Raw genomic sequence first — 143,298 nt, 5'->3', positions numbered from 1 at the left:
GGCATTTTCTCTCCTTGCACTCCAGGCTGGGGATGCCTTTCATCCTCATCTCAACTCCTTTCCTAACTTTCCTGACTTCACATCTCGGCCAAATCCCACCTAATGCATAAAAGCTTTTTCAGGCGCCTTCTCCTTGAAAGAATCATGTGTATTCTGCCTATGTCTTATTTGTGTTACTTTCATGTTACTAAATCAAGCTTCTTGCGAGCAGGGATTTCTTGCCCTTCTCTGTACCCCTCAGCACAGTGACTGATACCCAGCAGGCACATGCTTGTGTGCAGGGAGTCTCAGGGTCCTGACGGACCTGCACTTGAAAGAAATAACTTTGATTGCCTCGTGAAGAATGTGTTGGAGTTGGGAGGCAAGAAATGGAGAATTAGGAAGCTGATGCAGAAATCTAGGCCAGAAGTATGCAGTGCTGCCTAACTTGATGATGTGGTGATGGGAGGAAAGCAGAGGGGAACCCTGAGCCCTGGCATCATGATCTTATTGGCCAGCTTCTGAAGGGTTAAGAAGTAAGATTGGAGGCCATCCGTGTAGAACGGTTTTTCTAAAAGTTGAGAACAGAAAAATAAGGTCATGTGAGAGGATGGTAGGGTCTAGTACAGGTTTTTTGATTTGGGGTTTCTTTTTTTAATTAATAGCTTTTTGTTTTCCCAAATACATAGAGTTTTCAACATTCACCTTTGCAAAACCTTGTGCTCCGAATTTTTCATGACCCCCTCCCATAGGCAGCAAGCAATCTAATATAAACACATATAATTCTTTTAAACATTTCCATATTTGTCATGCTACATGAGAAAAATTGGTTCAGAAGGTCAAAGGGGAAAAAATGAGAACAAAAGAAAACAACAACATGAAAATACTTTGCTTTGGTTCACATTCAGAGTCCATAGTTCTCTAGATGCAGAATGGCTCTTTCCATCACAAGTCTATTGGAATTGCCTCAAATCTCATCATTCTTGAAAAGATCCAAGTCCATCACATAATCTTGTTGTATACAATGATCTCTTGATTCCACTCACTTCATGTAAGCATCAGTTCATGCAAGTCTTTCCTGAAATCAGCCTGCTCGTTATTTCTTATAAAACAATATTCTATTTCATATACCATAATTTATTGAGCCATTCCCCAAATGATAGGTGCCTACTCAATTTCCAGTTCTTTGCCACTACAAAAAGGGTTGCTACAAACATTTTGCATATATGGGTCCTTTTCCCATTTTTATGATCTCTTTAGGATACAGACCCCGTAAAGACACTGCTGGATCAGAGGTTATATACAGTTTGGTAGCATAGTTCCAGTATGATTGGGCATAGTTGCAAATTGCTCTCCAGAATGGTTGGATCAATTCACAACTCCACCAAGAAGGCATTAGTGTTCAGTTTTCCCCACATACCCTCCAATATTTATTATCTTTTCCTGGCATCTTAGCTAATCTGAGAGGTATAAAATGGTCCCTCAGAGTTGTCTTAATTTGCATTATTCTGATCAATAGTGATTTAGAGTATTTTTTCATATAGTTAGAAATGATTTTCATTTCTTCGTCTGAGAATAGTCTGTTAATATCCTTTGACCATTTATCAATTGGAGAAATGGTTTACCATATTATAAAGTTGAGTCAAATCCCTTATTTTAGAAATGCAACCTTTATCAGAAACAATTAGATGTAAAAAATTTTTCCCACCTTTTTGCGTCCCTTCCAATCTTGGCTGCATTGTTTTTGTTTGTACAAAATCTTTTTAATTTAATGTGATCCATTATTCCTTTTGCATTTCATAATGTTCTCTAGTTCTTTGCTCATAAATTCCTTCTCCACAGATCTATGTGGTAAAACTCCCTTATTCTCCTAATTTATTTATAGTATCGTCCTTTATGTCTAAATCATGAACCTATTTTGACTTTATTTTGGTATAGGTTTTAGATTTTATTCAATGTCTAGGTTCTGCCATGCTATTTTCCAGTTTTCCCAGCAATTTTTCTCAAATACTGAGTTCTTATTCCAGAAGCTAAAGTCTTTGGGCTTATCAAACACTAGATTACTACAGTCATTGCCTATTGTGTCTTGTGAACCTAATCTAACCTATTCCACTGATCCACTGCTCTGTTTCTTAGCCAGTACCAAATAATTTTGATGACCCTTGCTTTATGATATAATTTTAGGTCTGATACAGCTAGGGCACCTTCCTTTGCATTTTCTTTTTCCATTAATTCCTTTGGAATGCTTGATCTTTTATTCCAGATGAATTTTGTTATTTTTTTTAACTATAATTTATTTGCTGTTTGATTGGGATGGCACTGAATAAGTAGATTAATTACCATTTTTTGGTACTTTTTTTTAAATTATAATAACTTTTTATTGACAGAACCTATGCCAGGATAATTTTTTTACAACATTATCCCTTGCACTCATTTCTGTTCCGATTTTTTCCCTCTCTTCCTCCACCCCCTCCCCTAGATGGCAAGCAGTCCTATATATGTTAAATATGTTGCAATATATCCTAGATACAATATATGTGTGCAGAACCAAACAGTTCTCTTGTTGCACAGGGAGAATTGGATTCAGAAGGTAAAAATAACCTGGGAAGAAAAACAAAAATGCAAACAGTTTACATTCATTTCCCAGTATTCTTTCTTTGGGTGTAGCTGCTTCTGTCCATCATTGATCAATTGGAACTGAATTAGGTCTTTTTGTCAAAGAAATCCACTTCCATCAAAATACATCTTCATATGGTATCGTTTGTTGAAATATATAATGATCTCCTGGTTCTGCTCATTTCACTTAGCATCAGTTCATGTAATTCTCTCCAAGCCTCCCTGTATTCATCCTGCTGGTCATCTTACAGAACAATAATATTCTATAACATTCATATACCACAATTTATCCAACCATTCTCCAATTGATGGGCATCCATTCAGTTTCCAGTTTCTAGCCATTACAAACAGGGCTGCCACAAACATTTTGGCACATACAGGTCCCTTTCCCTTCTTTAGTATCTCTTTGGGGTATAAGCCCAGTAGTGACACTGCTGGGTCAAAGGGTATGCACAATTTGGTAACTTTTTGGGCATAATTCCAGATTGCTCTCCAGAATGGTTGAATTCGTTTACAACTCCACCCACAATGCATCAATGTCCCAGTTTTCCCACATCCCCTCCAGCATTCATCATTATTTTTTCCTGTCATCTTAGCCAATCTGACAGGTGTGTAGTGGTGTCTCAGATTTGTCTTAATTTGCATTTCTCTGATTAATAGTGATTTGGAACACTCTTTTATATGAATGGTAATAGTTTCAATTTTATCATCTGAAAATTGTCTGTTCACATCCTTTGACCATTTATCAATTGGAGAATAGCTTGATTTCTTATAAATTAGAGTCAGTTCTCTATATATTTTGGAAATGAGGCCTTTATCAGAACCTTTAACTGTGAAGATGTTTTCCCAGTTTGTTGCTTCCCTTCTAATCTTGTCTGCATTAGTTTTGTTTGTACAAAGGCTTTTTAATTTGATGTAATCAAAATTTTCTATTTTGTGATCAAATGTCTCTAGTTCATCTTTGGTCACAAATTTCTTCCTCCTCCACAGGTCTGAGAGATAAACTATCCTATGTTCCTCTAATTTATTTGTAATCTCATTCTTTATGCCTAAATCATGGACCCATTTTGATCTTATCTTGGTATACGGTGTTAAGTGTGGGTCCAGAATTATCATTTTTAATGTTAGTTTGGGCCTACCCATGAGCACTTAATAATCTTCCAATTGTTAAGATCTAATTTTATTTGTGTGGAAAGGATTTTGTAATTGTGTTCACTTACTTCCTGGTTTTGTCTTGGTAGGTAGACTCCTAAATACTTTGTAATTTAATAGTATATGTATATGTAATATTTTATAATTTGTATAATTTTCTACAGTTATTTTAAGTGGGATTTCTCTTTCTATCTCTTGCTGCAGCCGACTTTGTTGGTAACCTATAGACATGTCAACTAATGACTTATGTGGGTTTATTTCATATCCTGCAATTTTGCTAAAGTTATTGTTTCTAGTAGTTCTTAGTTAATTTTCTAAGATACTCTAAGTATACCATTATAGATCATCTGCAAAGAGGAATAAATTTCTGTAAGTATTCATCTGTTTCACTTAGATTATCAGATTTATTGGCATACAATTGGGCAAATAGCTCTAATTATTGCTTTAATTTCCTCTTCATTGATGATAAATTGCTCCCAGATTTAACCTCAAACACCCTTGTAGATGGGAGTCTGAGGGGAAAACCCATACCCTCTATTTTCCTCCACCTCACCTCCAAAAATATTTTTGATACTGATAATTTGGTTTTCTTTTTCTAATCAAATTAACCAAAGGTTTATCTATTTTGTTGGTTTTTCTTTTTCATGAAACCAACTCTTAATTTTGTTTATTAGTTCAAAAGTTTTCAATTTTTTAATCTGTCCTTTGATTTTCTAATTCTAATTTTCTAATTGGGGATTTTTAATTTATTCATTGATATTTTATTTTATTCATGTAAGCATCTAATGATACAAAATTTCCCTTGAGAACTGCTTTGGCTGGCATCCCATAAGTTTTGGTATGTTACCTCATTTTCATGCTCTTAGATGAAATTATTTATTGTTTCAATGATTTGTTTTACCCACTTATTCTTCTTTAGGATTGGAATATTTAATTGCCAATTACTTTTTGGTCTATTTTTCCATGGTTCTTTATTTCACATAATTTTTTATTATAAAATGATCTGAAAAGGATTTATTTACTACTAATGCCTTTCTGCATTTGATTGTGAGGCTTTTATGCCCTAATACTTGATCAGTTTTTGTGTAGGTGCCTCAGTCATACCTAACTTTAAAATTCTATTCACCTCATTAACTTCTTTTTCATTTATTTTATCTTATTCTGAAAGATGGAGATTGAAATCCCCCACTAATATAATTTTGTTCTTTTTTTTTCTTGCAACTCGCTTAACTTCTCTAAAATTGTGGGTGCATGGTGTTTTGAAAATAAAAAGCTTTATTTAAAAAATTAAATTACAAAAAATGTGGATATTATACTACTTGGTGTATATATGTTTAGTATTGATATTTCTTCATTATCTATGGTATCCTTTAGCAAGATGTAGTTTCCTTCCTTATCTCTTTTAATTAGGTGTCTTTTTGCTTTTTCTTGATCTGAGATCAGGATTGATACCCTTGATGTGTTTTTTTAACTACATTTGAAGCATAATAGATTCCACTCCAACTTTTTACCTTTACTCTGTATCTCTCAGTTTCTAATGTATTTCTTATAAACCACATATTGTAGGATTGTGGCTTTTAATCCAGTTTGCTATATGCTTCTGTTTTATGGAAGAGTTCGTCCCATTCACTTTCACAATTTAAATTACTAATTTTTTATTTTCCACTATCCTAGTTTTCCCTAGTTGTACTTTTCTCTTTGCTTTCACTCTTTCCCTCCTCACGAGTGTATTGTTCACCTCCCTCAATTTGCCCTATCTTTTTTCAGTTTCCCCCCCTTTTTTATTTCTTTCCCCTTTTATTTCTGGCTTCCCTTCTATTAGCTTCCTCCTTTCCTTTTCCCTTTCCCCTCCTAATACCTTATAGGGGGAGACAAATTTCTATACTAAATTTAAGCATATGTGTTATTCCCTCTTTGAGCCAAATCTGATGAAATTAAGATTCAAACAATGTTCATCTCCCTCCTTTGTTTCCCTCAAGTATAATTTACTTTAATTTGCCTTTCTTCTTCTCCCAGTACAATCACTTCCACCCCACTTTCTTTTTTATAGCATCACATTAAAGTCGATTTATAACTACACCAAGTATACCTCCTCCTCTGCTGGAGAAGATGGGAGGTGCACTATGAGAACTTTGCCTCGGGAGTAAGGCTACTCTGTTTTGTACCAGCCAGGGTGTTGAGTGTGAAGAGGGAATGTCCAGTGCTGGGGAGACCAGGAACAGTCTCCTGTGGGAGGTGGAAGCCACAGGGCCAAGGAGAAGAGGCACCTTGGGCCTACAGAGGCTCTGGAGATAAAACAGCAGCATGTACAGAAAGTAGCAGCTTAGGTCCATTGGGCCTCGATGGAGAGCTTGGGAGGCAGAGTGATGCATCATGAGCCTGGAGAGAGCTTGGGACCAGTTTGTGAAGAAGTTTGGCCAGTCAGCTGGTATTTATTAAATGTTACCGTGGGCCACATCTGAGATATAAAGGAGCACAGAAGAGAGCCTTGTTCTCAAGGAGCTCACAGTCTAACAGGAGGATCACACCTGTTGTTTAAGTTCCAAGGAAACTGAGGGCAGGACAAGTTAGGAAGCTTCTTATAGAACAAGAATTTGGGCTGGAGCTCAAGGGAGCCAGGAGGCAGAGATGAGGAGGGAGGGTGATCCAGGCCTGGAGCCCAGACATGGAGGGTCCTGTTTGTGAAACAGCCAGGAGCTGGGTCCCCTGATCGAAGAGGACATAGGGGGCCAGCCTAGGACAAAGGACTTAGTATACCTGCTCCTGGCAACACTGGTGGATTGAATAGAAGAATGATGGGAGCTGCTGAAAAGTCCAGGCTCGGAGGAGAGAAGGGGACATGTTTCAGTAGTCGTAAAGGTAGAAATGGCCACTGCTTGCTTGTGGGACTAGGAGAGGATGAGGGGAAAGTGGTGGTGCCTTCGGCAGGAAGAGGAGAGAGCTTGGTGACTTCGCTCTCAGATAAATTCATTTTAAGGTGTCTAGGAGCTGTCCTGTTTAGCATGTCCAGGTGCCAGCCTTCAGGTCAGCAGAGAGGTAGATTAGGGCTGGAGAAGTGGATTTGAAGTCACCAGTGTGAAGATAACTGAATCCATGGGATAGATAGATCACCAAGTGAAGATGTAGGGAGGAAGAGGAAAGCCCAGGACAGAGCCCTTGGGGATGCCCATGGCTATTGTCATGGCCTGGGGGGAGATCTAGCAAAAAAGACAGAAGAAGTGGTTAGGGAGATATGTTCTACATGAAATAAATGCACAAAGTGAAAGTAGTTTTATTTATCCCAGAAGCCTTAGGAAGCTAGGAGAGATGTGGATCAGGAGCAGTATTGTGAGGTCTCTGGACCTCGAGAACTGCTTTAACTGAGGATGGCTTGGGGGTTGGGCAGCTGGAGTTGGGCGGCTGAGGTCCAAGGGTGGTGTAGGGAGGAAGGGCCCGAACTGGAATCCTGCCTTCCTCTCACTTCAATGACTGAGACTCTGGGCAGATCACTTCTCTGTGACTCATTTTCTTCTTCTATTAAATGGGGGTGGTAATAGCATCCTCCCTGCCTTTTAGGAGGAGCCGCTGAGGTAAGCGGCTCTTTGAAGTGCTGTTTTGAATGCTAGCCGCCATCATTATTCTCTAACCTCCTTATTTTCTAGACAAGAAAGATTGTGTTCCACAGGGTCACACAGGTAGAAAGGGATAGACATGAAAATTGAAGCCAGCTCCTCCAAGATGGTGCCCACCACATGAGGCCTGTCTTAGACCACACAGATCCAGAGCAGAAGGAGGGCTCTCAGAGGCCCCCTAGTCTAACCCCTTTATTTAAGAGTGTTTGTTTACCATTGAATTGGCCCAAAGAGAAGTGTCCTTATAGGGGAGAGTGTCCTGTCCCTCATCCCTGCTGTACCTTCCTCTTCCCAGGTACAACCCTGAGAACCTGGCCACCCTGGAACGCTACGTGGAGACCCAGGCCAAGGAGAACGCCTATGATCTGGAAGCCAACTTGGCTGTGCTAAAGCTGTGAGTACCAAGTGGGCACTGGCTCTGTAACCCCGAGCTGGGACACTGTTTGACCTGTGGCCTCAAGGGCCAACAGCTTTACAAGTCAGGGGCCAGATGCCCAAAGGTCATGGGCCAAGCACTTTGGGCAGACACGGAGACAATGTGCACACAATTTTACATATCTTTTCATGTAAGATTCGAGGTCGATCTGTGTGGGGGGAGAGGGAAGTCTCCTGGGCTGTCTAGTCCAGCCCCAGCCAAGAGTCCTTTCTGCAGCCTAGCCAGTTCAGCCATCCTGTCTCTTCTTAAAGACATGTTTTCAGGGGCAGTGGAGGTGAAGAGCTCCCCTGGGTGCACCCCAGCACGGGTGCCTTAGTTCCTCCCCCATCCCTAGGGGATGTTGATTAGCTCTTATTATTAGCAACATAAGTGAGTAGCCTTCCTCTCTCTTCTGCTGAGAATACAACAGAACTAAGACAGCTGGGGAGGTGGGGGAAGGGGGATGGGGACAGCGCTTGGCTTTGGCACCCCCCTTTTTTCCACAAGGGAATAATTTCTGCGTTTCTTTTCCCACCGAGCACAAACTGATCTCACCTGAGATACTTGGGAGTGTAGGGAACCAGAACCCCGGGTGGTCTTGGCTTCTCCTTTGGAGAATTTCTGTGGTGGGTGGGTACTCACACGTGTGGATGATAGCTGGTAGGGCATGCCCAGATCCCCAGCATCCATTAAAGAAGTGCTTTGGGCTCCCTAGGGGAGCCCAATGCCTGGCTGGGACTGGCCCTGTCCTCCAGAAGTTCGGCCTTGGGACCAGATGAGAATTGTTTAAGGGGTGGGGGGAGGCAGCCCCTGCTGGCACCCACCTCTGAGGCCTTCCTGTCCCCTTTTTTTCAGATATCAATTCAACCCGGCCTTCTTTCAGACCACAGTGACAGCCCAGATTCTACTGAAGGCCCTCACCAATCTCCCCCACACGGACTTCACTCTGTGCAAGTGCATGATCGACCAGGCTCACGTATCCTTCCACCGCTGGTGAAGTGAGGCAGGGGAAGGGGTGTGGGGCTCAGCAAGGCTTTGGGGTCCTTGGGGCCTCAAGAAGCTGGACTGAGAGTAAGCCCTTCATTACTTTCTTAGGAGCTCTCCCAATGCCATCCCTGCCCTTCTGGTTGTGATTGTCTCTCTTGTCCACTCTCATTGGTTCCCCTCAGGGGTTTCTGGCGATTGGTCTATTTTCCTAAGGCCCACCCCCTGGAAGCTCATTGCTGTTTGGGGAGGTTTCTGAAGGATTCAGGACTGTATGTCTTATCCCACCCCCAGTGTCTGAGAGATTATTTTCCTTAATGCTTCCCCATCTCAGCAAGAAGAGCAGCCCATCAGGCAGATCCTGTATTTGGGGGACTTGCTAGAGACCTGTCATTTCCAAGCATTCTGGGTGAGCTGTCCTCCATTCCCAATGCACACGTCTTTGGCCCAGCTCAGGGTGGGGAGAGAGACTGGCTGGGGATGGGTCTGAGTCCAGAGCCCTCTGCCCTACACACAAGCAGCAACCCTCCCAGCCCCCACAGTCCCTGCTGGCCCAGCCCAGGGGTTGGGAAGTTGAAATCTGCCTTCCCGCCTCTGTTCTCCCATCTGCCATTCTGGGTGCCCTTTCCAGGCTTCCCACCCTTTTCTGCAGAGTGGAGTTTGCTTCTGGGATGATCTGAGGCCCTTCCGGTTCATTTCTTGATCTCTGGAGCACGAGCAAAGGTGTTCTCTTTTCAGCCATATCTGTTGCCCAGCATATATATTCCTGGTTCAGAAAGGGCCAGTGGGATAGTAGATAAGTCAGGCAACAAACACTTATTGAATGTCCCTTGTATTCCCCGCAGCATGTTAAGGGCTAGGCACTTTTAATTTAAAAAAAAAAAAAAGCCAGTAACTTTGTGTGTCTTTCAGGAGGTGGGGGGCAGAGGCCAAGAAAACAGTCCTGTGCAAACAGAATGCACCAGGCCAAATCCAAGGGAAATTCCAGAGAGCTGGCCGGGATTAGGCTGCAATCTAAAGGAAGCGGGGGGGGGAAGAGGGGAGGAAGCATTCAAGGAACCAGTAGCTGTGTGGGAGATGGAGTGACCTATTTGAGGAATAGCAAGGAGCCCAGTATCTCTGGAGGGGAGTGGGGTTGGACAGGGCAGGAAATGGCTGGGCTGTGAAGGCTTTTAAAAGCCAAACAGAAGCTTCTGGGTTATCTCGGAAGCAATAAGGAGCCTCTGGAGCTAATTGAGTGGCCTAGACCTACATGCTAGAGAAATCTGCTTTGATCACTGAAGAGAGAATGGGTTAGAGTTGGGAGAAACCGGGTTGGGGGGGGGGCAAGGAAGTCATAACAGACTATGGCAGGTATTGATGCAGAAGCCAAAGGGTGATATGTAGGAGAGGAGGGATTACATCAAAACTGAAAGGTGAAAATAGCATGACCTGAAAGGGGATGGGGTGATGCAGAACTCCCAGGTTGTGAGGCACAGGGACAGAAGAGTAGTAGTACCCTCCACAGTGATAGGAGGGGGGGAAAGAATGAGTTCTGGCTTGGACATACTGTGTTTACTGGAATCCAATCTAATCATGTCCTGCAGTCAATTAGGGATGTGAGCCCAGAGGTCATGAGAGAGGTTAGGACTGGATAGATAGATCTGAGAATCATCAGCAGAAAAATGGTCATTGAATCCACAAGAGCTGATGAGATTCCCAAGAGGCTAAAAGAATGGCCTGTGTGCCGATCAGTAGTAAGCTGGATGCAGATCCAGCAGAAGGCCAAAAGAGGCTGGTACCTTGAAGGGAAAAAGACCAGAAAGAGCAGTGGCCCAGAAACCGAGTCAGGAAAGAGCGAAGATGGCAGCAGCTGCAGGAAGATGGAGGAGGAGGGGGAGATTTGACAACAGGGTTGACTTTGGAGAGAGCAGTTTTCAGTGGAATGCCGAGGTCAGGAGCCAAATTGTGGAGAGCGAGAGGAAAGGAAGTGGAAGCTGAAGTTAGCTATCTCAAGCAGTTTGGCTAGGAGGCATGTGTGTGTGTATATGCACATTATATATATTTATATATACATATACATATTCCTATAATTCAATAGTTCTCACATGAACCCCGCCTTCTGAGGTGAGATACATATACATGTTCATATATATAGACACATATATTCATATTCCTATAATTCAATAGTTCTCATATTAACCCCCCTTCTGAGGTGTGAGATGAGGGAGAGACATGTTTATGGGTAGAAGAAACAGGGATTGAGGATAAATGAGAGTTGGGGTGATAGTGAACTATGAGGCAGAGGGTTCTCTCTGAAAGTGGAGCCAGGGGGAGCCACGGGAGGTTTAAAGTTTGGAGAAGCTACTGATAAGCAATCTGGTAAATTAATTAAGGAGATGCCAAAGAATTGCCTTGCTGCTGCAAGGGCTCAGATGAAATTGTTTTAACATAAATTTGGAGTGGACCTAATCGGTATCCTCTCCAGCTCAGTTCAGTAACATGTCTCTTTTACAGCATGCCCTGGATGAGAATATGGATCTCCTTCTCCTTAATGGCATCACAGGCTTTGAAGACTCAGTCCGAAAATGTGAGAAAACCCTCCCTGGTCCCCTCTAGTTGAAGTGAGTGGGGAGGGGCTAGTTGAGATGGGGAGTCAGTAACTCCCCAAGAGGGAGACTGCCTCCTAACCCTCTTCCCCTTTCCTCTCCCCAGTTATCTGCCACGTGGTGGGCATCACGTATCAGCATATTGACCGCTGGCTGCTTGCTGAGATGCTGGGAGATCTGTCAGGTAAGGCCTGCCTACAGAGGCAAGCACGGGATTTCTGTCTGTGTGGGCCACGCCTTGGCTGGACCCGTGCCTTTCGGGAGCGTGTTCATCATCCACAAGACCAGCTGTGTGCTGCAGCTCAGGACCCCATCAATAAGTCCTTGGACGCTTTCTGTTTGTCCGTTTATTTATAAAACATTTGTCGATAGGGAACAATAGGGTGAAACCTGATCTCTGGCACCCTAGACTTCCTGGTTTTATAGTTTGCCAGAACTCACAGAATGACAAGGCATTACTATATGAGTTTAATATTTGGGGAGAATAATACAGTGTAATAATAAACATCTACAGCATATGCTGAGCACCGGGGATACAAATAAGAAAAGAATGATACCTGCCCTTGAGAAGCTTATAGTCTAACGAAGGAAAATGAGGCACAAAAGGAAGCCAGAAGGCTTGAAGAGAGAGGCACTATTGTGGTGGCGTTAAACCCAAGCAGTGCCCCTTTTGGGTGACAAAGGGCTGTGAGCCCTGAAATAGGACTCAGAAAAGGGAGGCTTTGGGAGGAGAGGCAGTGACTGAGAACTGAGATGAGGTGGGAGCACCAAAGCCAAGCTTCTGTGAGGTCTGATAGTGCAGATACAGTGTGCTCACCTTCATAGATAGCACAGGAGCTGCCCTCAAGGGTCTTCTTGGAGATAGAAGACTTACATGAAATAAAGGATCATACAAGATGATGTGTGATTAATTGGAGGGGGGGGGTAAAGGAAGGGGGCCAAGGCCTTGAGTGGGGACCTGAAATGGGGGTGGGCATCTCCAAATCCCAGCTGTCTCAGTCCTTTTTCCAAGACTTGTCCCTTTGTTGGGTTGTCCTTGCTTCTGATCCAGCTGGGGGAGGGGGGGTGGCTCCCAGGAAGATGGAATGGCACCCAGTCTCCCTCTGACTTCCCTCTTGCATTTCAGACAACCAGCTGAAAGTGTGGATGAGCAAATATGGCTGGAGCTCCAACGAAGCAGGACAGGTTTTCATTTGCAGTCAAGAGGAGAGCATCAAGCCCAAGAACATTGTGGAAAAGATCGACTTTGAGAGTGAGCATCTCCACATCTGGGTGGGGGGTAGAGGTGGGGCAGTGGGCGTACCTGCCAGGCAGATTGCACCAGGGACTCCACCCCTGGCTTGGTCACTGGATACAGAAAATGGAATAGAGAGGGGACCCCAGGTCCCTCTTTGAGGGAGTCCCAGTGTCTTGCACTGCTCCCGCCCCCCCTTCCCAGGAAATCCTTTCTGGCTGGGGAAGGGAGGGTAGGGCCTTGAAGCTAGAGCTCTGCCCGGGGAGGAGAGGGCTCCTGTGCATGGCCCGCCCCCCCATCCTGACTCTGCTTTTCCATTTCTCCTTCTAGGTGTTTCCAGCATCATGGCCTCTTCCCAGTAGCTCCTTGTGCCTATTGTCCCCTTTTTCCTGCCTTTTGTTTCCCCTCACAGCCAACTTGTTAAATAAAAGCCCTTTACTTCCTGGCCCTGCCTCTTGCTGCTTCCCAGATCCCATCCCTGGGCCCCTCGGGAGGGGGAGGAGATTTAGCCTCTCTCCTCTGCAGCCAGTAGTGCACCCAGGCTGCTATCCTTGCGGTTTCCCGGCTGGCCACTAGAGGGAGCGCCCGCGCAGGCTTGCTCTCCCACTGAGGGAGGGTTGTGTTGTGGGGAGGGGGCCAGCCAAAGCCCGTCTCTTGCCCTAAGGCGGGGATCCAAGCTGCCCCTCCCTCTTCCTCCCTCCCTCCCAAGTGCTGGTCCAAGGGCCATTGGGCCCACTCCCTTCTGGGTGAGGCTGCCCTCAAGCTCCAGGGTGGGGCCACAGCAGGTGGGGGTGGGGGAAAGGGAGAAGGCTGGAAGCCTTCCCTCCCCCCTTCCGTACTGCAGGACTAGTTTCCCCTCCAGCCCACCTCTGCTGACCCTGACCCCTGCACCGGCTGGCACGAAGAAGCCGGATGTGGGGAGGGTTCAGAGGAGGGAGTGTTAAGGAATGAGGGAGGTCTGAGGGAGATGGGAGTAGCAGGTGAAGCGAATGAATGACATGAGTCAGCCCCGAGGGCAGATGGAGCCTTAACCTTTGCAAAGAACACTCCCTTGTCCCCCTCCCCAGAGTTCAGGCCAGACTTAGGGTCACCTGCTGGGTGGAAGAGGAACATGGACTGGGCTTGGGATCACCCTGGGCAAAGAGTGTGTAGAAGGGGAAAGACGTCTGTCTTGACTATCAATTTCTGGCCACTTAGAAATCAGTGTGTAAGTTGGAGGGAGTGGGGCGGACCAGCTGCCCAGTTTTCTCTCCAGTTGGGCTTGAAATGGAAACATAGTTCCCCTTGCCTGTGCAGACCCTGCACTAAACGGGACTTACCCATGTCACCCTCCCCTTCTCCCCCATCCAAATACACGAGTATATAGAAATCCCGCCCACCCAGAGGAGGGCAGGTCCTCCCCCGCTGTAGAAAACTCTGGGACCCAACTGGTGTCAGGTGGGTGTGACTTAGTCTCCTTCCCCTTCTGGCTGCCATTTTCTTCCCTACCCTGACTCCAGATAGAATAATTGGCCTGGTGGTGGCTGCCTGAAAGAACCACCTCCCTGCCCCCAAGAACACAGCACACACCCAGAAGGGAGCTGTTTCCCCGGAGCCAGGGTGGGGCCTTCTCACCTCTGCCCAGGAAAAAAGGGACCTGGGTGGAACCTCCCCGCCAGGCCCCAGGAAGCCTCTTTAAAGAGAAGTGGGGCCCCTCCAAACCTATGTAGTCTCTCGATAAAGCAAATTCAAAGGGGCTGACTGCCCTCGTCACCCCCAGGTCAGCCTTTTAGGGCCCTGAGGGCCAAGAGTCAAGGTGGGCTAGAGACCCTTATTCCTGGGGCCTCAGGTAAGTAAGGGCAGCAGGGGACAGGATGAAGCAGGAGGAGAAAAAACCCATAGCAGTCAGGCTTGGCCCAAAGAAAGGACCTGTCTCAACATGCAGTGCAATGCCTGGAGATCTTGCAGGAAATGTCACATGGCCATCAACTGCACCGGGTTCTAAGTGCCCTGTCCTTCTCCACTGCTCACTGGGGCCAAAAGTACAGTGGCCACTCATTTCCTGATCCGGGTTGGCCCGGGAGCTTGAACACTCCGAGTCTGACCTGGGTCATTGCCCCTCCCTCGGCATGCTGAGGGTTCGCTGTATTGGTGCCAGGCTTCATGCCCGGTGGGCATCGTCCACTCGGCTCAGAGCTCCCGAGCCTGGGCAATGCAGCAAACAGCCTGGGCTAGAGGATTAAGGGCCTGCTTCACCATGCCCTCCTTTGATCTCCTTCAACCCCATCATTAAAGAGAGGAACCACAACCCCTTGAGAGGAGGGGACTTGGCCATAATCCTGCAAGGAGTAAGTGAGGCATCTGGGAACTGAGTGCAGCGAGGCCCTTCCTCTATGCCAGGAAGGAAGGTGGCTGTGGCTGGCAACTGGTGGACAAATGGTGCTGCTGAGAGGGAAAAAGGGGGAGAGGCTGAGCCATAAATACTCCTCCTTGTGAAGCTGAGAAATGGCTGGTTCTCACCTTTCCCAGGCGGCAACAAAAGACTGGTGTGAGATCAGTCCTAGGAGAAAATGCATAGGTAAGGCTCAAGGAAAGGCAGCATATAGAGAGAAAACTGGATTTGGACTCAGAAGCCAGGGATCAAGTCCAGCTCTGACCATATGCTGGCTGGGTCATGTTGGGCAAGTCATAATCTCTGATTTCCCCTTTTCTATTAACAAAAAAATGACTAGGTCAATAATAAATTTTTATATAAAAATGTTCAAATCTATACAAAATTATATAATTTTAACAAATACAAACCCCATTTATATTGTTAAACTAAAACTATATATATATAGGAACAAATAGGCCTTTAAAGTAGTAAATATTATATAATTAAAATAGTAATAATAGCTAGCACTTCTAGGACATTTGATAGGTGTCAGGCACTGCGCTTAACACTCAAAATAACTAAATTTGAACCTATAACGATCCTCGGATGTAGATATTATTATTCTCACTTTACAGATAAAAAAACTAAGTGATTTGCCCAAGATGACACAGCTAGTTAGTGCCTTCTGTGACATTTGAACTCGAGTCTTGTGACTCCATTCCCAGCATTCCACTCACCATATCACTTTGACACCAAATGGCCAGGATTACATGCAGTGAAAATAAACTAGAATCCCTTCCAATAAGATCAGGGGTGAAGCAAAGATGTTCATTGTCAACATTGATGTAGTGCTAGAAATACTAGTTTTAACATTGAGGAAATAACAAAGAAGAAAAAAAAGTATCACTTTTTGAAGATGTTATATAGAAGATCCTAGAGAATCAACTCAAAATACTTGAAACAATTTCAGCAAGTGTACAGGATCTAAAATAAATTCACATGCATCACCTGCATTTCTATGGAAAACCAATAAAGCACAGCAGGAAGTGAGAAATTCCATATCATTACAAAATGTATGAAATACTTTGGGGTTTCCCTAGCAAGATATTTAAAAGAGCTATATTATATTAGTACAATTACAAAATCCTGATTATAGAAATAAAAATAGATCTAAGTATTTGGAGGGTAGGTTTAGCCAAGGTAATAAAAATTACAATATTAAGTCGATTTACTTAATCAGTGCTGTGCCCATCAGATTTTCACAGGCTTCCTTTGTTGAGCTAGGGAAAAAAAGAACAAAATTCATCTGTAAAAGCAAAAGGTTGAGACTTACAAAATTAATGGGAAAGAATAGTAGGAAGAAAGGAGACCAATACCAGATCTCAAACCATACTACAATCAGAACATTAATAACTAAAAAATCGATCCATCAGTGTAGCAGATTGTGTGCCTGCATACAGACACAAAATATTCAAAAGTAAACCTAAAAGTCTAATACTTGATAAACCCAAAGAAAGACTCGGCTAATGGAGTAAAGACTCATTATTACTATATTTGATTTTATAAAATCAAAGTTTTTTTACGAGCATATCCAACACATTTAATTGGGAAATCTTTGCAACAAGTTTCTTTATCAGAGGTTTTATTCCTAAGATATATAAGGATGTGATCTGAACAGATAAGAGTCCATGATCCAAGAATATGAACAAAGTAATCGATAACATTAAAAAATTGCTCCCGATGCTGAAAAATTATCCATGCATATATCTTGTAAATTAAAAGCTATATAATAAAAAAAGAAAAGTTTTTTAAATTGCTCTAAATTGCTGATAATTAAAGAAACACAAAATAAAGCAACTCTGACGTTTCTCTTCGTACTCATCAGATTGACAAAGTTGAACACCTCCCTCCCCCTCCAAAAAATGGCAAATGTTGGAGAGGCTGTGGGAAAATAGGCACATTGATGCATGGTGGGAAAGTAATAAATTAGTCTAGTCTTTCTGGAAAGCAGTTTGGAACAATGCCCAAGGTATTAAACTGTACCTATCCTTTGACCCAGGATTACTAGTACCAGAGCTGTAGCACAAAGAGATCAAAGAAAGAGGAAAAAGGCCTCTATGAACAGAAATGTTTATTGCAGCACTGTTTGTAGTGGCAAAGAATTGGAAACTAAGGAGTGCCTCTGAATCGGGGAATGACTGAACAAAGTGTAATATATGACCGTAACGGAAAACTACTGGGCTGTAAAAAATGAAAACCATTTCAGAAACCTGGGAGGACTTGTATGAACTACAAGGTGACACAAGCAGACTCAAGAATCATTTTTACTATAATGTCAGCATTGTAAACAAAATTCTGAAATACTCTTAAATCTTAAAATTCAAATTTGATGAATACAACTACCGACTGATTTCATTTTCAACTGTTAATGAAGAATGCCCTTAGGTGAAATTAATAGGCTAAGTGGACTTTTCCATGACCATTACAAAATTCACCCCCCCCCCCCTTTTTTTTTTTTTCTTTCTTTCCTTTTCTTTCCCTTCCCTTTTCCCTCCTTCCCTTTTTTTTTTTTTGGGAAAAAAACTGGGGGGCTGGGCAGGCAAACAGCCTGGAAAAACTTTTTTTGGCTTTTGGGGAAGGTTTTGAAAAATTGGCAGGGATTGGGAAACAAAATGGATTAAAATACAAAATTGGGGGGTTTTTGGAAAAAAAGGGAAGTCACTTGAAAAGAATGGGCCCTTACATAGTTTGGGAAGTGAACGATTAAAGAAGGGATTGACAATGGGATTTGGATTTCTAGAGCATTGTTTAAAATATCCACTGCAGCTAGATAGTGCAGTAAAGTTTGGAAGACCTAAGTTCAAATTCAGCCTCAGACACTTAATACTTCCTCACTGTGTGCTTCTGGGTATGTCACTTAACCCTAATTGGCTCAGCAAAAAAAAACAAAAACTAACAAACACAACATTAAAATGATAGGCTCCCGCCCAAGATTAAATCCACCTGACAAAGGATAGTCATAATTTATTTATCTGGAACTTTGCAAATCAAATCCAAAGTAAATAGACTGAAACAGGCAGGAAAGTGCCTTCACAAACCCTCCTTGAGAGGAGGTATGATATCATCATTAACAGATATGGTCAGAAATTCACAGAAGAATCCCAGAAAGGAGCCTATGATCAACCATCCTCCAGCCCTTGGCTGTTGAAGTATAAAATGCACACAGTTTGGGTGCCTGGTAATCCTAAGTGAGATGCACCGGTAATCCTAATGCAGCAAGCAAATTTTACATCATACCAATCACTGAACTCCATTCTATCATCTATTCAGCTATCAAACCGGTCTTCCCCAGGCCTAGCTCTGACCATGTCACCTCCTTCTACAATAAACTTCGCTAGCTCCCTATTACCTCCGGGGTTAAATAGAAAAATGGCTGTTTAGTCTTCAAAGACTTTCATAAACTAGGCCTTCCCTCCCACCTTTCCAGACTTCTTATACCTTATTCTCCTCCCCTCTTTCAACAAACTCTTTCATCCATTGATTCCCAGCTTCCTTGCCATTCCTTGCCTAACACATCCTAGTTCCTAATTCTTGACTCCTGGCTGGCCCTCATGTGGCCCTTAGTTTTTCTCCTCCTTATTCCTCCCTTCTCACTTCCTGGCTTCCCCCAAATCCCAGCCAAGCTCTCACTTCTTAAAATTTATTTAAATAAACCCTATAACCCCTGCCCTAAAACCCCTAAGGAAATAAATTAGAACCAAAATTAACAAAAGGTAAATTAAATGAAAAGAAAAAAGAAATGTATAGTAAAAAAGCAAAAAGCCCCAAAATAAACCTAATCTAAAAATAAAATAAGGGTGAAAGTTATTAACTGGAACAATTGTAGATCCCGGAGGGAAAATGTTTATATTGTTAAATTTTTAAACAGTAAAACAAAATAAAGCAAACAAAGTTTAAAAAAAATCATATATTTAATTTAAATATTAACATTAAATTTTTGAATATAATAATTAAGAAATATTTTTAATTAATAATTGGTGGTAGGAAAAAAAATAACCCTATATAATTTTTGAAATAGCAGTTTGAGGGATGGGCCGTCCAATTTTGGAGTTTTGTCGGGAAGAAAGGGGGTTAAAATTGGGAACCCAGTTTGGTAAGTGTTGGTAAATAAAATTTATAATAATTAATTACAAAATTATTTGTTATATAAATTTTATTTTAGATATTTTATAAAGGTTAATGTTTGAAAATTTTGGGTGAAAATTTAAAACCCTTTTTAAATTAATAAATAAAACTTTGAAGAAAGGTTTTGAAAAGATAAGGTTTTTTTTTAAATAAGGTTTAAGTTTTAAATTTGGATCAAGCCCTTGGGACTAAATGAATTGGGTTTTGTGATTTGTTTCGTAAAGGAAGCCAAAACATCATGTAAAATTTTTGGGTGAAAACTTTGGCCCTGTCGGGTAATAAATAAGCTTTGGAAAAAGTTTTGAAAAGTAAGTTCAAATTAATTTAAATTCATTAAAGATTTATCAAAATCATAATTTTTTGGTGTTTCCCCAAAAAAACCAAAATATCATTTGAGTCAATTAGGAAAATGGGAATCAAAATAAGTCAAATAAAGAGATAGGAGCTGACAAATGGATAACATTAGAGGATGATTTTAAATTTGAATCTTATTTGGAAAAAAATAAAATATCAATTTAATTGAAGGAAAAACATAATAAAAGGTTAGGGCACCAGGTAAAATTTTGCAAATAAATTTGAATTTGGAAAATGGCACAAAAAATGGGAAAAAAAACCCAAAAAAGTTGGGAAAAGAAGCAGCCTTGGGAAAATCAGAAAGGAAGAAGGAGGAACAAGAAGAGGGAAGAAATTAGGGGACAGAGGGTCAGAAGGAAGAAGATTAGGAAAAAAGGTAAATTCCAGGGGCAAAGGATAAGTTGAAAAAAAATTTTTTTTTTCTTTTGGATTTAAGGACCCAGGGTCCCCTTGTTAATTGAGGTTGATTTAAATCAGCTTGTGTTGAATTAATATTGATTTGGTCGTCTCAGGGTGGTGGGAGGGTTGGAGAGATGCCCAAAATTAATGAGGGAACAAAAGTGGGAGACCAGTGGAAGGCCTTTCAAGAAGTTTGAGGCTCAAAAGACCCTAAGACATGAATTGTGTTGGGTGGGGCAGAAAAGAAAACACTGTACACAGTAACAGCAAGATTGTGTGATGATCAACTGTGATGGACTTGGTAATTTCCCAACAATTTGGTGATCCAAGATAATTCCAATACACTTAGGATACTGTAATGTTCTTCTCTAAATATAATTTCTCTGAACAGGTTTCTTGGGGGCTAAAGCAGTTAGTTTCTTCAGTTAATCACCCCAAATCAGCCAGGGTTAAAGTCAAATCCTTTTTTTCTCTTTCAAATTTGTTTCTCTTTCCGGCCCCATTACCTTTCTTGGGTCTATCTCTCCCCTTGGTTAGGTTCTTGCTGCTAATCCTTTCCTCCCAGCTTCAGCCTCTAGCTCCTAGAATGTCTCCAACCAATAAAAAGTAGAAAATGGAATGAATTGCCTCCCCCGAAGAGGGGCTTGTGGGCTTCTGTCTCTGGCCCTGGGGCTTCTTTCTATCTGTCACAGTATACTCAATCATTATACACTAAAACCATTTTTGTTATGTATTAAATCAATACTAAATTAAATTTAACCATTTCTTAATTCCACTTAGTACCCTTTTTCAATTCCCCTCGATCAGATCAATATTGAACCATGCTTTAAAAATAATTGTCTCCCTTCAATTCCACTGTCTTTCCTTAAAAATTAAACATCTCCCTTTCTTTTTTTGCAAACTGGTCACTCTCCCTATTTCTCAAGGGGTGAAACCCCAAAAAAATTCACCCTTTACTCTCAAAAAAAGGAATCCATAAAAATGATACACCCCTACTTCTAAAAAAGTAAAACACAAAATGAAATCAAATCAATTAAGGTTTTTTGAAGGTCACAAACAAGGTATACTAATTAAAACCTATACAATAAACGAAAAAATTAAAAAAAAACAATGAAAGCAAATTATCCTCTTTACCCTACATGATTATAAGAACCCCAGGGAATTCTCTAAAAGTTAAAAATAATCACAACTTTACAAATTCTGTTTATAAAATAAACCCACATAATCATCACATTCTTATATATACTAACAAAAATCCAACAATCAAGTTACAAAAAATTCCATTTAATAACTACTATAATATAAAATATTTAAATCTATCTGCCAGGAAAATAAAACTTTAACAAAATTAAACCACTTTTCCACAAATTTCTCTAAAATTGGAAAAATATTAAATCTCTTGGAAAAAACAAATATAAAAAATAACAATAACCTAAAACTAATCTATTTATTTACTTTTACCAATAACTCCCCAAAAACTATTTTAAACCTAAAAAATAACAACAAAATTCTATGGAAAAACAAAAATTAAAAATTTCCAAAATTAAAAAAAAAATCAAAGATGGTGGCTTACTTACCAAATCTAAAACTATACTATAAAACATTACCAAAACTATTTGTATTGGCTAAGAAAATTAATTGTCAGTGGAAAATTAATTCAAAAATAAAACATCACAAAATCAACCTATCTTTACAACAAAAATCCCCTTTTGGGATAAAAACACTTTTATAAAAATTCTGGGGAAAAATTGGAAACAATAAAAACTAGGCATTATCCATATGCCCCGTATACCAAAATAAAATCAAAAAATTTCATACCTAGGCATAAAAATAAAATATTAATAAATTGGGAAAACATATATATTTACCTCTCAACCTTGGAAGAAAATTTTTATGACCAAACAGAACAAATTTACTGATCACAAAATAAAAATTTCATTATACCAAATAAAATTTTTACAAACAAAACTAATCAGAAAAATTAGAAGGAAGAATAAACGGGAAAATATTTTTACAAATAAAATTCTTAAGGCCTCATTTCAAAATATATAAAATTAACTCTAATTTAAAAAAAAATCAACCATTCTCAATTGAAAATGGTCAAAGAAAACAACAATTCTCAATAGAAAAATGAAACTATTTCTAGTCATAAAAATTAATCATTATTTCAAAAATCAAATTAAAACAACTCAAAATACCACACACCTTCAATTGCTAAAATACAGGAAAAAAATATATTTTGGAGGGATGTGGGAAAACTGGGAAATTCTTTTGGTGGTTGAAGAATCCAACCATTTGAAATTTTGAACTATTAAAAAATTATCCAAACCATACCCATCCAATTTACTACGGGATTATATCCCAAAAGTTATAAAAAAAAAAGGGAATATTGTCCAATTTTTGGGCCCCTTTTAGGGCAAAACAAACTGAAATGTCCATCATTGGAAATGGCTAAAAATTGTATATAAAAATTAGGAAATTACTTTTTCTGAAAAAGACCAACAGATATTTCAAAAACCTGGAAAACTTAACAACAATAAATAAGCAACCAGGAGATCATTAACTTAACAACAAACAATGAACTATCCTATATCAAACCCATCCTCACAACAAATCCAACCAAATCATTTCTAACAAATAACAACAACTATCCCAGAAAAAAACTCTGGGAGAACTAAAAAACCATTTTAATTATCCCTATATTTACCACCCATCTTTATTTCCTTAAACTAATTTACAAAATTCGGTCACTTTTGACACAAAAAAATTTTAGTCATTTAATTGGTTTCAATTATATTTTAATATATTTAACTCAGGCATCCTCCAAAGGGGAAAAGGGGGGAAAAGGTAAAAAATTGGAACAAATTTAATTGTTAAATCTTAAAAGTTACCCATTTATTCCATAAAAAAACTATTAAAAAAAAAAAAAAAAACAATACATAAATCCATCAAAAAGGCATTAACATAATTACAAAATTACATAACACATATATATAACATACTAGAGTAAAACAAATACATCACAAAAAAAAAATTATACATTCCATAAGTCCTAAAAAATTTAAAAAAATCTATTTCCATTTTTCATTCAAATCCCTAATTCCCCAAATTTTAATTCTCTCATCTTGCTTAAAATCCCAAAATTTCCTGCTTTTCAAATCCCAAAGTCTTTATCAACAATTTTCATTCCAAAAATCAAGATTCCTCATTTCAATCCCAACAATCTTATCTTGTTTAAAAAATCCAAATTCCCAATTTTTTTAGGTCTTCTCCTTTGTTTCCAGATTTTTCTCTTTTTCTGTCTCTCTCCAGGTGCTGGTTGCCACCCATCTGTTTCCTTCTCCATCTGTTACAAGCAAACCCTTTCTCCCAAGCAGTTAACCTAGCTAGTTCCTTCTATTTACCACTTTCTAAATCTCTTCTCATGACCTGGCAATTACATTGGAGCTGCTCATACTGGACACTGCCTTTCTGTTGGTTTAAAAAGCCTGTATTCACCCCAATTGTAATCCATTTCTGCCATGTGATTGCTTTTTCGCTGCTTAATCACATCAGAATCCTGACCTTTTAAAGATTCTCTGGGTGTAACTTTAGCTGCCTTCATGCCCCACCTGTTTTGTGTATATCTTGGAGCTGGGCTCTGCCTCTCATTTCCCTGGGTCAATCTACATTCTGAGGCCCAGTGGAAGCCTCAGATGCATTTTGGACATGGGGTTTTAGGTCTTCTCTCAGCCTATTCTCTCATTCTATCTCTTTGCTACACTGGGCTCTCAGATGTCCTATTTTTCCACACTGAAAGCATCAGCGAGTCTCTCTAGAAGTTCCTTGCCAAGAGGGACCCTGTCTTCCCATGTTCACCATATCTGGGTATAATAAGCATTTATGCCCACTGTGGCACAGTGTCTTATGATCTCCTTTAAAGGAACATCTTTGTGTAGTCCCCATATAATTCTTCTGCAAACCTCATTAGCATTTACCTTGGTCTGTTGTCTTATCATAATTTTTGTAGCTGTATTTTCTCCAATGGTTCTTGTGACAGCTGTTTGCAAACGTTCCACAAAATCAGCAAAAGGTTCATGGACTTTGCTCTATTTTTGTGAAGGCTTTAACCTTCATTTTTTTCTGGGAGAGAACCCCAAGCTTTTATTGCAGCCTTAGAAATTTGTTCATACACTGTTGTGGGAGAATTAATCTATGCTGAATTCTCTCCATACTGACCTTCACCTGCTAGTTAGTCAAAAGTGATTTGTACATTAAGTCCTGTTTGCCTATTGCATCTGGCTTGACTCCTACATAATTCATGATACTCTGAAAGCCACAACAAGTTTTGTCCAGGTTCTAAACATATCCTTGCTATAGATTTCCAATCCCTAGAGGTTAAGATTTCATAAGCCAAATTACTAGTAACATCTTAATATAAGATAATGTAGCCCCATAAAGAATGCAACTCTTTTTCAGATCCTTAAATTTTTCCAGATCAAAAGGAGTGTATCTTCCCCTTTTTTGACCTGAAGAGTCAATCTCTTCAATCACAGGGTATACATTTATTTTTAAATCAGATACATCCTGTCCTTCATTTTTTGCTTTAACCAATGCTTTTTGTAATCTTGTCATAGGCTGCTTCATAGGAGATGCTGATTGTGTTTCTGCCTCTCCCCCTCCTCCTTCTCCTTCCACCCATGAAGGGTTAATTGAGGGAGGTAGGTTAGAGGATAGGAAATACTTCTGTTGCGAAATACCACACTCAGAATTGTATTTAACTCCATTCTTATCTGATTCTTCATCCTTTTCACCTAGTTTATTTGGCATCTCCCCCTCCTGTTCTTTCTTCTTTTTCCTTATTCTAACACTGATATAATTTCTTAAAGCCAGTTGTATTAAATTCTATGTATAAAGTGGATTTTTGGAAATTGAGTTTGGATTGGAATTGTAGTATTCACCTAGTTGATCTACTAATTTCCACTTGTCTGGATTCAATTCTTTTTCCTTAGAGAACCAAGGAAATGTATACTGTACAGTTTTTAAAAGATCAATGATCTGCTCCCAAGTCTTAATTAAACCTTGATTTTTTATAAGTCTGGCAATCCTCTCTACACATTTTCCTTGAAGAGGAAAAGCAGCCTGTTTTCTAAACATCTGTCCATTTTAGCTGAAATACTATGTTAGCCCTTTAACAAAGTTTCCTTGTTGTTGTATTCACCCTTATTTCTGGGTCAAGGAGACTGAAGTCAGGATCAGAGGCTTTTCCCCTGAAATCAGGATCATGTCTGTCCCATGTTCGGGTGCCAAAAATGTAATGTTCTTCTCAAAATTGTAATGTTCTCTGGGAGCAGATTTCTTGGAGAGCTTCTGGAGGCAGCCTTAGTTTCAGTGCAGTGTAATAATCACCCTGACTGCAGCCAGGAGTTAAAGTCCAAATCCTTTATTTTCTCTTTCCAAGTATTGTCTCTTTCCTTGGGCCCCGTTAGCTTTCTTAGAGGTCTATCTCTCTCCTTGGTTCCGAGAGTTCTTGCCGCTAGTCCTTTGTCTCTGCTAGCTTCAGCCTCTAGCTCCTAGAATGTCTCCAACCAGCATAAAAGTGGAAAATGGAATGAATGTGCCTCTGCCTCTGAGAGAGGGGGCTTGTGGGCTTCTGTCTCTGGCCCTGAGAGCTTCTTGCTTATATGCTGTGCACTAAGTATACTCCAATCATTACATCACTAGGAAACCATTATTTGTTATAGTATTAAATCGATACTAAATTAGATTTAACCATTGTCTCCTCAATTCCACTTAGTACCTTGTTTCAAGTTCTGGTCCATAACATCTCCTTGTAGGATCAGATCAATCATACTGAACCATGCTAAATTAGATAATTATTGTCTCTATCAATTCCACTGTTTTAGTACCTTGTAAGAACCATAACAGCATAGAAAATGCCAGTCCAATCCAGGGAGAGAACTATGGAGTCAGCATGGAGATCAAAGCATAGTATTTTTACCTTTTTTTGTTTACTTTTTCTTTCTTGTGATTTTTCCCCTTTTGGTCTGATTTTTTTTATAAAACATGATAAAGATGGAAATATGTTTAAAAGGATTGTGCACGTTTAACCTTGAATTGTATGCTTTCTTGGGGATGGGAAAGGTAAGGGAGGGAGGGAGAAATATTTGGAATACAGTCTTACAAGAATGAATATTAAAAACTCTCTTTACATGTATGTGGAAAAACAAAATACTATTGAAAAAATAACAAAAAAGAAGTTTAGACATGAAAGGGAAGAGAGATACAGAACAAGATCTATCAGAGATGAGTTTGGGGGTTTTTTGTGGATGGGAGAGAAAAGGACATCTTTATTGGTAGTAGGGAAGCAGCCGTAGACAGGGAGAGAGTGGGGATGATAGAACAGATTCTACTAGAGAAGACAAGATGGAATGGGATCAAAAGTTCATATAAAGAGACTTGCTTTAATTATCTCTTCATGAAAGATAAAGGTGAAGGTGGAAAAGTGGCCAAAAGCATTTGGGTTATGTAGAATGAGGAAGAAAGGGGAACAGGGCAGGTCAAGGATAATTACTACTCTTTGTGCATATTGTGGTCCATCTTTAGATTTTTAACCTTTGCCTCAGCTGTCTCCAGTTTTGAATATACTCCTTTACTTCTCTTAGGTGATTCCGACCCATTCCAATAGACTTGTGATGGAGAGAGCCATCTGCATCCAGAAGGAGGACTATGGGAACTGAATGTGGATCACAATATAATATTTTCACCTTTTTTGTTGTTTGCTTGCTTTTTTTCTCATTTTTTTTTCTGTTTTGATTTGAAAGGTTTGATTGAAAAGTCTTGTGTGGCATGATAATTGTGAAAATGTATTTAAAAGAATTGCACATGTTTAACCTATATTGGATAACTTATTTTCTAGGGGAGGAGGATGGGGAGAAGGGAGGGAGAAAAATTTGGAACAAAAGGTTTTGCAAGGGTGAATGTTGAAAACTATCTTTGCACGTATTTTGAAATAAAAAGCTATTTTTTTTAAATCTGCTTTTTAGAACCCATGAATTCTTTCATGGCTCAACTGCAAAGTCACCTTCTACAAAAAGAATTTCCTTGTTCCCCCAGCAAGTAGTACCTCCCCTCTTCCCCCAAAGAAATGAACTTGTGACTAATTTGTACATTCCTACATAAGTAGAGGTTGTCTCTGTAGGCTAAATTGATAGTTCCTTTAGGGTAGAGACTGTTTGTCTTTTGACTTCACATCTCTAGTTTCCATACCAGGACCTGGTACATTGTAGATCGATGCTTAATAAATGCTAGATGACTGTATAGAATGTTAAGATTTAGAGAGACATCAGATCAGCCTTCACTCTGGATGGCTGATAGTCAAACAGACTGGAATCATTGAAGTTTACTGAACAGGGGTGTGCCATGGTCAGTCTCACTTTAGGAAGATCACTTCTGCAGTTGAACGCAATGAGGAAAGATCTGGGGCAAGAAGATGAGCCAGCAGGTTTTCGCAATAGTTTAAATGTGAGATGATAAGGTCCTGACCCAGAGTGGAGTTGCGACAGAGATAAGGGGGCACAAAGGAAAGATAGTGTACTGTAGTTAACAGTACTCTGCAACAAATTGGATATGGGGAATTAATAAGAGTAAAAAGTTGAGGATGAAAATGATAGGAACCCTGGGGTGGGGAGGAGTAATTTAAGATTGAGATAGAGGAGTCTGTTATATACTTGCAGTTGAGCAGATTTCAAAGGATTCAGAAAATGAAGAGGGAGGAGCCTGTTGACTCAAGTTCTTTAAAAAATCATTTTTTAACGGTTTGGTCATGTATACTTATTGTGTATCTAATTTTTATTTTAATATATTTAACATCTACTGGTCATCCTGCCATCTGGGGGAGGGGTGGGGGGTAAGAGGTGAAAAACTGGAACAAGAGGTTTGGCAATTGTTAATGCTGTAAAGTTATCCATACATATAACCTGTAAATAAAAGGCTATTAAATTTTTTAAAAAATCATTTTTTACTTTAAGTATTCTTTTAAGATTTTGAGTTTTCTCCCTCCTTTCCATTCCTCCCCCCTGCCCAATATATCAATTATATATGTGAAGTCATGCAAACCATATTTCCACATTGGCCATATTGCCCAAAAAAATGCAACCAAAAAAAAAAAATTTTGAAGTGAGAATATTATGCTTCAATTTTCACTCCATTCATCAGTTCTCTCCTTGGACAAGGATAGCATTTTTTTCATCATGAGTCCTTTGGAACTGACTTGGATCATTGTATTGATAGCGAAGTCTTTCACAACCGATCATAACCACAACATTGCAGTTATTATGCACAATGATTTCTTGCTTTACTTTGCGTCAGTATATGGTTTTCTGAAACCATCCCTTCATTTCTTACAGCACAATAATATTCCTTCATATACATACATATATATATATATACATATATATATATATAGTAAGTATATAATATATAGTATATAATCATATACTCTAACTTACTCAGTTATTCCCCAGTTGATGGGCATCCCTTCAACTTCTAATTGTTTGCTAAGAGAAAAAGAGCTACTATAAATATTTTTGTACATATAGGCCTTTTTCCTTTATCTCTTTAAGATAAAGAGCTAGTAGTAGTAACTGGGTCAAAAAGCGTAGTTTTATAGTCATCTGGGCAAAGTTCCAGATTGTTTCCCAGAATGGTAGAATTTGAGTTCTTTTTTGGGAGGTAGTGGTGGTGATAAGTGACTTGTTCAGGATTACACAGTTGAGACCAGATTTCAGCTCAGATCCTCCTAATTCCAACACCAGGGCTCTATGCCCTGTGTCAACTAGCTGCCCCAATTAGATTTGAATTCTAAAGGGGACCTCAGCCCAAGCAAGACAGAGAAGTGTTTTAAAGATGGTAGCAAAGGCAGGTAAGAGGAGATGAGCATGAAAAAATGCTGTGGTTTTGTAAGAGTTTGTTAGGAGTGTAAGCTCAAGATAGGTAAACTGAGGGCCAACTAGTTGGCGCAGTGAATAGAGCACCAGCCCTGAAGTCAGGAAGATCTGAGTTCAAATGTGATCTCAGACACTTAACACTTCCTAGCTGTGGGACTCTGCACAAGTCACTTAACCCCAATTACCTCAATAAAAAAGAAAAAAGAAAGATAAACTGAGTTTGCCCAGGAAAACCAACCCAACACCCATCTTTTTTATAAAAATATTGAGGAAAAGAGAGTGAAACTAATAAACTAATAAAAAGACCAGTGCATGAACTGAGTAGGATTATGAGAGTGGCAAGGAAGAACTGATTAACTTGTTTTTCTGCTTATTTTTCTCAAGAAGGACAAAGATCTTTGGACTAGAAAGGTCAGAACAAAAATATCCAATAGAGAGTTAATTCCCAAGATAAGAAGTAAGATAAGGAACATCTAGATGCCTGCAGATGAGTTTGAATGGCCTGACTTGAAGCTCAGAGACTATGAGAATAGGCAGGTGTTGGGGGACGGAGCCAAGATGACAGGGAATAGGCAGGTGTAACTGCTGAACCACTGTCAGCAATCTTGGAGAGTCTGGGGAGAACTGGAGAAAGAATGCATCATTAGGGAAGGGTGATGGCCAGAATGGACCTAATTAGAGGCCCTAGAGTCTGACTTCCATATTCAAGAGAGTGAACTTCTTGAAAAGAAAGCAGTGATCCCAGAGGGCCATTCTGGAGCTACACCAAGAAATATTTATTCTAGCCCTACCATGTGCCAGTTACTGTTAGGTACTGGAGTGAGCCTGCCCTTAGAGGGCTTAAATCTTAACTTTCTTCCTTTTCTTTTCTTGCTGAGGCAATTGGGGTTAAGTGATGTGACTTGTCCACAGTCACACAGTTAGGAATTAAGTGTCGGGGTCAGACTTGAACTCAAGTCCTCTGGAATTCAGGGCTGGTGCTCTATCCACTGCACCATCTTCCTTCCTTCCTTCCTCCCTCCCTCCCTTGCTTCCTTCCTTCCTTCCCCCCTCCCTTCCTCCCTTCCTTCTTACCTTCCTTCCTTCCCTTCCTCCGTTCCTTCCTTTCTCTTTTTCTTTTTTCTTTTCTTCCTTCCTTTTTTCTTCTTCCTTTCTCATTTCCTCCTTTTTCCTTCCTTCCTTCCTTTTTCTCTACACTAATAGCCAGGTAGATTTGGGAAACTTATAGAGTTTACCCAGATCTTAGAAAAATATATTTTTAAACATGTTAAAATAGATATGTTCAATATATGAATACAGATTTATACAATTATTGGGATGCACAAGAAAAATCAGATCAAAAAAGAAAAAAATAAAGAAAACAAAATGTAAGCAAACAACAACAAAAAGAGTTAAAATGCTATGTTATGGTCCACACTTACTTCCCACAGCCCTCTCTCTGCATATAAATGGCTCTTTTCATCACAAGATCATTGGAACTAGCCTCTGTCCTTTTATTGTTAAAAAGAGCCACATCCATCAGAATTGTTCATCACATAATCTTGTTGCTGTGCACAATGATCTCGTTTTGCTCATTTCATTTAGCATCAGTTCATGCAAGTCTCTTCAGTCCTCTCTGTATTCATCCTGCTGGTCAGTTCTTACAGAACAATAATATTCCATAACATTCATAGACCACAATTTGTTCAGCCATTCTCCAACTGATGGGCATCCACTCAGTTTCCAGTTTCTGGCCACTACAAAGAGGGTTGTCATAAATATTCTTGCACATACAGGTCCCTTTCCCTCCTTTAAGATCTCTTTGGGATATAAGCCCAGTAGAAACACTGCTGGATCAAAGGGTATGCACAGTTTGATAGCCCTTTGGGCTATCAATTGCTCTCCAGAATGGTTGGATCACTTCACAACTGCACTAACAATGTTTTATTAGTGTCCAGGTAGAAAAATATTTTTATATTATTCTTGTGGACAAGATGGAGCAATGTGAGCTAGACCAAAGTCCACAGTATAAATAAATGAGATTCAGAAGTGGTTGAGTAGTGTTTTAATAGTGGGACCCAAGGAATGGATATTCATGGTTAACTGTCTTTAGTTAGGAAGGAATGATGCAATTAGAATTCAGAGGGATTGGAAAAGGCTTCCGGAAGATGAAATTTTTGGTGAGACTTGAAGGAAGCCAGGGAAGCCAAGAGGTAAAGAAGAAAAATGAGAGCATTTTAGGCATGAGAGAAAAGCCAGTGAAAATGCTCAGAACCAACACATTTTGTCTGACGACCCGCAAGGAGGTCTGTGACAATGGATCAATGAGTACATGAGGCAGAGGTACATGGTATAAGAAAACTCAAAAGACTTGTGTGTTTTCTGGATATCCAATTTGATATGGCTAATAGATACTTGGGATACAGCTAGGTGGTACAGTGGTTAGAACACCTAGTCTGGAATCAGGAACTGAGTTCAAATCCACCCTTGGACACTTCCTAGCTGTGTGACCCTAAGCAAGTCACAGGGTGCTGTTTGCCTCAGTTTCCTCATTGGAAGAGAAAACATATTTCCATCCTTTTTTTGAAGGGGAGAAGAGTGCTATATAAATTGCTGACACTTATTGAAGGTGCAGTTCACCAAAACCCCAGATCATTTTCAAGACCATTTTTGTCTATGTAGGTCCCATCTTGTATTGGAGGAGTGGGGGAAGGGTAACTTTTTGGGGTGCCCCCAAGGAAAGACTTTATATTTACTCCTATTAAAATTCTTCCACCCAGTGTTCCTAGGTTGTCTAAATCTTTTAGGATCCTGTCATCCTTGGTGTCAGCCATCCCTCCAGGCTGAGAATCTGATGAGCATGATAAAATTCTTCAGCTGCACAAAGAAGGGTCCCCCCCCCCCCCAAAAAAAATTACTGTCCTAGAGATGTCCTTCCAAGTAGACATCAAACCATTAATGTTTTCCCTTTAGTCTAATCATCCAATTAGTTGTGAATCCATCCACTGGTACAATCACTCTAACCCACACCTTTTCCAAAAGAATGATTTTATTAAACACTTAGTTCAAGATGCAGGTAACCTCTAGGCAACAGCATTCCTCTGAATTATTGGGTTAGTGACTGTCAGAATCAATCCATCATTTTATTTCCCCCCCCCCCACTTTATTTATTTATTTATTACTGTGCTGGGGGAGAGTGTGAGAGGCGGTTAAACTAAATTGTGATTTTATTACTGTTGGGAGCTCTGAAAGAGCTTACAGATGGAGAAACTGAGGCAGACTGCAGTAAAGTGATTGGTTTACAGCTAGTGAGCAGCTGGGAAAATCCAGTGCCTATAAGTGACCTGGGCATTCTCATTTACTAGCTGAGGGATTTTCAGCAGGTCATTCAGTTCCTTGGAGGTCTTCAAGCAGAGGCTCAGTGCCCATTTATTGAGTATATGGCAATCTTTATGACTCAGTGGTATTTCTTTGTATGTTTATTGCATTGGTCCTCTTCCAGTACAAAGGACAGACAACAACAAACATTATCTAAATCTCTCCTGGACGGTGAATTGGACTTACTTGGAATGGTGCAATAGTCAGAAGCTCCAAGGATTCAGAGCAGCTAGGAGGCACGATGATTAGACTGTCCAGGGCAGAGTCAGGAAGAGCTGAGTTCAAATTCAACCTCAGATACTGACTAGCCTATGTGACCCGGGCAAATCACCTAATCTTATTTGCCCCAGTTTCCCCATCTGTAAAATGAGCTGGAGAAGGAAATGACAAAACCACTTTTGCCAACAAAACTCCAAATGGAATCATGGGCAGTAAGGCATGACCAAAGCAACAGTTCATAGAGTTAAGAACCAGAGAGCTTGCTCTTCTCAGAATAGGTTCAGTAACTTTTAGAAAGTCACACAGGTAATAATAGAAGTAGAATTTGAATGTAGGTTCTCCAAGTCAGACTCCCTGAGAGACTATCATTTATTTATTTTTGAGGGGCAATTGGGGTTAAGTGACTTGCCCAGGATTAATCCAGGAAGTAGATGAAATATCTGAAGTTATATTTAAACTCAGGTCTTCCTGACTCCAGAGCCTGTGCTCTATCCACTCTACCACCTGGCTGCCCCAGATCATTATTTATTTGAAAGCACTTAATAAACATGATTGATTTCTACTAAATGTAATTATATTTGATTTGTGATATGTTTGATATGCATATATATGTATACATTTGAGTCTTCTGTTCCTAGTAAAGTTTGAGCTCCCTAAAGTCACAGTATTAAACTTTTTATCTTTCTTAGTATCCAGCACAATGCTCGGCACACAGTAGGCTTTTCATAAATGTTTGTTTGGAGGAAGAGGACCTTGCTCTGCCTCAGTTTCCACATCACATCACTTCTACTTTGACCCTATTTCCCCATGGTTGTTGTAGGATGTTAGAGATTTAATTCACCTAAAGCTAGATGAAGTCATTTGTCAGCTGTCACTTGCTGGAGTGGAGGGGGCTCCTCTATGGCAGAGCCAAGTCAGCAATCACATGGAAACTCATTTGGCTTTAAAGGGTGTTGGAGAATACAGGAGCTGTTGGAGTACATGGGAGCCACCTGACAGTGGCTGTTGAAGTTCCAACCCAGAATGGATCTCCTCTTGTGAAAGGATGATACAAGGAGACTGAGAGGCAGTTACTATTCTCTGACCTCTCTGACTGAGAGACTGTTGCATTGTCTGATCTCCCTCTTCCCTCTGCCTCTAATTTATCTCATTTCCAGTCTGCAACACCTGTGTCAGCAAAGGTTGCCCTGCAGCTCCTTCAGATGTTATGATCCACAGCTGTGGAACTGACCTCGGGGAATTGACCTGTCCCTTAACAAAAGGGGACGTGAAGAAGGGGAAGGAGAACATTACTGGAACAGGAACTGTGATTAAAGGGAAGGAGGTAGGAAAATTAGATGTGTCAGTCATTGCGGGGGGGGGGGGGGGGGGGGGGGGTGTGTAAGGGAAATTACCCAAGGCAGAGAACTGGGGAATAGGAGGAGGGCACTATTTGTCTATTCCAGCTTTGTGCCTTGTACATAGTAGGTATTTAATAAATGCTTATCAAATTGAAAGAAGAAAATAAAGCTCAATGAAGCTAGTGCAAGGCCTTTGGTCTCATTCTGCTGGTTGGAGGGGCGGTGGGTTATGACAAATTCTCAGGATCTTCCCAGGGTCTCTGTCACCCTAAGTTACTGCAGATGTGAGGCCAGAGAAGATGGGAGTAAGGTTCTAGAGTTAAGGGGAAAGAGCAAGATTTTGGAAATGGGCTTAGGGATGGGGAGCAGTGTCTCATTTCCAGGTCCTCTGGCCTCAGCTGGCAGGGTAAGGATCTTGCTTCCTGGTCTTGGAGTTCAGCTAAGACACAAAGCTCCTTACAATTCCCCAGAAATTACAGTCAGCAGGCTAATGGACAACTGGACTAGGAGTGGCCCAGCCCAGTAAAGCCCAACCTGGTTTTTTGACAAGGTCGAAACTCACAGGGTTTAAGGCTGGGCCTGGCCTTCTGGGGCTGGGAGTGGAGTTTTCGAGTTGAGACCATGGCTTCCTGCCTGCCCAGCCCATCCTCCCTCCCTCGGGGCCTGGGCTGGGGCTGGAGATTCATCAAAAGGCCTCTCAAATATTTCCTTTCAACTTTCAGACCCAGGGAGGCAATTTCTTTCATTCTCTTATCTCTACCAAGAACTACTGTGGCCTCTTCCTGGCATCTCCTCTCGGTCCTTATCATCCCTCCCCCACCCCCACTGAATATTCTATAGAATTTAGAGCAGGAAGGTACCATATAGCTTAAGCAGCTATTTTTTTTTTTTAAGCTTATATATGTACAGTCATTTGAAACATTTCCATATTTGTCATGTTGTGAAAGAAAAATCAGAACAAATGGGAAAAACCATAAGAAAGAAAAAGCCAACAAATAACAAAATGAAACTACTATGCTTCAATCTGCATTCGGTCTCTAAAGTTTTTCCTCTGGATGTGGATGGCTTTTCTATCCCAAGGGGATTGTCTTGCATCACTGAGCAATGGCTCAGAAGAGCTAAGTCTATCATGGTTGATCATGACATAATATTGCTATTACTGTGTATAATGTTTTCCTGATTCTGCTCACTTCACTCAACATCAGTTCATGCACGTCTTTCCAGGATTTTTTGAAATCAGCCCTAAGCAGCTCATTTTAGAAATGAGGAAACTCAGAAAGGCATCCTTCTAAAGAGAAGGTAACTTACCAAGGTCAGCAAAGATACAGAGGAAAGGAGAATTATTCCAGAGGAAAACCCAAATCCAGTGTGAGCCCTCACAGTGAAGTAGATCTTATAAGGACTATACCTATTTTACAGAAAAGGAAACTGAGACTTAAGAGACTGTCCACTGAATTTGGCAAGATGGCCTAGCTTGTTGAGATCTTTTGGAATCTTCACGTTATTATCCAAAAATCTTAGCTATCCTGCTCAGCTCTGTGTCCCTTGTAGATGTGAAAAGCAAGCTATCATTACTTTCAAGAACAAAATCAAGTAATTGATTTTTAAAAAGCTGTTGTCTTTGCTTCTGCAAGGGTAGATCACTGGCAGTCCATTGAGGACTTCCATTTCAAGCTGTTCAATAATGAACAGTAATAAATTTTTTTTTGAATGAATGAAAAACCAATTATTAAGCACTGTATGTCAAACACGGGGGATGCAAATAGAAAGGCACGGTGGCGTCTACTCTGGAGGAACTCGCATTCTAATAAAGGGAAACAATATATCCAAGAAGTTTCACCTGCCCGTCAGATGGGAAAGCCGATGTGCTGCTGATAATGAATGCATGTGGGTTGGCAAATCCAGGTTTCAGAAATTGTCCCACCACAAGTCGCTACTTCTCTGGGCTAGTCTTTCATCGGCCAGATAAGAAGACTTGAGTTCAAATCAAGCCCCGGACCCTTATTAGCTACATGATCCTGGGCGAGTCACGTCACCATCTGCCTCAGTTTCTTCATCTGTAAAATGAACTAGAGAAGGAATTCCAGTGTCTCTGCCAAAGAAACCCCCCAGTTTGGTCACAAACCGAACAAACAGATGTCTACATGTGGACAGTCCATGCCTTTCCCCACCATTGCTTTTTAATACATCCAGGGTTTCTTTAGCAAAGTGTACTTCCCAGGCCAACTTTCTCCCTACTCCCACCCCACTTTTGTAGGTGCTGCCAAAGGTTTTAGCGCAGATTAGACACATTAAAAAATGCTATACACCTGTTCATACAATGGCCTTTTCATCTCTCCCTCGGGTCCAAGGAAATCGTATGACTTCAGCAAATACTAAATGGAAATCTAGGTAAAAGTCTCCTAGCATTATTTTGTTCTTCCAGTCAAGTAACCAGATTTTTAAAAGCCTGTTTTGTGTCCTGCGCTGGGCAAGATAATGGAGATACGACGATCCGAAAGGAAATGTTTGCTCTCTCCATCGCCCCTCCCCTCTATTTTTTTTTTTTTTAATTTAAAAAAATTTGTCTGGGTCCCTCAACTGGGAAATAGTTGAGGTCAAGGGAGCTCCAGATTTCCTGTTACTTCTGAGCTAGTCGTTTCTTACGGCACACTGAGGCTCCCGTTCCGCCTCAGTTTGGGAAAAGGGGAGGAGGCGCGATACCAATACAAAAGCCAAACTTCCTGCCCTCAAAGAGTCTACGTTCTGCCGGACTAGAGAAGGTGTAGCTGTAAGTATCGGGCCACCTCCCGACTGGGGAGTTAGCGCCCCTCCCCCTTTCTCCCGGGCTGGGCGCGGGGTCCTATTTGCCCATCTGCGGCCGCTTGCGCGCGCCACCCCGTCTCCCACCTCAACGCCTCTCTCCGTGGGAGTCCGAGCGGGTCCCGCCTCCCGCAGGAAGCCAGCCCTCACTGCCCCCTCCCCCCCCCGACTTTTTCTAAACTTTTTTGTGGGCGCTGCCCTTTGGGAGGCCCTGAGTCTGCTGATTGGCTAGCACACAGTAGGCGCTTGATGGACGGAGAGGGGAGTGGCCAGCTGCGGCGCGCCTCCGCCAAAGTTCGAATTAATGTATTCAGAAGGCGATCCCGGGTCTTCTTAATAATTAATTGTCGGCCCCAGCCTTAGGCCGGAGGCTGTGTGACGCCGCGTCGCCCCCTCTCCCCCTTCTCTGCGCGTTCCTCCCCCTCTCCCCCTTCTCACTCTGCCCCACGCCCTCGGGAGCCGTTGGGGCGCGAGGTGGGAAGGTGGGCCGCGCGCAGGCGCAAGCGGTCCCCGGTTCGCTCGGGGGCGGGTGGCGCGCGACAGCGGCGACGTGCGCAGCCGCGCTGGCTCGCGGGGAGCGCGCGGTGGCCGTGTTGCGCAGGCGCGGGCGAGAGGGCGGGTTGTCTGTGTGAGGCGGCGGCGGCGGCGGCGGCTGTGGCAGAGGCAGAGGCAGAGGCAGCTGAGGAGGCGGTGGCTGAGAAGCGGCGGCTGAAGAGCAGCGGCGGCGGCGGCAGCTCGGAGCAGGCGGGCCCGAAGCGTGAGGCGGCGGCGGCGGCGGCGGCGAAGAGAGCTCGAGAGCCGGCGGCAGGATGGTGGACTACCACGCGGCGAACCAGCCCTACCAGTATGGCCCCAGCAGCGGCGGCAACGGCGGCGGAGGCGGCGTCGGCGACTACATGGCCCAAGAGGACGACTGGGACCGCGACCTGCTGCTCGACCCGGCCTGGGAGAAGCAGCAGCGCAAGGTGCGGGCCCCGGCGCCGCGGCGCGCGGGAGCGGGCGCGCCTTTGCGGGCTCCGGCCCCCCAGGCCGAGACTGGGGGGTGGGGGCCCCGCCCTGCGGAGAGGGGGAGGGGAGAGAAAGGTGCCCTCGAGGAGGTAGAGGTGTGGGCGCGCGCGCGCGTGCTCGAGTGTATGCTAGTGTAAGGGGGGGAAGAGTGTGTGTGCAAGAGGGAGTGAGGCGGGGGAGGGGGCACGGGAGCGCCCGAGCGGCGGAGTCCGTAGTGAGAGGTGCGCCGCACCTGAAGGGAGGGGCAGGGTGCCTGTGGACTGCGGCCCAGGAGGAAGGGCAGTCTGAGAGGGAGTCGGGGCTGGAGGGAGGGCACGGATGTGGGGAGCGCTTCTGGAATCTCAGAAAGAGGATGGAGTCCAGAAGTGGGGAGGGTGCCCGGGACGGGTCCTCGAAATAGCTGCAGGGGAGATGCATAGCCAGGTTATCCCGGGAAAGAGCCTGAGGGAAGGTCCGGGGGCTGAAGCCTCGGAGAGAAGCGGCTTGTCTGGAGGTCGTGGCGGTGGAAGGAGATCCTGACTGGGGGGGATAGGGATTGACCGATGCGTAACCTACGGAAGGAAAAGGGACGGAGTTGGGGGGACACAGGACAGTGCTGGAATCAGACGTAGCAGGAAAGCCTCTGAAAGCAGTCTCGCTTATGGGTTGTTCCCAGGACCTACTGGGACACAGAACCTTGCATAAGCAGGTGATAAACGGGTCTTGATTTATTGGAGAGTGGAAAGAATTTGAGCTATTTGGGGAAAGAGTCAGAATCGTTGTTGGGAGTAAAGTCTGAGGAGTGATATAGGACATTTCTGATTGAGGGTCTCTGTGCCATCTATGGGGAGGGGGCCCTGAACTAGAAGTTAGGAGTTTTCTGTCTAAATACCAGAAAGGGCTTAGAGGAGGTGGGCTGTGGGGAGGGGTATCTGATGTTTTGGACTATACCCGGGCAAGTTTTATTTCACTGAGTGGAAAGAAAAGGTCAGAAAAGCTGCCCAGGTAGAGTGGGGTGGGAGTGCATATGGTTTGATTAGTGACTGGAAAGAGGGAGTAGGCTGTGAGAGAGACAATTATGGGGAAAATCTGATGGCATGGAATTAAAGGACTGAGGAGGGAGAAACAGCGTCTTAGAGAACTAATGGGGAACTCAGTTTTGAGGAAAGTGTATTTTATAGGCTGAATTGGGCTTGGCCCCTGACAATGGAAGAATTCTGGTGCTGAGCTGGCTAGGAAAGCAGCCTGTTTGCCACACAGGGTGAAGAATAGGTCTTGGAGGATGGGAAGAAAGTGGGTGGGAGGTGGGAATAGACTTTGGAGAAAAATCATTGAATTTCTGTTCCTTGATTTCCTCATCTATTAAATGGGGTGGACATGCCAGCCTGCCCCATATCACAAGAGTCATTAGAGTGAGGTAGTTGTGGGGAAAAATTAAAAGGATTTGCTGTTTGGAGACATTAATAACTTTATTACACAACTGCACCTGGTTACCAAAAAAGGCTCTTAAGTTGTCAAAGCATTTGGAAAAATGGAAAGCAATATGCATGGGACCATGTCTGTCTTTTATATGTATTGCCTAGGTTTTTGCAGAGAAGAATTCTTTTCTCTCAGGTGATAAAGTAGGAAATAATGGGATGCATTCATTCTGCATTCTTCTGAAAGATCTCCTGTTGCTTTCTCTCTCTAGGCAGTTAGGGTATTGGTTTATTACTAACAGCCTCCATCATTCATAAATTGAATGGGAACCAGGACCTTTCTGAACCTGAAGCCTAATTAATTACCTGTAGTTGCTCTTCCCACCCCTCACCTCCAAACCCCCTCCATAAATCTGGCAAGTTGGGAATCTGCCTTTATTCTAACATCAGCTAGGTTAAAGGGAAGGCCACTCCTTGCCACATTTGACAGCATTTGTGCAAGCTAGGTAGAGCGTAGACTCTGCCCATTGCCTCATGTTCCAGTTAATATTTTTGTATTTTTTGAGTCTGCTATCACTTCTGCCCTTACTTTTGTGTTGTTGGGTTGTTTTTTTTTTTTTTTGGGGGGGGGGGAGGAAAGGGCTCTGAAAGATGAAAGGAAAGGAAAGTAGCAGTGGAGAAATACCTTTAGGTGTGGAATCAGAGGAGACTAGGTTCAAAATCATGCCTTTGACATCATCAGTCATTTAAAAAATATTTTCTTCTATCTAATGATCTCACTTCCTTGCTGTTCCAACAATAAGACACCATTTCTTGATATTTCACTGTCTCTGCCTACCTCCTGGCTTCCTTCAGGATCTCGCTAAAGTCTTTATCATCTTTAGGAAGTTTTCCCTGCCCCTCTAATGGGACCCTTCCTCTGCATCTCCAGCGTGTTCTGCCTGGAGCTTGTCTGTACATGACTGTTTACACATTGTTATTCTCCCCTCGACCTACCTGTCCATTAAATTGTGAGTCCCTAGAATGGTCTTTGGTTTTTCTTAAGTGTCCTCAGTGCTTCAGCACAGGGTCTGATACACAGTAGGCATTTAATGCTGGCTCCAAGACTTAGCTGGGACATCTTGGGCAAGTCACTAAGCCCCTCAAATTCAACTTCCTCCTCAGTAAAGTGGGGATAGTGAGTAATAATAATGACATCCGCTTCCCAGAGTTATTGTGAGATTTGGATGAGAAAATGGCTGTAAAATGGGCTGGGTAAATTGAGATCAGCATCATAAGTTTAAAGAGGGAATGGATCTTGGAGGCCCCGGGAGTACAATCCCGGTCCCGTTACAGAAAGGAGACTGAAGAACAGAGAGGTCAATTAACTTGACCAGGGTAACAAAAATTGAATCCTGGTCTTCCTCACTCCTCAAGTCCGCTGAACTTGTCCTTTTTTTCATACTAATTCTGCCCAGGTTTAGCTAGGTGAATCTTATTTAGTGTATCAAGTGTCTGGCCAACATGTCTGCACACGTATACGGATATCTAAAGCTTAGCATATTCTAGGAATTAGGGAAGGATGGGTATCTAATCAGAAGGGGATACTCATAACCCCTATTTCTCTAGTTTCAGAAATTATGCTGAGAAATCATTTGATTTGCAGGAATCGTAGCTTTACCCTTTTAACCCCTACTATCAATCTATTCCAAAGAGATTTGGTAGGAATGATCTGATCCCTACAGATATTTGTGCTCCCAAGGCCTCTTTATATTACACTGCATCATTTTTAATGGGAGGATCTTTTCTGTGCTACAAAAAGTAGCAAAAACATAAGGGTAGTCCCTTAGTCTTTGGTAAAGTTTTGGGCTGGTTTTTCCATGCTTTCTGAGTTTTATGCAACTAATCTTACCACTCTATGCTGCTTGCCTATTGAGGTCAGAAAAGCCTTTTCAAATTCCAAAACTTTCATTCCCAGCAAGGAAAGGCATCCCCACCCCCACCCTATTTACATGATTTATATTTTCATGGCAACACTCCTGCTTTGTAAAAGACTTAGGGTTAGGGCCTAGTCATTGGCTGGAGTGGCATTTATGTGCTGGCTAATTATTTGAAGGTTCAGCTGGTATTTTAGTTTTTAGATTAGATTTTTTTTTTTTTTTTTTTTTTACGATGATGAAAAAAAAAATTGATGAAAGGCAGAATGGTAACCATCCATCTGTTATTTTGTTTCATTACCTTAATTGTTTCCTATTTATGTCAGGTCCTTGACAATTTATGAATGGTGAACATGGTGAAGGAAAGAGCATTTAGAAGGCTTCCCTATTAAGTATGTTTATATTTTTCTTTAAAAGTTTAGTGTAATCTAGAGTAATAGAGTCAAAGAATTAAGGTGGTGTTTGTAAATAATAGGGTTATATATAGGGAGTACTTTATGTACAAGTTTTCATTGTAGTAATAAAATCGCCAGTAACTATTCTGTAGATAGGAAGAAGGTGATGTCTAGGGAAATGGGCTTTCATTAAGGGAGAGGGGCCATGTATAGCCAATCCCAAGGTACCTGATTGAGTTGAATTGGACTTGGTGCTTTGATGTAACATCATGATACATTTGTGAGAGACTGTGGTTCTCCTAAGTCTCTGATTGTTCTAGAGTGTGATCTCAAGTTATCGTCTGCCCACTCTGTCCCCTGATAGGACAAACACCTTGGCCATCTTGGCATCAAAGAGCTACTGCTTTTTGAATGGAAACTGCCATTAATTAACTGCCGGTTAAAAATGGTTTTTAAAAAACTTCATTTAATAATGTCCAGAATCTTCAGCCCAAGTTTTGTCTGTTTTGTGGAAGACTTTAATGAACCTGAAGGAGATTAACAGTAACATTTCAGTATCAATAAACATAACTTAGTAACAATAAGATAAAGGTCCATATCGATAGATCTATATGAACAGAATTTACTCTGATTAAATATTCAAGACATAGGGTAGTTAAAATGTGAATTGGTTCACAAAATGTCTCTGATTAAATGAGAGAGCAGTATTGAGCCAAATCTGGATTCCTATCTAAACTGTGGAAGAGTAGATTAAAAAAAAAATTAACACTTTGTAAGTTTGCAAACTCTTAGTTCATTCTCACATATTGAGGAGAAATAATCTATTGGAAGGTGTATTGGTCTACTTAGTCCTATAGAAAACCTTTGCAGAATTAAGTGGAATGACAAGAAGTTAACCAGCTGACAGTTCTCATCCCACCTCAGAACACATTTAAGAACATTGTTGGGATGTGAGATTGTCTGGATGGAACCTTTCAGTTTGCCACCACATTATTTTTAAAGGCTTGCCGTAGATTGCCCAGGCTTGAAGATTGTCCCTTTGAAGACAACATTCACTCTGCACTTTTGGAGAGCCTAACAAGTTTAGTTGTGGACTGTTGTCTTCTCTTGTAGACAAGATCATCTGAGGTCAAGCATTACTCCATATGTCTGATCACTGGTGCTTAATATTTTATAAACCAACTTCTTTGTCTTAAAATTATCCCTGTTTCTATTGGCTACCTGAGATTCCCTTGCATTTCAGGTCTTTTAACAAATAACAAAAGCTTTCCACCAACTGGAGACGAATGATAGCAAGTTAGTAATTCTATTGGAGTGGTAACTAAAACAGTGACCTATTAAAGATAGTCGGAAGTTCCTGCTTGTACAAATAGACATCCTGTAATCTACAAATAGACAATCCTGTAAAAGAAAGAAACCTTTATATCATAGGTAGTTTGGGAGCTTTAGTCTAAATGTTGATCTTGTGGAACTTGTGGAAGTTAAAAGTGAAATTATAATGGAACCTGATTGAAGACTACCTAAAACTCATGGCCGTTAGATAATTTAGGTACTAGTATGTTACAAAATGTCAGGATTGGATTTTTACTAAGAAATACTCAGGTATACAGGTTACTAAATTTTAGTCTACCTCCTAGAGAGAGGAATTCAAGGTTCATTGATTAGGAATTCCTTTCTGTCAGGGCAGTCTTGTTGGAATGTTACTATATGTAGCTTTTGGGATGGTGATTTTTAAAGATGGAGGGAAACCCAATGCTTCTTGTTCCTTCTCCACCCAAAACTAAGCAGCTGCAAATTTTAACTGGCAAATGTAGTGTTACATCAGTCTTGGAAAGTTTTTTTTTTTTTTTTCTAGTTAGTGGTCTCCCTGGGATTACAAAATCCCAAATTTAGCACGTAGTCCACTGAGACATTTGTCTTTGAACTGGGCCTTTTTTGGTTGTATTTTAGCTTTCAGTATCTCTTCCATCCCCACTTTCCTCCTCCCTGTGGAACCCTTCCTCCTGTCATGAAGAAATTAGCTTGGAATGTTCATTGGAAGACTGTCCCATTTTGGTTAACTTTTTTGCATTTCCCTTTAGCAGTAGCCATTCCAGACAAGACTTGAGTCTTCTTTCCTGATTTGATTTATTTAACTGTAAACTTAGAGAGTGGATTGAACTTGTTTGGAATTTGCTATTAGCCACCTGTTACTGCTCCAGAAAATATTGGCTCCTTCTGTCCCAGAAGTATCAGCATATTTTTGATGTGTATAGTGAAGAGAAGGAAACTAATTTTGTATCTCTGATGGAAGGAGTACATCTCAGGAGTACTTGATTTAAGAAAAATTCTTTGTGTTATACTAATTTTTTTCCTTCCTAAAGTGCTTCCACGTTTCCACTGTCATCCTGTTCTCATAGCAAATGTGAGAGCCAACAGCTGTTAATGTCCCCATTTTTCAGATGAGACAATTAAGGTATAGAAAAGTCCAATGACTTTCCAAGTTGGTGGCAGTCACAGTAGAACCTACTCTACTTTCCTGAAATTTTTGTTGTATTGCTATAATAGGATATTTGATGTTTGCTTGTATATGTTGAAATATTTCCAGACAATGGATTATTTACTTTTTTTTTTCCTTGAAGAAGAAAGAAATTTAACTATTTTGTTGAATGCTTGAATAGCTTAGATCTGGGCTTCAGCAGTTGCTAATCACATATGATTTTTTTTTAGTGAACTGATTGGCTCAGCTGGATATTTGAGCCCTGAATACAAAAGCAAAAATGCTAACCTCCATCTGAGTTAAGAAAGGCTTATTTTAATGTTTTTCTTCCAATTTAGAGCAGAACAGAGTCTTTGTCTTTTACTGGAATCAGTGACATGAAGTAGGATTAGTTGAATGTAGCAGAATTAGTTTGTAGCTCAATGAAGTCATCTTGGGAAGTATAGTTTGTTGACAATGTTGAAATGATAAAATTGATCCTGGAATGCTAATAATGCAAAAACGTTGAGTGTTTACAGCTTCCTGCTAGAATAAAGAAGACATTGTGGTTTACTTTATGCTTTTAAGGTTTTTCCCAAAGGTGCAGGGGGGTGAGTGATGTTTATCATTAACTTTCTAGTGGGTTTTTGTTTTTCGAGTTCTGAATTGCATGTAGTAGATAGAAGTAGCAGTTTGGATGATGTGAGTCTTGGCTACCAGTAATATCTAAGAATTTAAGTTGGAAGGACCCTTAAAATAATCTGATTCAATCCCTTCATTTTATAGCTGGGAAAACAGATCTCAAAGAGGGGAGGGAGTTAATTGTTAAAAGGGTAGGCAAGTATCTCTCATTATTAGTTGTTCAGCAACTGTAAGTTAGTGCTTTCTGAAGAGACAGATTTCTTGGAGAGACATTTCACATTTTAAATATTAATCTCTTAATTAATTCTTATCTAAAATTGTGTGGAGATATGAGAAATACTCATCTTTTTAAATAAGCTCCCTCATATTGAGATTTGTTTGCTATTCAGTGAGAAACAGATTTTAAAATTCCAGGGTTATTACATCAGAACTAGCTATATAAATAGGCCCTGTTTCTTGACATTATAGATTCTCAAGTTTGAGCTCTTTATGGGCTAGACTAGATAAACCAGTAGTTTAACACCCTCATATTTTAGATTAGGAAACTAAAGCCCACAGAACTGATTAGTGTCATCTTGGACTAGAATTGGATTTACTAAGCCCCTAGTTGAGTATCTTTTCCTACTATAAATGGAGATTAAAAGAGTCCAGCCCTCCCTTGGAGATATTGTAAACTTCCTTGTTTTATTTTTGTTATTCTTTAAAAAATGTTTGTTATAAGGGAAGGCTCACTGGGAGGGAGGGGAGTAGAAAGGAATGGCTATATCCTGGAATGACTGGAATAAAAACCAGAGGAAGACATTAATTTTTTAAAATGCTCATTTATTTAGTAGCATTTTAAAAAATCTGTAATCTTTTATCATAAGCATTCAATAACTCTATTGTGATAAGTAGAGTAAATCTTGATTTTCTTGACAACTAGAATTTCTTGTTGATGGTTTCAAACTTGGAAAATTATAAATTTAAATTGGAAAATACTCCCCTCCAGAGCTCATTGATAAGAGACAGAACGGGTTTGGGCTAATGTTTAAGTACTTTAACATGGAATCCAAATAAAACTTCCCTTACCTAGCTTAGTTTAGCAGTGGAAGAATAATGTGCTCTATATCTATGCTGGACTAGAGAAAGCTTGTAGCTTGTATTTAGCAGTGAATTAGGTGAAAATGTTTAATTAATCTATTGGGTGGAGTGGAGGAGGTGATATATGAGACAGAAGGCCATAACCAGCCAGACTTTAGTGGTTTTCTTACTGAGGTATGTATGTCTGTTTGATGGAGTTTTCTGTGTTGGAATCTTAGCTATGTGATTTCTTAACAGCAAGACCAAATTTATCTATATGTTTTTAACTGGGTTTTGTTGTTGTTGTTGGTGTGTGTGTGTGTGTGTGTGTGTGTGTGTGTGTGTGTGTGTGTTTTAACAAATATTAACAAACCAAAAAGCTGTCTGGCCTGTACACAAAATTCTTTACAATTTTCTGTTAACACTGAAGCAGAGTTCATTCCACAAGAACATTTCAAAGCCTTATCCTCTCCTCCATCTCAGTAACAGTAAACAGCATTTTTCTTCCATCTGACCTTATGGCAGCCTGAATATTTTCATTATTTAAGTTGTCAAGAGCTTTTTAAATAAAAATGTTAAATATTGTTATCATATCTTCTCACCTAGTATTACCATGGTTTGCCTTTATTCATTCAGTAGGCTTTTATTGAAGTTTTCTTGAGTCTTAGGTCTAGTTTACCAGATCTGGTCCATGAAAAAACTCCAATTTGGAAATCTAAAATGTCTAGAAGCAGAGCTACCAAGTCTGCCTACTTATGGAGGTGATTCCAGAGTAACTTGATGAATCACCCTCTCTCATAAGTTGTCTTCTGACTGGTGATGATTCTTATTTTGTGGACTTGAAGCAAAGCCAGACAGTAAACATCACCAGGATTGTGAGGCATCTAGTTTTATTTTGGGGGATTATTTCTACAGCACTGCCAAGTCTGTGGTGGAATTTGACTATAAAACAGATAGGTCTGCATTAAGATGGCTTTTAGAGATGTGGGCTCAAATTGCTGGACACTCTGGTTACTGGTGGTGGCCTTGAATAAAGGCATAGAACAGGAAAGGGATATGCTTGAGGACCAAGCCCTCTTGACCATTTTGAGAAAAAGGTTTTTGCATTAGGCTTTCTAAGTTAACTGGCCAAGGGAAAGCTAGTAGGAAACCATGCCTTTTGAATGAGAAAGCTTAAACAGTTGTTGAGTTTTTGTGGCATCATGTTCAGGGTGGTCATGGATCATAGGAGATTGCCATCCCAGGGTAACACTGTCTTGTTTTCTCTATAATTTCTCATACACAGTGCCATAATTTTTAGTAAAACTTTTATACTGCTCCTGGTACAGTGAATTAAGAGGGACAAATATTTGGCCTTGAAAGAGAAAAAATGCATGACAGAATGTTTCCTTGGGCATTTCCCTCGGTTTCGAGAAGTTTTAGACCTCTTTAATAAATAACTGAAAAGTAATTCTTGCCAAATAGGGCCTGCCTAGGAGCTCTGGGGCTAGCATCCCTCTTTCCTAAAAATAAATGCACTTTTTCATTGAGCATACCAGGCATGGTTTGTACTTGACTGCTGATTCACTCTGGGAGGTTTGAGTTATAGTTTAAGCTTTCTTGGTTGGTTTATGTCTGTGTCTGGCCACTGATTGTCTTTGCCAAGTCCCACTGACTTGGTGTTGAGGGGCTTTCACTTGCTTTATAGCTAGGTAGTCGCTGAATCAAATTCATCTGGTTCTTTGACACTTAGTAGGATCACAGGATCCTAGGCTAGATCCTGGAAGGGACCATAATCATCTAATCTAACTCCTTCATCTTATAGGTGAAGAAACTTGAAGCCAGGAGAGGTTAAGGAATTTGCCTCCAAGATCACATAGATATTAAGTAACAAAGCTAGTATTTGAACCCAGGTGCTCTGATTCCAGATAAAGGTCTCTTGGTTCTGGACCATGTTATCTCTGATGGTGGCAATTTGGAGTAATGAACATTCTCAGCTAAGCTGAAGGGTGTGGACTAATCCTTCACCTAGAGAGAGGAAGCTTTTTCCCCAGGAAATGAATCACTTAGTAGACTTCCAGTTACATGTAGCTGTTCTGCCATAGTGTCTTACATCTTGCTGGGAGGGGTTAGCTTGTCTTTGTTTTTTTTGTTTTTTTTTTTAACCTTTTTATTATTATTATCCTCATTTTCTTTTTTCTTTTTTAATTTTTTAAATTTTTTTTTAATTAAAATTTTTTTTTTATTATAGTAACTTTTTATTGACAGAGCCCATGCCAGGATAATTTTTTACAACATTATCCCTTGCACTCACTTCTCTTCTGATTTTTCCCCTCTCTCCCTCGAGCCCCTCCCCTAGATGGCAGGCAGTCCTGTATATGTTGAATTGTCGCAGTATAGTTTGTCTTTCTTGCAGTCTTCAGTGGTCTGTGACTTTGGCTTTGTTTTAGTGTTATTGTTAAGTGATCATGGCTCCTTAATGAAAGCTCTTGTTAAGCTTGGAAGTGGTTCTGTTGATTTGTAGTAATGAGGAAGCTGATTTGGGCTATGTCTACACAAAAACAAACCGACTAGCAGAACCACCTTAAAGCCATGGTCAGGGGGTATTCTTACCCAGACTTTACAAACCTTTGTTTGGGCTCAGCAAAAATAAACTTCTCAGATGGGAGTTAGAGGGCTTTAGAACATCAAAGAAAATAATAGCTTACATTATCTTTTTTGATCATTTCTGCAGAAGGCCCCTTGATTAGAACTTCAGCAGTCATTGAATTATGGGTTTATGCTGTAATATGGCTTTCTATCTAGCAAAGTTTAACTTTATCATATGAGCAGGATGGGAGGACCCTAAAGCATAACCAAGAAACAAAAAAATTCTCATTTCACCTGGTGAATTTTCCACTTGCTTTTCTAAAAACATCTCTTAGAAAGGCTGGTGGGTTACTTTTTGGAAGTAAAGGGCCAAAAAGCTGACATTTTTAAATCAACTCTTCCCTTGAATCCCTATTCCCTTCCCCTCTGCTTCTTGGATATTTCTCTCTCATAGGAGGAAGAACACATTGGTTCTGTTGCCTAAAAAACAATTTGGCTTAATGTTAAGCATTAAATACTAAATGTTCAACTGGATTTAAAAAAAAAAAAATCAGAGCACTATTATGGTGTTAGTTGCATCAGCAACTCTTTTATTCAAAGTTGTAGGTTACCAAGCTTCTTGTTCTGCTTTCCAAATGGAAAGAGGGATATAGCAGGTAATAAACAACTTGGAAATGTGTCCCACAGTGTTAACTTTACAAACATCATCTGAGGAGATAAGTTCATAAATGGCATGTATGAATGAATATGACAACAACTTTTTTTCATTCTGCCTTGGGCATGACTTGAAGGCCAAAGCTACCTCACCAAGAGAATGCAAAATAACAGTTGGATAAAATATCCTTTTACTGACAAACCTGCTTATCCACTTTAAAGAATATAGTGAGAACTTGAAAACAGAGGATATTTTAGTTCTGGCTATCCTATTCCTCCTACACCTCCTTCACTGTGTGAACTTATGAAATCTTTTAAATGCTGCTAGGAAAGAGAGATGGGCCTGTTTTTTCTCTTTTTTCCATTAAAGACAAAAATTAAAACTTCTCCCTTAAAAAAATTGCCCAGAACTTAGGAAGGAGGAAAAATTGAGGCTGATGAATGGAAAATTTGTTGGATTATGTTGCTTTACATCTACTTTAGTATGGATACAGCTAACTGTAAGTTTCCATTGAGTGGCATTCATGCCAACCTGACATATTCTCTAGTTCATTCCCTTGAACAGGAAAGGTGTTTGTGCTGTAATTATCTTTCTTAGGTGATATTGAAAATTTGAATAAGATAAAGAGCCTTTGAAGGATTTTTAGCAGTTGTCATTTGACTAGAAGTGCCCTCCAACTTGGTGGTTACTAGATGTTATCTTTGTTTTACAGTGAACTAGCATCACCTGTAATATGAGTGGGGCTGCATGGGCTCTGGAGTCAAACCATCAGGTAGAAAGAAACATGACCAGCCAGCTAATCCACATGCAGCCTTTGTTGAATACCTCTTCTGTTCAGAGTGCAGCACTGAATTGCTTTGAGAGTGACAGTTTTGAGAAAGAAGACATAGTTCCTACTCTCAAGGAGCTTCCAGTCTAGGTGAGGAGCTAGATCACACATATGAGACAGTTGAAAAATAGATTTACAAAGCAACCATTCAACACGTGCAAATAATACAGTACAGTTCCGGACTGAGAACAGAAGTGCAAGGGAGCCGTGCTAGAGGGGTATTCCAGGGCAGGTGAGGTCAGTCATGGAAACCTTCATGAAGGAGGTGAGTTGAAATTCCTATGGCCTTTCTTGGAAAGTATGACTTTTGAGTATTCACTGGGCAAAGGGGTATTGGAGAATATTTGGGAAAATATAATGGAAAAGATAGAATATGTTTATTTGTATTTTTATCTGGATATTTAGAGTAAGCAGTATTTAAATTTTGTAATTTCTGATCACCCAGCCATATTATTTGGATTCAGATTTGCAAGACAGGGAGACATACACCACTAAATTGATATGTCAGTTTTTAACCCATCTTGCCTGTGGGTTATCGGATAGTGGGAAGCTATTGTGGACCAACATCAAACTGGAAAGCAGGTATAACTTATCACTTTTATAGCACTCTTGAACTGACATGTTTCCTTTTCCTAAACAACCTGCTCTACATGTTTATCCTTAGAACAGTTTAGTTAGTGGAGAGTATACTCCAGAAAACATTAAGCCAAAAGATTAAAAATAAATAAATAAAAATACACCCTAAAGTCATGTCCATCTCCCAACCTTCCATGAACCCTTCCCAGGTGTTTACTGTTGTTCGTATGCTATTGCTGAGCATTAAAGAGGATTTTAGACCTTAAGATCGTTGTTAATGGCTTCTCATGAAGAGAACATTAACAAGGGTGACATGTAAATTTACAAGACTGACTTTGTGTAAGTGGTACAGTTTTGTTTTTTGAGTTTGTGCCACTTGAAAAATGTTATTGTCTACTCAACTAATCTCCCAGTTCTCCTTTTCAAATTCATGATTATGGAACCTAGGTTTTCTTACCGAGGGAGAACTCCAATATGTTTAGACCTTACTCAAATTGTCAGGGTTGTGTGTATCACTTCGATGCAACAATGTTCTCCATAGGCTTGTTGAGTTCTTGACCCATGCCAAGATAACCAGTTGACTGGCAAAATTACTTTGTTCCACTTGGTTTCAAAAGGTAGTTTCTTTCTTTGAAAGACTGTAAGATGTCCTAGAGAGAGAAGACAGAAATCAGCCATTGAGATTGACAAGAATTGTATTAAACAAAAATAAAGTGTTGGGATTCAACATGAAGTGAGTTTTTAAAAAGTTAGGTGACATTCCTTTGGTACTTGATTCCTTTGTTACTTGGTCAGGCAACACGAGCAAAGAGAGCGAGAGAGATACTGTAAGTTAATATAGCTGGGGTTTTATTTCCTTCCCTGCTCTGCAAAAAGATAGGGGTGCAATGACTAGTGATCCTTTAGAGAGAAAGTCTGCTTTTCCCTTTCTGAAGATTAAGCAATGCTAGCAAGGTATTCATTTGCAGAGGCAATAGATTGCAATTGGGGATTGTGGTTTGTAGCGAAAGAATGTATTGCTTCATCCTTTGTTAGGAAAGTGGGTACAGGTCAGACAGCTTTGTGGTGATCTGATCCCCATGCTCTTAATAGCTGTAAGAATAAGCCTTTTAAGTCAGTTGGCCACTGGTTCTTCAGTGCTACCACATATTAGATGAGAGTTGTGTCACTGGGATTGCTCCAGAATGTCAGGGCCAGAGCCATGATATCCCAGTTGTGTTGGGAGGAGTGGATGAGTGCCATATGGTATCTCACTTGGTGTTTGGGATCTGTGTTGGTCAAGGTCCATAGCATGCTGAAAGATGTAGGGGCCACATGCCTATATTTTTAGTCCAACAGAAGCTGTTGAAATGGCTGAGTTGGGGATCTGGTGTTTATGTCTCTTGTCAGAATCCTTGAGGTATACAGATAGTCAGCACTTTGCTACTTTACCCTTCACATTTGATGCATCATTCATAACTGTAGCTAACAGACAAGGTGGGTTTTTTGTTTGTTTGTTTTTTAGGCAAAAATAGTCAACACAACCCCTTTCCTGAAAATGAGTTTAAATATTCTAAATACAATGCTAGAACAAATGCCCTTTGGCCTGTTTAGAACAATCCACTTAGGTTTGATCTTAATGATGCCGGAACAGTCTCTAATTACTATGGGCTGGTGTCCAGAGTACTTTGCCTGTTCAGTGTCCCCTTGTTTCAATGTTGAAAGTTTGTGTGTCCAGGACCCTCACCTATTTGCCTATACACCTTGACCTCAGTTTTGTGTGGATGAACCACTGGCATTGCCAAGAAGGCTTGTTCATGAATAATCCAACTTGTTGTTGCTCAAGTAAGCGTCAGCATTAGTTCTATTCTGTTCCTCCCCCCCTCCCCTTCTCCCCCTTCTCAAAACATAAAATTCTTATCAACTGAAGTGAGAAGTGCCCACAGACTTGTGTCAGCCAACTTCTGGTTAGTGTGTGTAGATACAGGAAGGGTTTCAAACTGATAACCCTAAAAATAGCTGTCCAGGAATGAGCTTAATAAGCTGGAGAGGTGTAGTAACCTTCTTCCATCCCCGAGTTGTAAGTATAGAAGCCTTTGGAAATCCAATAGCAGCTGTGCTTTGTTCCTCCTGTAGTACTTCCTAAAGTTCTGGCATCCTGTTTCATTCTTTTTCCTTCTTTTCTCCCCTTCCCCCTCCTTTCTCCCCCTCCCCAGTCGCTTCCTGCTTACCATTCCTCAAGTTAGCCTCAATCTCCCCAAAAACAATCATATCAACAGCCTAATAAGGCAAAAGAATGAGGAGAATGTCAGTGGCCTGGCCTCTCCCTAACCGGCACTAGGGCAGCAAACTTGGAAAATGTTACAGCAGTGACAGCTGACTCAGAGCAGTGAGGAAAGCAGCCATTTCAGGGTTCAGGAAATGACAAAGGAGTAGCTCCAGGTTGAAGAAAGCCATCCCCAGTTGAGGGCCACTCTAGCCAGCAGCTCCACATTCTTCAAACCTTTGACAAAAAGGCAGATGGAAAAATACCGGCTGACTCCCCAACGTGCCTCCAGGCCTGATTTGCATGGGGAAGAACAGGGTGTGCTTACTAGAGACCCAGGAAGCCCACTTTAAGAAAGCCACGGGGAACTTTGCAAATCCAAACACTTTATCACTTGCAAGATGAGCACTTTTCTCTCTTTTAGCTGTGCCAGGGTTTAATTAGCAGGGGTGTTAATTAAAACTTGTCAACACTTGGAGTGGGGCCCCTAGCAGCCTGTCACCCCTCCTACATGATTATTCCAATGTAATCAACCCATTACAAAGTAGTTTGTAGTCACTGTTGAGGGTAGCCATGGGGTGCCTGCTGAGCCAAATCAACTTTGATTTGTAAGGTCAAGTTGATTAATTGATGATCGTTATAGAGGACCTGGACTTTTCTGGTTTTTTAAATTGCTAATTACCAGCAAAGGCTGAGGTCATTGTAAATGCATCTAATTCTGAAGGTACTCAGTACAAAGTGTGGGGAAGTCTTGTTTTGTGTGTGTGTGTGTGTGTGTGTGTGTGTGTGTGTGTGTGTGTGTTTTAAAGGAAGAACACAAAAAAGCCTTTGTTTAGATTTGGATGGAATGACTTAGAACCGGCTCCCAACTTCAGGCACAGGAGCAGTTTCCTGTTTTAAGAACTCACACAGGAAATTCACTAAAAACAATATTGGAGGCCCTGCCAAGGAGGCACACTGGGAGGTGAGATCACTGTGTGCAGTGGCTCCAGTCTCTGTTCTTACCTGGAGGCAAAGCAGAGGGGTAGATTTTTAAAAATAAAGTTTCATTTAGCTATCTCTGGAAGAGACAGGAAAATGTTGGTTGAGGGAGAGACAACTATATATCCTTCTTGTCTAAACCACAAGTAGGAGCTGTGGAAATATTCTTAGCTGACTCAAGCCTTCCTTAGTTTTTTTCATGTTTTAAAAATACCACATTGCTCCTCTTCTTTTCTCCCAGGATCACTATTTTTTCATATATCTAGAATACTTTGATTTAAGCCTTTCTCTGGATCACCTGTGCCTCACTAATTTAATATCAGGTTTGAAGTCTTAGGTTGAATATCAAATGAAGTGTCCATCAGGAGGTTTTGGCAAAAAAAAGTTCAGTGTTGGGAAAGTTGGAGAGAATAATGGAGAAACTGAGAATCATGACTGCTTTTAAAGATAAGTTTTATATAGGATAGAGTTTTGGGGTAGTGAGGGAGGGGAATCATATGCCAGTTAAACAGAGTTTATAAATCTTAAAGCCATCTGGCACAATTCTGGGGCAAGGGCAAGTATTGCATTTTGACATTTTTCTCTGGCTTGAGGAAACCTGTTTAGTAAAGATGCCTAAATACAAGTCTTAAAAATGAAAGCAACAGAAATAAATTTGAAGCAGGCCTGAGTGAAAACTGTAAAATATGCAAGTTGGCTTGCTATTTATATGACTGGAATCAGGGACAGCAAGATCTAGCTTACCTAAGAAATTACAATTATATATGTGAATTGTCTACCCATTAGCATTCCAGATGAAACATTGCAACTTAAATAAGTGCAGTACTTGTTTTTTGTTTTTTTTTTTTAATTATATACAGCTCGTTTTCTATATGAAACCAGTGAATTTGAAATTTTTTTTTGGGGGGGGGGCAGAGCAGCAACTCATTACTTTTAAGATTTGTAAAATAAGCATAGAAATAATCAGGAGTTTTGTAAATGGTGTGGTTCCAGTTATCTGATATATACATTTGTCTTATATATGTCTGGGTGTATGGGGTATTCAGAAGAACTAGCGCCTCTGGTGTAAGGGCTTGCTGAGCCTTTTCAGGCCTGCTCCCCTTTTGGTGGCTTCTTGATATACCCAACTCTCACCTATGATTCCAAGAAGTTGTAGCATGAGCATCAGTCACACCTTGATGAGCTAAGCCAGATTGAGAGTAACCAGCAGGTCTCATATTCATCAGTGAGTTAGGGGAAGGTTTACTCCAAGCACTTGAAGACTCCCTGGCAGAATAGGGGAATGGTAAGTTTGTCCTAGTGGCCATAAAGGCTGCTGCAGCCGGTATTTAGAGCTTTGTCAGATGTGGAAGATGTCAGAACCATTCATGGCCATCCCATCATCAGTCATCTTAACTTGCCATTGGACTTCTGATGACTCTGGAACAGAGATGGAAGCTGATCACTTTGTGTAACTGTTGAACTTGATTCAAATTCATTGAGTCAACATCACTTGAAGGACACATAGCACGATCTTATATAGTTTTATCATGTATGATTGTTTATATAAGTTTAGGCTCCATTTATTTGGAAAGATGGGAGAAAGGAGAAGAGCAGAAAAATGTTAGTTTGTTGTGTATGCTTCCTTCTGTAGGAAAGAATTTTCCCAAAATTCTGTCCATGCCAGATCATCCCATAGGATAATAGTTCATACACATTTATTAAGTGAATACTATGTGCCCTGGAGCTAGGTGGCTCAATGGATGGAGTGCTGGGTCCTTAGTCGGGAAGACCTGAGTTCAAATTTGACCTCAGGCATTTACTAGCTATGTGATCCTGAGCAGGTCTTTTAACCTGTTTGCCTCACTCCACTGGAAAAGGAAATGATAAACCCCACCAGGATCTTTGGCAAGAAATGTCCATGTATCCCAGGGACAGCATTGGCATTGAAGAGTCAGACACAACTGAATAACTTGTGCCAGACACTATGCTTTCTAAAAACACTAGGAAGGGCAAAGGATACCCCTGCTCTTGAGGAATTCACATTCTAATGGGGAAGACAACATATAAACAGCTCTATAAAAATAAGATAGATGGGGAAGAGAGGTGGCACAGCAGATAGAGCAATAGCCCTGGATTTAAATCTGGCCTCAAACATTGACTAGCTGTGTGACCCTGGGCGAGTCATTTAATACCTATTTTCTCCAAAAGCAAAATAGATATATAGGTAGATACATAGATGGAGTGCTAAAAAATAGATGTATAGATACAGGATAAACTGGACTTAATGGACAGAAGGAAGGAATTAGAATTAAGAGAAGTTGGGACATTCTGGAGTATGATCAAAGAGCTGTCAAACTGTTCATATCCTTTGATCCAGCAGTCTCTCCTGGACCTGTATCCCAAAGAGATAATAAAAAAAGGAAAAGGACCCACATGTACAAAAATGTTCGTAGCAGCTCTTCTTGTAGTGGCAAGAAATTGGAAACTGAGTGGATGCCCATCAGTTGGGGAATGGCTGAATGAATTATGGTATATCAATGTTATAGAATCTTACTGTTTTGTAAGAAATGATCAGCAGGATGATTTCAGAAAGACCTGGAGAGATTTACATGAACTGTTGCTAAGGGAAGTGAGTAGAACCAGGAGAACATTGTACACAGCAATAGCAAGATTATACAATGATCAATTCTGATGAATGTGGCTCTTTTCAACAAGATGATTCAGGCCACTTCCAGTGGTCTTGTGGGAACTGAATGTGGATCACAACATAATATTTTCACCTTTTTTTGTTATTTTGCTTGAGTTTTTTTTTTTTTTCTTTCTAATTTTTTTTCCTTTTTTGTAAGGGTGAATGTTGAAAATCATGCATATGTTTTGAAAATAAAAACCTTTTAAAAAAAAAAAAAGGAGGAATCCTCTCTCCCCCAACCCCCAACCCCCAACAAACTCTTTAAAAAAGGTGGGGGGGGGTTAGAAAGACTTCTTGTAGAAGATAGAATTTTTAGCTGAAATTTGAAGGAAGGCAGGAGGCAGATTAGGAGGGAGGGAATTTCAGAACTGTGGGACCACCAGTGAAAATGCCTGGAGTCAAGAGATAGCATGTCTTGTTGTAGGAATGCCTAGGAAGCCACTGTCAGTGGATTATAGAATATGTAGGGGGAGAGAGTAAGATTGGGGAGGTCATGAAAAAGTCTGAATGATAGGGGATTTTACATTTTAATCTAGATATTGGGAACCTCTGGAATTTTTCAGGTAGGATGATTGACATCAGAATATTTGTTAACTTCATTCAAAAAATTGTTTTTGAATGTTTTCAACCATTTTTTAAAAAGAGGTTAGGAGGTAGAATAAATGAGGCCCCAGGACAAAGATCCTTGGAGGACATCCACAAGGTATATGTGACCTTGACGAAGATCCTGTAAAAACCTGAGAAAAGGTGGTCACAAAAATAAAAAGAGAACTAGGAGGGACATGAGTGCTTGGAGACCTGGGAGCTACTATGTCCAAGGCTGCCTGTGGCGAATCGACTTCCAAACTTCCCACATGTTTGGCTTTTTTTCTGTTAGTTCCATTGGACTCCCGTGGACCACACAGGCATCGTAATGTCCAGCTGTCTCAGTCACAGGCTTGGCTGAGAGAAGTGAGGGCAGTGGTCTTTTAACAGGCAGAGCCTGAACTGGTTTAACACCCAGTTGGAGGGAGTTAAGTCTGCTAGCTAGGAAAAGGCACAATTCCACTCCAAGTTTCCCTGTGTGTTCCATTTAATGAGGGCAGCAGCAGTTGGATGCATTTTTTTCTACTTTTGTAGTATTTTGCTATTGGCAAATTAGAGGTGGCTTTTAGATTGACCTGACTGGCTGCAAGCTGGTCTTGGAAGTTTCCTTCTAGGGGAGAGACTGAATTTGAGCTTACTGTTTTATTTATATAATCTATATGTTGTCATAGTAACATCTCTGGTAAAAGGTATGGAATTGGTCATCTCCTTCTCTGGTCCTGGTTACCAAAGACTAAAGAGAGTCAGTGAGGGTGAGTGCTACTTTTTATAGTTCTAGCAGTGAATTGTATCAGTATCATGGCTGTCACTATTTATATTCCTGGAATTGGTGGATTTGTTTGCCTGTGTTTAAGCTTTGAGCATGCCTTTCTGCCTCTAAGAAGGAAGAAAAGGGATATTAAAGAGCTTGGGTTTTATTTAAATATATCTATGTGGCACCTTAGCCAAAGACCATGTTACCACTGTATTTTCAGTATGTGGAAAACTTTAATGTTTTTCTGGGCATTTTTAATGGAAATATTTGTTCACTAAACTTAGCTGTACCTCTGTGCCTACTGAGATACATTTTCTGTATCTCAGTAGGTTAGATGATTCTTTTAAGGAAAGGGAGCCATTACATTTTGTGCTTTCCCTTTTTCCTGTTTGGCTATTTTCCTTTCTGGTATGCCTTCCCATCCTCCACTGCAGCTTAATCTTTCATATCACATATTGGAAACTGAACTAGGAAGGAGTTTCTTGCAGGCCATTTGGGCCTTGAGATATTTTGCTCCTGGACACTGCTCCTTTCCTTTCCCCAGTGTTATAGCCCTTAATCGTGTATCATTTAATAGAACATGTTGTAAACTCTGGGACTGAGAAGTTTGGGAATAAGAATTGGTATTTTCTGTCATTTGTGCCAATTGGAGTCAAAATTTTAAGTAGGGTATTGAAAAGGATATATATTTAATAGGATAAATAGGAAATAATTAACAGAATGGAGGCATTAGAATCAAGAAGGTTAGGGAAAAGCTTCCTGTAGAAGATGGGTATTTAGTTGGAACTTAAAGGTAAACAAACGAGGATGCTGAGACAAAGAGGGAAAATTTCAGAGAAAATGCCTGGAGCTAATAAGAGAGCATCTTCTTCCTGGAGGCCTAGAAAGGATGGCCTAGGTTAGGAAGGGCTTTGAACACCAGATAGAATTTTATGTTTGAAGCTAGTGATGAGAGGGAACTACTGGAGTTCATGTGACAGGGTCAAATCTGTGCTTGTAAGAAAATCACTTTGGTGGCTGAATGAAGTTAGAGTAGAGGAGAGACTTGAGTAATCCAAGTGTGAGGTGATAAGAGTCTGCATCAGGGTAATGACAGTATCAGGAGAGAGGACTGGATATGTTTGAGAGGTGTTACAAAGGTGAAATCAACAGTGGATATCACCAAATGAAGCAATACAGAGGGAGAAAAGCAGATGACCCTGGACAGATCCCTGTGGGACATTTTTGAAAGCATGATCTGGAGGAAGATCCAGGAAAGGAATGTAGCTTTCTGGTTTAACTCCAAATCTAGTCTCTTCCCTATTTCAGTCCGTTCTCCACTCACCTAGAAGCCAGAGTCATCTTAAAGCAAGTCCCTTCATTTCCTTTGATAAGATGCTTTTTGACTAGAGAGTTAGACAGTTGAAATGAAAAGTAATTTAAAGATTTTTTTTTTTGAGTTCACAGAATTTCATTTTTTCTTCATTGCTCTACCTTCCTATTTTCTCCAAAAATAATTGAGTGGTGAATATAGAAAAATTTAATTCTCACTTACTCCCTTTCCTGTATTTATCTTGTAATGTATTCTGCAAGGATTTTTCTGACTGTTGTATTACTTTAGTAGAAAATCATTCCTTCCATTGTTGACACATTTTCAGATCTTTGATTCACATTTCCCTGAGCAAAAGATCTTGACAAGTCTAAGAAAAACCTTCATTTTCACACAGATATAGCTCTTGTGCATACAAAACAGCCTGGTAAACTTGCTGGGCTTTCAAATTAACTTCTGAACCAAAATATGCACCAAAGTGGACCAGGACAGAAATGCCCTTGTAGGGCTGGACACTACTATCGTACTTTGTGGAAATAAGTAATAAGTCAGTGCTTATTGAAGGTTTTGGACTTGGATAAAGGTAGGGGTTATCCTGGGGTAGTAGGTGCTTCCTATGAAAATTTTCTCTGTTGAAGATGTGTATAAAGACTTTTTGTCTGTCTATAATTGCACTTTGATTTAGACAGACCAAATCCAGGGAACTAAAAGTAAAGTTAACTAGGAGTAAATTAGAATCTCAGCTTGAATAGAGTATTTCCTGGTTTAATGGTTTGTAGAAAGTGGCCTTGCATGTTTGAATGTAGTTAATTGTATGTCTGGAGTTGGTAGCTGGGAAGAGAAATGATTCAGTTCAATTTGGACAATATCAAGCACCTGCTATGGGTCTATCAAGGGCTGTTCTGGGGGACAGATAGAACATCTGAACTTGGACTTTAGAAGCTAGGAGGAGAGAGAGGTGAAAACCTTTGGAGAAGGGCACCTGAAATGGGGAACACTCTTGTGTCCCTTTCATCTGACAATGTGTTGAAGGATCTTTAAAGAATATTTATTTAGCCTGAAGAATAGAAGACTTAGGGAAGACAAGATAGTTATCTTCAAATATTAAAGAGCTTTTTTTGTTCCCTTCAGTAGTATTTTATTATTCTAATACATGTAAAGATAGTTTTCAACAATCATTTTTGTAAGATTTTTGTGTTCCACATTTTTCTCCTTCTCTCTTACCATCACCCTCCACCCCCATTCCCCCATTCTGGCCCTAAAATAGCAAGCGGTCTGATATATTTAAATTTGTGCCCTTCTCAAAAAGCTTTTTTATGAAAGAAGACTTAGTAATTAGACTTGTTCTGCTTGTTTATATCAATAGTAATGGGTAGAAGTTGCGAAAAGGCAGATTTAGGATCAATGTCTGGAAAAGTTTCCTCACAATTGTAGTTGCCTCAGGAGATTGTGGTTTCCCAAGGTCTTCAGGTGACCACTCACTTTATGACACAGCACACATTCCATTATGATTGTGAGTTTATTTTGTATGGATTTTGTAAGCACTTTTCTGAACATGTATTACTCTAATAGAGTATAATCTTTTTTTTTTTTTTTTTTTTAATTTAATAGCCTTTTATTTACAGGATATATACATGGGTAACTTTACAGCATTAACAATTGCCAAATCTCTTGTTCCAATTTTTCACCTCTTACCCCCCCACCCCCTCCCCTAAATGGCAGGATGACCAGTAGATGTTAAATATATTAAAATATAACTTGGATACACAATAAGTATACATGACCAAAACATTATTTTGCTGTACAAAAAGAATCAGACTCTAACACAGAGTATAATCTCGTTGAGGGCAGACACTTTTTCACTTTTTGTGTTTTGTATTACCAGTACATTGTAATTAATAAATGATCTTTGACACTGGGCAAATGATTCCTGAGGTTCGGTTACTTTCTAGATTACATAATTTCTGAGATATCTTTCAACCTTATATGCTGACATTTGGGTTTTAAGAGATGGGGGATATAAAGCTGATTGAGGCGGACGAAAGGAGAACATTTTGGATGTTTGGAGTATCATAAGCAAAATATGGAGTCATCCCAACATCATTGACTGAGACCTGAAAAGTAACTCAGATGCCTGATGTTCAGATGTCTGAACCCTTCCTTATAGATTTGAAGAAACAGATCTTGGGAAGGTATTATTTTCCCAGGGTCACACATGAAAGATTTGAGATTTGAAAAATAATAGTTGTCTTCTAGAATCACTGCTCTTTTCCCTATAAACCCATTTCTATCCTAATACCTATCTCCAGTAGGATTTGAAGGACAAAAAATAAGGGGTTTTTATGTAGAAGAGATTAAAAAGAAATAATTATAATTTACATTTACTCACAGGATGTCCTAACATCTTAGTTCAGTTTTAAGCTTTAGAAACTTCAAAGTTTTAAACTTTTCTTTAAAAAACCCCAACATTTTGATTGGTGAATTATTTAAACTTTTAAAAGATTAATATGTTTCATATGCAAATCAATACTATACATCATTCTACTTAATGTTTCAACTTCATAAAAATTTGTTAGGTGCTGCCCAGTGATTGAAAGTTACTGAGTGATTTGTAATCTTAGCCTTATAATCATACAGAAAATGAGATTTTGATGTATATATGACAGTTTTGACATTAATCCACAAGACAGGTAACTGAGGCAGTCAGCAAAGAGGACTTTTTGTGGTCTGAGAAAAGTTTATCCAGAAACTGTTACACATGTAATACTTAATGGCAAGTTATTTTCTCAGAATTAAAATTTTTAAAGTTATTAAAAATTGACAGCTGAGTAAATGCAAAAGAAATGTAAACTTTTTTTATGGATAAATTTGTAACATTTGTACTTATGAAGGTATTAAAGCTTAAAAACTCTTGGGATATCTATTGCTTTAACATTAACAAATATAATCCTATGAGCAGATTACTGTGCTCAGGATACTGAAGTGGTTTGCCATTTCCTTTTCCAGCTCATTTGACAGATGAGGGAACCAAGACAAACAGGGTTAAGTGACTTGCCTACTGTCACACAGCATTGTAAGTGTCTGAGGTAAGCTTTGAATGCAGGAAAAATTACTTCAGTTCTAACATTCAGTCCCCTAGCTACCTAATTTGATAGCATCCCTCTTTTTCTCTAAAGAAGGCTTCTTTCCAGTCTGGGCCTATTTGGAGTGGTAGTGTTCCTTTGCCTGAAGTTTTTCCGGTTTAATAATAGTGACAATTATGCTGGTTCCTAGAAGATGCTCCTGAGAATAGGAAAAAAATATGCCTTGAATTTATTTTTCCAGTGGTGAGTCTGGATTTGTGACAGGTGCTTAGGGGGTAGGCATCCTTAATTTCTTTTTGTGTCTGGGACTCTTGGCATATGAACCCCTTCTCAGAATATTCTTAAACGTATATAAATTACATAATTAAAAATGTACAAAATAGTTTATGATAAGAAAAGAAACATTATATTGAAATTTACTTATCAAACCCAGGGAAGTACATTAGTGAGTCATTTGGCACAGTGGGCCTTAGAATTTCAGAGTAGTTAAGGCAATGCAGTATTTGGTTTCAGAGTCAAGCCTTTGCCATCATAGAAACATTGATGAAGCAGTTATAATTGAAAGCAGACCTAATGGACAACCTGGTAAAGTGATTCTCAAACGTTTTTGGTTTCAGGATATCTTTACATTCTTAACAGCTTATTGAAGACCTCCCCCACTCAAGAGGATTTTGTTTATGTGGGTTCTACTTTTGGATGTTTACTATCTTAGAAATGAAAACTTCTTAGGTTTATTATGAAAATTGTTTTGACCACGGATTCCCTGCACCAGTGTTGAAGAACCTCTGTTCCCATCTCCTTCCCTCAAGAGAGATCACACATTGAGAACCCCTAATCTATTCTAAACAATTTCTTCATTTTACATAGGGAAACTTTAACTGAATAGGGAAATAAACTTCCTCATAGCAATGGAATTAGACCTGGGCTTTTCTGACTTTGGATTTTCTACTCTATTACATCAGTTTTCCTGTCTTTGGCCTTGTCTGAAAGTACAGGTGATGGAGCCAGAAGTTGTTTTCTTCATAACTGGTGGGAGGCACCCAGCTACATTCCTCCTTTGACAAGCATAAACTAGATATTTTTTCCAATTGATGGTCTGAGCCCAGCTGAAGAATTCTCAGATTGAGATTTGTGTTGACAATAGCAACCTATGCTTACTGTTGCCTTCTTGCCTTTGTTGCTTTTTAATAAAGCCTGAAACAACACAGAAGGGAGGATATTTATGAACACCCTGATTCACGTTCTTTTACTATTAATAATGATAGGGGCAGGAGGGCCAGAGTTCATCCTGCTGTAATTTGGACTTTGCCAAATGAGGGGTGGTACAAAGGTCTCAGTTTAATGCCAGATATTTTAGCGAGTAAAGGTCAGCTCTGTGGGTCTGGCTCTTAATCTCCTCATCAAGAAGTCACCAATACTTGGTTTTCCACTCATTAGTGTAGGGGGTTGGAATTTTTAGACTGAATTGGACACTAATTGAAGTAAACATAAAACAATTTCCAGAGTTAGGAAGAAGGCTGTATTTACTATAGCTTACTGGTAGGATAAGGAGAGGAGTGGAGGAGATGTGTGGTGGAGTGTTTTTGTTTTTTTTTTTAAATAGCTTTTTATTTACAAGATATATGCATGGGTAATTTTTCAGCATTGAAATTGCAAAACCTTTTGTTTCAATTTTTCCCTTCCTTCTCCCCACCTCCCCCAGATGGCAGGTTGACCAATGCATGTTAAATATGTTAAAGTATATGTTAATGAACCAGCTACGCCCAGAGAAAGAACTCTGGGTGATGACTAAAAACCATTACATTGAATTCCCAATCCCTATATTTATGCCCACCTGCATTTTTGATTTCCTTCACAAGCTAATTGTACAATATTTCAGAGTCTGATTCTTTTTGTACAGCAAAATAACGGTTTGGTCTTGTATACTTATTGTGTATCTAATTTATATTTTAATATATTTAACATCTACTGGTCATCCTGCCACCTGGGGGAGGGGGTGGGGGGGGTAAGAGGTGAAAAATTGGAACAAGAGGTTTGGCAATTGTTAATGATGTAAAGTTACCCATACATATAACCTGTAAATAAAAGGCTATTAAATAAAAAAATAAATAAATAAAGTATATGTTAAATACTACACACACACACGTCCATATAGTTGTTTTGCTGCACAAGAAAAATTGGACTTTGAAATAACGTACAATTAACCTATGAAGGAAATCAAAAAGGCAGGCAGACAAAAATAGAGGGATTGGGAATTCTGTGTAGTGGTTCACACTCATTTCCCAGAGTTCTTTTGCTGGGTGTAGCTTGTTCTATTCATTGCTCTATTGGAACTGATTTGGTTCACCTCATTTTTATTTTTTTATTTTTTTTATTTTATTTAATAGCCTTTTATTTACAGGTTATATGTATGGGTAACTTTGCAGCATTAACCATTGCCAGACCTCTTGTTCCAATTTTTCACCTCTCCCCCCCCCATCCCCTCCCCCAGATGGCATCACCTCATTGTTGAAGAGGGCCACGTCCATCAGAATTGATCCTCATATAGTATTGTTGTTGAAGTATATAATGATCTCTTGGTCCTGCTCACATCACTCAGCATCAGTTCATATAAGTCTCTCTAGGCCTCTCTGAAATCCTCCTACTGGTCATTTCTTACAGAACAGTAATATTCCATAACATTCATTTACCACAATTTATTCAGCCATTCTCCAACTGATGGGCATCCACTCAGTTTCCAATTTCTGGCCACTACAAAGAGGGCTGCCATAAATATTCTTGCACATACAGGTTCGTTTCCCTTCTTTAAGATCTCTTTGGGATATTAGCCCAGTAGTAACACTGTTGGATCAAAGGCGATGCACAGTTTGATAACTTTTTGAGCATCGTTCCAAATCGCTCTCCAGGATAACTGGATGCATTCACAATTTGTGGTGGAGCTTATTGTGAGATTCTAAGAACCTAATCATGAATGAGCAACACCATGGTGTGTAGTCTGTTCCCTGATTCATCAGTATAGCAAGCTGCAGGTCTTGTAGCTCTGGGATGAGGCTTTAATCACACTGACTTCTCTCTCTGGGGAGCAGAAGGCCGGTAGACAGGTTATTTATTCCCATTGCAGAGAAAACTGAGGACAGGAAAAATGGGAAGTCACATGGGTAGTAACATATCTTGGATTTCAGCTTGTTCTTCTGATTCCAAACTCAGTTTATTTTCCACTCTCTTGTGCTGCTTCCTAGGAATGAAGATCCAGAGATTGTCTAGTCTAACCTCATTAATCAAGCCAAGGGAGCTTTGTCTTAGTTGTTACTGTGTATGGCACTGGGGGAATACAAATAGAAGCAAAGCTACAATTGTACTGGGGGAAGACGATACATAAAAAGGAAATTGAAAAGCTGGAGGGGGCAGGGTATGGTGGAGAAGCAAGTCTGAAGTTTCAAGGGTTGACTCCAAAGAGAAATAAAGGAAGGACTATGACTGGCCTGGTATTCTCCTTAAAATCAAAGATTCCAGGAGAAATTGGCCAAAAGAAGGGGCTGCAGGGGTACAGTGATTTTCACATTTCCTTACATTCCAAATTCACCTCCCTTTCTGCTACAAGTTTTTTTCTAAATCTAGTCTAAATTAAAAAAACCATGCCTTTGAAAACTGAAATTTTATCACATTCTCTTGCTGAATTGGACATTGGGTATAAAGAAACCTGGAAGCCTCATTGAAAGAAGTGGTAAGCTCTGACCTCATAATTTTTTAAAAATTTTAATAGCCTTTTATTTACAGGTTATATGTATGGGTAATTTTACAGCATTGACAATTGCTAAACCTCTTGTTCCAATTTTTCCCCTCCTTCCCCCTCCCCCCTCCCCCCGATGGCAGGATGACCAGTAGATGTTAAATATATTAAAATATAAATTAGATACACAATAAGTATACATGACCAAACTGTTATTTTGCTGTACAAAAAGAATCGGACTCTGAAATATTGTACAGTTAGCTTGTGAAGGAAATCAAAAATACAGGTGGGCAAAAATATAGGGATTGGGAATTCAATGTAATGGTTTTTAGTCATCTCCTAGAGTTCTTTCACTGGGCGTAGCTGGTTCAGTTCATTACTGATCCATTGGAACTGATAAAGAACTTTTGTTGGGAGTATTTAAAGACATAACCTTTTTAACAGATGAAAAGACTGATCAGAGAAAAGCTGGTTCAATGTAACCTAATGAGTGTTTCAGCTCCAGCTTTACAAATAGGTTATCCTTGGATCACAGAGACCAGATAGTCCCAGCAGTTTATGTGGTAAAATACAGTACATATGGATGTGCTTCAGAACACCAGCACTGTCTTACTTCCTCATGGAGCATTACATGTTAGGAAGCATCTGGAGAACAAAAGGTTAAAAAATGAAAGGGCAGGTCTGTTTTCTACATTTGGCAAGTCTAGAAAGGCCACTAGTTGTGACCTCTCATTTCAAGCAAGTCCTCTCTCCTGACACATCCCTTAAACTGATTTCATTGTTCCCGGACCAGATGATTGTAAATGAGTATAAACCAGATCCTTAATCTGCAAGGAGGGTTCAGGAATACCAGAAGAACTGATTTGGAGCAGTCAGGCTACCAGAGAAGAAATGCCTTTGAAAAGCTGATTATGCAGGACACAGATACTGAATTCCAAATCCAATTCCATTTAGCAAATCTTTATCCAACATAGCAAGTTGCTGTGTTCCAACACTTTTTGGTGTTAGTAAGTAATACCTATATGTTGGGAGCATGAGAGGGGAAGGAGAGCATATAGAAGAGATATTGTGAAGTTAGAAATGTGTGAGTTTTGATAATGTGTCTACTTGTGCAAATCACAAGTTGAAGGTGACACCAAATTTGCCAGCCTGGGTGATACTTTTGACAGTTATAGGGATTTTGGGAAAGGGATAGGTCTTTGGGGAGAAAAAAATTGAATTTTCTTTTGGACATGTTGGATTTGAGGTGACCATGGAACATCCATTCCTAGCTGTACGGAAAATAGTAGGCGATACAGGACTGGAAGTTTTTGGTAAGGAAACCAGTGTTGAGTATATAGTATTTCCATGTCTCCTTCTGTTCAAAAATACACTGTCACGCTGTCCTGTCTCTAGAATAAAATATAAACAAGATCCCTAGCTGTTCATCTTTTTGATATTATATCCTGCTAAACTCTATGGCTTGGTCCATTTGTTTTCCCTACTGTTATGAGATGCATTCATATTCCATTGACCAGGCATAGTTTGGAGAAATTCACTGGTTATATTTGCAATGGGTTCTATTTTTCTTGACTTCTCAGTGGCTGATGGAGAAAAAGCAGAGAAACAGAATTTGAAACTGAAATTTTTTTTTCCTTTTTTCTTTAAATTATTAAAGCTTTTTATTTTTAAAACATATACATAGATAATTTTCAGCATTCACCTCAGCAAAATCTTTTGTTCCAAATTTTTTCCCTTCCCTAGATAGCAAATAATCCAATATGTTTAAACATGTGCAGTTCTTCTATACATATTTCTACAATTATGCTGTACAAAAAAAAAAAAAAAACCCAAATCAAAAAGGACAAAAAAAAAAAAAGAAAGAAAAACAAAATGCAAGCAAACAACAACAGGAGTTGAAAATACTTTGTGAAGCTAATTGTACAATAATTCAGAGTCTGATTCTTTTTGTACAGCAAAATAATGTTTTGGTCATGTATACTTATGTATCTAAGTTATATTTTAATATATTTAACATCTACCGGTCATCCTGCCATTTAGGGGAGGGGGTGGGGGGGTAAGAGGTGAAAAATTGGAACAAGAGGTTTGGCAATTGTTAATGCTGTAAAGTTACCCATGTATATATCCTGTAAATAAAAGGCTACTAAATTTAAAAAAAAAAAATACTTTGTGATCCACACTACTTTTCCTACAGCCCTCTCTGGATGCAGATGGCGCTCTCCATCACTAGACTATTGGAATTAGCTTGAATCACCTCATTGTTGAAAAGAGCCCCAGGGGTAGCTAGGTGGCACAGTGGATAAAACACCAGTCCTGAAGTCAGCAGAACTTGAGTTCAAATCTGGCCTCAGACACTTAATACTTCCTGGTTGTGTGACCCTGGGCAAATCACTTTACCCCAATTGCCTCAGGAAAAAAAAAGCCACATCCATCGGAATTGATCATTATATAATCTTGCTGTTGCCACGTACAATGATCTGGTTCTGCTCACTTCACTTAGCATCAGTTCATGTAAGTCTTTCCAGGCCTCTCTAATATCATCTTGCTGATTGTTTCTTACCAGAACAATAATATTCTATAACATTCATATACCATAACTTATTCAGCCATTCTCCAGCTAATGTTTCCAGTTTCCTGCCACTCCAGAGAGAGCTGCCACAAACATTTTTGCACATGTGGGTCCCTTTCCCTCCTTTATGATCTCTTTGGGATACAAGCAAATAGACACTGCTGGTTCCAAGGGTATGCCCTTGGAGCATAGGAACTGAAAAATAAAAAAAACAAAAACAAAAACAAAAAACCCAAAACAACAACAACAACAAAAGTTTGTTAATGTTAGCGTAAAGGCACCCAGGGCTATTTCTTGTAGCTGTTGTTTTCATAAGTTGCTGACTCAGTTGGTGCTTTAGAAAATCTACAGGAAAATAACAGTACATGGGGTAGTGGAGTCTAACAGGGGAGTTCACTTGCTTTCTTTGAGTCATGAGCATTGGCAGGTACCTTGTCACTAGTTCTCTTACCTTTGGCTCATCTTTACTCTTGATGCCTTCTCTGCCCCCTTTAGTGGCCAGACTAACTTTATACTCTGGTTTAGAGTTCCTTGATCTAAAAGAAGAGGTCAAAACATGAAAGTGTTTTTCCTCTCAAAGTAACTGTACAGCTGAGCAAAAAAGTAACAGAGATACAGCCTGTTTTATTTGAAAATATAACTTGATATAGATTTGTGAACTCAAGAACAAGTTTTTGAAAAGCCCCCAAATATTTACGCTGGATGCTTTGAATCATTAATAGAAGAGTTCACTTGAGAGCATATTGGGAATTTAGAGTTCCCAGTGCAGAGTCCAGTCAAAAAGGATGTTTTAAACAATAATCTCTCAGTAAGATGCCATTTGCATTTTCAGTTTCTTTAGACATGTCCTAGGAACAGAGTTGAAATCTGTGGTTTCTGACTTTGAGAATTTTCATAGTAGACTGAGTTTTTATTTGATCTTCTGAGTATCGTTTTTGATTTTTCAGCCTGTTTTTGTGGCTATGCTAATAAACTTTGGTGCCTAAATCCATCCTGAGAAAAGACTGATATGAAAGTCCCTGAAAGTAGGAGTTTGGCTAACCTTGCATGGGATTAAGGCTGGAGATGTTTGGCTAGTTTGTATTTACTACATTGTTCGGACTGGAAGGAAGACAATCCTTGGCCATCACAAGTCTTATAGTTGCACACATATACTGTCTGTTTACCTCCTACCAAGCTGACTGAGGATCAAAGACTTATTTAGGCAGGGGAGGGGGAACCAGGTTTCTTTCTTGTCAGTGGAATCAGAAACTGTTCTTTTCCTTTCTTACATGAGAGAAGGGCTTTAATAATGCAGCTTGACCTGGTGTCCTCCCTTTGATAGCTTCAGGGCAGGCATTCAGTCTGACCTTGCCCATCTGGAATAGAATTTGCTTTCAATATTCTGAGGAAATAAGGTGTTGACATCCTTTTCTTTACTAAAGGAAAACCTTAATAGTGTTTTTTCCTTCTGAGCTTTGTGAGCATCTCAAGAGAGTTCTGGGAGCTCTTTACATTTACAAATTCTCTAGTGTAAGGGTTAACTCTTTCTAATGGCTAGAACTTATGGAGTCTGTGTGTGGAAATCAGAAAGGGAAAGAGTAATAAATAGGTATGCAAATAGAAAGTCTAGCACAGTGGAAAGAATCAAAGGACCTGGATCTTAATCCTTTGAACAGATTAGCTGTGAGACTTTGAATAAATCAGGAACCTGACTAAGGCTTCTGTTTTCTCACCTGTAAAATGAGGCAGTTGGAATAGATGGATCTTAAGTTCTAGAATTCCTTTTCTTTCAGGAATATCAACTCATCAGTTAAGGCACAGAGGAAGCTAGATCTGTGTGCAAATTTGCTCTCTTACATTTACTACCGGTATATTCCCTAATCTCTAAATCTGTTTTCTTATCTGAAAAGTAGACCTACCAACTGTGGTATTTTGTTTACTACAGAGTTGTTGTGAAATGTATGAAAGCAAAATTATGAAAATGACAGTTCTTATTAGAGGCACATTTTTGATTAAAAGGTACAAAGTTTGTCTTAAAGAATAGTTAGGACTCAGGATTTTAGTTTCTCATCTCTCTGGATATAAATTATCTTCAAAGGACGGTAATTCTATTATGAAGACATTAATTTTTTTTCTGAGAGAAAGTTGATTAAATTTTTGTATCTAAGACGATTAACTTTTGGGCAAGAGGAGTGTGCAAAGCAATAAGATCATAACAGGCTATGAATACCCTTGGGAACATAATCAGGCAAAATATTCCATCTTTACGCATATTAATTATGACCATTTTATGGCTTTGTTTTCTCAGTAAATCTGCCTTTTGAATTTGATCTTGTGTTCTAAAGTTTAGAAGTGGTAGAGAAGAAAGGAAGAGGGGATACGCAATTATTAAAGCCAGGCATTGATCTCCACATTTATACAAATCACTGGATCCTCAGAGCAGTTCTTTGAGATAGATGCTGTTATTTCTTCCATTTTACAGTTGAGAAAATTGAGGCAGAGATGAAGTGACTTGACCAGGGTCATACAGCCAGTAGTGTCTGAGTTCAGATTTGAACTTGGGTCTTTCTGATTGCAGGGCTAACCTTCGCTTTCTCTACTGTGCCACTTGGCTGCCACCAAGACTGTGCTTATGATCTATTTTCACTGACCATTTCACTTAGCATGGAAACATCTTGTCTTCGTGGGGACTGCTGGTCTGAAATTGCTTTTGTTCTGGTCCTTTTCTGGACCAATTGCCTGGAACAAGCAAAGCTATTTGGTCAGTCTTTCCCTTAGTAAACGTGGGAATTGGCTGGACAGCTGTTCTGCTTCTGGAACTGCCTGGATTATTTTTTTTAAACATATAAAGGCAGTTGTGCTTGTACCTTTGTTTTATGAATCACATGCTATCGCCTGTCGTAAATGATTATTTGCTATACTTTGATGAACTGAGATACTACTCTCATGCAGAACAAGAATGGATTTGAGTTAGGATTGTTTAGCATACTGTCCTAACTAGACATGTCATTATGCCCATATAAGGCAAACTCCTCAGGTTACTTTTTACCTTGGCGGAATCACAGGAATGTCAAAGTAACAAGGCCACCTCAGCATAGCTTTGATTCTGCTTCTGCCACTTGATTCACCAGACCTATCACATGACTTGTTTTCCTAGCTGTTTCCTTTTGCCCTTATTAAACTGCTGGAGGCATTGAAGACTACTGCTCCTAAAATGAGGCACATCGTTTTCAGGTCTTTGGGAGAGAACTTACTTGAAAATACCACTTGATCCAAGATACTTATCTTCCATTTGGATTGAGCATTTTAGGAGATTTTATAGGGATTTTTCTTTCTTGATGGATGAGAGAGAGACAGTTATTTCTTCTTCCTTTTCCCCAGTCCTTACCCTGTTAAGGTAAAGTAAGCTTATAAGCTATCACCAATACCCTTATAGGCCATTGTCCATCCTTACATCTTCTATAATTGGCATCTCCTTCTATAAACAAGCTTCTCTTTTTACAACAATGTGTGAAGTCAAAATCATCCTGGCAGGGTACTTTCCAGGCTCTGTTCCAATTTGGCTTAACTCCATTCCACAATGATGATGGAGACACCCACCCTTTATGACTGATACTTGGTTTGGCAAGAGCTCAGCAGTCTCCTTCACGCCCCTTTTGACTTCCCTTTTAGGAAGACTATAGGTAGGGCAAGCCCAAATGATAATTCACACCTGTCGTCCTGCCAGGGCAAACCATTTTTATGGAACAATTATGAGTCAGAGGTTTCAGTAATTTTTTCAACTGGTTCCTCCCTATCCCATAATTACATTTAGACTAAAAAGGTTTGTCTTCTTTAAAAATCTGCCCAAGTTATTATTCTTATTGCTTGTGTCAGGTATGTAGAATGCTTAGATTTGGAATGTTGAAGGTTATGCCTTTTTCAGGACCTTGAGAATCTAAAGTGGTCCCGTTTTATATCTTCATTTTGTCTTAGAAATACTGGTGCCAGGAAATAGACTTGATTATCCTGTTGATTTCCTCTGCTCACCCATGAGGCCATGGAGAAGCTTGGCCACAGATAGACTATTGAATTCTTAGCTTGGAATTTATGGTCTAAGTTCCCTCCCAGATGCCCTAGTAGCTGTACCTCTTTGCAATTGTAACAAAGGGCAATATCTACCTGCCTGGAGAAATCTCAGTGGGCTGTGAGCCAGCATTAGCCTGTTCAGAGAGGAGGGTAATTGATCATCTTGATAGCTGCCCTAAATTCTCTTATAAGCCTTAAAGTTGCCTGTTTCTAAAGGGCTCATCTTACTCCCAAGCACTGTTAAGAGGCAGGTTAGTTGGGGAGAAGGCATTGAGATGAAGTGTCTGAAACAGTGTACATCTGTGCAAGCCTGTCTCCTGACTTCTGTTTCCTGTGTCCTGTGTCAGGATACAGATTCTCTCCCAGACTAAACACAGCAGCCTTAAAAGGTTGACTATCTGGAAGGGACTAGTTTACAAGTAAAGCATTTATGAAATCCAGAGAACACTGATAGGCTGGGCTTTTTCTGTCATCAATGGGGTTATTAGGCTTTCTACCCAGCTTCTATGCTACACGTTCAGTGATATACCATGGTTTTCATTCGAGTGGGAGCACAGTGTTCTGTTCTTTGCTAACCAGTCTTCTAGTGAACCCACTTGGAACTTGGTGGGGAAACAGCTTCACTATGGGGTTCACCTTTTGAAGGTGAACCAACAGTCACTGGTAAAGGTCAAATCCTAGTTTATTTTTACTTCTAACAGCAAGCTCTGGCTTGTGGATCATATAAACATCAGGAATTGGTAAAGCACAGGGAATGAGCCATATAGTAGAGAGAGAGTTTTAGGTAGAAAAAAGAATATTTGTTCCATTCTTAATGACCATAGTTAATCTGTTTGTGAGCTTTAGGTTCAGAATCTAGGATCACATCGGTCCTTGAGCCATATAGAAATAGAATTTAGGTCTCTTGTTGTATTAGCAGAGTAATTCTCTGGGTCTGGAAGCTCAGTGCTTAATCTGCTTTAAAGGGAAGGTCCCTGTTAGAGATTCAGCCTACAGGTCTAAGGGACTTGTTTAAACTGGGCCCAGCTTTCATTGAGGTCAGTTGTATTTGGGCTTCTCGTAAATAACAATGTCCAGTTACAGACTTGTGTGTTCAGGCATCCATTTGATATGATGTTAATGCAAAAGTGTGTCCATTGTCAGTGCTACTTGTTGGGGTTCCAAGTTGTCCCTTAGATGCCAGTCCTAGCTCACTTTACTATCCTGTTTAAGGATCAAAGTTTAAACCAGACAATCTCTAATCTGCACAGTAACTTGAGCTAAATTGTAAGCCACTGAAAGCGCAAATAGGGTTTTTTTTTCCCCCTAAAGCAGAGGCATACTGTTCCAGAGGTGAGGGACCCTGTAGGTATGATCAGATTCATTTTAACAGCTAGATGCCAACAAGGCTGACTAGGAAGAACTTGATGAGCCCAGAGACAGTGGCATATCTTTGCCTCTGTTGCTTGCCCCAGTTAGAAGACAACTTGTTTTGTTAATTCTCCTTATTTAAAAAAAAAACAGGGTACTCCAAGGCAGCAGGCCTTTTATCCTTTTCCTTCAGAAGAGTGTTCTTTTAGACTAGAATTTCACCCTATTGGCTCACCCGTTATGCTTAAGAGCCAAAGCTCTTTATAGAAATGAATTCTGGGAGGAGACATAAATATAGCCATTTCAGTGGAACCAATCATTTGGAAAGAGATCCAAGTAAGCTTATTTTTAAGGTGTGTGTGGGAGGACCTTACAAATATCCCTTTTAAATAGCTTGCTTATCAGTACTTTGTGCTACTCTGGCTCTAATAATTAAGTTTTTGCCTTAGAGGTTTAACGTCTCATTCCTGATTTTCTGGGAGTCAAGTAACTTGGGTTTTGCCACTAGCACCATTATGAAGCACTATGCAGTCATGAGTAGGTCTCTCCTGTCTGAGTAAATTCTTTTCCAAATAGATGATTGCTAAGATCTCTTTCTAGCTTCGCCCTTCTGATTCTTAAAAATATCTGTGAGTGGGTGTTAAGCTGGAAAAGTGGGCTCAGGGCCTTTTTCCAGTTGATAAATAGTCAAAAGATATGAATAGAGAGTTTTCAGAGGAAGAAATTCGAACTGTCAATAGCCATATGGAAATATACTCTAAATCACTGGTAATTAGAGAAATGCAAATTAAAACAACTCTGAGGTACCACCTAACCCCCATTAGAAAAGGAAAATGGCACATGTTGAAAGGGCTTGCATAAAAGGAAAAACGGTATACTAATGCACAGGTGGAACTGTGATCTAGTCCAACAATTCAGGAAATTTGGAACTATGCCTGAAAAGCTATTAAACTATGTGTAATACCATACTAGGTCTCTATCACAAAGAGAGAAAACAAAGAGGAAAAGACCAATATTTATAGCAGCTCTTTTTGTGGTGGCAAAAATTGGAAATTGAGGGAAATTGGGGAATCGTGCAACAAGTTATGGTATATGAGTTTGATAGAACACTGTAATAAATAATGAAGGTGGGGATTTCAGAAAAACCTGGGAAGACTTGTGTGAACTTATAGAACATGAAGTGAGCTGAACCAGGAGAATAGTTATTTAGTAACAACAATATTGTAAAGACAACTTTGAAAGACTTAGGAACTCTGATTAAGACAATGACCAATCATAAATTCAAAGAACATAATGAGACATCATGAGTATAAAATTTCTTATGGGTTTTGTTTTTCTTGCCTTCTCAATGGGTAAGGGAGATAGAATTTGGAACTAAAAGTACAATAAAATTTAATTTGAGAGGGAGAGACATTATGAATAACCTCTAGCAAGAGGATAAGCCCAAGGTCTGGCCTGTCTTGCCAGAAAACATGAACCTAAACAGAATTTTTTGGACAATGCAGAGCCCAGGTAAAATTCTGCTGATTCCACTTCTGCTGATTAAGCTTTTGTAGGCTTTCTTTTATATAGAGAAATAAGTGTGTCCTATACTAGAAAGAAAGAAGGAAGGAAAGGAAGACAGGACATACAGAAAAATGGTTTTAATGGCAGAGAATTTCATGGAATGGTTAAGGGTTATTTTGAATTATTACAATATTACAGAAGACAGACTTTTGGCTTTAACTAAATTCAGCAGTAGATTGGCAACTTTTAGTGTACTCTGGCAATCATCTTTTAGGTTGAGAAATTTGGTACCACTTTGCTGACTTTGTGAGATCAGTTCTTCAAAGTATTCAGGCTCAAGTACATATCTACCAGCTCTCAGGACAGGTGAAAGAGTATCATTGCCTGTTTTTATGTTGGCTGTAAGAACCGGAAGAACTCTAGGACTACTGATTGCTGTGGTCCAGTAGAAGGTTCCCCCAGACTTGCCTTGTCCAAGAAAACCTGATTCAAGGAATTGTGAAATGGCTATTGAGCTTATTTGGTTGTTTGAGCTCTTATGTATGTACTTTTATATGGTTGGGTTATGAGTCTTAGATTACTGAAGATCCAAGATCTTTTTCTCTATCCTCAAAAGAAAAACACTCAAGTATCATCACTGTTCTTTAAGCTGGACTATCATATAAAAACCTGGGATCAGATTGGAAGCCATAAAGTCCTAGAATTTTAGAATAGGAGAGGTCCTTTGAAACCATATATAGTCCCCCTCCTCTTTATTTTTAAGCTGAGAATTTAGGACTTTCTCAAAGTCACTGCTTGTGAGTGTTTGAAATTGAGTCTATCAGCTTCCAGACCAGTGCCTTCTCAGAACACATTGTTGTTGTCCTCCAGCATCCTGTCATCGTAGCCAATCTGAGAGGTGTGTAGTGGTACCTCTAAGTTGTCTTAATTTGCATTTCTCTGATCAATAGTGATTTAGAGCACCTTTTCATATGGTTTTAATTTCTTCATTTGAAAATTGTCAGAGCATGGCTACTTGAACTAGGAGGACAGATAGTTTTGGGATAGACTTTGGAATGTTCTCTATACTGCCTGTTAGGGTAGTTATACTTGTTTTCCAACCAGAACATGAAATTTCTCATATAGGAAAAGAAAATTCCTAATAAGGTATGCTACAGGCCAGGACTTAGGAGTAGTTCTTTAATGCAAGGGAAGTTTTGCTCAAGCTAAAGTGTTTGCAAAAATCCATATACCCAGCACACTCACCATGCTATGATTGACTTGTTTGGAGAATCAACATTTTCACTTCCATGAGCAGGTTTATGCCAGTTGCCTCTGGGTCATTAATGAAGGAGCCCTCTGGTTACTTAAGACTCAGTGATCTAATTTGGGGCCTTTGTCTATTATCCTGATTTTTTCCCCCCCCTAATTCTTTTAGTAATTTTAAAGTATACAGAAATGAGGGTTTTTTTTTGTAAATTCTTTCCCAGGAATACATATCCAAGATATTCTTCAGAACTGAGTTAGGAACTTGGATGTGTAGATGCTTTCTAGCAGACTAGGGCTAGGAGGGGCATTTTTGCTGATGACTCCTAATGGAGCAGAAAACAGTTGACAAGCTCATGTTGGTACTTCTATCTCAGCTTCTCTTGTTCTTTCCACATTTGCCTCCATTAAAGTAAGGAGAAGGTGAAAACAAGAAACAGGGAAAGAAGTTGCCTTTTCTGTCCATGCCAGCCCCTTTCCCTTTGTTCTTGAATCCCGTGTATTGTGGGGTCTTAGAATATAAGCTCTTTGAAGACAGTCATCTTATTTTGGGCTCTACTGCTGTCTAGTACAATTGCTACATTTCCCTTTGCTCTTAGGAAATCTTGTAACCCAGATTTTTCAAGACTTGGCTACAGCCTGAAAAGGGTCTTTGTAATGGCACAGGCCAGAGGGCAGGTGAGCTGGCTCTTCTTTCAGTAACGTGAAAATGAACCCCATGGGGGCCACTTCTCTCTGGCAGACTTGAAAATAACTTGACCGATGAATGATAAGAAGATTGGTAAGTGTTTGCCCATAGGAATAAATAGCTCTCCATCCCATGTGTCAGAACCCTGGACCTCCTTCATGAAGAATCTATGGATACACTTAACATGGGAAGCATTAAATACCTTAGCAGGCAAGGACTGAGTTCAGGAGGTGGGACATCTTCTTCACCCATAGTGCAACTGATGCCTCGGAGGAGCAACAGATCTGACACGGTATTTAAGATGAGGCGATTTAGACTTTTTAAGTCTTGATAAAGCCTTTGCCATGTTCTGTTTTCTGAGGGCTGGCACCACAGGGCAAGCCTATCTTAGCTTTGAGTTGGGGCATTTATCTGATCCTTAAGCTTTTTAGAATATGAAGAAAGATTAGCTGTAGAATCTACTATCCCTTTCTGAGAGGAAGTGGGAAGTGATACAGCTCAGAAACAGGGGCAGTTTGTTTTAGAATCCTGCTCTGGGTAGTGATCGGAGCCACATCCAGCTAGTTGGTGTTTGTCTTGTTTGCTTTAATAGAAACAAGTAGCAGCTTGTCCTCTTTTTATTTTGTTTGAGAGGGTTACTCACCTGTGCTTAGGGAGAGGACTTTGTGCTATTGAAATAGAGCTTGTTTGGCCAAACTCATTTTTAGCTTAAGAGGTTTCGACCGAAAATAGACTATATATGAGTCAAACTTTGATTTTGGTACGCTGAGAAATTTCAGTTTCTTGTTAAATGGTCTCTGTAGGTGCGGGTTTGCTTTGTCTATCCTTGCACCCTCAGTACTAAGTATATTATATATTTTATAACAGCTATTTAGAAGGGAGGAGAAATAAAGTTCTTTTAAACGAAACTGTTGCATCAATAAAACTTTCTTCTTTCTGAAAAGCATTGCTTAACTGTTAGTGCCATTTTGTCCATTGGAAACTGCTTTGATGTCTTTTGGACTTTTCTTTTGAAAGTTCATTTCACATTAAATTAGCAATGGAGAGTAGAAACTTTTTTTCTTTTAGGGGGAAGGGAGAGGCCCTTGTCATCAATAAATGTCTCTTATAAAGCTTATGGATGCCACATTCCCTGCTGCTGAAATCACCTTTGCCTTTACTGATTGGGTCTGGGTGTTTGGGGTGGAACAATACCCATCATTCATTCATCTGTCCCACTTCCTGGTTGCCTAGAACCAGCTCCCCACAGGAGCTCTGCTTGATGGGAGGGTCCTAGTTAGTCTTGGAAGGGTTTTTATGGACGTTCAAGGAGGGGAAGATGACCAACTTTGTAAAGAGTGATTCAGGTTCAGTTTAACAGGTCATTTGAGGAAAAAGTTTTTCAAACCCAAGTGTTCGAGATTTACAATAGATCCTACATAAGCTAGTAAGTTTGGTTTTTTTCCCCAGAGGTTATAGCAGACTACAAATATATATAATTGAAGCTTTTGCAGTCACTTTATGTGGGTGTGGCTCTTTTTTTTTTTTTTTTCCTTAACTTTCTTTGACAAAAATTGTTTGCATTCTTAATGGGTAGGTGGAAAGGACTTCTTAGTAGAAAGGTCTTTTTTGCTTTGGCAGGTTTCCCAAAAGGCTAGTGAATATTCCTTTTCTCTCTTTCTCTCTCTTTCTCTCTCTTTCTCTCTCTCTCTCTCTCTCTCTCTCTCTCTCTCTCTCTCTCTCTCTCTCTCTCTCATAGTATCGTCTTTCCTTGTTGCAAGCTAGAGTCAGCAACAAGGCAGTGAACTTGATTTTACTTCCTGAACAGACCCTAGGACATGATTAAAGGGATGCTTGCTTAAACATTTAGAAAAGGAAAAGGGGACTGATCATTAAGTACTAGCATACTTCCCCAGAACAGGCTATTCCTGTTCCTCATTTACTTTTTTTGGGCAGAACTTCCAGACTGGGTAGGTAATAGGAATTTTGTATAGTGTGCTAAAGTATATGTAAAGATTTTAACAAAGTTTTTCATGCTCTTTTGTGGATAGGATGGAAAGAAGTGTGCTAGACAGCTGTGCAGTTAGGTGGATTTAGGACTAAACCCAGTCTGATTTCATCTGAAAAAGTGATCTCTTGGAGTGCTCGGGAGATTTGTGCATGGACCAGTGCTGTTTCATTTTCTATCAGTGATTTGGGTAAAGACATAAGAGAATGACATAAAACTAGGAAATACAGCTAACATTTTAGAAAAGTCAGAATCCAGAAAGGAAGAAGCATGGCTTGATAATGTTTCAGCAGGGAATTATCTTGGGGTTATTATTTAGTGGATTGGTTTCAGAGTTATAGGGCCTCTTGAGCAAGTCATTTTACTTCTCTGGCAAAATGACTTGGTTGGACTAAGTTGCCTTTTTAGGTCCTTTCAGCTCTGATTCTAGAATCCTCTATGATCCAGGAGGAGTCACTCCTGTGACATCGCCAAGCTGATGTATTAAAAAAGAAGCATAATATCTCAAGTAGGGATGTAATAGTTCTATTTACTCTCTTCTTTTTTAGTCAGATAGCACCTGGGCTATTATGATCATTTATCCATATGTCCTAGAAGGGGGCTGATAAGTCAAAGACTATGCAGGTGGACAACTGTGACCACATCACATGAAGAATTGTTGAAAGAACTCCAGAAATGTTTGGCCTAAAAGAGAGAAGATTTAAAGGAAGAAGGACTAGATGTGTTGTGTGTGACCCCAAAGGGCAGAAGTAGAAGTGTTAGGTAAAAATTGTAGAGAAGGAGATGGTTGGGAAAGGGATCAGAGATATTTCCTAATAATTACAATTATCCAAAAGGGGAATGGGTCACTTCTGCTTGTCCTGAGTGCTTTCTCAATTCGGGTCTTAAAGCAAAAGGTAGGTGACCATTTGTGGGTGATAGTAGTAGAGTACTGTCTTGTTTGGTATTCATTGGAGAGTTTTGAGGATTCTGTGATTACCAGAGAAAGCTCTCTGTCCACTCCACTTCCAAATCTGAGCACTGGTACAGTAGCCAAGGCAACAAATATACACAGAACTCTAGATTTAAAAAAGGTCACATGCCTTTTTGCTAGCTCTTCCCTGTGGTATTGGGAACCTTGGTGGTTATACAGCTTCTGTGGTTTGTGACCTTATTTGGAGTCTCTTAATTGATTGTGGGGGGTCATGGAATTGTGATTTATTACAGATAGATGTTTGATTTGTATGTCTGTTTTATATATTTATATATCCGAGGTGACAAAAAGATGTCACAAGAGGAAAAAGTTTAAGAAACCCTGCTCTAAAGAAAACCTGTTTTAAACTAGCTTGTTTTTGTTTTGTCTCAAATAACTTTGATAAGGTGAATTTAGGGCTTCTGTGCTATAATCTTAGTTCCTTAGCAGAATCATTTTCCCCTTTAATTTATTTCCCTAAAGTTGTAGTAGTTTAAACTCTTTGTTAATATGGATGGATGCCTTACTTGGTTGGCTCACAGTCTGACCACTCTGTTGCCCCAGAGCGGGGAATGAGATCAGAGCCCTCATAAAATGGAATTTGCCATCAAAACCAGACAAGTTGGAGACTGTCTTCCTGCCACTCTTTTTGTATTCACTAAAAGAGCAGAGGAAGGAAGGAGGGCAGGTAGCTATAGTTACTCCAAAGTGAAATTGAAGCTGGAACCTGGGGTTTGCATTTCTTGTTCCTCCAGTTCGACAGCTTCCTCCCTGTATCATCCCACTGCACTAGATTTCTGTGGTAGCACATTTGAAAATTTAACCTAGGACATGGTCCAGAGAAGGCTCGGTCCTATTTCTTGAATCTTTTTCCTCCTAATGAAAATTAGTTTAGCATCTAGATTTGAGGTTTTAAAAACACAGCAGTTGAATTAAGACTTGGCAGTGGGAAATATCTAATGCCTTTGTTATAAAAGTTCTGGGCCTTGGAGTTTAGGACTTGATCCATAGAGACATAAGCTATGCTTCAGTCTGCCTAAAGTCTAAAATAGGTAAAAATGAGAAGTATTTAAGCTGAATGTTATTTTTGTAGCATAGTACTTAGAAAAAGCCATGAATTTTTAACACATCATTCATTTCCTAGTCTTGGCTCTGTGGGTTGCTACTTTCTTCTGGGAAATGATCAGTTGTGGTTAACTCAGAGGTCAGAGATGTTACTTATCTTATATTTTCCTTTGCTTAAGCTTGACATTTCAAGAATAGCTCTTGTCATCAGCCTCCCCTCCCCCCCACCCCCCTTAATAAATTACTTGTGTAAAAAGGGAATCTAATTAGTTTGCAGAATTCCTGATCTTCTAGGCCTGAGGGGCGGCTCTCCTTACAACCTTAGTTGGCCAGGTCAGTCACTTGACTTATTTTTTGGTGTCCTTCCTATGTACTTTTACTACTTCAAAGGATCTAGGATTTTGTCATGATGTATTCTTTTTCTACTGAGGCAGAGGCCAGCCACTTGCCTATATAGATAGTTTTCATGAGTTTCTGTGGCCAAAACCCCCTATCACTTGGTGATTAACCTTCCAAATGAGCCTCTCTCTGTGCACTTAGTCTTTGGGTGAAATACACATAGCATCAGTCAGTCCTCAATAGGACCTGCCTGGGCTTGTGCTCCACTGACAGAGGCTTGAATTACCTAGGTTCATCACCATACTATGTTGAGGTTTCAGTGAAGGGGTCTCTATTTAGAATACCATGCAGGCTGTGGCTTCTTAAATTTTCTCATTCATGACCCCTTTTTGCCTGAGAACTTTCTCTGCGACCCTGGGTGTGTAGGTATAAAAATTGATATGCAAATCAAACTTTACTGCTAATAAATCATAAATTTATTTTAAATCAATTCTTTGGTACACGATGATTTTTGCCATTTATTAAAGATGAAAGCATATTTTTGCATACTAATGAGATGAATGTGCTTGTTTACTTCTACATAAAGAATTAAATCTTGGGGCAGTTAGGTGGCCCAATGGATAAAGAAGCCAGGAGGACCTGAATTCAAATGTGGCCTCAGACACTTAACACTTACTAGCTGTGTGACCCTGGGCAAGTCACTTAACCCCAGTTGCTTCAGTTGATACCTTTTACTGGTGCCAATATTTTGCGACCCCCCCCCCCCCCCATTCAGTTACATGACCCCAAAAGGGGTCATGATCCACAGTTTGAGAAGCTTTGATGTAGGATATTAAGACAGCTTCTACTGGGGCAACTCTTTATGTGTTTAGTCCATACTGAGGTGCCAAGACAGGGATGTTGAAGTGCCCGATTATTTTCTCTCTGTGGAATCTTAGACTTATTAGAGTGAGCCTTACAGACCACTTAGTCCAAACGTCCTTGCACAAGAATTTTTTCTATACTATTATCTCCAATTATCTTCCAGACTTTCCTTTAAAAACCTACTAAAAGGTTTCATCATTTAGGAAGCTTTCCCTCTTCACGGGGTGAAATTTATTAGGTGATGGTGGGCTGTGCAGCAACAATTTTTGGCACTGCTCTTAGCTCTTTTCAAAAAATAAAGCTCAGCTGGACAGTCTTCTCTTCTCCATGCTAAACACCCGTAGTAACTTTAGCCATGAACTTGAAACCCTCCCAGTTGCCCCTCTAACTTCCAGCTTATCAGTGTCCTCAGCAAAATGTGCTATTACCTAGAAGTGACCATAGTCACTTCTGTCAGACCACAGTGGTCCGACTAGGCCAAGAAGGCCAACCCCTGGCCCCGGGGTGTCTCTGCATACTATCTAAGAATGAAATGATTGTCACTGAGCACTATTAACAAGAGCCAGGAGACATTTTTCAGATGAACTGTACTGTGCCTTGTGAAGTTGTTTTATAAGACTATGGAGGTAGTAGCATGATATAGTGCTTTGGAGTCTAGAAAACTTTGGTTCACATCCTACTTATAGGATAGACTGTCTTTGTGACCTTGGGCTAGTAACTGAACCTTCTACCTTCCCAAGAAAATTGGAAGATCTGTATCAATGTAGGAAAACCTTTTAATTGGAACTCTCATCACTGATGAAATCACAGGCCCTGTTTAAAAAATACTGTAAACTGCGACCTATAGGAGCTGTTCAGAAGGAAGAAAGAGGATTGGCTTCTTGGAGAGGTTAGTTAGTTCAGCCTGGAAGCATAGGTAAGTTTTGTATGGATAGAGAGGAGAATTAGTTGGGATCGTGGGAAGAACAAGAACAACAATACCAGCCTTCATAATTGTTCAGGGAAGCAGTGAGTTTGGCCTGGCTGAAGCAGAGTGAGTACAAGCTGAAAGAAAGGGGAATAAGCTTTATTCAAATCTAAAATGCAGGTTAGACTTTGTACAGTTGCCCAGCAGGAATAAGACAGTGATAACCCTACCCTCCTCACTCACTTTCCTCCCAATACAAGCCCAACTGTCACAGACTTGGTATGTTAGAGAGCCAAATGTTGTCAGGCATGTTTTCCCTTCTAGGTTGATATCTGTTTCTTTATGCAGATTAAGTACTCCTGAGCCTTAGTGTTCAGGACCAGGGCATAGAGAAGACCTGGCCTTTGGGGGTTTTGCCTGGTGGAGCATATTTGAACTAACCACAAGAAGGTGGTACAGTGGATAGAGCACTGGGTCGGGAATCAGGAAGACCCAAGTTTAAATTCAACTTCAGACATTTGCTAAGTGTGCTAAGTTTGACCCTGGGCAAAACATTTTGTTCACCAAAGTACTAACTCTTTTGGGCCCTTTTCATTGCTGGGATCAAATACAAAATCCTCTCATGTTCAGAGCCATTCATAACCTAACCCCCTTCTACCATTTCCAGTCTACCACATACACTGATCTCCTGGCTGTTTCACAAACCAGAAACTATCTCTCTGCTCCAGCCATTCTTTCTGGCTTTCCCAGGTACCTAGAATGCACTCTCTTCTGGCTCTCATTTCTGTTCCGTGCCTTCCTTTAAATCCCAACTATAATGCCACCTTTTATAGAAAACCATTTCCAACCCTCTGTATTCTAGTGCCTCCCTGCTTTTATTTTCTCTTGACCCTACATACATTTGAATTATTAGCTCCTTAAAGGGTAGTCTGTTTTTTGCCTCTTTTTGAATTCTCAGCAGTTAGCACCACACCTGCACTTAGTAGTGTCTCTTGATTGACTTAGAAATCCTTTCTTCCTGCTCTCCCTCCCTCCTTCATCACTGTACTTCTAGTGAAGAGAGAAACCTGGATTCAGGCACTCACTGTGTCACATAATAGCCATGTGTCCTTGAGCAAGTCACATAGCTAATCTCTGAACCTTCATTTTTTCTTATGTAAAGTAAGTTTTGACTAAGTGATCTCAGGTGCCTTCCAGGTCTAAAATCTGTGATCATCTGTGCACAAAGGAGCCACCACATGATTTTTCCAAGTCTCTTCTTCTCCCCAGCCATTTCATTTCTTCCATAATCCTTGACTACTACCAGGTACATCTCAAGGACTCCACTTCTGATAAGGAATAAAGATCTAGGACACTGTCAGAATTGGCACATGTTGTTAGAGCTCTGAAATCTCTTAGTATATCCATTCATTCTCTGTAGCATCAAGTATTAATTAAGTGGCTACTCTGTCTGAGTGTTGTGTTGTATCTTTTTTTGAATGAACGTAGTTGGTAACGGTTGTCAAAACAAATGGTATTTGGCTGCAGCCTCTTTGAAAAGAATTCTGGCTCTCTTTTCTCTGTGTTGCCCCCTCTTCTAGCTTATCTGGCTGGTTACAGGCTTGAACTCTGTGAGTTGACCTTGTGTCTGTTTTAGTATCAGCCTCTGTTATTAGAAAAAATCACAAGATTAACCTGGAATTGTGTCCTTTCCCCATTATCACTTCGGTGAGAATGAGCATAGATGACATTTACCCCGAAAGAGGTTTAGGCATACTTGTGTAAAAAGAAAAATACTCTCTTTTTCTTTTTTGTTGACAATGTCTTGTAACATGTCCCAACTAGGAACTGTACTCATTGTCCCACCCATCTTTTTTGTTTATACCTTGGCTATTTGATTGGGGTTTTTGTGGGGGGAGTGTGTATCACACACTTAGGTTGTTTATACTTTTATTTCCTACTTAGTATCAGAAAGAGGGAGCACTTTAGAAATGGAGCCATATTTTGTGCTGCCAATCCCTTGAAGATTTTCAGAAACCTTTTTTTCCTTCTTTTAAGCTATCTGTCTTAACTGTTATGGGGCCTTCAAGACCTGAAGTGTGATGTAGGTCTAATTTCATTCCAGAATCTGTACATTTGGGAAAATCACTTTGTCTCTCTGTTCTTCAGTTTCCTTATGTATAAAATGTGGCTACTCATATCACAACATTTGGGTTTTTTTGAAGAAAATACTTTTAATCCCTAAAATGTAGGTACCTAAAGTGGTAGAGAAATGTGAATTGCTATTCTTGGATTAAGGCATTTGGAAACCCTGCTGTCATGGTCATATAATCAGTTAATGAAGGCCTAAGAGGCTATGCAGGGAGCCATGAACAAGACAGACACATCCGTGTGCACCCTTTATTGCTGGTGAGCAGGGTCAGCCACTCTAACCAAAAATATCTCTCCCTACCAGTGAAACTCTCTGTTTTCTATATGGATGAAAGAATGCAACTCCTTTAACCTTTTCCCTGGGCAGCCCTATTGTTTTAACAATGAAAAAACTGAGGTCATGTGACTTGCAACCAGAGGTCACATAGGCATTAAATAGCAGAACCAGGATTCAGTTGAGTTTCTTTTGCCTCCAAATTCCATGCTCTTTTCTTTTTTTTTTTTTTTTTTTTTTTAATTTATTTAGTAGCCTTTTATTTACAGGATATATACATGGGTAACTTTACAGCATTAACAATTGCCAAACCTCTTGTTCCAATTTTTCACCTCTTACCCGCCCCCCCACCCCCTCCCCTAAATGGCAGGATGACCAGTAGATGTTAAATATATTAAAATATAACTTAGACACACTATAAGTATACATGACCAAAACATTATTTTGCTGTACAAAAAGAATCATACTCTGAATTATTGTACAATTAGCTTGTGAAGGAAATCAAAAATGCAGGTGTGCATAAATATAGGGATTGGGAATTCAATGTAATGGTTTTTAGTCATCTCCCAGAGTTCTTTTTCTGGGTATAGCTAGTTCAGTTCATTACTGCTCCATTAGAAATGATTTGGTTGATCTCGTTGCTGAGGATGGCCTGATCCATCAGAACTGGTCATCATCTAGTATTGTTGTTGAAGTATATAATGATCTCCTGGTCCTGCTCATTTCACTCAGCATCAGTTCGTGTAAGTCTCTCCAGGCCTTTCTGAAATCATCCTGTTGGTCATTTCTTACAGAACAGTAATATTCCATAATTTTCATATACCACAATTTATTCAGCCATTCTCCAACTGATGGACATCCATTCAGTTTCCAGTTTCTAGCCACTACAAAAAGGGCTGCCACAAACATTCGTGCACATACAGGTCCCTTTCCCTTCTTTATAATCTCTTTGGGATATAATCCCAGTAGTAACACTGCTGGATCAATGGGTATGCACAGTTTGATAACTTTTTGAGCATAGTTCCAAACTACTCTCCAAATCCATGCTCTTTTCAATAATATATTGCAAATACCTTCATCTTTCTCCCTTCAGCTACAAGGTGAGGTTAGAGTATATAGATAACCTTTAAAGAGTACTCCTGCTCTGGCATCCCTTTTCTGTTCCATGTGATATGATAAGGGCTCCTCTAGCTCCAACATTCATGAGGCTGTGTAGGGAATTGCTTTTTTTTTTTTTTTTTGGCCTTTACCATATATAGATCTGGGTGCACAGACAGACAAGCAGGCTAGGCTTAATGATGAGAACTTTGATTCTGAAGACCGCATCTTGGGACACTTAGCATTGTGCTCTTTCCTTAGTTAGGAGCTATAGCTGGCCCTGGACTATCTGGTTGAAGGTAAATTGACCCCCCTTAAAGAACAAGGCTATCTGGAATTGAGATTGTAAATAAATATACTGTACCCTAATCCAGTGTTTTTGGGTTCCCTAGACCTTCACAGCATGGTGCAATTCTCACCTGCGGAAAGCTGGCACCCAGATCGAAAATATCGATGAGGATTTCCGAGATGGGCTGAAACTCATGCTCCTCTTAGAGGTTATTTCAGGTAAGGCTGTAACAGACAGCAAGAGATGTTTGATCAGAAAAACTGTAGAAACCACCTCAGAAAATAGTTGTGGTAGAGAAGAATGAAACTCCAGCGGTGATATTGGGTTGAAGTGAACATCTGGCAGTCTGGGGATTATTCTGGGGGAGTTTTTAATGCTTTGGAGAGAGGAAGTTGCTCAAGGAACTCAAAAGACTGTTTTCTGTCTTCTCCCTCTCTACTTCCCCTCCCTTTCTGCAGGGGAACGGTTACCTAAACCTGAGCGAGGGAAAATGAGAGTGCACAAAATTAACAATGTAAACAAAGCCCTGGACTTCATTGCGAGCAAAGGAGTCAAGCTCGTCTCCATAGGAGCTGAAGGTGAGTTGCAACACAGGTCTCTAGGATCAAGTGACAGCTTGATCTTTAATTTTAGATCTGACACATCAAACTGTGAATATAAGGCCATATATAAGAATCATGTTAGCAAAAGGGATAACAGATATTGGTATTTCATTTTGGAAAACCAAGGGGTTTCATGAACGTTCCAGTGTTAATAAAACGTTTTCTTGATTTGACCTAAATTAAGTTGATCTTTGTTCTTATGAAATGTTACATGATTTGCTTTCCTGTTAGAGCAAATCAATTTTATATGGTAAAGGGGAGAATGAGTGTTTTCAGATTAATTCTGAGGAAAGGAAATACAACGATCTAACCACATTGGTAGAACATTCCCTGGTTTTTCTAGTGGCATGGGAGATGACATGGCCTCATACCCAGTCCTTTTAGTCAAAAGTCTGTATTTGTGAGTCAGCCAGCATGGGTAGAGAGAGAACGTTGCCATGTTTTGGAAACGATCCCAATATCTTTATAGAACTTCGATGGCTCTCATATAAGAAAAGAACTTTTGGAGACGGGGGTTTGGAGAGTGGAATTAGGACCAAAAGTTCAATTTGGCACAGGGTGGATCAGGATAGTGCTGAAGCTATGAATTTTATACTGGGAAAATAATGCTATCATCAAAGAAGACTTACAGAAACACATTCAGATTGGTTTTCACCCTTTGTTGGCTGTTATTCATTTATTTCTTACAAATGCTAATGGCAAACTCCCCTGGGTTCAGATGCTTGTTCCTGGACACAGAGGTAAATTATTAGATCTTACCCCAGTGCACAGGATAGATTGAATGTGTCCTCATTTTCACTGAGGGGCTTCAGAACAGGCCATACATAATCATACTGGTGCACTGACTCTTCTAGCTCCTAGTCTTGTGTGAAAATCTCCACATCAACAAGCTCCCTTGGGTACTTAGAAACTGTTCAACAAGAACCTGAATACCTCATGCTTCAGTTTTTTTAATTTTTTTTTTTTAATAGCCTTTTATTTACAGGATATATACATGGGTAACTTTACAGCATTAACAATTGCCAAACCTCTTGTTCCAATTTTTCACCTCTTACCCCCCCACCCCTCCCCTAGATGGCAGGATGACCAGTAGATGTTAAATATATTAAAATATAACTTAGATACACAATAAGTATACATGACCAAAACGTTATTTTGCTGTACAAAAAGAATCAGACTCTGAAATATTGTACAATTAGCTTGTGAAGGAAATCAAAAATGCAGGTGTGCATAAATATAGGGATTGGGAATTCAATGTAATGGTTTTTAGTCATCTCCCAGAGTTCTTTTTCTGGGCATAGCTAGTTCAGTTCATTACTGCTCCATTGGAAATGATTTGGTTGATCTCGTTGCTGAGGATGGCCTGGTCCATCAGAACTGGTCATCATCTAGTATTGTTGTTGAAGTATATAATGATCTCCTGGTCCTGCTCATTTCACTCAGCATCAGTTCGTGTAAGTCTCTCCAGGCCTTTCTGAAATCATCCTGTTGGTCATTTCTTACAGAACAGTAATATTCCATAACATTCATATACCACCATTTATTCAGCCATTCTCCAACTGATGGACATACATTCAGTTTCCAGTTTTTAGCCACTACAAAAAGGGCTGCCACAAACATTCGTTCATGCTTCAGTTTTAAGTCCATTTTCTGCCTTCCTGTCCTTAGTGGATAAGGATCTGCAGATCTTTCCTTAAGTCCACTATAGTTAGAGAAAAACTGTGGAGTGGAAGTTCCCTCAGTCCAGTGGCAGAATGCTTAGGAGACCACAAATGATGGAGATCACAGTCATGTTAAGAGAGGAGGTGAAGGCTGATTGGAGCCAGCAGCTTGGAATCTACACAGCTCGTAAATTTTAGTCAACGCAACTTTTCTTTCCTGGGACATTCATATTGTCCCAAGTTTTAGAAAAACAGAGAAAACTAATTGTTATTAATGACTAGATCAAGGAATTTGGTCCAGATGCCAACATAATTTATTTGTGTTGTTTCAAGTATCACTATGAGGTATTTCTTTGAGGGATGCCAAGTCTTTATCCTGGCAGGCAAGTTGTTTGCTGGGGAGTGAGGGGTAATGGTTTAAGTTAAGTTTTTAAAAAAGAGAGAGAGAGATCAAAACCCAAGATTTGTTGTCCTTGTATGCTTCTCTCTTTCTGGCCTGGCTCTAGCATTTTGCTTCTAGCAACAGCTAGAATTTTGCTAAAATTCTAGTCTGTAAGTAGAGATGGATTAGAAAGAGGGAGGGAATTGTACATGTTTAGCCTATGTTAAATTGCTAGCTATCATGGGAAGGGAGGGAAGAGGGAGAAAATTTTGGAACATAAGGTTTTGCAAAGGTGAATGTTGAAAACTATATGTATTTGAAAAGATAAAGTACCATTTTAACTAACAAAAAAAAAAAAAATAAAGGAAAGAGGAAGAGGAGATATTTTTGGCAAACTAGACAAGAAGCAGTTGTCAGTTTACATTTTGAGGAAAAACTCAACCTAAAAATGTCTGCTTCTCTGTTTGGCGCTGCCTCCACTTACATGTGTAAATCTCCTTCAACCCTCCAACCCATGGTAAACCTCTTGCTTGTAAGTGAACTAAGAAGATAGCCTGGTTGAAAAAACAACAGTAACAAACATAAGTGACTTTGAGGAGACTTGGAAGAAAAAACATCTAGAGAAGTTCTGTTGGCCTAGCTAAGCAGTAGGATAGTATCTGAGTTACTAAAATGACCTGAACAAGAATCATGAGATGAGAAGCCTAAGTGAGTTTGGGATTTGGAGTACTGACAATATTGCCAGTGAATAAGGAGTTAATACTGCACTCAAACTATCAAAAGTCAAATACCTTGATAGTGAGTGGCTTTTCACACTTTGAGAGTGACCTTTAAAAAAAAAAAGAAAAAAGCATAACTGGAGAGAGGAGGATTCTGGAAAGATGGTGGAATAGGTCAGTAAATTTCAAACTCTCCAGATATTCCCCACAAGCAGAACAAATTTGAGTGGAGGTGAACATGACTTGGGACAGAACAGGATCTTCCAGAAATAACTGAAGAAGATCCCAAGAAAGACTCATTAACCTATGTGAAGCACAAATACCTCCAGGCTAACTCCACAGAAACAGCAAGTGGGGATTCCTGAGACTAGCTGTGTTTGGCTGGATCCTCAGCAGGAACCACAGAAACTTTCACCTTCTGGCCTGAGTTGGGGGTCATTTGAGTCCCAGAAAACTGAGTGTAACGCCATTGATTGGGAATGCCAGGCCCACCTGTGCTACTGAGATTCGTCTCTGGATGAAAAGGAGCCAGGACACTGGGAGAGTCAGGGATGCTACTGCTGTAGACACTTGCAGAAGGATGGAGTTTTTGATTTAGGGTCTGAGTCAGAGGGGAGAACTGAAGTAAAGCTAGAGGCACCACCTCCTCACCTCACAGTTAGAGGTGCATAAACTAATACTCCTAAGAACTTAACTATAGAAACTTTGTATGGGAATAGAGAGGAATGGGGTTTATCTTCAGAGGGGGACACTGAAGTTTAAAAAAAAAAAAAAGCTTCTTCTGCCCCAAAGAGTAATTAAATGGAGCTAGAAGAACTCAAAAAAGAATTTTAAAATCAAATGAGAGACAAAAAACTAAATAAAATAAAAATCATCCAAGAAAAATATCATGGGAAAAATATTTAAAAATATTATGGGAAAAAAGTTAGCCAACTAGAAAAGGATATAGAGTCTTTAAAGATGAAAATAATGCTGAAAATTAGAATTGGGCAAGGAGAAACAAGTGAAGCTATAAGAGACTAAGAAATAACAAAACAATATAAAGAATGAAAAAATAAAACAGAATGTGAAACATAAGAAAAAAACAACAGATCAAAAGATAAAATATAAGAATAGTTGGATTACCTGAAACCTCTGATCAAAAAAAGAACTCTGACACAATAATGTAAGAAATAATCCAAGAAAATTGTCCTGGAGTGATAGGACATGAGAAGAAAAAGAAAAAATTCATTCATTGTCACCTCAAAGAGATCCATATTATTACTATATTTTGAAACCCCCAGATGAAAATGAAAATTTTTCAAGAAGCAAGAAAAAAACCAATTTAGATACACTAGAGCTACAATTAAAATCATATAGGACTTGTCAGCAACCACAATAAAAGAGCACAAGTCCTGGAATCATATATCAGCAAACAAAAGAACTAGGCTTGAGGTTAAAAGTATCCTATCCAACAAAATTATCCATAATAGTGAATGGTGGGGGAAGACATTCAATTAACTTGAAGATTTGCAGGACTTTCTTCCAACCAAACCTGAACTCAATATAAAACATATATCAAAGATCAATTTCAAAGAACTTAGTATGGACAAATTGTTTATGTTTTTAAAATGGAAATTTATGTTGTAATATCAACATCAACAATTGGGTAACTCAAAGATTGGGGTGGAGTTGAGTATGATCTGTCTCTAAAGAGCAAAGCTACCAAGAAAAAAGTAAAAATGGTAATTATGTTATACAAATGAGGTGCAAAGAAAGAATAGACACAGAAGCATTTTTGATGGGGAAGAGGAGGACTTGTAGTTGTAACTACATGTACTCACTGATGTACTCACATCAGGAAAATGTTAAATAGGCAGCACTACATATATACCATGAAGGGCATAGCACCCTCCAAAATCTATAAGAATTAAGAGAGGAGGAATGGACAGAGGGGAAGGAGACAAGGGAGGAATACATGGGTTGGGGGAGGTTAAGTAATAGCAAAGTAAGTTATGAAGCAGAATTAAAGTAGAGGAATTTCAGGGATAGGAAAGGAGATATATACAAAATACTACAACAAGGATCAGGAGTAGAATTTTTAAAAGTATGGCTAGTAATCATTTCTCTTAGATATAATCAAACTTAAGAGATTCAGTCATGAGAGAAATCTACATTATATGTCAGCCATACTAATATTGTTTTAGATGCATGTTGTTTATATGGATAAATGTGTGTGTAAATATGTGTGTATATGTAGATATGTATGCATGTTGCTCTATATATGTGTATATATAGATATTTGTATATGTGAATAGGTCTGTGGGTAAGTGTGAATGTGTATATAATTTATTTTTTCTTGATAATTTATTTTTATATATTTTGAATCCTCGATGTTCTGCTGAGCACATGACAGTGTTCTGTTTTGTTTTATTTTCCATTTCTGGTTAAGAGTTACAATAAAAAGAAAAAAAAAATTTTTGTAACTGTTACTTTCCAGTGATTGCCCCTTCCGCAGAACCCTTCTTTGAAGTAAATAATAGAATACTATCACAGAGAACATATTGTCACACTGGCCAAGTATGAAAATCCACACCCCTAACTACAGCTATACATTCTCTCCCTGTCTGATGAGAATGAGGGACGCCATATTGCTTGCATTGGGATCGAACTGGTGAATTGCATTTTTGTTGAGACTTTCATAATTTTGAGGATTCTTTTGTGTGCTATTTTCAGAAATTGTGGATGGCAATGCAAAGATGACATTAGGAATGATTTGGACCATTATCCTTCGATTTGCCATCCAGGACATCTCTGTGGAAGGTAAGCATTAGTAGGCTGCTGAGTTAGCTGCCTAGCCCAGTCACGTGTGAGACATACAAACATTTTGCCAGCCCATTTAAATTGTATTCCACTGAGATTATTTCAGTAGGGTATCTTTGTTGGGAATTGACTCTTTTTTCAAATAAAGCATCTAGCATTTTGAATAGAGATGAGGTAACATTAGCACATGGTCATAACAGTACCTACTGGTCTTGACTTGCCACTTCCTTCTTTGTTATGGAAGTGAAGCAGTATAAGGAATTGTTTTCCTTTGCCTCACCTATACCTGCAGGATCACATTCCAGGCTTCCTAGATTTGGTGAAATATGATGAGAAAAAAGAGATGCCAAACCCAGCATAGTTCAGTGGGGTGCCTGATTAGAAAGGGAAAATAGTCCATTATTCTATAGCTCTTTTCTATCATTTCAGCTGGATTTTTCGAAATGTGAGTACATTGGATTTTTATGTCCTGATTTCTGAGATGTGGGCTAAGGATGACTCATTTTCCCTCACAGGTTATTAACATGTATTATCTAATCTTTTCTTCAGCCAGCACAAACATAGAATTTCATTTTATATCCTTTTGAGAACCTTATACACTTAGTCTATAGAAGTGGGCATTTCCTTAGGTAAAAATCTGTCTGCTAGGACAGAAATCCTCATTTGCCTTCACCAACTTCATAGATTCATGTGCTGGCAGCATAGTAACACAAACTTTCCTTTCTGAAGAGGTTCCATCCTCCTTGTTGCTTTCAGCTCAGAGGCCATCCAGCCACTTGCATTTACCTGTCTTGTCTTGGAGAGACTGGGAAGACAGAACATTTTGCATTAAGGAGTCTGAGAGAAGAATTCAGTTTTTATAGGGGAATAAACAGTAGCTTTGGAGTCTATAAAGTTTAGTTCAAATCTTAAATTCTGCTGCTTACCACCCTTGACCTTGGGCAAATCCCTTTGCCCTCCATTTCCCGTGCCTTTGCCTCAGTTTCCAGATATCAGAAACAGAATTAGATGATATTTAAAAATCTTTTTGGCTCTCAGTTCTTGATTCTTTTGAAATATAGAAGTATTATCACTCATGCTTGAGGTACAACAGACGTGGAATTAACAAAGTTTATCTTTCTCCATTTAACTTTTTTTTTTAAATCAAGAATATATATTTTAGCAACATTTGCCAGTAGAAGTTTAAAGACATGATATTTCAACATATTTAATAAAAATTATTTAATAATTTAACCTTTATAATAAGAAGTATTTAATAATTTAATCTTTACTAAAAAGGTGTATGGGATAGTTCATTCTTGGCCACCAAATTATATTTTATTGGGTTCTCCTTAAGTCTCTCAGGTACTAAAAATTAAAAATGAAATTGGGGGGGAAGGGGGGAGAGTTTACTTAGAAAAAACAGTAATTTACCTTCATTTCTCTCCTCTACCACTTATTTGGTGGGGGATAATTTATTTTATCATAATGCCTCACTTTATTACTATGAAGAGGAAGAGATGTTATTTTGGTACTTGTTAGACTTATTGTCTTCAAGTCAATTAGCTAAAGCTGGGTGTACAAAAAAGAAAGACCTTTCCCCCTCCCCCAAATCCTTGCCTTCACAAGTATATGTATTCTCTCTAATCAGGGGAGAAAACCTATAGATATCTCTGTACACTCACAATCTATACAGAGCAAAAGAAGCTAATATGAAAGGGAAGACATTCCTGTAGCTTAGTCTTGGAAAAAAGCTAGGAAGTAGAGTTGAGGGACAGAGTACTAAGCAACCATGCGTGTAAATGCCCATATGGTATTGGGAGATGGGCCCATTGCTTGTATGAAGGGTCTGAGCTATATGGAGACTAAAAAACTGGGAAGAGGCCAGACTGTGAAGAGTTTTCCATGAGAGACAGCCTGTCGGTAACAGGGAGTCTCTGGAGCTCGCTGATGAGAGTGGGTGACAGTCAGACCTTGACAGCCAAATGGACAATGATTGGAGACTGGAGCTGGTAGAAATGTTCTAAGTGACAGTGCCTGTAACAGGAGGCAGCTGTATTGTATCAGAGGAGAAGTGGAGACTTGTATGAGCGATATGGTGAAGAGAAAAATGACCAGATTTGAATCAGTGTAGTGAGTGTGAATGAGGAATCAAGGATGACAGCTAAAATTATTATGAGTCCAAGTGAATGGGTAAGTAAGTAAAGAGAAAGGACAATTTGAAAGGAAAGATTAATTAATTGATATTGAGCCATCCAGGTTGAGGGGTACAGGAGGCAGCTGGATCTGTGTGATTTGCTCAGCAGAGAGCCCAAGACTGGAAATTCATCTATTGAAATGATGCTCATGGGAATTGATGAAATCAGTAAGCGAGAAAGAGAGTACTGAGCAGTAGGAGAAGGGGTCTCGGGGCAGAAAGGCACACCCACTGTGAATAGATGTAACATGGACTCTAATGTGAGATCTCACAAAGAACAGCATCATAAAAGCTCACCCTTGAAAAAAGAGAGGATCAACAGCTTTGGAAGAGTACAAAGAGAGAGGAAAGCACTTTGATCAGCTCTGAAGAAGAGGATACCTGAGGACAGGACAGTATTCTTCAGTGGTTCTGCTGTACCTTCCCAGGTTTTTCAAATGAGGAAGGTTTTTCCATGGGGAATGACCATTAAACAGGTGGGGGAGGAATGATAGAGTGTGGGCCACAGAACAAGATATGATGAGCTAATGGCCTTCAGTTTTTAGAGAGGGAAGATGGCCACTTCTTCATTGGAGATGGGAGCAAAGGAGATGTCTGAGTGATAGAGAAAGGGGGGAGCTCTCAGCAAGGAGAGGAGAGGTGAGAAGAATTGGGACAGGAACTATGCTACAACAAACTAATTAGGGAGGAATAGAATATTTGTCTAATGAGGGTCAACATGTTTTCATGATATCCTCCAGCTCTATTCAACTACCTGTGAATAAGAGTGAAGGAATCACTCAGAGCTGGGAATTGGTAGAAAATTATCAGTAGTAATTTGGAGATGGAGATGGGAAATCAATGATGGTGGAGAGAGGATGTACCAAGGAATCGAACTCGAGAAGGGGGAGGCAAGTATAGATATGAGGCACTGAGAAAGTGGAGGCCTCAGTGAGGATGGAGAAACAGTTGGTGGGGAATCACAAGGCTGAGGAAAGATTATGATCAGGTAGAGAAGTTTGAGACACCAGAGTTTTCTGTAGGAGGTGGTTTTGAGCTAAGTTTTCCCTGAAAAAGGAAGTTGATTATACCCATGGGTGCCTAAAATGGAATAAGAAGGGTTAATGAGGCTGAAAAAGGGAGTGAAGGACTGAGGAATGACTCCCAAGAGAGGAAACAAGACCATTGGCATGGAATTGTATATGTAGAAAATCGTTGCTGTCATTATTGGGTTGGTGTCCTGCGGCAGCTGGGGATCAAAGTCTGCCATTCATTTTTGTTGCTTTTTCTGTCTCACAGAAACCTCTGCCAAGGAGGGTCTCCTCCTCTGGTGTCAGAGAAAGACTGCTCCGTACAAGAATGTCAACGTGCAGAACTTCCACATCAGGTAAGACCCGAGGATTGAGACTATGTCTCAGGCCCTGGCCACTCTTCTAGGTGTGGGGAGGAGGGATCTCTCAGTGAGTGCACAACAAACCTAGACAAGACTGCTTGTCAAACCATGTTTCTGAAATAACATCATTTCTTGTTATTGAAGTCCTTTATCTTCATTGGATACAGAATCTGGGATGTGAAAGTAACACTCAGAGAGGTTAGAGGGTTGATGAGGATCAAAGCTGGAAGCTGGACACTATCTGGTCCACTACTTGTCATCTAACAGAGGACAAATTTAACAAGAGCATAAGGGACTCGTTTGATCCCCACAACAACCCTATGAGGTAGCTGTTTTTACTTCCATTTTACAGGTGACAAAATTGAGACACAGAGAAGTTAAGTGACTTAACCAACACCACACAGCTAGTGAGTCTCCAAGGCATGATTTGAACTCAGGTTGTCTTTTCTCCTAGTCTTGCACTCTATCCATTGTGCCATTTTTATATCAGTGGAAAGAATAGTGATGGCTTTGTGTTCAGAGGACTTGAGTTTCATTCCTCATTCGGTCAGTTTACTCTGACCCTGACAGAGTGACCTTTGATCTTAGTATAGTTACTTAATTCTCTGCTCCTTGGTTTCCTCATCTATAAGGTTAGGAAATCAGACTTGATGGTCTTTGAGGGCCTTCCAACTCTGTGCAGTGTCTCTCTCCTGGTTCTCTTAGAATTAGTCACTAGGTGTGAGACTTTTAAGTAAAATCTGCTCCTAAGGTACTAGAGAGGAGACTCATACTTGTCTTTTTTTTCTCCCCCCCCTCAGCTGGAAGGATGGTCTTGCTTTCAATGCCCTGATCCATAGGCACAGGCCAGAGCTGATAGAATATGACAAGCTACGGAAGGTAGGTCCTGAGCCCCACTTGCCCCACATGTAAAGCATACCCCACGGCTGAGTGCCAGGATCACTGCCACCGCCTTTAAATTCCTGTCTCCCTTGGGCTCTCCTAGCATTGCTTAGGCTCCATAGGTCAGTGCCGAAAGAAATTTGTCCATTTGTGGCTCCATTGTGGACACTGTCACTCTTGAAATCCTGAGGCCTTGTTATTCATTTAAAACCAGGCCCTGTCCAATTTAGCTATCCTGCCAGGTCTGCTTCTGCCACTTATTAAAGACGTGTCCTAGGCTCAGTTAGGGACGGGTAAGCCTGGTCCTGATCAGGTCTTTGATAGCTCTGCTCCATTCGAAGGAAGCTCCTCCAGTCCACCCTTTAGACATTTCTCATCCCTTCAAATTTCCAGTTCCTATGTGAGATGCTGAGACACTACCTACAACAATGCAGACAGCAAAATCAGGATTATACAAGAGTAGAACGTGATAGAGCTCTTGAAGGCAAGAGCAGTTGCCAAAGGGTACCTAGAAGTAACTTGAACTTGTGCTAGAGGCTCCCTCATGGAGTTGGGGCGAGGCACAAATTTACAAAATTTTGGAGGCAAGAACATGGGTGTTATGTTGAGAGCACGATGAAAAATTGGGATTGTCCAGAGCCAAGGGGATCTCTGGGGACCATGGCAAGGCCTTGAATGCCTTCCTTTAGTATTTGGTCCTTTACTTTGGAGAGCTCTTGGGAGATGGGAGAGGAGAAGAGTGAAGAAGGACCTGATGTATGGAGATGGCATTATGTGGATTCCTTGTCAGTGTCTGGTTTTCCCCACAGCCAATTCTAAGATGAGCTCTACCCTCTGATTGGCGCAGTCTTTCCACCTTTTTCTATCAACACTGGTGATGTTGAGAGCAAACACTTGGAATAGGTCACAGCACAAGAGAAGCCTAAGATTGCCCTCTTACTCCTGTCTCTTTCCTCCCTGGAAATCATCTGTTCTCCCAGCCCTAGTAGATCACTCACCTTCTTGTGTTCCCTCCAGGATGACCCTGTCACAAACCTGAACAATGCTTTTGAAGTCGCTGAGAAGTATCTGGACATCCCCAAAATGTTGGATGCTGAGGGTAAGCACTTGGATTACTGGCCTTTCATTCCCTTGACATTTGTGCAGCAAGTCTGTGCTGAGGACCTGCTTTTTGCCCCTTTTTTCAAAGTACTTCATTATAAAATAAGATAAAATAAAATGAACAAACACATAAAACAGAAGAGTGCGTTTCCATGTCATATGGTAGAATGAAGATCCATGATGTCAACTTGGACAGAAACAAGCCTGCAGCGGTCTGGCTGCTGCACAAGGACTCAGAGAACCACAAATTGCCATCACCTCTGTTATTTTTGCTTTGTTACACATTTCTCAGACACATTTGAATCTGATTTAGGCTGCACCTCAGGAGTTTTACAGATTGATTTTTGAAACTTCTAGTCTGGATAGGAGCATTAAAAGGTGTCAGAGAAAGGAGAAAAGTCCATGTCTGACAGGGTAGTCAGAGAAAGTAAGACTTGATTTCTGAAGGATAGGTTGAATTTGCATGGAGGACTTTTTAAAGCTCTTTTTTTTTTTTTTTTTAAATTTCTAAGCAAGGTGCTAGGTATTGCCAGATGATTCAGTGAGTAGAGGAAGACTCATCTTCCTGAGTTCAGAAACATATTAGCTGAGTGACTCTGAGTAAGTCACTTCACCCTATTTGACTCAGTTTGCTTGGAGAAGGAAATGGCAAATGTATCTTTGCCAAGAAAATCCCAATTGGGGTGACAGTCAGACAAGACTTAAGAGCAACAAAACAAGATGTATATCTCACCCCTTCGTCCATATTGGCCAGAGGTCCAAGGAAGCCCTTCCTCAAGGCAGACAGCCATAAACTGTTCTCACTGTTTTATGGCGTTCAAAGCCAGTGGAGCTTGGTCCTGTTTTTCCCCATGGGCAGGATTTAGCCTTGGGAGTTTCCTATTTCCTTCACCATGGGAGGGACAGTTAGCCGACACATTGGATAAGATGCCAGGCCTGGAGTCGGAAAGATTCCTCTTCCTGAGTTCGCCTCAGACACTTGAGCCGTATGATCCTGGACCAGTCACTTTACCCCATTTACCTCAGTTTCCTATCTGTGGAACAGTCTGGAAAAGGAAATGGCAAACTGCTCCAGTATCTTTGCCAAGAAAACCCCAAGTGGTATCACTAAGAGTTAGACTAGGCTGAAATGACTTGAAAAAATCCACAAAACCTTAAGAGCTCTCCTGAAAAGAGAAAGCTTCCTTTGGAGCAGCCCTGTTCCTTGTGCATAGTCAGTGATCTGATGGGCCTTGGTGAGCAATCCTTCTGGTCTGGTCTTTTTTGTGTGTGCAAGCTTAGGAGCTTCCTATATACCATACCAGTGAGACAGTGCACAGAGGATGTCAGGCCATAGAGTTTATCTTGTTTGGTCCTGTCATTTTACAGAGGGTTCATCTGAGGTCCAAAGAGGGACAGAGGTGAACCAAGATGACACAGCTCATTAGTGGGGGCAGAGCCAGAGCATTTCTGTTACACTAATGTTGTCTCCTAGGCAGCTGCAGCCAACCGCTTTCCTGGTATGTCATTGAACGTGGCACCCCTGTGCTCTCTTCTCTTTCCTTCAGCCCCCATCCCAGTGAACAGGTATACCCTCCACCGGCTGCTTTAACCCTTGTTGTTCACTTTCAGACATCGTGAACACAGCCCGTCCTGATGAGAAGGCCATTATGACTTATGTGTCCAGCTTCTACCATGCCTTTTCGGGAGCCCAGAAGGTACCCGACGAAGAGGGCTGGGCCTGCCTCGCTGTCCCTCTGCCCCTGCAGCCTCCCATGCTCACCTTGTTTCTCTTGCAGATGGCAGTGGCCTCTTGCTGACTGGAAACCATTCCCCTTCCCCTTGGTACTTGACTGTCTGTTTCCCCCCAGCAGAGCCAGTCAGACTGCATCATTGGGTATAGAAAAATGATAATTGTAGGCATTGAGTCTGGGGCTGGCCCAGCCCCATTATAGTCCTGTCTCTTTCACACACACACACACACACACACACACACACACACACACACACACACACCTTCCATCATCCAGGCAGATGTCCAGCATTGAAAGATGTGGTTGGAAATGGAATTCATCATTTTACAGCTTTTTGGTCCACATTCACACCACCTGAATCCAGGAAACCAATTTGTGGAGATAGGAGGAGCCACACAGGCACACACACCAGAATCTTGTAGCCAAGCTGGGGTTTGGTTTCCAGTCCAGAGCAAATGCTTGTTCTCTTCTCCTGCATGAGCCCAGGGCCCTGGCTCCAGCTGCTGCCCCTGCACTTTTCACTCTCTCCTGCCTTTTTTCTCTCTCTCTCTCTGCGCAGATATTGTGGGCACTCTGAGGCCCGATGAGAAGGCCATCATGACTTACGTGTCCTGCTTCTACCACGCTTTTTCGGGGGCTCAAAAGGTGAGCTTTGGGTAGGGGAGCCCTTGATGCTGCAGCCAGTCCTGTGTTCCTGTGAGAGCATTTACCAGGGCAGAGATTGTATCAAGAGGCCACTCTGGCTTGTACCTGACTCTACATTTTCTGCCCCATCAAGAGCAATAAAGCACTGCAGAGTGAGTGGGGCTGGTGCTCTTGTCGCTTCCTTCTAAAGGATTCTAGGCTGATATTGGAGTGCAATATTGCCCCAGATCAGCCCAGGGTCCTGACTGGCAGGGTTACCAGGATATGATTGGGGAGGAGATGCTCCAGCTAATCCCAGCCTTTCTCTCTGACACGATGAGAAAGGGCTATGTTTGCCTTTGACATCTTAAGATAGTAACAGAGGAAGCATCCTGTTGATATTCTTCCCTTCTGAGTGTTTATTTCACCAGAGCTATTCTCTTCTCAACAGCTATTAAACAGTCTCCCATCGCTTTCTTTATGCCCAGGATGTGAACTGTTGTCACTGTTCTTTGTATAAGAGCTCTGGGTGATATCTGAATGACAGCTTTTTCACTGTAATCGATTTTCTACCAGCTCACAAAATTTTAGAAATGTTGCCTCCTGTTCCTCCTTGGTTCAGTTCTCTGCTTATCTTCAAAGCATTCTTGACCCAGAGTGCCCTCAGAAAGCCATGGAGGAACTAAAAATTCAACAAAAAATACCAGTTCATTTTATCATGAATTCTTCCCCCATCCCCAGCCTAGATTTTTGTGGAGGTTGAGGAAAGAAGAAACCAGCAGGCCAGGTTTGGCTCTCCCAACTCCAGAACTGCTGTAATGTGGTCTGGCCAGTATAGCTGAAGCCAGAGGCTCACTGAAGCTCAGCTGTCTTGATTGAGCCATTGGTCTCCTTATCCTCCCAGCCATGGCCTCCTCCAAGTCCCAGAAGCTTGGAGAAGAGACGCTGCAGTCCAAACAGATCAACCCAAAACAGGGAGCCTGTGATCTTCTTGATACTCTGCGTCGTCCTTACGATGGATGGGTAGCCAATTCTTAGTCAGCACAGGTTCTGTGGAAAACTAGGTTTCTTTCTCTTAGTCATCAGGTGCTTGGGTTCTGTGATTTTGCTTAGATTTGGGTATTGGAAGTGGACTGTGGGGAAGGGCAGATAGGTTGTTGGAGGACATGGTTGTCATTTCAATACTATGTGACTTTCCCAAGAACCTATTTGTGCTATTTGATTCTCACTTCCAAGTTCTCTGCCTGTTCTTTGGGATAGAGAATCAAAGGAAGTCCAGAGGTTTTTACAGGTGGCAAATTATATACTTTGCAAGGAACTCTGAGATAATGGGCTGACCAAGTGCTAAAGTGTGGAGTCCACGATGTGCCGAGGTGGGAGGGAGGGGAGAGCACTACTGTGCTACCCCAAAGCATTATTAGACCTGTCCCTTGTTTGCTTCTGGGATAGGGGGAATGGGATCGTGTTGCCACAGTGTGGATATTCTCAGTTCTTTCTGGTGAAGAGTCTAGCTCCATAGCCCTTGTCCTTCCACTCAGCCCTGCCTGGTCAGCTGTCACTGGGAAAATGCCTGTAGGGATTTCCCCCTTGAGGTGGGAGGGCACCACACCTGTCTTGTTGCCTGCAATGACAAAGATCCCGACTTTCAGCTTACGTTGTCGGCTCTGTAGATGCTATTGAGAGTCTTATTGGATTGGGAATGAATGGTAGCTGAAGAAAGGGGGAGGTTACACAACATGGCATCTTCACACACTTTGGGCGACCTCTGTTTTGCACAAAAATTAAGGATTAACATTCATCCCTCCAGCCAAGACTTCCTTGTGTCGGTGCTTCCCCTTTCATTCTCTTTGGAGAGTTTTTCTGCATTGGCTTATATGTCGCACCCCTCGCATGGCGCTCTGGCTTCTGTTAGCATCTTGCAGCATGTGCCAGTGTGCCCCAGAATGTGTGTGATTGTGTGCATATGTGTGCATGCACACATACTCCCAGTTCTTGCTGTAGGCTTCCTTTTGGCTGCACTGGGATGCTAGCTGTGTCAGTGGGGGTGGGGACCGGGGAGGACATTTAGCTCAAGCCGTTGATTTCCGTATTAGAGTTGGTGATTATGGAGGCCCTCGGTAGATCACCTCCCTAGCCTTTTCTGTTTTCCTTCCCCATCCTTCTGTAGACCTTCCTCACTATTTCTGTTGCTGTCTGGCTTTCAAGTCCTCCTCTTGGATCCTTTCTGTGCTTCCTGAAAGGTACCTGTTCTCTCCACTTTCCTTTCTCTGTGTGATTTCCCACTCCTTCCTTAAGTTCCTTGATTTGTGATCTTTTGAAGAAAGTAGCTTTGGCCATAGGGAGAATAAAAAGATAGGGCCAGGTCAGTTGCCCTCAGATTTTTTTCAGGATGTTGCTCAATCATCCACAAGATGGAGGAGGCTCCCTTGAATTCAATCTCTTTAATTTCTGTGACTGTGTACCTCTTCATCCCTGAGAATAATTTTGCTTCCTTGTGTTTCCCATAGGATGTACATTCTGCTGGGAGAATACTGAGGCTGTTTGAGGGAGAGGGACACAGTTCTTGTACTGTGCATTCAAACTAAGGCACCATACAGGCTGTCCACTTAGCCAGGCCACTAAAAGAAGACCCTCCAGGCTGACCTATCCCATCCCTTTCACATCTAAAGCTCTTAGATTAGTTCCATATATGTCTCTTGGGGACATGGCTCCCCTTGAGAAAATAAACTCTGCCCAGCATTTCCCAATCTCCTCTTAATGGCATGCCAGGCTGTCAGATGAATTCATTTATCAAAAAGAAAAATATGGGATTGACATTACATAGAGGTGTCAGCCCCAGAAATGCCAAGCCTGTCCAGATGGGCAGAGGACTTTTAGCCAGGAACTTCTGTCTAACACTGGTATTTGGACATCTCTTCCTAACCTGGCAAAATACTAGCCAACAACATTGAAGCTGGTTCCATCTTGGACAACTGGGCAGTTTAGGAGCTTTCCTTAGGAGATAAGTGTCAGTGAACTCTGCTGCTGCCAGAGTTTTTTGACTTCAAGTTTTTCAGGACTTAATCTTGCTTGGGACTGACTTGCTTCCTTTCTTTCCTCCTGTTCTGCATGGTAGGGGGACTGGGAGGGGTTCAGGATAGGGGAGGGACAGTTGGTTACCTGGCTCAGCAACTTCACAAAAGGGACAGGGAAGGTGTTCTACATAGCCCTGACTAGCTCTTTGTCTCTTCCCTATTCCATTAGGCTGAGACTGCAGCTAACAGAATCTGCAAAGTGCTGGCTGTCAATCAAGAGAATGAGCACCTGATGGAGGATTATGAGAAGCTGGCTAGTGATGTAAGTGTCCCCTCTGAGAACAGAAGGGAAGGGCCAGACCCACTACTATTTACATATGGCCATAAGAATGTATATACATGTGTGAGAGGGAGATCCTCCAGAAATTATAGCCTTACCAGCACAAACCTGGCCTTCCCTGACTCCACAGCTGCTGGTGTGGATCCGACGTACCATTCCTTGGCTAGAGGACCGTGTGCCTCAGAAGACCATCCAAGAGATGCAGCAGAAGCTCGAGGACTTCCGTGATTACCGGCGGGTGCACAAGCCACCCAAAGTGCAGGAGAAGTGCCAGCTGGAGATCAACTTCAATACTCTGCAGACCAAGCTGCGGCTGAGCAACCGCCCTGCCTTCATGCCTTCTGAAGGCAAGATGGTGTCGGTAAGTGACTGTTCAGAAATCACTACTTTCTTTCAGTACCATTATCTTCTTTTGGGTGTTTGGGAAAGAGCCTGGGATTTCGAAATCAGAAGCTAAATCCCTCTAGGGCTGTTTACATGGTGTTCATCAAGTGACTTCCCTTCTCTGGGCCCATGTTACCTCATCAGTCACATGAAATACCAGATAATTTCCAGTTTTAAGGTCCCTTCAGCCTTGAGTCATTTGATCCCAAGATTGACCTAACAGTGAAGGGAAAATGTTCTTACACAGGAGAGCCTTAGGGCTCTTCCAGTGTCATGGAGTAGGTTAATGGCCTGCTTGCCATTCTTTGAGTAGAATTCATTTCCTGATTTAGTTGGCTCAGTAGGGTATCTTAGCCCAAATCTCTCTGTCCTTGTCTTTTCTCCATGAACATAAAAGTGAGCTTTCATTCATTCAGCGACTCTGAATGATCTCTTTCAATTTGATTTCTAGGACATCAACAATTCTTGGCAGCACCTGGAACAAGCAGAGAAGGGCTTTGAAGAGTGGCTGCTCAATGTGATTCGGCGGCTAGAGCGGCTGGACCATCTGGCAGAGAAGTTCGGGCAGAAAGCTTCTATCCATGAAGCATGGACTGATGGTAGGGGTCCCTGGGTCGGTTGGTCAGTCTTTCTATCTCTGACTTTGGGGTGAGGGAAATTCTGCTCCAGCTCCACAGTCTGAACATCCCTTCAAAGAGATCCTGAGGGAGATAGGCAGGCAGGAGGACCCGTGCTGCTAGTTGGGGGTCCTTGAGGGCCCATAAAACCTCTGCCGTGGTTCTCACACTCTGATCCTGGGATGACACATCTCAGATTGATCTTCACACAATCCAGTAATTCAGAACATACTATATCTCAGGATCTTTTTGGTCTTCTCTGCTGGCCAGCTCATCCTGGCCAGGGAACAGCCATGGCAATGACCTGATCCTTGTTAGACTGACAGGTACATTTCACCAACACTTGAGCGGTTAGAGAATGCTTTCCTCATGAAAACCTTCAGAGGCACAAAGTGAAGAGATTGTGCCTCCCATTTTACAAATGAGTGAACGGGTTCACTCAGAGTGGTTAATGGATTTTCCCATTGTCTGGTCTTTGGCCCCAGTCTCAGTGGGAAAGACCCGAGGTCAAGAAGCATATTCTGAACCGGAGCCCATGCTCATGCTCCCCTCCTTCCCCAGGTCCCAGACCTGCCTGAGAATGATGCTTCTCCTAGGAGATGGTTTGGGCTGCCTTGTCTCTGAGCTCTCCTTGCTGGCTCTTCCATTGGCTGAGAGCGCTCACTGTATGTCCTGCCAGACTCCCCATGGTGATTCAGCTCCCTTCCTCCAGGGGATGTGCCAGAGCGATTAGAGCCTGAGGAGCCTGGCATTAGGCCTCCTCTCTTCCCCTCTGTTTAGTCCCTTACCCTCTTTTCTTAATCCCCTCAAGAAGCCACCCTCATTGTCTGTGGCTCAGAATTGTAGAGATGGCCATTTTTCAGCCCACCTCAGCAGTCAGACTTGGATGGGCACCTGAAGGCATAGAAGTTACCTGCCCTCTTCAGGTGGTCTGGCTGAAGCGGGCAGCTTCTCCAAAGTTTGTGCCTCCTTCCTGGTCCCTGTGCTGTCCTGGTGACTCCAGAAAAAGACCTTAATCTCTCTGGGCTTATATGTAGAGAAGAGAGAAATGTCTGCTCAGCTTGGAAACCAGAACGTTGGCCAGTTAGATGTAGTTGATCTTTGTTCCTGGGTAGACCTCTGCCCTCTTTCCTATTGGCCTTGTCACTCGGCTGATCTGGACTTCTGGAGAAGCCGATTTAATCCCGGCATTACAAAGTTTTGTCTCCTTTGTCTTTAGAGTCATCAAGACCAAAATTCCAATCTGACCTCAGGCGTTTTCCTAGCTGTGTGGTCAAGTCATTTCACTTATGTGTGTCTGTTTCCTCAACTGTAAAATGAGGAGGAGGATAGTCCGCACCTCCCCAGGATTGATGTAATAATGATTAGAAAGCACTTAGCACAGTGCCTAGCGCATAGTTGGCTATGAATGAATGCTTCTTTTTGTCTTGTAATCTTTTTGCAGCCCCCTTCCTCTTTCTTTGTCCTGGATAGTTTGTGTAAACATAAAGGGGGGAGGGGACAGGGTATGAAAAAGAAAATATCAACTCCAATTTTTGAACCCAGGTCCTCTGCCTTCAGATCCAGAGCTTTTCCTCTTTGCAGGCAGAAGAATCCCCACTTCTGCTACTTGCTTGATTCTGTAGGCAGCCACGTGGGTTGGCTGTAGGAGACTTTGGAGCCCAGACATGTCAAAGGACTCTGTTGAAGGGTTTGTTGCAAGCCATAAACTAAGAAATGTTGCCAGGTGGACTTCTTCCTTGGAAGGGAGCTTCATCCTCCATTTCTGCAGTGACACTGACAGAGAAAGTTACAGGGTGTGCTGAGAATCACACAGTTTTTAGACCATCTCTGAACAGTTGTATAGTTCTCCCTCCACATGGGGAAAGAGCATTGTCTGATGACCAGCACGTATATTTATGACTGAGATGACAGCATTGCACAAATCTGGATATTCTCACTATAAATGAAACCCCAGAAGGAGGAAGAAAGTTGCAGTTAAATGAAGATTATTAGAGAGGAGCTAGTTTTTATCATGTGTTGTTATTTTACAGGATGGTTGGTCATCTCATATTTCGGTGCTCATGATAAGTATGTGCAGAAAAGATCATCTAAAAACAATTCCTTCTACAGAGGATAGAGAGGCAGAGACATTTTATGAAGCTCTCCATTGAGTACCTGTTAGCTTTAGGAATAAAGCCAAATTCTCATTGGTCATGTAAAGCCCCCTCGCAACCTGCTTCCCATCTAGCCATTGCTACCTTCTAATCTTAGATTCTGTGATCCAACCAAACTAACCTTTCTGTTCATGACATATGATATCCCATCTCCTTTCCATTCCTTTACATAAGTTGCGCCCCCCCCCCCAAAAAAAAAACTTGGAATGTACCCCTTCTGACGTCAACCTTTTACAGTTCCAAGTTTTCTTCAAAGCTCTGATGGATAGAGAGAGAAAGGAGAAGAAGCCAGGCTGCATATGGAGGGAAACTAAAAAGACAATTAAACATCAGAGCAGACAGGCTAAGCTGTCTAGTCCACAGCAGACCACATCTTTAGCTTATGCCAGTGACTGAAAGGTCTAAAGCATCCCAAGATACTTTTGTGCTTTGTACCATTAAAGAAAAAAGGGCTTTTGATTCAGTTGAACAGAACACAATTTCTCTTCCATCATGACATCTTCCACACGCCTATCAAAGTGACATAAGGGTCCTCCAAAAGATACCACAGAGATCTTGGTCAGTCCTCTCACTAACTGTAAAGGAAGCATGGAGGAGAATCAGGCTCACCTGTCTACCTAAATTGTCATTGGGAGGTTCAGGGGACACCAACTTGGAGTACAGGTACGGTGGAGGGAATCGGCAGTCACCGGGAGGGCATTGAAATAACTGGTAACCTTTGGCACATCACTTCTTTACCATGATTGAACCAGTCCTTTCCTCTGACCCATGGGGGTCCCTCTCCTGCTCTGTAGGAGTGTTTTTTCGGCAGCAGGGCCTGGCATGGCTGCCCTCCTAAGGCCATACTAGGGAAGGCTTGACTAGCTCTGGGGTCCTTGAGGTCTCTCCATGGTTAAGACTGTTCTTTCTCTGGTGTCTGTCCAGATCCCCAGTGATGGCCTATGTGCTCCCAGCTGTTAGGGTCATGGGAAACTGGTGCCTGTTGCCTCCTTCTGACATGAGACAGAAAGACCGGCTGAATTTGTGCTGCTGCCTCCCAGCCCTTAGTTCTGTCAGTCTTGCCACTGAATCCTGGCAAGGCTTTAATCCAGCTGGGTTAATATGGCCATCTGTCAAGCAGCTTGTCTTTGACTAATTAAATTATTTCTGGTATTGACTTGGTTCTCTGGCTCCCCCTGAGGGAGGAAGTGCCCCAGTAACTAATGCTGCCCCTATGGTTCTGTCTTCGAAGAAACAGGCAGGAAGTGCTGTGATCAAATGGCGTCTTGCTGCTTTTTCTGGGGGCCCTGGCTGGAGCTGGCTCTTCTGCTGTTGCCATTGGCATAGCAGGCACAGCATTGGGCTTGGATTCAGAAGTCCCAAGTTGAGATCCTGCCTCAGATGTTTTCTTGGTGCATGACTCTGGGCAACTCACTGAACCACTCAGCCTTTTACGGTTTCTTAATCTGTAAAATGGGGCTAACAGCATCTGCCTGTTGTGAGGTTCAGAAATGAGCCATAAATCCCTGTGCTGATCTCACAGTGCTGGAGGGGACTGTGGACTACAGCCTGGCCCAGCCAAGTCCTACCTCCCTACCTTGCTTTGGTTTTGTGTTAGCATAAGGACATCTACTTCTTTTGGTTTTTACCCTTAGTAGAAGGTAGGGAAGGAGAGTGAATGGCTGCTTTTATGCTTTTGTCACTCTTGGCTTCTGTCTCTGCCTGTGGAGTTGTGTCCAAGGGTTAGAAAGGAGTCAGTCCCCAGGCCTCTGGGCCTGCCATGGAGTGGGCACTGTCCTCCCTGTGCCACTGTTCCTTCAAGCCTGAAGAATAGGAAGAAGGCAGCTTGGGCCTGCAGCCTGAGTCCTCCAAGAGGCTGCAGTCAGCCTGGCTTGTCTCATCTTGGGGCTGGGTTCTCACTCCATCTCAGGAACCTTGTGGGAGCCTTGGAAACAACCTCAACCTCCTTTCCTTGGAACCTCCTCTTCTCTAAAGTTTCCCTAAACGGTCGAGCTTTTGATGCTGTTCTGCCTTGGCTTTTGTTCTCAGGTGTATAATTATTCAGGCTCCAAGCTTAATAACAGCATTACTTTCCTTCTTCAAAAGGCCTGACAAATGAGCCTTTCACACTTCCAGCTGTCTCATTGTCCAGGGCCTGGGTAAGAACCTGCCCTGGAGAAGCTCTGGATAGAGATAAGGGTTCTATGGCAGGCCTGGACCCAACACACTCTTCCCTCCTTTCATGGCATTTAAGTCAGAAAGTGCTTCATAAACCATGTAGTCTTGTTCATGCCTGAACTGTAACAATATTCCCTTTTATAATGTCCCTAACTCCCAAAATAGTGTTTTTGACTTTGAAAGTTTGGGTATTTGGGGTTTTTTCCTTGGCTTAAATCTTGCCTTTTAAACTTGCATTCATTCCTTCTGTTTCTGTTCTCGAGAACCAAACAGAACATACTTAATCCCTTCTCTCTGCCCCCCACTGTTCTTCGAGTGCCTGGGGAAGACTGTGGTTTTTCTTTTCTTACCCCTTCTCCCTTTACCCCCAGTCCTAGCTTTTTTAGCTTAGGCATCCCTGAGCTTTTAATCAGTCTTCTTACAGATTGATCATTGAAAACAACCCAAAATGTGGCTACTTGAAAGTACCATGAATATATGACTTCGTTGGCCCTATGCTGCCTGCTGTAAAGTTTCTAAGTTGGGACCCTGAGCTAATAGACAGTATAGGGATCAGACTCCTATAACTGAGTATAGGCAGGATAGGGGTCAGTTAAACTCAAGTCATCTCTCCTCTCTCTCACCCAAGACTGAAGCTGGGCTTTGAGAAGAACCAGGGCTTGGACAAGAATCTGGACAAGAGCCTCTCCTGGCTCTCCCCAGGTTAACCTTGCTTGGGCCTTAATTCTACCTTGTGAGGAACACTCCTGACTCAATGATGGCTTGTAAATAGCTCTGTTTTCCTTTCTGGGGTCTCTGTTATCCAGCTCTGACCATTCCTCTGTGATCCGTATTCCACAGGTAAGGAGGCCATGCTGAAACAGAAGGACTATGAGACAGCCACCCTGTCCGACATCAAAGCCCTCATCAGGAAACATGAGGCCTTTGAGAGTGACCTGGCAGCCCATCAGGACCGCGTGGAACAAATTGCTGCCATTGCCCAGGAGCTGAAGTATGTTGGCCTCTCTCCCACGTGGGGCCCAGGGTGGGGGAAATGTCCTCAGAAGAAGCCAGATACTGCTACTTCATGATGTGACCTTTGGGAATAGCTTTCCTCAGAAGGTTCTTTTGGAAAGAACTAGGAACCTTCTGGAGCCTAGGCTTTTGTTTCCTTCCCGACCAATCCCTTTATCTCCAAAGACCTTCCTGAGCGGCGCCTCCATCTCTCCCTCCCTGTCCTCCACAGAATCTGAGTCATGTAAATAGGCCTTCGGCTGCTTTAGTATGATGGTTTTGGTGGGAGGGAGCTCTTGGCTTCCCTCCCTGGGTCCTGCTCGCCTACATGCTCACTGCATGGCTGTGTTTGAGCAAGGCTGCCCCAGGCCCCCAACCCTGCATCCAAAGGGGGAAGTAGAAAGTACAGTGGCACTATTGTTCCTGGCCCTCCCAACCCCCTTCCCTTCTTTCCCGATTAGAATACACTTATTGTAAGAGCTTCCAGGCGGCCCAGGATTTTTTTCCTCACTTCCCCACCCTAGTCAGATAAACTCATGCACACAATTAGTATACTCAGCACTGGGCCTATGAGGAGCCAATGAATGTGTGCCTTATTCCCCTAGATTGGGTGTCTACCACCTAAAAGTGGGAGGCCCATGGCATGACTTAATGGAAAATCCTTCAGTCCCAGCAGGGAGCTCCCAAAATAACTGTCTGTTCTTCGTCTAGAACTGCCCTTTGCACAGCCTCCCTGCCTCTGTTATGCTTATTCTGTGAGGTTGACACTCCACTATTAATATGTGAAGAAGCCAAGCCCTGGGTGGGGACAAATTTCCTTTTACTCAGCCCCTTCTTCCTGTTATCCGGCTCCCCTCCCTATCATCATCTTGGCAAATTTGATACACTATCAGCCTTCTGGATATTTGATGGTCTTGGGTGTTCTGTGCCCCCAATGGAAAGACTTTTATTAACGTGAGACCCCCAAGAGGTCATCTCATCTATTTCCCTACCCATAAGTAGTGATAGACCTACCCCAATTAGCAATCTCTTAATAGATTGGAAGACCACTTATGGGGCCAAGGAAAATGGACCTTATTAGACTTTCTCTCCCTGTCTTCATAGTGAACTGGATTATTATGATTCCCCAAGTGTCAATACTCGGTGCCAGAAGATTTGTGACCAGTGGGATGCCCTTGGCTCACTGACACACAGTAGAAGAGAAGCTCTTGAGGTGAGATCTTTAGTCTGGCACAGGGAAAAAGTAAGGGAGCCTCTTATTGTCCTGGCACTCACCAGGTTCCCCCCTTCTCCCCATTCCTTAGACATGCAGCAGGCAGGGAGGGCATTGCTTTAAGTGATGGACGCCTGTGAGCTTTAAGAATTCAAAGTGATCACCCCGCACATGGGTTGGGGGAGGTGTGGGTAGCTGTGAGGCTAGCTCAGTCCAATCACACATCAGGAGTATGATGTGGCTGCCTGAGACTCTCCTACTCTGGTGAAGGAGATAGGAGAATGCCACTGCACTGCCCAAGTATAAGACACTGGCAAGCTTAGGTGTCCAGGGAAGACCAACCTCGCTGGTAGAGGCCTTTGAGGACATGCCAGGGAAGAATCCGTTGAGGATCCTGTTGGGATGTGTAACCTGGGAAAGGGTGGTGGTGGTGGTGGGGATCATGCAATGAAAGCCACAGAAGGCCCCGGGGGTAGGGAAATCGGGGAGCTTCCACGAAGCAACAAATTTAGGGAACACTCCATGGCTGTGAGAACTGTCCTAAGTGCAAGGCTCTGCCTCGGGCCCTGGCTGGTCGGTGGTTTTCTCTGATGGTCGTTTGTATTTTGGGGGTGTGCAGCTGGAGCCAGTTATCAGCTGAGCTCTGTCCTGGCTGGGAAGCCTGCCTTTTGCTTCTCCACCCCCTACCACCTTGGGTGCTACCTTTTCTTTGCATTTCCTCTTTAATGATTTCCCACCATTCTCCCCACTTCAGAAAACAGAGAAACAGCTGGAAACAATTGACCAGCTGCACCTGGAATACGCCAAGCGGGCAGCACCATTCAACAATTGGATGGAGAGTGCAATGGAAGACCTACAAGACATGTTCATTGTCCACACCATCGAGGAGATTGAGGTAGAGAGGGAGCATCAGTTCTCACCTCTGGGCAAAAAAACTAAAAACCAGGCCTGATATTCTGTCATCTCATTGGGCGCCCTGAAGCCAGCAAAATCCTCCAATGTCCCCTCTTCTGGCCCCTAGAAACTCCTGTTTATAAAATTTAGATGCTCCAGATAGACACCTCCTCATCCCCCCACCCGGGGGCTCTCCTGCCTGACCGCCCTAGGTCTGATGGAAAGGAAGGACAAACCCCGCTGCCTTTTCCATTGGAACTGTTGACAGTCCTTCCTATGTGTAATCTCTGACTGGTCTTTCCCTCCAGGGCCTCATTGCAGCCCATGACCAGTTCAAATCCACCCTGCCGGATGCCGACAAGGAGCGAGAGGCTATCCTAGCCATCCATGGGGAAGCCCAGAGGATTGCCGAATCTAACCACATCAAGCTGTTAGGGAGCAACCCCTACACCACTGTCACCCCCCAGATCATCAACTCCAAGTGGGAGAAGGTTAGACGGAAAAGCAGGCTGGTAGCAGAGCTTTGGGAGCTGGAGGCCGGTCTGCCGACCCAGCACCTAACCCTTCCCCGCACTGTCTCCTGGGCAGGTTCAGCAGCTGGTGCCAAAGCGGGACGATGCCCTGCTGGAAGAGCAGAGCAAGCAGCAGTCCAATGAGCGCCTCCGCCGGCAGTTTGCCAGCCAGGCCAACATTGTGGGGCCGTGGATCCAGACCAAGATGGAGGTGAGGGTGGAGCCATTCAACAAGGGCTGGCCGTGGGCTTAGAGCGCCACCTGGTGATGGATGGAGCCCACAAATGTCCAAAGGGGACACATTGAACTCTTAGCAAGCCAAAAATACCAGATACTCCTAGAATCTCCTGCGAAGTCCTTGGGACTGGGGCATGATTTCTTTTTGGCTCAGGAGCAGAGGAGGTTGGGGTTAGAATGACCAGAGAAGGTTTTATCTGGGCCTGAGCAGAAACAACAAAGGTGGTGATGGGCATAGTCACAGAAAGAGACCTTGGAGTGGAGGCTCTGACTCCTGTTCAGATCCACAGTTGGAGAATAGGATGAAGCTTTTAGAAAGGGGCTGTCTGCCCTGGGCAGGAACCTTATTTGGGGAGGAAGAAGCTCATTTGATCTGGGGCTCTCCTTCTCTGTCTCGATTCAGGAAATCGGTCGCATTTCCATTGAAATGAACGGTACCCTGGAGGACCAGCTGAACCACCTGAAGCAGTACGAGCAGAGCATCGTGGACTATAAGCCCAACCTGGACCTCCTGGAACAGCAGCACCAGCTCATCCAGGAGGCCCTCATCTTTGACAACAAGCACACCAACTATACCATGGAGGTAGGGAAACCTTGCCCCAGGCCTGGGGCCCTGGCCCGCCCGCCACATGTAGGGAGATAACTCAGCCTCACTCTGGTCCTCCCTCCTGCAGCACATCCGCGTGGGCTGGGAGCAGCTCCTCACCACCATTGCCAGAACCATCAATGAGGTAGAGAACCAGATCCTGACCCGGGATGCCAAAGGCATCAGCCAGGAGCAGATGCAGGAGTTCCGGGCCTCCTTCAACCACTTTGACAAGGTGAGTGACCTCAGACCTGCCCCCTCTGTGCCAGGTTGTTTGCTGTTGCCCACATCATCCAGTGGCCTCCCAAGTGTCATCTCCCCTTCCCCTACACCCACCTTCATTCATTCATTCATTCATTTAGCACTTAATGACCAAACCTCTACAGCATTTTTGGTTGGGGAGAGGTAGAGTAGAGAGTTGTTCGGCCGTGAGGCCTTCCTAAGTCTCGTAGGCCATAAAAGGCTCCTACACAAACGGCAGGGATGCCGTAACACAAAGTCGTGTGAGTGGTGCAAGTCCCCCTGCACCACCTCTCAAGCCGGTCTCCAAGGCCATAAGCAGGTCAATCTTGTATAGACAGTCTTAGCAAAAACACTCTCTGGGCTACTCGGGAGGAGACCCCTCCAGTTCTGGCCTCTCACTGCCCCAGTTAGCTAATGCAGGCCAAGTGTGCCTTCCACTCTCCTCGAGGTCACCCAAGTCAGAGGAAGAGCCGGGCTAAGCCAGAAAGTCACATCAGAGGAACTGGGCGAAGGCTTCTCTTCTCTCAGGAGGCTGGCTGGATGAGCTCCCGCCTCCTAGACTCCTAATTCCCTTTCCTCAAACTTCATCCCCCATACCCCTACCCCTGCCCCTAGGTCACTGTGTCTGTGTTGCCCTCTAATGACGTGTTTCCCTCCTGTCTGCTCTCCCATGTGTCCCTTCCCCTTTCCCCAACCCTGCATGTGGCCTCGTGGCTCCTCTCCCCGTCTCCGGCCTCGGTCTCCATACCCATCCCTCTTCCCCTCCTGCTCGGTGGGGTCTGGACCGTGCCCCCCCTGGATGGTTCGGCAGGATCACGGCGGGGCGCTGGGGCCTGAGGAGTTCAAAGCATGTCTCATCAGCCTGGGCTACGATGTGGAGAATGACCGACAGGTATGGATGCCCTGGTGGGGCTGCCCACCCAGCAGCCTAATTAACTGCCTCTCTCTCTCTCCCTCTCTCCCGCTCCATTGCCTTCCTTTCCCATTCACCATTGGAACGGTCACCGTTGTTTCCACCCTCGCTGGCCCTTCCCATTCCTTTCTCTTACCTTGACTGTCCTTGGCTTCCTTCGTCTGTCTCCCCATCGAGCCTCTCTCCTCTCCGCTCTCTCCTCCTCTTCATCCGCCACCTCTCGCATGTGCCGACGCCTTCCTTCCATCCCCCCGTCCTGGGCCCTCCCTTCTCCCGCTGTCCTTCCCTTGGAGCAGAAGCAGACTGGCAGCATGGACGCTGACGACTTCCGAGCTCTGCTTATCTCCACAGGATACAGCCTGGTACGCTGCGCGCTCTTTTCCCCTCTCCTTCTCCTCCTCCAAACTCGCTGGTTCCCTTGGGAAGGAACAGAGCGTTCCTCTCTGCTCTCTGCCTCTGACACAGCCAGGTGGGAGGGCCGCACTGCCTCCAGCCGCCAGGCTCGTCTCTCCTATTCCACCATCCCTGTGCTCTTGGCTTTGCCAGACCTAAGACGGAGGGAGTCTGTCTCTCCCTCTGCTTCTCTTCACTGCACCCCCTTCCCATTTTATCTTTTTCCCTTTCCTCCCTATTCCCTCTTTGGTCCCCACGGGCAGAGTTGGCTGACGGCCTAGGTTTAAGAGACAAGCCATTCTGAAATATTTTTTTTTTTTTGGCCCAGATGTAGCAAACACACAGAGCTGAGCCCCCAGAACATTGGGGGGGGGGGGGCCGCGAGGGGGGAGTTGGTTTTCTCCTTTCTTCCTGGGTTGAGGGTGATGGATATCCATCAGAGGACTGGCCTCCAGTGGCTCCTCCTGGTCTGGCCTGCAAAATGGGTAGCCAAGTGCTCAACAGCCTGACCCCGGGCTAGGTGTCCTCAGAGACAGGGAGTCCCCAGAGAACGCTTGAGTTTAAACAGGGATTCTAAGCTCCCCCAAAGAAGATCTCTACCTGTCAGCAGACACCCAAGGTCTTTCTTCCTTTTAACGAGCCCACCTGAGCGTGGGAGCTGAGGGACCCTGCCTTAGGAAAGGGGGGCAGGAAGCAGGTTTGCCAAGAGGAGGAAAGACCCCTGAGCAGCCCAGGACCAATAGCTCCTGTCTCTTCCCACTCCCCACAGGGCGACGCGGAATTCAACCGCATCATGAGCGTTGTGGACCCCAACAACAGCGGCATTGTGACATTCCAGGCCTTCATCGACTTCATGTCCCGAGAAACCACTGATACAGACACAGCCGACCAAGTCATTGCTTCCTTCAAGGTCCTGGCCGGAGATAAGGTGAGCCAGAGATGACGCCTACCACTTAGGGAGGACCCGTCACATAGAATAGACTACGTGGTTGTGGGGGCGTAGAGACCAGAGCTGGCACTGCCCGAGGTCACACCCAGAGCTCCTGATGCCATGTCTGGGAAGCTTTCCCACAGTAACTCTTGGAAGTTGAGCTGTTTGAGGACAGACTGAAGAGATAGCTTCTTTAGTCAGGAGCTTGCAAAAAGGAGCAGAAAAGTAGCGGTTTTGCTACTTGATCCTTACCCTTTTGAGAGAGTTGGATTAAGTGTCTCTCTTGTATATAGAAGAGAAAGTGCTTTCAGGGGAGTCATGGGCCATTTTGACACAATGGAAATCAAGTGGGGGGGGGGAGAAGAAGTAGGCTGGCTGGAAAATGGAAGGAAAGCCCAGAAGGGTCTGCTGGGAATCCTGCAGGGTGGATCACCAGAGGTCAGGGTGGGGGGCATGACAGAGCAGTCCCAGAACACCCCACTCAGGTTTCCCTATTCCCACCAGAACTTCATCACGGCGGAGGAGCTCCGGCGAGAGCTGCCCCCAGACCAGGCCGAGTACTGCATTGCCCGCATGGCTCCATACCAGGGCCCAGATGCCGCTCCTGGAGCCTTGGACTACAAATCCTTCTCCACAGCCCTGTATGGCGAGAGTGACCTGTGAGCCAGGTGCTCCCCCTCACCCTGCCGCCCCCTCGCTGAGGAGACACAGCGACCAAACCACCCTCCCCGGCCTCCATCTCAGGGAGGCTGGGGCAGCCCCAAGCCCCCTCCTCCCGCCAGGGGCTGGCTTGCTATAGTCCAGTTTTCTCTTACCTGACCGGGTATCTATGCAAAGTGAGCTCTCTCCCTCCCTCTCTCTTCTCTCCTTTTCTTTTCTTTTGGTGGGAGGGGGGGGGGGGAGGGGCAGGATCTCTCTTCTCTCTTAGGTGATTGGCCAGGAGTTCCCCAGCCTGGGGCAGGGGTAATGGTTGAAAGGGGAAGTTTAGAGTAAATCATTCTGGTCTCTTATAAATATATATAATATATATATTTTTTAAACTAAGCTGAGGTGAGACCCTCATAAAATGAAGACTGGCCTCCCTCCCCAAGCCGTACAGCCTCACAATAACCTGTTTCCTCAGTCACGGGCACACACCCCCACTCCCCACCCAGTGTGGGAGTGCACACACTATTGCCCTTGGCATCCCAGCAAATAAACTCTTCCCCTCCTCCACAAGGTCCTATTATAGCTTGTTCCCTTCAGGGCCAAAGACCACGTGCCTTGTCTAGGAACCCCCTTGGGTCCAATTCTCTGATGGGACAAAGGGATGGGGAGGCAACCAGGAATCCTCAGAATTCGGGTTCATTGGTGACTGCCCCCAGGTTGGGCACCTCCTCAGCGACTTCCAGAGAAGGGCTGCCCTCCGCCTCCTCTTCCTTTAAGCTATTTTGGTTTCTTTTCATCTCCATTCCCTCTCACCTCCCTCCCCTTCCCCTCCTTCCCCCTAAAGATGCTTAAAGAGGGATAGACTGCAAGCAGATCAGCTTAGATCATGGTCATTTATTGGTGTTTGGGAGTTTGGGGCTGGGATGGAGAGGAGTGGTGCTAGGGGAGGAAAAGTCACAGAGGATGGGGACTCTACCGTGTGTCATGAGAATGGGCATGAGCATCGTGTACTCAGACCCAGCTTGACAGACTACCCCTTGCTATGCATCTCACTCTCACTTTGACTGGACTCTGTCCCTCAGCAAGTTTTCTAAGGACCAAAAAATTAAAAAAATTAAAAAAAAATTAAATCCCCACAAAAAACTTTTAAAATAATTAAAAACTTTCAGAGAGTTACTATTTACTTTATTAACTTACGGATTTATTATATAAATATATATTCACCTAGCAACATATATTTGCCGTCTTTCTTGGTCTTGTAATTAAGATATCAGCTGATTATAATTCCCCTCTGCCTTTCCTTCACACCTTTATTGTTTTGCCTCTTCCTCTTCGTTGTCTTTTGTCAGGGACTAGTCTTTGGGAATTTCCCCCTGACGGGAGGGTCTGGGGGCCTGGCTTATGGGAAAAAAAGGCTGGGCTGGCTGCTTCTCTGTTTGTGGTTTTGTTCTTTCTTTTTTTGGCGTTCAAGCGCATTAATTTTTTTCTGGAAAAACCTCAACAGGACAATAAAATGTGTAATATTTTTAAGAACGATTTCCAAGATGTACTCTACTTCTGTCTCTCTTTTCTATTTAATGTTTTAGACTCAAGGTCACATGCCTAGAGGTTTGCAAGGGAAGGAAAATTAATTAGAGCCAGCTCACCGAGAATTCTACATCCTGGACAGGTAGAATTGGGGGGAAGGGGATTTCAGAAAGTTCCCAAAGTTTAGGTAACCCCAAGGCTGGATGCTTGCCATGGCCAACCCTCTTGGTTATAGCCTGCATTCCAGTCCTGCCTGCAGAGGAACTTTGAATCTGGAGCTTTCTTTTAGGGTTTCCCCGTCGAAGTAGGCCATGGTGCCTCTCTCACTGGGCTTTGTCCCCTTCCAAGAAGAAGAGGTTCTAGGAAAAAGTAGCCAGCTCCATCCACTGTAAGAGAAATGGGCAGGAGTGAAGCCCCCTGGGACCCTTCAAGGATATGGACGTTCTGCTGTCCCCTCCCACCCCCCTTTACCTGTCTCTTAGTCATGTAGATGAGCTCTTCCCCCTCACTGAGATGCTGGCTGCAGTGACCTGTCACAGGAAGAGAGGGAAGCTGAGTGGGGGCCTGTGGGTGTGTCCAGTCACTCCCTGTTAGGGGGGACTGAGGGGGATGAGAGCCACTTACGGAAGAGGCAGGTGAGCTGGACCACGCACGACACGAAGCGGTCGAGGTCAACCCGCAGGCGACTGTCCCGGTATCGGCTGGTGAGCAGCTGGGTCAGTTGGTTGTTAAGCTGAAAGCCTGTGGGGTTGTGAGAGTGGACTGTGAGCTTCTTGTCAGTTAGCTGGTTTTCTGTTTGTTCCTTACAGCCAATGAGCCAAAGGAACTGAGGCCCTGGGATGGTTGAAGGAGCCTGGGGGATGCTCTGGGTGCAAATTCTGCCTTTGCCACTGTCACCCGTGTGACTGGGCCTTTGAGGAAGGCTTTGTGACCCTCCTATGCTCAGATACCATCTAGGTAGTTTTTATTCCTGTCTGTATTAAATACAAGTGTAAAGACCACAGAGAAAGGGTCTGGAGGCCTGTGTTCTAATCCCAGTTCTGATGTCACCGTCACAACTTCACCCAAAGGCGTCACTGAGAGTACAAGTGTTAGATGATGGTTGTGATATCCGGGATCCAGCTTCTGTCTGGAGTCACCTAGGGCCAAGTAGGGCCGAGGTGCCCTGTGGGAGTGTCAGGAGTCCTGGATCCCTACGCTTTGTCCCAAGTCCCACAAGCTTACCGGATGGAACAGGGGGCTCCCTTCTCTGACTTCCCTTGGGAACAGTTAGGGATGCTGAGTTTTGACTGGTTATTCATTTGAGAATAACGCTTATGATGTCACCCATCACCCTCCTCCACATTCCATCCATCTTGACCCTGGGTTTTTCAAAAAATGGTCCCATCTATGCTCTTGACCTCTGAAAGGCTAGCTGGGGGCAGGAGGAAGGAAGGAATCGATTCCATTTTGATTTTTGGTTATCCCGGTGTTCACCTCTGCCCAGGACATCTGTAGATGACAGCGGATGCCATATGCCTCCCCAGTTAGACCCACACATACCCGCCGAATTGAGTGCCAGCCTTAGCTCATGGGCGTTCATGGTCCCAGATTTGTCAGCATCAAACTTGTTGAATGTGGCCTTGGTGAGAGGAAGTTGACTGTCAGCCCTCTGCCCCAGAGGCTGAGATGGTCCCTCCCGCCCCTGCTGATGTCTCCCTTAATGCCACTCAAACGACTGGCACCCTGCTCCCTCAGGACTGATCTTACCTCCCACTCTTGGAGTCGATACCACAGCTGCTGGAATTCTGACAGTGTCAAACAGGGCCCTCCTTGCTGCAGGATAGTTGAGGGAATTGTGGAGGGGGGGGACCAGTTACCCTTCTCCCTTCCCCCAAAAAGGCAGCACACCCTCCCCCATTAAAAAACTTCATAAGGATACTCCGAAACAGCGTATCAGGTGTTCACAGGTCCGGAGCCCGATCTCTCCAGGCGGGTGGGTCCAGGGGCCGGCTGAAAGAGGATCCAGGAGGCCTTAATTTTCAGGTTTTGTATTCTGGTTTGAAGGAAGTCTTGCAGGACAAGGAGCCCCATTGGTGAAACCCCAAAAACTACAGTACTGTTTGAGCAATGGCTGTTGCTAAACTGGAGAGAGGACTGGTCCAGGACCTAACTCAAGACTGGGGAGTTCTCTGATTGCCCCTAGGCCAAGGTTCTGTTCTGGTGTGTGGGGGTGGGGGGTGGGGTGGGGGGGCGGTGCTGTACGGCATATTGTTGTGGAAGAAGGGATTTAGAGGTGAGGAACATGGAGACTTTGGATCCAGTGCCCTGGGGCCTGGAAAAGGGAGATGGCTTTACTACATCTGAAGCAGCTTTCTGTGGCCTGACTCATCCCAGAGAGGAAACTCCTGCAATGACCCGGGGTCATCCAGGGTTGGGGGCTAGTCCCACTCCCAAGGCATGCTTGGTGGGAAGTTGGCGTGGCAGAGCCCCTTTGCCTCTGATGGGCTCAGCCACTTGCCCTGAGGCCCCCTTGTTACTGCCTTGTGGCCAAGGTCTTTAACGTAATGGGGTGCCAGGTGCACTGCTGCGCACTGTACAAATGGCCTGGTAACAGCAGCGGTCACCTCCCTGTTCCAGGACCAGGCTTGGATTAGCAGCCGATGACCACATTCGCCATGACGTTGCCATGGTTCCATACAATTAATTGGACTTTGTGCCCAGGAAAACCTGTCTCCTACACAGCCGTCAGCCTCCCAAAGTCCAAAATGAGCCATTGTTTGCTTCCCCGCCCGCGTCTCCTGGTGACGCGAAGTACGGCATCTCCCAGATATGGGTCCAACATGACGGGGCCGAGTTGGCGCGTTGATCAAACTCACAGCCGAAGCCACGGGTCCTTTACTAGAATGTGCCGTTGGAGCCTCCTGAGTCGGTATCGAGCCATTTATCCCGACTACGGCATCTCCTACCTCAATGTCTCCACTCTGGCTCCTCCCGTATCTTTCTGTGTGTGCGTGTGCAGAAGTGTCTTAGCCTGGGCGCTGACTTGTGAGTTCTGGGGCCCTGGTGGCTCACTGGTGTGATAAATATTTACAGGAAAGTGCTTGGCATGTGGTGGGGGCTCTGGGAGCACCAATTCCCATCCTTTTCCCTGTCTCCCGCCCACTACTTGTCCCCGGTGACATCTGACTGATCAGCCAGGTGGGTGGTCTGTCTCCCTGTCCACTTTCCGTTTGGGGGCCTTGTGTCCCAGGCCAGTCAAGTTACCCACTGGGTGCCCTCCATCCCTGGTCAAGTGTCCAACATCCTTATATATTAAGCCACGGCCCAGAAATCCAACTCCCGTCCTTAAGGGCCCTGCTGATCAGACTTTTCTCTTCTGACCTCTCCAATCGATCCACAGCGATTTCAAAACAAACCCCGTCCTATTCTCTGAAGTCTTCAGTTCTTCGGGGAGGACTTTGTAATCCCCTCCGTGATTTCTGAGCTCCCCCCACAAGAGTCGCCTGAAGGGGATCAGCAGGCCTTTCTCCCTCTCCCAGCCTCCTGTGCTCAGGTGATAAGCCCTGCTCGAGGTCTTCAGTCATGGAAAGGCAACAAGACTCTTCCTGGCTTCTTTTTGGGGTCAGTCTTCTCCCCTCTGACCCCTTTTTTTACAGGGGTCCCTTCTGCCTCCCGGTCAGTGTTTGTGTGGGTACCCCAATTGTTCCCAAGAACCCTCTGTAGCCATGGGCAGGATATAGTGGGTTTGCACCCAGGTCTTCCGAGCCCAATCCAGTGCCTCCCACCCCAATGCCTGTGGCCTCGGCCAGGACTCTCACCCCAGTCTCCAGGCTCCAGAGCTATGCTGAGTAGGGCCTGCAGCTGGTGTACCCCGAGCTCTTCTTCCTGGGGAAAGAAGGCAAGGGGGGCATTAAGCCTTCCCTGCCTTTCCTGCGGGGGCCATCTGTCCCACCTTCCCCTCGGCTCTCCCTCTGACTCCATGGTCCCCTCTGCCCCCTCACCTGTCCAGCCAGCTCTTGAAACAGCTGTTCTAGTTCAAACTCCAGGGGTGCCGACGGGTTCTGGGAGAGAGAAGGCCGTCACCACCCGGGGCCACGCCCGGGCCCTCCTGAGCACCCCTTGCCCCTGACCCTGCCTCACCTTGAGCACCTGAAGGTCGGCACTGACAGCGTTGTCTATTTCCCTGTGAGGAAGACGGGAGACATCTCAGCACGTCCTCCCGGGACGCCCATTTGGGTGAGGGCTGGAGTTGGGAGCTCTGGGTTGGGAAGAGTCCAGTGGGATGGGGATGGTTGCTTGTCTCCCTTGGAGACTTCTGGTCTCTAAAAATGGGGGGCCCAGGGAGGGGAGTGGGACCAGGGGCCTCTGGGGGTCTTCAGCTCTGGTCTGGGGTCTGCTGACTGCTCTTTACCGGGTGCGGCCAGTTGGAGAGCCCAAACACTTAGGCCGAAAGCTGTGATTTTATGGGACCTCAGAACACTTCTGGGGCAAGCCCATCATTTTACAGAGGGGATAAGAGGTGGGACGGCTCGGGGGGCACCCATGGTCATCCAGCTGGGGGTTGGGGGGTCAGTGCCGCCTCCGGCTCCCGGGGACGAGGTGAGGGAGGCCAGGGAGGCTCACATGGCCGCGTGCTGGCGCTCTGTGAAGATGCGCAGCGTGAAGTCGGCCTCCTCTCCCGCGTGGCGGTGCTGGGGACCACCAGGTAGTGCCCGGTGCCAGGCGGCAGCGGCGGCTCACGTCCCGGCGGATGCTGAATGGGGACCGGTCGGCCCGCAGAAGGCCGCTCAGCAGCTCCCGGCGCTGGGGGGAGTCCTGCAGGTCCAGGAGCTGGGGAGAGGAGGTTAGGGTGGATGAGGCTCCCTCCAAACCCCCTGACACTCCCATCCCAAGAGTCCCGACCCCAGACCCTGACGGGGTCTGCTGACAGGAGGCTTGTTTTGGATGGCGTTACCTCTTCTGGAATCTGTGGGATAGAAAACGGGTACAAGGTCAAGGCTGACCTCAGCAGCTGGCCATGGCCTCCTTCCTCTCCCCTCTCGGGCCCTGTGCCTCCCACCCCGTCTTGTCTCTGTCCTCCCGGTTGTTGCTGTGTGTCTTCCCTTTCCCAGTTCTCTGCCCACTCCGGTCCTCCCAGGTCCCCGTGGCTCCCCCCATTTGCTTGTCCGCACCCTGAAAACGTGAAAGCCCACAGTGAGGTAGGAGACGCCCCGGGCTCGAAGCCGCCTCCGGTTCCTCTGGATCAGGGAGAGGAGCACGGTGCACTTGGGGTGCCTACCCCCCCACAGGCGCCCTGCTCGCCCTCCTTTTCAGGGTCCTGAGGGTCAGTGAACCGGGGGTTTGTCCAGAAGGTCTCTGTTGGGGAGAAAGGGGAGGGCGGCTCCATCTCCCACCCAGGCTCCCTCCCTCCCTCCTGCCCTCGGCTGCCCTCGGAGCTCACCGCTGCCCGGCTGGCCCCCGCCGGCGTTGAAGCCACGCACCCAGCGGCCCTGGAAGGTGTGCACGTGCCAGCCGCCCCCCTTGGGCTTTGGCCCCAGCACCTCGGGGCTCAAGGAGCAGATCTGGACTGTGTTAAAGTGCTTCAGAAAGTCATTCAGTTCCATCCTGGGAGGGAGACCCCGTGACCTCTTAGCCCCTGCTCTTCCAGGGCCCCCCCCCCCCTGTGCTCTCCCTGCTGCTTCTCCCTTCCACCCCTTCTCCTGCCCCTTCCCCCCCACGTCACAGGTTGTTCTTTCTGGCCGTTCCTCCCTCTCCTTTTCCATCCTCACTGCCCCCCTCCATCCCCTCATCTCTGGTCTACACTTCCCCATCCCTACCAGCGACTCAGCTCCCTCCGCCTTTGCCTCCCTTACCCCCCTGAGCCAGGAGTTCCCAGACATAAGGGTGGGGGGCCTGCGAAGGGGGCTTGGCGCTCACCAGAATTCTCCATCTTCCTTCTTCACCAGCAGAGTCTCTCGCCATTCTTCTGGGAGAGCAGCCCAGCGAGGGCAGCTGTGGGGGAGACGGGGCAGATGAGGAGGAGAAGGGGGGGGGCGGCCTCCAGCTCCGGGCCCCCGGCCTTCCCTGGGGTCTGGCGCAGCCCCCAGGGGCCCTCACTTGTCGCTTCCACGCCCGGCCCATTCCCTTACCCCATGGGTCAGGTCGAGGAGTTGACTTTAGTGAACCCCAGGGACATCTGAGGGATCACAAAAGGGGGAACTTTTGGAGCGGCCCTGCCCCTCTCCCCAGGCCAGGACTCACCTTGTGGGTGCCTGTGACGGAGTACGCGTGGCCTCTCACCAGCCCATCCTCCGTCCTGATCTCTCCCCGATCGCTCTGGCCGAATGGGGGGACACGGAAGGACCCAGCGTAGGTGTAAGTGGCGGAGAAGGCGGACACATACAGGAAGAGGGGGCCACAGTCACGGGAAGGTGACCCAGGGACCGGAAACAAAGAGGGACGTGGGCACAGCGGTCCAGCCCACCCCCCTCGTCCCGAAACAAGCCGGTCAGTTTAGAGCACGAGGGAAAGATATGCAGGGGACGAGTGTGGGATGCCCCACTCGGAAGGGGACTCTAGAGTCCCAGGGGTCCTCAAACTTTTGAAATAGGGGGCCAATTCACTGTCCCTCAGACTGTTGGAGGCTGGACTAGAGTAAAAACAAAACTTTGTTTTGTGGGCCATTAAATAAACTTCAAAGCCCTGGGGGAGGGGGATAAACGTCCTCAACTGCCGAATCTGGCCCACGGGCCGTAGTTTGAGGACCCCTGCGTAGGGCATTAAGGCAAAAGGCCCCCCTCACAACAGGAAGAGGACCGTGGGGAAATACGGTTGCGGAGACTTGTGGGAAGTGAAACATGGGGATGAGCCCATGGGGAAGGATGGGCAGATTTGGGGGAAGCACGTGTAGGGGCCACGCCACAGAGCAGGAGAGAAGGGTGTGGGGCTGTGGGGCTGCAGGGAGGAGCAGGCTCGGGGCCGCCCTTGCCAGGGGCTCGGAGGCTCACCAGGGCAGTGGCCCCCACGAGGGACTCCTTGGCCAGGGCGTGCCGGAGAGCGGGGAACACAACGGTCATGTCCGGCTGCAGGTACAGGACCTCCCCGACCCCGCCCGTGAAGTCCACAAAGGCCTCGTTCATGTGGCCGCCGCGCATCACCTCATAGGAGCCGTGCAGCCTGCGGGAAGACCAAGGCAGCCCCCTCCCCTCCCCTGGAGGGGGGCGGAGGAGGACCGGCGGTGGGGGGGTTTTAGCGAGATGGGGAGTCAGCTGGGCCTGGGCCTGGGGTACTTGGGGAGGGGTCGGACAGGGCCGAGGCTTCCTGACCATCAACAAAAGCTCTTGTTGGGAGGAGGGGTCTCTGGGTCTGGGGAAGAGGCTCTGGGCCCTCAAAAGCTAGGGGACAGAGCTGGAAGGGACTTAGAGATTGCTGAGGATCAGCGAGGGTCCCCCGGGGGTCGCGGGGTCTCAGAATCAGAGTTGGGCTGGGGCCAGTGGGCTTTTGAAATCCCCGAGTCACCCAATTTACATGGCCCGTTTCCAAAGCTCTGAGTGTTATCTCCTGGGAGAGCCTTCCTAGGAGTCTCGGGGGCTCAGGCCAGGGCCTGACAGGCAGCAGGGGGCTTCTGGGGGTGGGCGAGGGGTGTCCCTTACTTGGCGTAGGCCTTCTCCAGCAGCGGGGCCCAGAACTCGGCTCTCTGGGCTGACCGAACAAAGAGCAGCTTCCCGGCCCGAACGGGCAGTCGGTCGTCCACCACCACGTCCACCCAGCGCCCGAACTGCCACAGCTGTGGAGAGAGGGGCGGGGAGCGGGTAGCCAACAAGGCCCAGGCCCTTCCCCGGCCAGCCCGGCCTGTGGTCCTGCCGGGCCCCAAAGTCACTTGCGACATCCTGGCCAGGAGGGGACTGAAGGGAGCAACATTTTACTATGTGGAAACTGAGGCCGGGAGGCTGGGGGAGGGAGCTTTCCTGCACCCATACAGAGCCAGGACCAGAAAAGGCCAGAAGGCGAGTCTTTTAAGGGCAGTTCTGTTTCATCCTTTGAACGAGCATTATTAGAACAAGCTCCCACCACGGGTCAGACGGAGGGGGAAGTGCGCCTGGGGGCTCCCACTCCAGAGAGTTTGCTCCACAAACAAGAAATGAATAAATGCAGCTACCGGCAGGCACCTAGCCCCGGGGTGAGTCATCTCGGAGGTTCGCTGGTGCTCTGTCCCCAGCTCCCCTTTCCCCTTACCTGGAAGTGAAAAATTCCTGCATACCCCACTGGAAGCTCTGTCGGGGGGGCACCACCCGGTGGAGGAGGCGCGGGTACAGGGTGAGGGAGGCTGCGGCCGCCAGGAACCAGCAGTTACCTGGCAAGGAGGGGAGCAACGGCAAGAATTGGGGGACTGGCAGAGGCGGGCAGTCCCTGGTGGGGGTTATGGGAGGAAAGGAAGGTTTAGGGGCACAGATGGGAAGGCTTACCCAGGCTGCCCTGGCACACGTCAGTCCGATCCATGTCTTCACAGATGAATTGGGGATTCTGGCAAAACTCCTAAGGGGCAGGAGACTGTCAGTCCAGAGCCAGGCCCGGCCATTCCCAGAAACCAGGTCGACTATCCCACTCCCCAGAACCAGGCCCGTCTATCCCACTCCCCCGTCGGGTACGGCCATCCTGCCCCCCGGTGTTTCCCCTTGGCAGCTGGATGCCGAGTTCTCCCTTAACCAGGAGCCTGAGGCCTGAAGCCTCCTCTTGGAACTAATGACAGAGATGCTGCCGCCTTCTCCAGGATGAAAGGGCCTCCCAACGCTGCCCTCAGGAAACCTGGGGCCCCAAGCAAAGCTGAAGGGGCAGAAAAGGGGGGAAGAGCCCCAGGACGGCCGGGACCAGTTGAGGAGCCCCTTGAACGCCTCAACATCGGTGCCCGACTTCTGCCCCCACCAGACCCAGATGTCCCATCCTTGAGCCACCCTCCCCCCACCCCGGCCAGGTCATGTAGTTTTCCCAACTCCCAGGGCCTCGTCCAAGCCCCCGGGCGCCTCAAGGATCCAGTCTGCCAGGGCTCCCCCACCCCTTACCCTCCAGGCCAGGTACGCCTGCCCAACTGCTGGGCTCCCCAGACCACGGGGTCCTCAGCCACTCCACACCCTAGCCTTCGGAGTTGGGCCCCAGTTGGTCATAACCCAGGGCAGCGGGTCCGGCTGGGAAGCAGGGGTCCAGGAAAAGGGCCCCCGCCTGCAGGCAGCTCTCCTGGATGGAGCGGTAGCACTGGCCCCGGAAGCAGACAGGGCCCTGCACGGTTTCTCCATCTTCATCCTCTACCAGCTGGATGGTCACCCTCTGAACGTCCATTGGGGATACTCCGCGGCCTGGGGGAGGCCCTTTAAAGCTTGAGGTTGGCAGAAGGGGAGGGAGCTTCTCTCCCAGGGTTCTCCAAACACCATTAGGGGGCCCGGGAGGAGCTCAGGGAAGCTCACTAAGGCACCCCAAGGACCTGTGGTCAGTTGGCCTACTTCTGGACATGCTCCAGGCACGGCTCCACCCCTCGTTAATATTAATTGATGGTTGTTGGGGGGAAATAAGATACACCCTGTGGGTTTCCGGGCCCTCAGTTGTGGCCTGTCAATGGGACTTAATGGGCTTGGATTTTGGCAGATGGAGAGCTCTGGGAGGAAGCTCGGTGGAGCAGGGGCCCGGAGACAGGAAGTGGGGAGAGCCCCAGGCCCGGAAATGGGAAGTGGAGAGAACATCAGGCCTGGAGGTGGGAAATAGAGAGAACATCAGGCCTGGAGGTGGGAAATAGAGCGCCAGGCCCGGAGACGGGAAGTGGAGAGAGCGCCTGGCCTGGAAATGGGAAATGGAGAGAGCACCAGGCTGGAAATCGAGAAGATTATCTCATCATGAGTTCACATCCAGCTTCAGACACTTCCTTGCTAGGTGTCCCTCAGTTTGCCTCAGTTTCTACACCTGTAAAATGAGCTGGAGAAGTAAATGGCAAACTCCTCCAGTATCTCTACCAAGAAAACCCCAATGGGGTCCAAGAGATCAGACATTGCTGCATGAGGGGAAGAGTGACCCCAGACCCCAGGAGCGGCTCCACCTACCATCCTGACCCAAGTTGCTTTTGTTTGTCACCCATCTCCCACAGTTTTGTTTGTTTTTTTCTGGTGAGGCACTTGGGGTTAAGTGACCTGCCCAGGGTCACACACTAGGCACTCGGGGCCTCCGGGGCCGGTGCACTATCCCCTGGGACATCTCGCTGTCCCCCCTCTCCCACTCCTGAACCCTTGCACTGCACTGGGCCTCCTAATCTGCACTTCTTCCTTTGTGGCCGTCCCTGTGTCCCCTCCTGGCTGCTCTCCCGCTTGGATTGCAGCCTCACGGGCAGGGGCCTGGGGGGCCGTTTGCTCCCTGGATCCTCCGGCGCCTGAGTCGCCACACACCCTTCAGAAATGGATTGGGAGAGACCTCGGGGCTCCTCGTTTTACAATAGGCTGGGGAGGGGCAGAAGTCTTACCTTTCGTCCCTTGGCCTCCTTTCCCAGCCTCCCCTCCTGCCCCCCCCCCCCCCCAGCCTCTTCCCTCCCTGCAGCCTTGTAAACGCTTCTGGTCCACCCCTCCTCCACAGCCTCCTCCAAGAGTCCCAGATTCAGTCTCCAGTGGGTAGAATTCAGATCCCTCCCAGTGTGGCCCGTCCCCTACCCAGAAAGACATCCAGCTTTGCCTGCCCAGGTGCCCTGATGGTGATGAGGTATGGATCGTGGCAGGAATATGGGTTGGTCTCCTACACAAAAGGCTATGATAAGAAAAGGCACTTTATTAAAGAGAGAAAGACACTAAGATGTTCTCTTAGTGGGCAATATCAGAGAATTGCAAGGAGACATTTTCTCGAGCTTACTTATATACAGAAACAAAACAATCTGGGTTTTTGCATTTGAAAGGAACATACTTGGGATGGGTTTGCATCCAAAAGGTGAGCATCTGAAAGGAACATTTTAATGCAGATGCTCTCCTGGGCTGTATTGTCCTCATCAATGGGGACCTCACTTCCTACTGACGGTGCAAATTTAAAAAGTTCTTGTCAACAATTTTTAAAATTCTCGGTTCCAAATTCTCTCCCTTCCTCCCGCCCTTCACTTCCTTTTGAAGGACACTCACTTAAGGCTGCACAATTCCCAGGGTTCCTTCTGTCCTTATATGTTCCTCAAGCTGGCCCTTCACTGTAACTTCCACAGTTCTCGCCCAAGGGCTACTCCCTTCTCCCCAGGCTATGTTCAGATTGCCGATTAGGGGAGACAGATGGTCCCCAGCTGCCTTATCTCTCAGCTCAGAGGATTGGGGCACCCTGGGAATAGAGCCGGATGTCGGGCCTGTTAGCTCTCCAGTGCAAGGCTAGCCAGCCGCCTGTCCCTGACGTGGCTCTGCCGATGTTTGCCCTCAGTGTATCTCTCCCAAATTATCGGCGCCCCTTCTGCCGTCTGCGTCTCCGAGATGTCTCTGTCAAATGTCTCCGAGCATCTCATTAGACTTTGCTTGGTATTTCCTGGGTGGAGCTCTCCGTTCCTCCCGGGGCCCAGGGACCAGAGACACAGCAGCAGAGTCCGATTTAGGCAAGTTTTCTGACAATCAGAACTGTTCCAAAGCAGAAGAGGCCACCTCAGAAGGTAGTGAGCTCCCAGTCCCTGGAGGCCTCCAAGCAGAAGTTCCATGCTCAAGTCTGGGTTTCCGATCTTGGCACCTCCACTGCTTGTGAAGGCTCGGGGTGGTGGCCACATGGCTCTGGGCTAGCCTCAGACACCGGCAGATGTGACCCTGGGAAGTCACTTGTTCTCAATTTGCCTCAGTTTCCTAATCTGTCAAATTGGAAGGTGCCATCTGGTCCACCTCCTTCCTTAGAAGATGAGGAATCAAGGGCAGAGACTTGGAACTGAAGAAGATTAGAACAATTGTCCCAACACACACTTTATATAAAGGAAGAAACTGAGGGAGAGAGAAAAAAGGAAAGAGCTAAAAGAGAAGAACTGGAAAGGCACAGGAGAGCCAAAGACAGAATGATGCAGAGAGAAGAGCAAGAAATAGGGAAGGGACAGATGGACGGACCCAGAAAGAGAGAGAGAATAATAACAAAGAATAGCACCTACTGTGTGCTAAGCCCTTTATAATCATTGTCTCATTTGAGCATCAGAACAAGCCTGGGAGGTGAGTGCTATTATCTTCATTTGACACATGAGGAAACTGAGGCAAACAGATCAAATGACTCGCGCAGGGTCACATCTGCCAGTGTCTGAAGTTGGATTTGAACTCACGGCTTCCTGACTCTGGACCCGTCACTCTAGTCTTGGAGCCACCTACTTTCCTCCAAGTGAGGAGAAGGGCAGGGGGAACACTGAGGACCTGGCTTGTCCAGAGCCACCCAGATGGCTACTTAGGGGAAGAGCTGGACCTAGAATGCGGGGCTCCAAAGCTGTCCGGCCTGGCTCGTCTCTGCTTTGGAGAAGCGAGAGCCATGTGCATGGGAATGGAGGGCAGGCGAGCCTTGGGGTCAGGGAGACCGGGTTTGAATCCTACCTGTAATACTTTCTGGACGAGTCACTTGACTTGAAACCGAGACTCAGTTTCTTCATCTGTGAAATGGAAATAATACCGGGGCTCTCAGTTTCCAAACCTGTTGTGAGATTGCCAAGAGATAATAGATGTAAAAATCACTTTGTAAACTTTAAAATACCTTACTAACGTCAGTTTATTAGCAAACCACATTGCTTCTCATTCCACGACAATCTCCATCTGCACTTGGCTTTTTCTGCTGGGCAGGGCCAGCCTTGGGGGAAGGGAGCAACATCCCTATTCATCTCTGGCTGCCCCTGTGCTTCCCACCAGTCAGCAACACCTGCAGTAGGGCAGCTCTGTGGTTTGCGAAGCCCTTTATTCACATCTATCCTCTTGGGTTAGGCGAGTGAGTCTGGTTATCCTCATATTACAGAGAGGGAAACTGAGGCGAGCTGACTTGGGTTATAGAGCCTTCCGTGCTCTGCTCAGTGGCCTGGGCATTTCTTGGGGCTCACTTATGTCTAGTCTTTGCTGCCTGGGAAGGAGGAGTGTTAGAAATGGACTGGACTGGTCCCTGACCTTGTGAGCTAAGTTTGAAGAGGGACAGCTGGGTGGCACTGGTGGCAGTGCCCTGGACTCGGGAGTACAATCCAGCCTCAGATACTTATTAGCTGTGTGAGCCTGAGCAAGTCATCCTAGTTACCCCCTCAAAAGGAAGGGAAGAAGGGAAGGAAAAGAAAAAGGAAGGAGAGAAGGAGGGAGGAAGGAAAGAAGGAAGGAAGGAAGGGAAAAGAAACAGGAAGAGAGGGAGGGAGGAAGAAAGGGAGGGAAGGAAGGAAAAAAAGGAAAAGAAAAAGGGAGGGAGGAAGGAAGGAAAAGAAAAAGGAAAGAAGAAAGGAGGAAGGGAAGGAAGTAAGGAAAGAAGAAGGAAGAAAAGAAAAGGGAAGGGAAGCAAGGAGAGGAAAAAAGGAAGGGAAGAGGAAGGAGGGAGGGAGAGAGAATGGAGGGAAGGAAGGAAAGAAGATCTGAAGAGCTAGTGAGCCTCCTACAGTCCAGCAGGGAGAGTCAAAGCCAGTGTGCTGGCAGCTGAACCAACCTTCAAGATCCAGCATGGCTGTAAATTAAAGGAAGCCAAGAGGGTGTAAATTCATCTTCCATTGTCAACAATGAATTGGGAAGTTGATGGCGGTGAGTGTTTTAGAGTGACTGCTTTAGGTTGGACATTTTTCTCTTCCAGGTCTGAGGTGATTTAGGGGAGAGTGTGTCCCCCTGATATTGGTGGGGAGGCGAATGTTAATATTTCTATGACGGCTATATTTTCTTGGACAATATCCCTTTGAAACAACTAGTCTTTGTTAATTGGCTAAATGAAAGTGGGATGTTTATCTCGGCCGAGATGGGTGGGGACACACCAGAATAAAAAGACGGATCCAAGAGCATCAGAAGACCTTCACTATCCCTTAAAGAGTACCCTGAGAACCTTGAAAGGGAGATACAGTTGCTCTTCTTGTTCTGGGGGAACCTGACTTGCCAGTGCCAGTGGGAGTTGCAGTAAGGATCCCCAGAGCTTGTACACATAGTGATCTTTCTGAGACCTATGTTGGGTGCTGCTGCAATAAATAGAGTGTCGGGTCTGGAGCCAGGAAGACTCATCTTCCCAAGTTAAATTCCAGCTTTGGACACTTCCTAGCTGTATGATCTTGGGCAAGTCATTTCACTCTGTTTGCCTTGAGTTCCTCATCTGTCAAATGAGCTGGAGAAGGAAAGGGCAAAAGCACGCCAGTGTCTTTCCCTAGAAAATCCCAAATGGAGTCGTGAAGAAACACACATGACTAAAACCACCACCACTTTGTAGCAGCCTCCTGAAAATGGACTCTCGAACCAGAACTTTCATTTTTGGATACCCTAGTTGGGTTCCTCCTGGAGAAAAAGCAGCAGTTTCCCCCTCTGTGTTGTTTTAGACTTTGTAGGTCAAACTCCTTTTGGAATTCAACTCTGCCTAGTTGAATGTTGAAGTTTTGACACTTCATGTCTGAATAAATCCTTTAAAAATATCGACTCCTAAGAAAATAAGACTAATATGACATGTATGGATTTTTTCTCCCTGAAATGACAAATGCCTACTTGAGAAATACTCATGTTTTCCTTTGGTTTTTAAAGAGGCCTAGGTGCAATGGATAGGGTGTCAGGTCTAGCATTTGGAAGACCAGAGTTCAAATTTGGCCTCGAACACTTACCAGCCGTGTGACCCGGAACAAGACACTGTTTGCCTCAGTTTTCTCATCTGCAAAATGAGTGAGGAGAAAATGGCAAAATACTCTGGCGTTTTAGTCAAGAATACTCTGGATGGGACAGCTAGGTGAAGCAGCAGATAGAGCACCACTCCTGAAGTCAGGAGGACCCGAGTTCAAATCTGGCCTCAGACACTTAACACTTCCTAGCTTTGTGATTCTGGGCAAGTCACTTAATCCCAATTACCTCAGCAAAAAAAAAAAAAAAAAAAAAAAAAATACCCTAGAGGGGGCCACCAAAAGACATGATTGAAATGACTTTACAATGACAACAGGCTGCATTCAGGCAAAGAAGCTTCCTTCGACCATTTGAATGAACATCCTTCTGGCTCAACAACCAATTAAAAGTCGATTTCTCCTCTATGTGGTTAGCAGACTAGAAGCAGACATAGAATATCTGCATCCGCTCTGAAAGGATGAGCCGGGGCCTTCCATTTCGTTTTGTCAGGCTCTTCCTGGAGTTCCCCAAGCTTCCCCACAGTTTTGTGACCAGCAGAAGTCACTGCACATGCCCTAAGGGTGGGGCTCCTGTTGGTGGGGCTCCCACTGAATACAAAATGATGGAAGTGAGGGCAGGTAACTGGCTACAATGAAGATCATGGCGCAGACTTGCAAAGACAGTATTTGGAAAAGCTCAGAATGAGCAGAGACTGTTGATGGAAGCTAAGGGCACTAAAGATATTGAGAGAGTTTGGGGGGGTCATATTTAGGGAGACCCAAAGAAAGCATAGAACCACTACCTGGGATATCTGACACAGAGACAGAACAGGGCTGTTCAATTCTAATTTTCCCATGGTGTTTGTTCTATGTCCAAGAGAATGACTTTTGTTCTGGAAATGGCAGAATAGAAATGACTCATAGGGAGTTGCCTAAGATAAATAGAGGAGATAGTAAGAGTGCACCTAATTGCCCTTTGCAAGGGTGGGGGTCAATAGAATTTATCGATCGAGTCAACCCATCCCGGTTAAAGTGCCCGCAAGATGGTACTCTTGATACCCAGATACCTGGGAACATGTCCAATGAGTCAATTAATAAGAGATTATGAACTAGGTGTGGATAAACAGAGTCTGAGATGGAAAGAGTCTTTGGCCAATTTAGACAGTCAAGGCAAGAAACATTTATTTAACTGCTTGCTTTGTTCTAGATACTCTGCTCAGTGATGGTAGAAACACACTACTGGGGGCTCGTGAAGTATTATCAAAACTATCCTCCAGCCTGTTTAGGTTACTACTGGAATCCAGAGAGGAAACATAGTATCTTCCCTCTAGGAACCCAACCTTTCAGGGCCAGGGTGGGAGGAGTTGGGAGTATAGCTCCAGAGTATATGCTACATTTTGATCAATATAAGTGTCCTGGTCCAAATGAATCACATTTTCAGCTTTTGAAAGAACTGATACGGGCAGCTAGTTGGAGTAGTGGATGGAGCAGCAACCATCAAGTTAGAGGGACCCGAGTTCAAATGTGACCTCAGACACTTACGCTTCCTAGCTGTGTGACCCTGGGCAAGTCACTTAACTTCAATTGCCTCAGCAAGGGGAAAAAAAAAAGAACTGATAGATGGGATCGCTCGGACACTGCCAGTGATATTTGAAAGAATACAACAAACAGGCGAGGAGGGCTAGTGGACTCGTTTTTTTCAGAAGAGCAAAGAGAGAAGAGTCTTCCGATTCCAATTAGCTTAACTTCATTTCCTGGGAAAATCCTGGAAGGGATCGTTGGTTGGCTAATATCTAGAAAAGAAAACAGTGATTACAAAGAGGCTGCCTGGCTTCATCAAGTCCAGGTTATGTCAAAACAACCCCAGCTCCTTTTTTGGCAGGATTAGCAAAGCAGCACAAACCAGTTTGCCTGATCACTTGGGAACAATTTACTTAGATTTCAACAAATCTTTTGATAACCTATCTCCTACTAGCCTTGTGGAGAACATGGAGAGATGGGAACCTTAATTTTGTTTTTAAAATTTAATCTGCATTAACATTTTCCCATTACTGTTTTTTAATAACAGCTTTTTGTTTTCAAAATCTATGCAAATCTATGCAACATTCATCATTGCAAAATCTTGGGTTCCAAAGTTTTCTCCCTCCCTTCCCCCTCTCTCCTCCCCTACATGGCAAGTAATCCAATATATGTTAAACATGCATTTCTTCCATACGTTATTTCCACACTTGTCCTATTGCACAAGAAAAATCAGATGAAAAGGAAAAAAAAAATAAGAGAAAAAAAGCAACAACAACCAAAAAGATGAAAATACTATGTTGTGATCCACGTTCAGTGAGATGGGGATTTTTATGATCCGATGGATTCCAAACTGGTTGGATGGTCAGACTCTAAGTGAGTTGGGAGCCACGAGTATCTGAAAGACTATCACGAGGTAGAGAAATGAACCTTGTTCTGTCTGGACTTTAAGGGTTAAACTTGGAGCATCGAGAGGAAGTTACAAAAAGACAGTTTTAGGACCAACTTCCTAACACTGAACAACTTCCTATCCTGAAGGGCAGTGGACTACCTGAGGAGGCGGTGAATCCCGAAGCATTCTTGGAGGTCTTCAGATAGAGGCAGGATAACTACTTGTCAGGTAGGCTGTGGTGGGGATTCCTTTCAGGACTGGGGGTGGGTGGGTCCCTAAGGTTCCTTCCAGCTCTCATCTGCTATTCTGTGTGATTCATGTACCCATATAAATAAAAAGAAAGTAAAACAAAATCATTTAGAGGTGTGGGCCAGGCGTGAGACATTGCTTGTGCAAATGCATGTAAGTGGGAAATGGAATATCCCCTACAGAGAAAAACTAGAAAGCGTGGGAGAAACAGCATATCAGGGAGAATAATAGGAACTAAGCTGGAAAGGTAGGTGAGTCAGATAGTAGAGGGCCCACTTACCCCAAATAGGGTAAAGAACTTGTCTAAGATGATATGGTGGGTTAGTCTTGTACCTTCCCCACTCCTTGGAAAAAAGCCCTAGAAAACTTCTCTGTTCAGAAGTCCTAGAGAAGAGGTTTACCGGAGACCCCCCCTATCTTCAGCTTGAAGGTCTGGCCACTCCCAGAATTCCCAAGTGGCAGCGAACCAGCGCCCATTATAAGGACCTTTGTGGAATTGAGCGCCAAAGTCAAAGGATTCCCATGTGGAGCTGGGGATTCCTTGAACCGGAGTCTCCCAGTCTCCATTGGAGACGGGGCTTAGTCTACACATGTCCCTGGGAGTGGTGGCTCTGACATTCACACTGGGGGAATAAATGACTAATAGCAGAGCCTTTCACAGGGGAGGAGGGCACAGGAAGGAGAAGCTAGGAGTACATTTCCTCTGATTCAGACTTTGCCACAAAAAGACTTCAGAATTTTAGGAAGAAAAGAATCCTTTTGTATACCGTCTCCAAGGGGCCACCTCCCAGCTGGGGCCCTGGTTGGGGCTCACGTGGCCCTGGATTCATCCTGACCCCAAAGAAGAGAGCCAGAGTCCACTCTTCCTGTCCCGTTACCCCTCTACTCCGGAATTTCTCCGGAGATATGGCTTAAACAAAGCTTTAGTATAAATGTATGTCTGGGGAATCTCCATAAAGAGGAAGATGGGCTCCCTTCTAGAAAAGGTTCTCGGTCAAGACCGTGATTTATTTCTTCCACCACAGAAGGTTCTAAGGACAAATGGAGGAAATAAAAAACTCAATTAGCCAATTATACTCATTCTACTCCCTAGAAAGATACGTGACAATACCAACCCCCAAGAGTTTGCATTCTGTTGGGGAAAATCATGGAAGTTCTCAAGAAAGAAATGCTGAGATTCTAGGGGGGCAGAGCTAAAAAGGGGCTGCGTTCCAGGCAGCCCCTTAGGGCTTGGCAAACGGCTTTATAAATATCATCTCCAGCCCTTTTGGGGGTAACAAAAATTAGAATTTGAGGGGACGTCCATCAATTGGCAAATGGCCGAACATATGGATGTAATATTATTGTGCTACAAGAAATGAGCAGCAGGATGATTTCAGAACAACCTGGAAAGACTCACATGAACTGATGCTGAGTGAAGTGAGCAGAACTGGGAGATCATTGTACACAGTAAGAGCAACATTGTGTGTCAATCAATCAGGATAAGATTTAGGTCTTCTCAATAATACAATGTTCCAAGACAGTTCCAATAGACTCCTGATGGGAAATGCTCTCCACATGCAGACAAGGAAAGATAAGAATCTGAACATGAAGCAAAGCAGACTGTTTTTTCACTTTGTTTTTATTGGTTTTATTTTCCTTTAGTCTGTTTCTTATTTCACAACTGTAACAATGAGAAAATATGTTTTACATGATTGCATACAAATAACCTCTCTCAGATTTTTTATTGTTTTGGGCAAGGGGAGGAGAGGGAAGAAGAAAAATTTAGAACTCAAAATCTTGTAAAAAATTAATGCTAAAAATTACATGTAATTGGAAAAAATACTATAAAATAAATATCTCGCTTGATATTCAAAACAATTCTATGAGGCAGGTGCTATTATTATCATCCCCATTTGACAGATGAGGAGACTGAGGCAGAAAAGATAATGTGATCTGCCCGGGGTCACACTGCTAGTAAGGGTTTGAAGGAGATTTCAACTCAAGTCTTCCTGGCAATAAGTCCAACACTGTGGGCACCATGGCCCTCCCCACCTGGGAGAGGGAAGCGATGTGAAATAAGATTGGAAATAGAGATTGCAGAAATCTTTAAATGCTAGGCTGAGAAATGCGTGCTTTATCTTAGCAACAATAGGGAAGTCAGGGAGAAGACACTTTATAGCATTTGACAAAACAAAATTCATTGGGTGACATCAAAAGCCTGGAAGCGCCAGACATAATGAGAAAATAATGAAGGGATATAGCATCACCAGACCTCAGACTCTGTTATGAAAGAGTAATCATCAAAACGAGTTGTTCTGAGTAGAAAACAGAGAAGGAAACCGGCAGAACAAAGCAGAGAAGGAAAAAACAACCCCGATTCTCTACAATGGCCCAGTGTTTGCTAAGCCCAGGGACGCCCATTGTGACAGGAAGGACCCCCTTTTGGACAAGAACTGGAAAGCATTGTGCCTTAAATTCACTTTTGGCCAGAAATCGGCCAGCCTTGGCCCATGGGCCAAATCCAGCCCCCCCCCCCCCCCCCCCCCCCCCGGGCGGGCCCCCAGATCTGCTGACTTTTGTTGGAGGCGGCGGAGATGGCCTTTTGCAAGGCTGGAACTAAGGATGGCTTTGACATTTCTAAATATACTTTATTATCTTTTAAAATGTTGTTGTTCGATTGTTTCCGAGGCTTCTTCGTGACCCCATTTGGGATTTTCTTGGCGGAGATACTGGAGCGCTTTGCAATTTCCTTCCCCAGAGCATTTTGCAGATGAGAAAACTGAGGAGAGATAGGGTGAAATGACCTGCCTAGAGTCCCACAGCGAAGTAAATATCTGAGGCTATATTTACCCTGAGGTCTTCCTAACTTCAAGCCCGGGGCTCTATCTACAGATTTGTTTCCATCACAGAATGGGAAATCTAGACAAGCCTTATCTGATTTAGCCGGCACTGATGTCACCTCTGAACCTGAGGGAGCAAAACTATGCAGGTGCAGAGCCACCCAGATGGATAAAACCAGTGGATCTGGGCTTTGGGAGGCCCGAGTTCACGTCACCCCCTTGATGCCCACTGTGGGACTCTGAGGAAGGCACCTAAGCTTCCTGTCCTGGAAAGGGAGGATGATAATGGCCCATCCTCTCACAGTAAGCTGTAAAGTAAAATGGGAAAAGGGTTGTAAAGCACGCTGCCTGAAGCCTCCGAGCTTTGTTGTGCTACTGTTGTTGTTGCTGTTATACTCCAGAATTCCGGCTGCTACAGGGGTGTGCTTGTGGCTGTCTGGGCTTCCTTCTCCAAAATGACCACGACATCAGGGAGGCGATGCCGTGACCTACAAGTGACTTGGATTTAAGGAAGGCAGTCACCTTCCAGGGCCAATGGCAGGGCAGAGATGGCCCGCACGCAATGGAAGCCATTGGCCTTTTTCAGCTAAGGTATTCAATGGGTCTCAGTTTGACTTTGGGGATGTCCAGTCAGTGATTATATTAGATAAAGACTGAGTCAAAGAATGGCTTCTTACTTACCCAGTCAAAAAAAAATGAAAAAAGAAAGGATAGGAAGGAAAGTAGAAAGAAAGGAAGGAGGGAGGGAGGGAAGAAAGAGGGAAAGAAGGAAGGAAGGAGGGAAAAGAAAGGGAAAGAAGGAGGGAGAGAGGGAAGGAAAGAGGAAGGGAGAGAGGAAAGAAGGAAGGGAGGGAAGGAAGGAAGGAGTGTTGGAAGGAAGGAAGAAAGGAAAAAGAAAGAAGGGAAGGAGGGAAGAAAGGAAAGAAGGAGAAAGGGAGAGAAGAAAAATTCTGGAAGGGGGACACCCCCAGAGTTTCTGGCCAGAAGAGAAACACTTGTTATTTATATTCACTCTGAGGCAATCAGGGCCTAAAATATGATGAAATAGGACTTGGCCTGGGACCTTTTGTTGACCAATCAATGAAAACCAGAGTGATTTGGACTTAAGGCATGGTTCTTTCTCTTTTTTGTTTTAAGCTTTTTCTTTCTTTTTTTTAAATTATAGCTTTTTATTTACAAGACATACGCATGGGTAATTTTCCAGCATTGATAGTTGCAAAACCTTTTGTTCCAACTTTTCCCCTCCTTCCCCCCACCCCATCCCCCAGATGGCAGGTAGACTAATACATGTTAAATATGTTAAGGTAGATGTTAAATACAATACATGTATACATGTCCATACAGTTATTTTGCTGCACAAGAAAAATTGGACTTTGAAATAATGTACAAATAACCTGAGAAGGAAATCAAAAATGCAGGTGGACAAACATAGAGGGATTGGGAATTCTATGTAGTGGTTCACACTCATTTCCCAGAGTTCTTTCGCTGAGTGTGGTTGGTTCTATTCATTTTTGAACAAATGGAACTGATTTGATTCATCTCATTGTTGAAGAGGGCCACGTCCATCAGAATTGATCATCATATAGTGTTGTTGAAGTATATAATGATCTTCTGGTCCCGCTCGTTTCACTTGGCATCGGTTCATTTAAGTCTCTCCAGGCCTTTTTCAAATCATCTTGCTTTTTGTTTTTACAGAACAATAATAATCTATAATATTCATATACCACAATTTATTCAGCCATTCTCCAATTGATGGGCATCTACTCACTTTCTAGTTTCTGGACACTACAAACAGGGCTGCCACAAACCTACAGATCCCTTTCCCTCCTTTAATATCTCTTTGGGATACAAGCCCAGTAGTAACACTGCTGGGTCAAAGGGTATGCACAGTTTGATAATTTTTTGAGCATAGTTCCAAATCGCTCTCCAGAATCGTTGGATGTATTCACAGTTCCACCAACAATGCATCAGTGTCCCAGTTTTCCCACATCCCTTCCAACATTCCACATTCTCTTTCCCTGTCATTCTAGCCAGTCTGACAGGTGTGTAATGGTATCTCAGAGTTGTCTTAATTTGCATTTTCCTGATTAATAATGACTTGGAACATCTTTTCATATGACTAGAAATAGTTTCAATTTCTTCGTCTGAGAATTGTCTGTTCATATCCTTTGACCATTTATCAATTGGAGAATGGTTTGATTTCTTATAAATTAGAATCAATTCTCTATATATTTTGGAAATGAGGCCTTATCAAAACCTTTGACTATAAAAATGTTTTCCCAGTTTATTGCTTCCCTTCTAATCTTGTCTGCATTAGTTTTGTTTGACCAAAAGCTTTTTAATTTGATATGATCAAAATTATCTATTTTGTAATCAATAATGATCTCAAATTCCTTCCTCTTCCACAGGTCTGAGAGGTAAACTATCCTATGTTCTTCTAATTTATTTATAATCTCATTCTTTATCCCTAGATCATGAACCCATTTTGACCTTATCTTGGTGTACAATGTTAAATATGGGTCAATGCCTACTTTCTGTCATACTAATTTCCAATTTTTCCAGCAGTTTTTGTCAAACAATGAATTCTTAACCCAAAAGCTGGGGTCTTTGGGTTTTTCAAAACCTATGTTATTGAAGTTATTGACTATTTTGTCCTTTGAACCTAACCTATTCCACTGATCAACTAGTCTATTTCTTAGCCAGTACCAAATGGTTTTGGTAACTGCTGCTTTATAAGCTTTTTATTTTCAAAACATATGCATAGATTGTATTCAACATTCACCCCTGCAAATCTTTGTGTTCCAATTTTTTCTCCCTCACTTCCCCCACTCCCTCCCCAATATATGTTAAACATGTTCTTTTATACATATATTCCCAAAATTATCATGCCGCACAAGAAAAATCAGATCAAAAAGGAAAAAAGTGAGAAAGAAAACAAAATACAAACAACAACAAAAAGAGTGAGAATGTTATGTTGTGATCCACACTCAGTTCCCACAGCCCTCCCTCTGGGTGCAGATGACTCACTCCATCTCAAGACCAATGGAACTATAAGACAGGGTTCTTAAGAAAGAAATTGTGAAGTCCAAGATACCTTGTGAGGTTTCAGCGCGAATTTGTATTCCTTTGGACAGAGCACCCACAGGAAGGGGAAAAAAAGAAGAGAAGAAAGAAAGAATGGAAGGAAGGAAGAAAAAAAGAAGGAAAAAACAAAGAAAAAAGATATTCAGAGAAATGTTTCTACTTTGTTCTTGTTATATCTTTGAATTAAATATCCCATTTTTTAAAGTCATCAGTTTTAAGTGTTGAAATTAATTGGAAGCCTAGTCGCTGGTGCCTAATCAGGATCCTAAACTGAAGGCAGAAATTAAAAAAAAAAAAAAAAGACATTCACAAGCCCCTCTGGATACTCTACAACCCTCGTGGGTAGATGCCATCTATCTGGCCCTGGGAGAGTGGGGCACAGCCTACTCTCTACAGTAATAATTAGAGAAATGCAAATAAAAACAACTCTGAGGTTCATACCCATTAGACTTGGAAATCAGAAAATGGCAAATGTTGGAGGGCTAAGGGAAAACATACACACTTATACGTTGTTGGTGTAACTGTGAATTGCTCCAGCCATTCTGGAAAACATTTTGAAGCTACTCCCCAAAATCTACTAAACTGCGTTTCCCCTTTGCCCAGTTCCTAGGCCTCCACTTCCAAAGAGATCAAAGAAAGGTTAAAAGAAACCATACATACAAAAATACTTATGGCAGCTCTTTTCATAATAGCTAAAAACTGGAATCAAAAGGGATGCCCATCTTCTGGGGAATCGCTAAATAAATTATAGGATGTAATAGATAAATTGTGCAACAGACTATTATTGAACTATAAAAATGATGGAGAGTTCCAGAGAAACCTGAGAAAACTTGTATGAACTGATCCAAAGTGAAGAACAAAACCAGGAGAATAGTTTGTAAGATACAAAACAAACAGTAATAAAAAAACTCTGGAAGTCTGATCAATGTGCAGTGGACTGAAGATGAAACAGCCCATTTCTGTCTTGCTAGAGAGGGGTCAGCTTAGAATATAAAATGAGATGTGTATTTTTAAACACAGCCGATATGGGAATTTGTTTTATTGGATTGTGCTTACTGGTCTTTAGGGGTTAAAAAAATCCTTCAGTGGGAAAAGAGAGCAGTAGAAGAGAGAGAAGGGGGTAGGAGAGAGAGAGAGAGGGGGGGGGAAAGGAAGGAGGGAGGGAGGGAGGGAGGGGGAGAGAGAGAGAGAGAGAGAGAGAGAGAGAGAGAGAGAGAGAGAAGTTTGTAAAAGAATTTTTTAATTGAAACTCCATAGAACAAATAATGAAATGTCTCCCTTCTTCCAGCAGAGAGAAACAGGGTTAACAGGCAGAAATGTTTTATACATTCTCCGGGGTGGTCACTGCTTAGGATATTTGTGTTAATTGTTTTTCTTTGCCTTCAGGAATGGTTCAATCTGTAGCAGGAGGAAGGATGAAATGGTTATAATGGAAAGGCAAAACCCATCGATGAAATATACAAAAATGGAAAGGGTCTGCTCAAGTCCTTTGGGCAGAGAAAGTGAGTGACATGGT

The 143,298-nt window shown here is 43.1% G+C and overlaps 3 protein-coding genes across 7 annotated transcripts in view; 2 read left to right on the top strand and 1 right to left on the bottom strand.

The window, feature by feature from the left end:
* EIF3K (eukaryotic translation initiation factor 3 subunit K) overlaps positions 1-13,024 on the top strand; it is a 14,739-nt gene extending 1,715 nt beyond the window's left edge. Inside the window, exons 2-8 of the mRNA XM_031963150.1 lie at positions 7,654-7,752; positions 8,629-8,749; positions 9,092-9,166; positions 11,254-11,326; positions 11,452-11,529; positions 12,472-12,597; positions 12,910-13,024. Of these exons, the coding sequence (XP_031819010.1) occupies positions 7,654-7,752; positions 8,629-8,749; positions 9,092-9,166; positions 11,254-11,326; positions 11,452-11,529; positions 12,472-12,597; positions 12,910-12,941 (604 nt within the window). The 3' untranslated portion in view covers positions 12,942-13,024. The remainder of the gene's footprint in view (positions 1-7,653; positions 7,753-8,628; positions 8,750-9,091; positions 9,167-11,253; positions 11,327-11,451; positions 11,530-12,471; positions 12,598-12,909) is intronic.
* Positions 13,025-37,262: 24,238 nt separating this feature from the next.
* Positions 37,263-118,512, top strand: ACTN4 (actinin alpha 4). 5 transcript variants are annotated; one of them, XM_031963144.1, is made up of 22 exons: positions 37,263-37,480; positions 86,793-86,907; positions 87,148-87,267; positions 92,769-92,855; positions 96,310-96,397; positions 97,204-97,282; positions 98,303-98,384; positions 99,998-100,083; positions 103,987-104,079; positions 104,228-104,458; positions 104,933-105,080; positions 110,252-110,402; positions 111,509-111,617; positions 112,372-112,512; positions 112,820-113,002; positions 113,100-113,234; positions 113,664-113,843; positions 113,935-114,081; positions 114,901-114,981; positions 115,299-115,364; positions 116,165-116,323; positions 116,831-118,512. In XM_031963144.1, the coding sequence occupies exons 1-22, from the start codon at positions 37,325-37,327 to the stop codon at positions 116,987-116,989; spliced, it is 2,796 nt and encodes a 931-aa protein (XP_031819004.1). In that variant the 5' UTR covers positions 37,263-37,324; the 3' UTR covers positions 116,990-118,512. The 5 variants fall into 5 exon arrangements, with proteins under 5 accessions (XP_031819004.1, XP_031819003.1, XP_031819001.1 ...); XM_031963143.1 differs by lacking the exons at positions 99,998-100,083; positions 114,901-114,981 and adding an exon at positions 100,679-100,764; XM_031963141.1 differs by lacking the exons at positions 99,998-100,083; positions 115,299-115,364 and adding an exon at positions 100,679-100,764.
* A 154-nt stretch (positions 118,513-118,666) lies between these two features.
* CAPN12 (calpain 12) lies at positions 118,667-127,795 on the bottom strand. Its single transcript, XM_031963145.1, is given in 25 exon segments — positions 118,667-118,887; positions 118,973-119,031; positions 119,126-119,242; positions 120,044-120,122; positions 120,251-120,316; positions 120,423-120,493; positions 122,302-122,368; positions 122,485-122,544; positions 122,624-122,666; positions 123,107-123,167; positions 123,170-123,196; positions 123,199-123,313; positions 123,438-123,449; positions 123,655-123,768; positions 123,771-123,838; positions 123,924-124,087; positions 124,400-124,474; positions 124,580-124,606; positions 124,638-124,798; positions 125,470-125,638; positions 126,115-126,248; positions 126,698-126,726; positions 126,729-126,815; positions 126,928-127,003; positions 127,574-127,795. Coding segments are annotated over 25 exon segments (2,130 nt in total). The 3' UTR covers positions 118,667-118,860.
* Between the last annotated feature and the right edge of the window lie 15,503 nt (positions 127,796-143,298).

This window comes from Sarcophilus harrisii, chromosome 3 (genome assembly GCF_902635505.1).
Source record: "Sarcophilus harrisii chromosome 3, mSarHar1.11, whole genome shotgun sequence".
Lineage (NCBI taxonomy): Eukaryota > Metazoa > Chordata > Mammalia > Dasyuromorphia > Dasyuridae > Sarcophilus > Sarcophilus harrisii.
This window is presented reverse-complemented; position numbering and strand designations above follow the sequence as displayed.

Coding starts and splice junctions, on each gene's coding strand:
- ACTN4 (XM_031963144.1), top strand. CDS start 37,325: ATGGTGGACTACCACGCGGCGAACCAGCCCTACCAGTATGGCCCCAGC. Junction 105,081..110,251: donor CCATGAAGCATGGACTGATG/GTAGGGGTCCCT, acceptor CGTATTCCACAG/GTAAGGAGGCCATGCTGAAA. Junction 114,082..114,900: donor CCTTCAACCACTTTGACAAG/GTGAGTGACCTC, acceptor ATGGTTCGGCAG/GATCACGGCGGGGCGCTGGG.